Source organism: Nymphaea colorata, chromosome 3, assembly GCF_008831285.2.
Source record: "Nymphaea colorata isolate Beijing-Zhang1983 chromosome 3, ASM883128v2, whole genome shotgun sequence".
In the NCBI taxonomy this organism is placed as follows: domain Eukaryota; kingdom Viridiplantae; phylum Streptophyta; class Magnoliopsida; order Nymphaeales; family Nymphaeaceae; genus Nymphaea; species Nymphaea colorata.
Window position 1 is genome coordinate 22,754,647 of NC_045140.1, and position 127,878 is coordinate 22,882,524.

Below are 127,878 nucleotides of genomic sequence, written 5' to 3' on the forward strand. Positions count from 1 at the left end.
TAAACCTTTTAGCTTTTCATTGGAAAGATATGTAGAAACCAAAGACACAAATAACGTCTTGGAGTTTTAAACGGCGAGGTTTTTCTTGAATATAATACAGCGAGCTTAAAAAAAGAGAGAAAAATACGGTAAATTTTTTAAAAATTTATAAAACTAAAAATGAACAAAAGTAAAATAAGTGAGAAACTAATAACACAAACATCAAAAGATAAGAAGATTTGCAACAAATAAAAAATAGAAAATGAAAAAAAAAAACTGTTTAGCATTAAAAAAAACTGAAAAAATGAAAAAGTAAAACAACACGTTAAAACCCCGTTTTTTTTTTTAACGTTTTTTGAAAAGAACTTGTTTTTTGCGACTACGGTAGAAACATTGATGGAAGTTACAAAAGTAGTAAGAATTTGATAAAGAATATCATTTTTAGATCTAATGGATAGCCGAAATTTTGTCATTATTGTCACAGGTTTGCAGACTTTTCTTTATTTTCTTAACTTGTAACATCTCAAAGAGGAGCACTTTTTTCAATAATATTAAACAGTTGCATACCAAACCTTAATATGTCAGACATGATGGAAATTGTCTACAACAATGACTTTAAGAAGGTCCATCATACTAAAAAAAGTAGTTGTATTTTCAACATATTGAAATACTGCTCTAACGAGACAAAAATTTCAATCAATGAAGCTCATTTGTTTTCTTCAGTAAGGGACATTTTTTTCTCATTTTTCAATTAATTTACACCACTGAATTTTCTTAAAATCAACAGCTTAAACAATTTTCCATCAAATATGACATATAAGCGGCTAGTAGCTACCTCTTTATATATATATATATATAGTCACACACTAATGACCTTTGAAAATACTTAAAGATTTGTAATGTAAATAAAAAAAGGGAGGGAGAGAAGCTTAGATGATATTAAATATCACATAAATGAGTCATTTTGATGTTGGTATTGATTTCCCTCATTCTTTCTCCTTCTATCTTAACCTCTAGGGAGGGTGAATTGTTTAAAGTATGAAACCAAAAATCAGTTTCAGTTCTGCTAAATATAAGAGATGCTAAAGAAGGATTAAATTCAATACAGTACAAAACGCCGCTACAACCAAAAGTTAAGTTTGGATAATAACGATTCGCATTTGCATCACAACTGATTGCCTTATGTGGTAAGTTTGATTAATAAAGATTTGCATTTGCTCCACATGGATTGCCTTATGTGAAATTGGTTTCGATTCTGCCAAATATATGAGAAGCCAAACAAGGATCAAATTCAATATAGCCTGAAACACCGCAGCAACCAAAAAATTAAGTTTGGAAGACAAGGATTTGCATTTGCTTCACAATTGATTGTCTCATGTGATAAATTTAGATGGTAAGGATTTGCATTTGCTCCACTGTGGATTCCCTCATGTGGTGTATTAATATCCTTGCTTCTCAGCCTCTAGGAAGGTGAATCGCTTACAATATGAAACTTAGAATCTATTTCAGTTCTGTCAAATATATGAGAAGCCAAAGAAGGATTAATCCAATACAGCCCAAAATATCGCAACTGTTAAAATAAAAAGTTTGGATCAGAAAGGTTTGCATTTGATTCATCTGCCAAATATATGATAAGTCAAAGAAGGATTAAATTCAATACAGCCTAAAATGGGTGGATATGAATCAGCTTGATGGCTTCTTATTTAATTGCAAAAGCTGTTGATTCAAGGCCACAAGATTTGAAATTAAAAACCCACGAAGCCGGTCCAACAATGCGGACGCTGCCCTTCTCCTGTAATGGAAGAAGACTGTAGCCTATCGTCCAACACATGGACTCATCTCTTCCGACTCCCTACCGCTACTTCACTAGTCTTTACCCTTCCAAGGATTTTTAAGTCCTCTGCCCTACCAACTGAGCTATCACGTCCATCCTCTCTATACAACATCCTGTAGTTGGGACCCTTCGCTTCTGTGGATGGTTATTCCTCGGGTGGTCCGCTTCTGTCTGCCTTGAGTCACTTCTCTTTTGATGGCTCGGCCAAGGGAAGAGGATGTCTGTCATCACTTACCACACAAGGCAATCCAATTGTGGAGGACCTTTTTATTAGCCTGACCTTTTTCTTTTTGTGCTCACCAAATCATCTTTGTTTGAGAACCAAACTCGGCCATTCCTCGAGTCGATTTCCTTTTGACATTTGGCCTCTTTTATTAAGATAAGTCACGGTTTTATAAGCGCAGCCGATCGAGGACCTAGCGCCACTCTGCGCAATTTCCGAGCGGTGGTAAAATCACTTATCTCACTCAGGATGGCGTAATCTATTGTAAAAAGCGGTTGAATGAAAAACAAATAGGAAAAGTGATGAGTACATTCATTATCTAACATTAAATCATTTATTTTTTTCATTGGTTTTATCTCGATTGTCTATGGTTCGCAGCCGCTTGGCGCGCCACCCGCGGTGGAGAAACAAACTTCATTACCTGTTAGTGAAACAAACTTCGTTTAATGAAATAAACTTCATTATATTTTAGGTAATTAACCAAACTTCATTTAATGAAACAAACTGCAATACTGAGCCCCTAACTTCGTTTAATGAAACAAACTACAATACTGAGGCCTCAACTTCATTTAATGAAACAAACTACTGAGCCCCCAACTTCATTTCATGAAACAAACAGCAATACTGAGCGCCCTTCCTTTTTATTAATGAAGTGGCTGTTTGTGTGTCACAACCACATTTTTTGCTGTTTAATGGAAAGGAAGGGGGCTGATACAACGGCTTTATCGGCCGCTGCATCGCCATGGTGATCATGGAACTCAAAATGGATTGGTGGGATATAAATGTGGTTGTTATACACCCACAAGACATTGAAAGCAAACATTTCTAAAACTACTTAGAAATTAAATGTTTGAGAATTAAATGGAAATCAAACTCATAAACACCAAATTTTGCTGCATTTCTCTGTGGTTGTTTCATTCAAATATAGTCACCTACCGCCGTGACCTTACTCGCCCTTTCTTGTACTCGAATGAGTGTCATGGACGCTACTTTTGAATCGCTTTAAGTAAATTAGGTAAAGCTTTGTCACCCGCTCTTGGCTCACAAAAACCCTCGAGATCACTTTTTTCATGTTCATTTGTCTCACGCTTTTAGGATTTCCGCACCCAACCAAACACACATTTGGTCCCAATCAAGGTCACCCAATTTCTCCTTTTCTTTTTCTTGCATAGACGTGTTTGGTTGGCCCCAAATGCGACCATTCAGTCACAGCGGCCCTTCAGTCACTTGCGCCATGCACCCACATTTCTCTTTCTTAAAAGCGTGAGACAAATGAACACGAGAAATGAAACACACGTCTATGCAACCAAACACACGCTTTTAAGAAAAACAAATGTGGTTGCATGACGTAAGTGACAGAAGGGCCGCTGCGTGACTAAATGGTCGCGTTTGGGGCCAACCAAACACATGTCTATGCAAGAAAAAGAAAAGGAGAAATTGGGCGACCTTGATTGGGACCAAATGTGTGTTTGGTTGAGTGCGGAAATCCTAAAAGCGTGAGACAAATGAACACGAGAAAAGTGATCTCGAGGGTTTTTGTGAGCCAAGAGCGGGTTACAAAGCCTTACCTAATTTACTTAAAGAGATTCAAAAGTAGCGTCCATGACACTCATTCGAGTACAAGAAAGGGCGAGTAAGGTCACGGCGGTGGGTGACTATATTTGAATGAAACAACAACAGAGAAATGCAGCAAAATTTGGTGTTTATGAGTTTGATTTCCATTTAATTTATAAGCAGTTTTAGAAATGTTTGCGTTCAATGTCTTGGGGGTGTATAACAACCACATTTATATCCCACCAATCCATTTTGAGTTCCATGATCACCATGGCGATGCAGCGGCCGACCCCCTTCCTTCCAATTAAACAGCAAAAAATGTGGTTGTGACACACAAACAGCCACTTCGTTTAATAAAAAGGAAGGGGCCCCAATATTGCAAATTGTTTCATTAAATGAAGTTGGGGACTCAGTATATACTGCTGTTTGTTTCATTAAATGAAGTTGGGGGCTCAGCATTGCAGTTTGCTTCATGAAATGAAGTTGGGGGTTCGGTATTGTAGTTTGTTTCATTAAATGAAGTTGAGGGCTTAGTATTGCAGTTTGTTTCATTAAATGAAGTTAGGGGCTTTTGTTTCATTAAATGAAGTTTGGTTCATTACCTGCAATATAATGAAGTTTATTTCATTAAATGAAGTTTGTTTCACTACAGGTAACCCGGTAGGGCATTTATCACCCTTATTCATGAACGTTTTGTATACCCTTATTAGAGTCCACTTCGCATTGGATGATATTAATAAAAAGATTAATAAACGGAAGATGTGTTTTGGGATCCGCCTACTTAATTGCCTTCATAACTGGTTATGACGTATCTGAGCCTCTGTACATGCAGAGGCAGGTGGGCACGCAACACATGCTCTATCTCTATATCGGTATATATAAAGGGAGGGAAGAGAGAGAGAGAGAGAGATATGAAATGTTATGAGGAAGATGAAGTTTGTTCCACCCGTTTCAAGCAGAGGTGGAGAGAGATTGTGTGTGTCTCCAAAAACGGAAGAGTAAAGTGCAGTGCATGGATTTCAGCTGATGTTCAGAGAACACGCAGGTTGTACCAGGAGGCCTGTCGACATGCCCCATCCTCACCGGCTATTACAAGAGCGAGCTCTTCAAGTGCAGAAAGTTCAACCCTTACCTGGTCCACACCAGCCCAACAGAGGCCATCCTCTCGTCCGACTCCTTCCAAAGCATGTACCCGCAGATGCTTTGCGGCCTCCTGAAGCACCAAGATGTCCTCCGCGTTTGCGCCGTCTTCACCTGAGGCCTCCTCCGTGCCATCCGCTTCCTTCAGGTTCACTGGCAAGACCTCGTCCTCGACATCGAAACGAGCACGCTCAGTCCGATGCTTACGGACCCATCAATCCGATCCGCCATAGGCAAGCTGCTGCTCAAGCCGGACCTAGACACTGCTAGGTTTGTTCGGGACAACCGCTCGGACCAAAACTGGGAAGGTATCATCACCAAGATCTGGCCTCGAACCAAGTACACCTCGATGACCCCAAGGGGTTGTAGCACACTGGCGTGGGAGAAGTGCTCTGTTCGCTAAGAACCCGGGTCGAGTCTTTGGGCATCACCTGCCTGCTCCAGACGTGCTTCAGTCCCTGGCCCATAAAAGGGCCCGAAGCATGCTCAGTTCACCCAGGGGGGAGGGTGACGAGGGGGGGCCTGTGACATCTCTTAGGGCGGCGGTGGAATGAACCACTCACCCTAAATGAAAAGAAAAAAATACACCTCGATGTGATTGATTGTGACTGGTGTCATGGCTCAATACATCCCCACACTCAACTACTACGGGGCGGCCTACCATTGGTCTGCCCCATGTATGCCTCCTCTTACTCGGATAAGACCGAGGAGGTCGAGGCAGCGTCGAACCGACTAATGAAGGACAACCAAACAGATCGTGGAGTACACCAGCTATGCCGACACGAAGACCATACCGGGTCACTACGTCCTATTCTTCGAGTCGTCGGACAAGGGGCCAGATCCGGTGTTACTTCCGAAGGGGGTCACGGAGGAGTGCTGCCTCGCCCTCGCCCTGGAGGAAGAGCTCAACTCAGTGTATAGACAAGGGAGGGTGTGCGACCAGTCGATTGGGCCGCTTGAAATAAGCTCAGAGGAGCCTCCATTAACCAGTACCTAGGTGGGTCACTTTCGCTCCCATCTTGGAGATGCTGGACTCAAGGGTCGTCTCCTCACCTATTCGAAAAAATGTTGACCACCAACTTACATAAATGGGAAGCAAAAACATTATTATATGTTAGTTTTTTATTTCAGATTTTTTCGATACAAGACTAAAGATATAAAGAAGCTTCTTATCTATATATATAATAATATTTCTACTTTTTTCATGTATGAAAGTTACTCTAAAGGTTCGTTTTTATGAGATGGTGTCTTTTTTCTTCAAAATTTATAATTTTTTTAATTAAAAAATTAACTTTATTGCATAAAATTTACACCGTACCCGTACCATAAATTTAAAAAACGCCGTACCAGTATCTATTTTCCCGTATTCGTACCAGCACCGGTACCCGTATCCAGGTGACATAGCTCCTCACACTTCAGTCCAGCCCTGCTTCATTGGTTCCCAATGGTCACCATTAACAGATTCATAAGTTAATTAATTAATAGTGGCCTCCCATCTACTGTCCTTCCTTCTTTCAGGTCCCTGTTCAGTGCGTGCATCGTGATAATTCTATGCTCAACGTTATATCATAATGTCATACAGTTCAATTTTTCTTTAATAAGAGAAAGTGTGGTTGGCTTGTTCCCCTCTCAAAGGTTCCAAACGATGTGCAGTGTTTTTATGTTCAGAAGGAGCAAATCAAAAAGAAAGAGAGTCTGCTCTTAATCTTCCTTCAAAGCATGTATTTGTGAATTATATTCCTTCAAATTCTGTCGAGTTAATGGAAGAGAAGAGAAAGCGACGCGGTCCCTACTCCCTATACATGCGTTTATGTAATCAAAGCGTGCACGGTCCTTTTTAATATATATATATATATATATGAGTGAATGGTGATGCCACTCAGTTCACTCATAATAGGCGACTGAGATAAAACCAATGAAATAAATAAATGATTTAATGCTAGATAATTAATGTACTCATCACTTTTTCTTATTTGTTTTTTATTTCAACCTCTTTTTGCAATAGATTACACCATCGTGAGTGAGATATATATATATATATATATATAAACTACCTATTAACCAGGACCACCGGAAATTGCGCGGAGTGGGCGCTTGATCCTGAATCTGTCTATAGAACCGTGCCTTATGTTGCTGAGCATAAAAAGAATCCAAGTGTCAAACGGAAATAGATGAAGGGATGGCCAAGTTTGGTCCACAAACCAAGATGAATTGGTGAGCATAAAAAGAAAAATGTCGGGCCCGGGTCGGGCTGAAAAAAACCTGGGCCGGGCCCGATAGGCCGGCCCGGCCTACTCCCGCCCTTCGTCCCTGCTTTCCCTCCTTCTGTCCTCCTCTCTCTCCCTCTCGCTCGCCCTCTCCCTCCTCGTCTCCTCTCCCCCTCTCCCTCTCCCTGAGTCCCTTCCCGTCTCCCTCTCCGCTCCCTCTCTCCCTTTCCACTCCCCGTTTCTCTCGCCGCTCCCCTCTTACTCTGTCTCCCTCCCCCTCCTCCTCTGTCGCTGTAGCTGCAGTCGGGGAGACTCAACGCCGTAGCCGGAGGGCGACAAGAGGGCTGGGGGAATCGGGGTCGGGAAGGGGAAAGGGCATCTGGAGGGCAGGGAAAAGGGGGTCGGGAGAGTGGGCCGGGCTAAGTGGCTCGACAGGCTGAATTGGGCCGGCCCAACCCGATACCCACCCTTACTAATATCTTGTGTCGATGTGAGAAAGGGCATTAGGCAGTGGCAGAAGTACTAATTGCTAAGCTGAGCACAAGACGGAAGTTATTTGTCAAAACTTGCACTGTCGCCCGAGCCATGTTAGGTGTAATTTGGTCTTCTACTTAATTTCAAAACTATTATTGTTCTAAGTGCAACATCCGCTGCAAAAGAAGGTATGTTGCTGTATATGCTGGTTCATTGACTGTCTTACTTTGATAATAGAAACGCAAGTTCAACTTGAAAACTCCACGGTTTAACTCAGGCGTCTTGTCAACAAGTTAATCGGTTCAAGATTGGCAAGCTTCTCCATCTTGAGCTCAGCTTTGAAGATTAGGCTCATGGTTACTTTCTTTCAGCATCTTGTCCGGACACTACTTTTTCCATGAAAGGAAGAGATAAAAGGGATTTGAAATTACCATACTAAAAGTCTATTTTTTCTTGAGGTTCTGCTGCATGATCTTATATTCGAGACTGCATAAAAAAGTATGTTTTAGAAGATCTTCAGTTTAAACAAATGCAGGATCTCAGTAACATGTATTGTAAATTCATGTTATATGTTACAAACCATGGATTTAAGATCGGATTGGAGGAAGGATGTTTTGACTTTAAATCCACGAAAGAATCTCATATTCCTAAACTGTTGGAGGATTTCAGCTCCTCTGCAAATGGGATCAATATGTTTAACTAATAGTCTTATATGTCTCTCACTTAAACACTCCTAATCCAAAACATTACACTTTATTAGGAGCTCATTTTTTTCCTGGTAAAGTTAATCATGGAAATCAACTAACTTAAAAGACCTGATGAAGTAAGCATGGATCATTTGCCCTTATCGCGATCCATTATAGATATTGTACCTCATTCCATTGTGCATACCCTTTCCTTTCTTGCGAATAAGTCTGGGAATCAGCCCAGGCCTGGCTCGATAAGCAACCTAGTCTCACCCGATTAAATTAAAAATATATATATATTTGTAATATAAAATAATATAATGTAATTAAGTGTAATAAATAAATATTTAAAAAACATTATTGGGCCCACCCGTGCTTATCGGGCCCAACAGGGCCGACCCGGTGCCCTTTTTTCTAGACTCGGACCTATCCGCCAGCGACCCGACCCAATGAACAGGCTTACTTGCAAACCAATGGTATACCTAACCAAAAGAGACAGATTTTGCTTCATAATTATGGGTCGGCCCTTTACTGATACGACTAGTAATCGTACATGCATCACACGGATTTGATAAGCAACACATGACTGCTGTTGAATTGGTATCGATTGGGACAAAGAAAATGATGGATGATGATTCATAAAGACGGTCATGCAAAAAATTTAAAGGTACAAATTGAATGATCACGCACTTTGTCGAGTCATGTTTCTTATACACGAAAAATGGAAACACATTGAGAATCGGACCTTGATTGGATTATAAACGCCCATATGTAATGTTGAAACGCTCATTCGATGTCGGCCGGCATTCGCTATTTTCCTTGCCGGTTTCTCGGAGAAGAATTTCGAACGGGAAATTAAGGATGTGCGGACATCAGAAAACTAATAGTTTCGCATTAATTTTCTGGGGCAAGCTTTTTCTCTTGGTACAACTGCGCTTCTGGATATTAGTGACGCTTTCATGATTTCATTCACTTCTTCCCGGAACAAAAAGAAGAAAACATACAATTAAGGGTGTGTGGAGAGCGGACGGAAATTACTCGGCCAAGTCGGCGGTCAGCGATCGGCGCCGGCCTCATGGTCTTGGGTTGGTGTACAATATTCACTCACGCTCCTTCCCGGAAACTTGGCACGGTGATGGTTAATGGTGCACAATAATCTCTCAATCCTCTGACATATGTATAGAAGAGCTAGTTGAGTCAATTAGGTGGGGAGACGTTGGTCATAGATTACGTAACCGTAGTACTCCAAAATATCTATACGTTCCAATATTCTCAATCTAAAATTATTGGTCAAAAGTTTAAAATACTCTAAACTTTCGCACACTGTATACGCTTTGCCCATTTGCATTTCATGTATTTTTTCCATATGCCTTATCAGGCTAATAAAACATGTAGTATTTTATGTGCACAGGGCCCAATGGTACATTCTCTCTCTCACTATATATATATATATATATATATATAACATCAAAAAAATAAAATGGTGATTCTATCTTTTCAAAGTAACCCAACAATCTAACTAAGGTTGTTTGATCCAACATCATAAATGGTTAAGAGAAAAATATGGAAAAAAGGTGATAGGTAGTTCATCATTTAATATTACTTCACTTCTTGTTTTTAAGCATCCGTTGTTTCAAAAGGACGAATTTGGTGAGATGACTACGTAATTCTAGATAGCTGGAGTCATGATGCATACTACATACATGCTTGTACCCTTCCAACCATAATGTATAAAAGTATGTCCAATTTTTTTATAGATGCGGCCGCTATCATGGATGATTCAGTTTTAAGTTAATAAAAGAAGTATGAGTGTTTGCTTTCTCTTTTACATATAGTTTCAAACTCACTATAGTATTGCACATTACCTTTAATGATGTTGATATCCAGAAGAAACAACTACGCAAAATGGAAATCTTAATGGAAACAACGCGGTTTTAAGAAAATAGTATGTGATCGCTTTCCCCGGCATCGGGCACTTTTTTTCCATGCAATGACCTACTCTATGTCGGCGTGCTCCATTGCGGTCAGGATCAAAAGTGAATCTTTAGAAATAGAAATCAATTGAGCATTATGCAGAAGAGACACAATTGGCGTTTGAATCATTCTTATAATCCATCTCAGTATTTGATTAATGAGTAGATAGACAGGCATCTAATGGGGTGAAGGGATAAATGTATATTGATGGTAGGTAGGTATGGAGAGTATTGCAGCTCTGTTAAACAATAAAGACATCTATTCTTTAATCCTTTTTTAGTGTTTAATTTGTCAAAGTAAACTTTCTCCCTCATCAGTAAGTTGGTCTCATGGATAAGACATCTTCCCATGCAACTTATTACAAGTCCACAAAGGCAGGATTTATATTCGCATCCAACTTTTGCCTTGCCTTCAGAGATTTCTAGCTCTCCAGCATTGTGCGATTGTTTTTTACAAATAGAATCGTGTTGGATTGATTTAAAATTAGATGCATAAATTTGAATCGATCTTTTAAGGTTTTAAAAAAGATAATGATTCTAGCTTTGTTGATTCTTAAGTCGACCCGATCTAAACATAAGAATTTTTATAGTTTTTATTATTATTATGCTTTCAGACGTTTATATAAAGGGTTGGGCTTTTAAAGACAACTTAAAACAATAAAGCATACCATGGAGGCATATCCACATAGCGCTTATATATAAATGTAAATAAAAAGTACACATATAAAGTGCTTAGTTACTTGTGTCAATAATTAATAGTGTCAATAATTGGTATCAACCAGCGATCTCTCAATTACCAAATAAAGTGAGCTGCTTGATTGGTCTGCTATCAAGGAGAAAAATGCATTAGTATTAGGTATGCGTTTATAAAATTAACGACAAACTATATATATATATATATATATATGTATGTATGTATGTATGTATGTATGTATATGTATTATAATTTTTTTTTATTTATTTGAATGCATGTTTTAAGTTGGTTACTTGAGTCTGTCTAACCATACAGATAAATGCAGAGTGTATGAAAATATAATAATAAAAAAAGATGAATTTTTTATATTCATATCAAATTTTAGATGTTGAGAAATCCAAGTTTGCCAATGTTACAATAACATAAAAACTAATTTATACATCTGATTTTTATAATTTTCTAACGTTACAATTTTTTTTAACATTTTTCGTCCTTTTATCTGGTTGAGTTTGTGAAAATTGAACAGCACTCGATCCGGGTGTTTAAGAGCTAAAGAGGTATAAGAGAAAAGGCAAACAGGCGAAGTTAAGATATACTTTCCGTTCTGTCTCTACAAGGATTCATCATAACTGTTTTAGAAAGCTGCGTTTTCAGGGAAAGGGAAGGTGGGGAGGGGGTGAAAGACTCTCCTAAATGTATTCTGACATTAATTCTAAAACTTTTTAGCTTCTTATTGGAAATATATGTAGAAACATTAATGGAATATCATTTTTAGATCTAATTGCCGAAATTTTGTCATCATTGTCATAAGTTTGCAGACTTTTCTTTATTTTCTTAACTTGTAACATCTCAAAGAGAGGCACTTTTTTTCAATAATATTAAACAGTTGCATACCAAATCTTAATATGTCAGAGATGATGGAAATTGTCTACACCAATGACTTTAAGAAGATCCATCATATGAAAAAAAATAGTTGTATTTCCAAGATACTGAAATACTGCCCTAAGGAGAAAAAAATTCAATCAAGGAAGCTCCTTCGTTTTCTTTAGTGAGGGACATTTTTTTTTCTCATTTTTCAATTTAATTTACACCACTGAATTTTCTTAAAATCAACAGCTTAAACAATTTTCCATCAAATATGACATATAATGGTCTAGAAGCTACCTGTTTACATATATATATATATATAGTCTCACACTAATGACCTTTGAAAATACTTACAGATTTGTAATGTAAATAAAAAATGGAGGAAGAGAATCCCTTAGATGATACTAAAGCTCACATGAACGAGTCATTTAGATGTTGGTATTGATTTCCCTGTTTGTTTCTCCTTCTATCTTAACCTCTTGGGAGGGTGAATTGCTTAAAATATGAAACCAAGAATCAGTTTCAGATCTGCTAAATATAAGAGAAGCTAAAGAAGTATTAAATTCAATACAGTCCAAAACGCCGCTCCAACCAAAAGTTAGGTTTGGATAATAAAGATTTGCATTTGCTCCACATGGATTGCCTTCTATGAAATTGGTTTAGATTCTGCCAAATATATGAGAAGCCAGAAAGGATTAAATTCAATATAGCCTGAAACACCGCAGCAACCAAAAAAAGAAGTTTGGATGACGAGGATTTTGCATTTGCTTCGCAATTGATTGTCTTATGTGGTAAGTTTGGATGATAAAGGTTTGCATTTGCTTCATTTGCCAAATATATGAAAGTCAAAGAAGGATTAAATTCAATACAGCTTAAAATGGGTGAATATGAATCAGCTTGATGGATTCTTATTCAACTGCAAGAAGTGTTGATTCAAGGCCACAAGATCTGCAATTAAAAACCACGAAGCCGGTCCAACAATGAGACGCTGCCCTTCTCCTGTCATGGAAGAAGACTGTAGCCTATGGTCCTACCCATGGATCCCTAATGCAACTTCACTAGTCTTTAGTTACCCATTCAAGGATTTTTAAGTCCTCTGCCCTACCAACTGAGCTATCACGATCATCCTGTAGTTGTAACCAGTGGCGGAACCAGAAAAATTAGTTAGAGGGGCACCTGTTTAGAAACATTTATATATGGAGGGGCACCTATATATCTATAAAAGTAAATATTAAATTTCTCAACATGAAAATAAAGGAATTTTAAAAAGCGGATGTGGGCAGTTGCCCACACCAGCCCACATGTGGCTACGCCACTGGTTGAAACCCTTCACTTCTGTGGGTATTTTTGAGTCACTTCTCTTCTTCGCAGGTCGTGTCATTTCAAACTGAGACAACATATCCAGGGGCGGAGCTAAAACTTTTTCATGAGGAGGCCGAATTAAAGTTTCTAAATTTTAACTGGAGTCGAAATATTATTTTTCAAAATTTTTACATAAAATAAATGAAATTCCTTAAAATTTACATGTAAATTTAAAAAAAAAAATTGAGGTGGAGCCAGGACCCATGCAGCCTTGGCTTCGCCCCTGAGCATATCCTAGCTTAAGTGGAGAACCCTTCTAAAATCTTTAGTTTTGACAACGCCTCGCTTTTTAGGGGGGTTAAGTTAAATTCTTAGTTATTTCCATTAGCTCTAACTTATCGATTAGCTTCATATATATATATATATATATATATGAAATCGGTTTCGGTTCTGCCAAAGAATGATTAAATTCAATACAACCCAAAATCCCCCAACAACAAAAAGATTAAGTTTTGATGGTATCATATAAGGCAATCAATTGTGGAGCAAATGCAAATCCTTATCTTTCAAACTCACCGCACAAAGCCATCCAATTGTGGAGCAAATGCAAGTCCTTGTCATCCAAGCTTAAGTTTTTGGCTGCTGCCGCGTTTTGGGTTGTATTGAATTTAATTTTTCTTTTGGCTTTTCATATACTTGGCAGGAACGAAACCAGTTTCACATGAGGCAATCAATTATGTACAAAATGAAAATGCTTATCATCCAAACCACCACATCAGGCAATCAATTGTAGAGCAAATGCAAATCCTTATCATCCGAACTTGTTGTATCAACATTTCTCATTCTATCTGAACCTCTAGGGAGGGCGAATTGCTTAAAATATAGAACCGAAAATCATTTTTGGTTATGCCAAATATATGAAAAACTAAAGAAAAATTAAGTTTAGCACACCCCAAAAGACCATAGGAGCCAAAAAATTAAGTTTGAATGATAAGGATTTGCATTTGCTCCATAAGTGGTTGCATTATGTGGTAAGTTTGAACGATAAGGATTTACATTTCTTGTGTGCAATCGGTTTCGATTCTACCAAATATATGAGAAACCAAAAAAATGATTGAATTCAATACAGCCCAAAATGCTGCAGTGGATTTGAAAAACCACATATATGAGATCCACATTACATTGTGAAAATGACGTATTAGTGGTCGTATGTACACAATTTTGAGACTAAGTCCATGCCTTTATAATCCAGGTGGATCTATGGTAGCCTCAGTTCTCTTACAAGATTAGCTTAATGATGTGTTAGGTTACCCAGAAGCTTAGATCCAAGGTAATCTATGACCTCAAAATTGTTGATCTTTAACTTTGAAATCTTATGTTTGAAAGGTGCAAGGAATACTACACACATATTAAAATTGTTTTTTGCTTGCGATCGGATTGGAGACATACATAACGGTATATCTTGTACGGGTATTAGACGGCGACGAATTTTTTGGGTATAACACGGCACAGTGTATAATCGGAATGTCTCGAAAATCCAACAAATTTTTAAAATATTTTAAACATTTAACAAATCCTGAAAATGTAAAAAAATAAAAATTAAATAAAAATACAAAAAATGCGAATAATATGCATTTTCATGTTTTTTATTTTCTAGTTTTTTTTTTTTAAGACGAGTCTAATTGCCGTTTTATACGGCTGACTTATTTCTCACGTATTGTATGCATTTTTTTCGAATAATACACGTTTTCTATGACAAATGATTCAGAATATATCTCTTGTTAAATCATACTCTTGAATCTGAGACCCAGGGTAATCAAATCCCTCCTAGAGGAGGCACCGGATCGATCTTCTGATGGAAGAATCAAACAATACATGTAATTATATTTTTTGCAGATTTACTGATCATATGGCGTTTCTGCTCGCTCTTAATGTCCTTAACAATACATATCTTGCATTACTTCCTTAATATGTGATCTCTACTTATGATCCCAACTTAGCGTAAATGCACCAAGCCCACATCAAAATCCAAATACCCAAAAAAACTGGATCCCACTTACTCTAGTTTGCTTTGGATCTTAAGCCACGCCAACTCGGTTTGGTTTCAGAAAATCAGATCCAAGCGTAAATCTGAGTCCAATCCCGACCATGTTAGATCTGATAATGACAATACTCTAGAAGAAAAAACTAGGTCCTTCCCCAACCTGAACCAGTAACAATCAGGATATTGAAAACTAATCTGATATATGGGCTCCATAGCTATAGTTCTATGCCCATTTAAATTGGGGAGTAGAATAACTCGGTTGGACATGTGTCTAGATCTGGACCAAACCCAGTTATTCTGTTCATCTACAAGTATCGGCTCCGAAATATGTTCCTCAATGTGTTGGATTTGGACCAAGACCGGGTGGGTCTAGATCCAGTGTATTGGTACCCGTCTATGGCGGACGGATCCAAAACCAGGGCAGCTGCTAATAAAGAATTGCGTGGATCGGACCCGGTAAAATACCCAACAAGATTGCTATTTCATGCGCTTGCATTGGATCACCAAAAGCTAAGTTCGTCGTACTCGAGTCGGTAGAGAATTTTCAATTTGGGCCTGACAATCAAAATATCAAATCCATCCAATTGACCAAATCGAGGTTGGATTCAACTGAGATCCGAATTGACTGGATCCAGATCCATATCCAACTGTGACGAGGGCCCCAGATTCACTCCCAAAAACCAGCTTTTCATGCATCTGCAATCGGACGTACTTGAAGTTTCCCATACGACGGCACCGCTTGCGCTGACTGGATCTGGATCCATATCCAACTGCCAACGCTTGCTCTGACTCCTCCAGAAACAGCTTTTCCTTTTTAATACGCCACTCACTCGCTCCTTCCTCGCCTTCGAAACGCCGACCGTTGGATATCAAATATCGACGGACGACAATAGATCGTGTATTTGATACGTGCGTTACGAGATTACTCTACTGGCTCTCGACCTCTCCCTCTTAAATCAACAGATCCAGGCCTCTCCCCAGTGAGGGCATCGCTGCCTGAAGCAGAGCTCTCCTCAATTGACACGTGGCTTCTGCCTTTGGCTCCTACAGATTGAGGAAGGGAGAGGGTCTTGTCTTAAATCCATAAATTTCAAATCCATAAATTTCAAAAATCTCTATGATCTCAAATCTAAAGCTATCAAACACCAATGATACTTCAATTAATATATCTAAAGCTTTCCATTATATAATTAACTGCATGTTACGAATCATGCTTAAATGTTTTAATTTTTGACCACTCGGAGTCACGTAGATGGCATTTGATAAATAAAAAAAACATTTTGCCTTCGAAAACTCGTTTCTAGATCACAACTTAATTATTGGTTTTAAATAACATGGTGTGATTATATTTTTTTTATACTCAATTTAATTAGAAGCAAAATCCACGACATAATATACATATAGAAAGAACAATGGTGTTCAAGTGACGAAGCGAAGCAAAGCGCGAGCCTATCATGAAGCGAGGAGCTGAGCCTCGAGGCACTTGGAAATTGGGTTCAGGATCAAAATGATGTAATATCTAATATCCATATAAATATTATATAGTTGCTTCTGCCTGACCCGCATTGCATGTGGAAAACACGTAATAACAAAAAAAAATCGATGATTTTATTTGAAAAGTGATGAGTTGATTTTATGTGACCGATCGAATTTCAATTCAAACGCAAATTTTAGAGATGATTTATCAAAACCCAATTTGGACTCGACGGACTTAAGGTCCAATGTTTGCATATAGTGTGGCAGCGGATTTCAGAGAGATAGTTTGATTCAACTTAAGTAACCATATGGAACTCGAGCCCACATTTATTATGGATTTTAAGTTTTTTTTTTTAAATTTCATTTTAATTTGGATATACAGAAATATCTAATCTTATTCATATTGGAATTAGTTTCAAATAAATATCGTATATCCAATGTTCTTATATTCTAAAAAAATCACCAAATTCAATTCAAAATTCGGATTCAAAAATGAATATAGGAATCTGTTGCAGATTCGATAAACATTTAGCTGCATTACTTTTACCGTTCATTTCCTTTTCATGTTTTTTTTTTAATCAAATATATTTCTTCCATTTATCTTGTCAAGACATATTCGATTATTTCTATATTAAAAGTATATTTACTGGAAAACGAAGAAAACGGGTAAAACCGGTAAAAGTATGGCCGTCCAAGGCTTGACGGCTAGGTGCTGTTCAAGGTCACGCGGAGATGGTCAAAACAGTGGGTCAGGTCCGACTCTCGGACCGAAGGCCGCGAAGGCGGGAAAATATTCAATCGAGCTCAATATATATTTGGGTTCCGGTGGGAGGAGCACTTCCCTGAGTGCCCTATTTAAGCCATCTCAGACTCTCCGCCACTCGCTTTCCTCTCTCGCCTCCTTTGCTCTTCCTCGTCACCCTCCTTCCTCTCCTTGCTAGCCGAAGGCGACGACGTGCAAGAGTGGGGAAGCGGAAACCCTAAGGTATAATTCAATCTTCTTGTCCCCTTATTTCTTCTCTGCTTTTCGTCCCTTTCTCTTCATTTTCGTCGTTTAAGCGAATCTTTATCTTGCTTGCTTTTGCCATGAATTTCTTAGATTTGTGCTGGCCTGCTGAGTAGTTGAGTAATCGGAGGTTTGAGGTGTTCTGGAGTTTGGGTTTAACGGCGTTCGCGTCCTTGCTCTGTTGGGCTTTTATCTGGTCCAATTAGATGTATTTCCCGCCTTTTTTCCTCATCCGAGTGTGCGATTTGGTGCTTATTGGTGTCGTTTTTGTTTTACATTTGTCTTGTTCTTTTGTTTGGGGAATTTAAGACCCCCAAATGTGTTTTCTTATTATGTGATGCAAAAATCAATTATTATTGTGTATGTGTTTATTCTTTTGCTCGTTCTTAGATTGCTTGGTTGCTTGTTTTGCACGTACCTTGTTCCCTTATGCTGTATTATGTTGATCTCTTACGTGGTAATGATGGGATTTGTGCATCTTACCTTTGTATCTTTGAGACGATGGATTCGGGAATGGGTGCTTGATGATGGCAGAGGCATGCAATATAACGAATCTTAATGTCGTTGCTTCCCTGGATTCTTCTCTACTTCAAAGGCATGCACTTGTGTATGCGTGAACTAGTTATGGCGGTCAAAGATTTGGTGATGATGCTGTTGCTGCTCTTTGGATTATGCCAAAGGGCGGTAGAACATGAAAAGGAATGTGCGGAGCTGCTTAGTATGGGTCATGAGTTCTCAAAGAGGAAGAGACTAAGGGTTAGCGCATTTTAGAGAACTTAGAGTTCACAGCAAGCGGTTATGGGGAGTTTTGCATTCATTTTGATTCCTATCTTAAGCAGCAGCCTATTTCTGTACGAGCTTACAGCAAGCGGTTTGCATATGGGTTTAGAAGGACACAACTTTGGAGAAACCTGCGTCACTTTTATCCAATTGTTACAAGGATGGAGCGTTGTCCAGTCCACGTGTTTCCATCATCATAAAATTCATATATTTCTTGTTATCTTCATGAGATTTTAACGCATGTATGTGGCTTCTTAGACGTCTGGCTGTCTGGTGCACTTTTTTTGCATATGCAAACATTTTGCTGTCTATGTCTGCTGCTGCTAACACCATAGATCAATTGCTATACAAAAGAATTGTATGTCCATTTTCAAAATGTTGAAGTTCTGGATTCCACAATGGTAGCATGTTTGTTGTTTTATGGGTGCTCAATGCTCATCTGTAGTCTGATGTGCCTGATTAATTTATTCAATTAATTTTACTTTTTCTCCATTTATATATTCAACAGTAGATGTTATATTTATGAGCCTTGTAGGTTTTTGAAAACTTGCATTTGTTGATGGTGGATTCCTTTTTATGGCCACTGATTTATTTTTGTCTTTAAATATTGTTTTCTTTTGCTGCTTATGTTTTAGGGTTGGCCTCTAATGGGTGTGTATTGCTTTCACTTTTCACTTCCAGGAGTATCTACTTTGATTAGTTGAGCGTGCAATTATCAACTGTGAACGCCAAACACCTCTTATTTATATGTCAGTTGAATGACACTTCCACTTCTTCTCATGATTCATATGAGTGGAACCAGTCCGTATTGGGTAAGTAGAAAAACAAGAAGATGGAGATTGCTCCAGATCAGGAATGTTGTATTGCAGATAATAGTTTGAAGTGCAGACAAATTTCAGAGGAAAAGGCACAATCTGGCGAACAATTTGATGAGACTACTTTAAGGTCTTCTACAGTGGTACAAACATTTGTTGATGCTAGACAAACATTGGATTGGGTCAAAGATGTCAACCCTCCGGCGTCTGGCCTTGCTTCTGATGACCTGCATATGCATGGGACGAGCAACTCAAGTAAATCCAAGTCTGGGAGGAATAAGCTTCCTCTGCAAGTAGGTGGTAAAAGTTATTCCCTACGATCAGCAGATGCTGGGGCTTCAAGATCAAAGTTAAATGATACCTCCAAGGCTCCCGAAGATATAAATGCTGACTCATCACAGCCTGTTGTTACCAAAAAGCGCGGGCGGAAGAAGAAACAACAAAATTCAAGATCAATAGATGAGATTTCTAGAATCAGAAACCGTGTCAAGTGTATAATTAGTCGAATGCATTATGAGCAGAGCTTGATTGAAGCTTATTCTGGTGAAGGGTGGAACCGTCAAAGGTGTGCAAAACCCTTCATGTAATGGTATCTTTAACTAATGAAACATCTGATTAGTATAATGTTAGTTAGTAGCCAGCCAGCTAGTTCATGGCCATATGGTAGCACCATGAACCATGGACTAGTTGATACTTGACTGATTAGGCTGACTAGTCACTGTGAGACTGATGAGTAGGTTTCTGGTGTCGGTTCTACATTTGGTTGCTTTTCTTTTCCTTTCTTGTTAAGAAGTACTACATTTGGTTGGTTTTCTTTTCCTTTCTTGTTAAGAGGATGGAAGTTCTTAGAAGGTCTCTTTATCTCTCTCTCTTTCACACACACAGATACATGCCTCCTGTGGATGCCTTCCAGTGTCTTGACTTTTTTTTTTTTCATAAATGTAGCATATAGATAGATGAAAAAATATGTGCAAGTATGAGAAAAAAAAATTGAGAATTCAATGTCTTGATTGGGTTTTGTGAGCCAAGAAATCAAGTTTTTTTTTTATTTTTAGGACCTTGCATGACCTGATTTATATGTTTGATCTGCATTGTTTTTGTGACCTATAGATTTTTAATATTTTTCATCTATGAATATCGTTGGATTTATAGGAAGTTGCATTCATAGTGCTTGATAGCTAGGAGGACTAGGAGTCTAGATACATTTGAAGGCATGATTGACTCTCTCTCTATATATATGTACGCGTGCATCTGTCTGTGTGGGTGAGTTATGTGATTTATTTGATTTCATAATGGTATTTTTGACGTTCTTTTATTGCTTTTAGCACTTTATATATTTCCTTTAGCGATTTTATTTAGATAACTGACATGGACTGACTTAGACTGATCAGTCTTAACTAGTCTACATTAGTCTTTTTAAGGCCTTGATGGACTTGTATCTGGCTTCTGATTTTGACAACTTTGTTCAATACGTAAGAAATAATGTTGTCTAGAATCTGTTTTTTCTGCGTCTTTTGTGGGGAAGGTCCACCAGGTTGTGCAGCTCAGTACCATGACGAGCTCAGCCTTGCTTTCTTGAATTTGAGCTAGTATTTTGAGCTCTAGTGCAGGTAGGTGAGGCTTAGGCTTCACTTTTGTGGACCTATTCAAATGGGTGGTGTCATTATTTGCCCTCTTCTAAGCCAGGCTTTATTCTGTTGGTTCAGTTTGGGCAGGACACTTTCTTCTTGTCACCCCATTAGTCATCTGCTCAAATATGATAAGTGGCCTGCTCTGCGTTTAGGCCTCATTGTGCAGCCTGGGGTTGAGGCTTGTTAGGGGATGGGTTAGGCTTTAACCATAGTCACAAATAACATCTCGGAATTTTAAATGGCGAGTTTTTTTTTTAGTATAATACGCCGAGCCTGAAGAAAAGGGGAAAATAGAAAAAATATGGTAAATTTTTTAAAAAACTAAAAATGGGAAAAAAATAAAATAAGTGAAAAACTAATAACACAAACATCAAAAGATAAGTAGATTTGCAACAAATAAAAAATAGAAAATGAAAAAAAAAACTGTATGACATTAAAAAAACTGAAGAAAATGAAAAACTGAAAAAAAAATGGAAAAAACGTTTCTTTTTTAAGTTTTAAATGGCTAGTTAATTTATCGTGTTTTTTTTTGTTTTTAATGTTTTTTTCAAAAAAACACGTTTTTTAATGTTTTAAACGGCTAGTTAATTTATCACATTTTTTTTGAAAAAAACACGTTTTCTGTGATTTTAACCAAAAGCAGCCTGATTATGACAGGTTGGGCTGATCAATTGCCCATCTTTTGTATGTTTGTGGACTTAATAATAATTTTCCTGATTTTGTGTTCTACAATTATGTTCTATGTGCTTCTATTTTTTTTTTATGCTTGCCACCTAGTTTGTCTTAAAAATACAAGTATGGTAATTTTCTTTCATTTTTTTGGGTTTGAATGCTGTTTTTATATAATTTTTAATTAAAGAAGTGAATGAAATAAAAAACATGAATTGCTCAGTTAAACAAACTCTAGAAATAAGTCTTCAAGAAGAATAGTGGTCTCTGATCTCCATCATTTTGTTGTCAGGATGTATGCAGTGTTCTTTTAGGGCATGGGCTTCTAGATTGCAGGGGATTAGATAATGCTGCTGTAAGCCTCAGAACTAAAGGTCGTAATATTGTTTGGAAGGTTCAGTTTTTTTCTTGTTGCTGATGCATGCAGTCGGTTCCAGATTAGGTGGAGATATTCTAAATGTCATAAATCCTAATTATATGTAGATGCAAAATACAAAGCATAATGAATGATGTGTTTTTTCCCTTCCTATGAAAATGTAGCATAAAAGATCACTATTCGAAAACAAGTAACATGGTCAGCAATCAGCAAACTGTGTGCTACCCATTGGGTAAAGGAAGCATCGTTGGTATCTAAATGGGTTCAGTAGAGACTCTGGCTTGTTCTGGACAAGTTGCTAACTAGTTGTACCTGGTCAGCTTTTTTTTCCAGATCCTCTGGTTTGTTCTTGACAAGTTGCTAACTAGCTGTACCTGGTCAGTTTTTTTTATATTCTCCTTGTCTCATTATCATTCTTTTATCTAATCCATGCTTTCTTTATGCCATGGATCGTCACAACGACACAACCCCATTTGATTCTTCAAATTGTCCTGGATAATCTTAGACCCTGTCTGTGCTTTTGCACTCATCTGCTGTCCTTGATCCAGTAGGACCCGTACCATTAAGTAGTTGAGGCAATTGGGCAGATAGCTGGATTGCAGTTTTCCAGAAAAGTTCTACCTCATTATTGTTCAGTATGAAATTATTGTCCCTTTTATTGGTGTCTTGAGTTTGAAGCTGGCTTGTTCCTAGCAAATTCCTCACCCTGATAGTTGTGAAAGCATTTTGTGGGCAGATAGAACTGAAAACTATGTGTGGTTGAGGCAGTTAAAGCCAGTGAACCAAACAATCACAGTCATACAATGAGTGGCAGTTAAGATTAGTGAAGCAAACAATCATAGTTGTAGAAATACGAACAAGAAGAAGACGAAGAGAAACAATGATCACGATGTAACGTGGAAAACCCTCAACACGAGGGAGAAAAAACCACGAATGAGGAGGAGTTGGTGCCCACTAGCAGCCAGACTCTCTCTCTCTTAAGATTATCATTAACACTTAAGGATTAGGGTTACATGACTTAAGTAGAGCCCAAAACGGGCTACAAGGCGGGTCGGGTATGGATCCGGACCCGAAACACACAATCTATCAACACTCCCCCTCAAGTTGGGCATACATATCAAACATGCCCAACTTGGATACATTCCTCTCAAATGAAGCTGAAGGAAGAGCTTTCGTCAGAACATCAGCAGTTTGGTCTTCAGACTTCATGTAAGGTAAGATCAACTCTTTCGCATCAATCCTTTCCCGAATGAAGTGACGATCAATTTCAACATGTTTTGTTCTGTCGTGAGAACAGGGTTGTTGGCTAAGTTGATTGCAGACTTGTTATCACAGTACATCTTCATAGGTCCTTCAATCTCTATTCCAATGTCAGTCAACAATATCTTCAACCATAATAACTCTGACACTCCCATAGCAACTGCCCTATATTCTGCCTCTGCACTGGATCTAGAGCAAACATCCTGTCTCTTGCTCCTCCATACAACAAGGTTTCCTCCCAAGTATACACAGTACCCTGTAGTGGATCGACTGGTATCACCACAACCTGCCCAATCCGCATCAGAATAGCCCTCGATTTCCACAGTCTCTTGTTTCACATACAGGAGTCCCTTACCAGGATTTTTCTTCAGGTAGCATAGCACTCTGTCCACAGCCTTCAGATGTGCATCGGTTGGCGCATGCATGAATTGGCTCAAAACATTCACCGCAAAGGTGTTATCAGGTCTCGTGAGGGTAAGATAAATTAGCTTCCCAACCAAACGTTGATATCTTCCCTTGTCTTCTTCATAGAGAGGCTCTCCATCTCTAAGACTCAACTTATGCCCAGTGTCAAAAGGGGTAGGAGTAGGTCTACATCCCAATTTACCAGTTTCTTCCAGCAGATCTAATGTATATTTCCTTTGGTTTAGTACAAGACCAGTACTAGACCTAGCAACCTCCATACCAAGAAAATACCTTAGCTTGCCAAGATCTTTGAGGTCGAATTCTGTAGCCAGTAATCCTTTTAGCTTGATAATCTCCTCCTCATCATCTCCAGTAACAATCATGTCATCTACGTAGACGAGCAGGAGAGTAACCTTGCTCTCCTTCTTCTTCACAAACAGAGTGTGATCTCCATTTCCTTGTTTGTATCCATGACGTATCATCACTCTTTTCAGTCGTTCAAACCACGCTTTGGGCGATTGCTTAAGGCCATACAGGCCTTTTTCAGCTTACAACACTTTTCTGGTTCTTCATATCCTGGAGGCATATGCATATATACTTCTTCTTCGAGGTCACCATTGAGGAATGCATTCTTAACATCCAGTTGATACATCTTCCACTCCTTCATCACAGCTAGGGATATAACCACCCTCACAGTCTTCATTTTCGCAACAGGAGCAAAGGTTTCCAAGTAATCAATTCCATATTTCTGGCTAAACCCATTGGCCACAAGTCGAGCTTTATATCTTTCAACGCTCCCATCTGGTTTGTACTTGATGGTATACACCCATTTGGATCCAACTAGTTGAGCGGCTTCAGGAATCGTCACCACTTTCCATGTCAAGTTTCTTCTTAGGGCATCTATTTCTTCTTTCATTGCATCAGCCCACTTGGAGTCACTTTGAGCTTCAGCGACAGTCCTGGGAATCACAGCCAAAGAGAGAGTAGAAACAAAGCACTTGTAATCTTTCCCAAGTCTGAAATAAGAAACAAAATTACCAATGGGGTGTTGAGTACATGACCTGACACCCTTTCTCAGGGCAATGGGAAGATCGTCATTCTTCTTTTCAACCTCATCATGAGTCTCCACGGTCTACTTGGTAAGACTTGGTTCATCCAGGGAAGGAGTGGCATTGGGATTGGAAGTAGATCTAGCATCACAAGTCATCACCTCTGTCCGAGTACCTCGCCTAGAGTAGAACTGTCCAAACAACTGAGGGCCTTCCTTCTCAATGCTATTGTCACCCCTTTCCTCCTTCTCAGGCACATCAACAGTATTAAGTGATTCTGCTTTCTTGTAGTCCAAAAAATCTATAAACTGAAGTTCCTGTCTCTGAGAATACTCTTCCCTGCCCACAGACTGCTCCCCTGAAGAGGATTCGCACCAAAGTAAGAGGCATGTTCCAAGAAGGTAACATCCCTCGTAACATAAGCTCGACCAGTAATAGGATCAATACATTTGTATCCTTTTTGCGTAGGGGAGTATCCAACAAAGACACCTTTGATAGACTAGGATCAAGTTTCTTGACATTTGGACTGTGATCATGGATAAAACATACACAACCAAAAAACACGAGGAGGAAGAGGAAATGGTGGACGACTGCCAGGAAGCAACGAGTGGGGAGTCCTACCATTCAAAACACGACTGGGCATGCGGTTAATAAGATAGGCACTAGTAAGAACTGCATCACCCCAATAGTGTTTAGGAAGATTTCTTTGAAACAAAAGAGCCCTGGTGACATTAAGAAGTTGACGATTTTTCCTTTCAGCTACCCCATTTTGAGGGGGGGGTGTAACTACAGGATGTCTCGTGAACAATCCCCCGTTGTCTAAGAAACTCCTCAACAGGCTAACACATGTACTCACGGGCATTATCGGACCTGAAAGTTTTAACATTCGCACCATACTGGGTATGCACAAGAAGAATAAATGTCTCTATGATGCGAGGAACCTCGCTGCGGTCTTTTAACAAGTATATAAATGTAGCACGAGAGAAATCATCAATGAAAGTGATAAAATACTAGAAACCTTGACGGGTATGAATGCCCGAAGGTCCTCATACATTAGAGTGAATCAGGGAAAAAGCTTCATTAGCACAACTAGAAGAAAGAGGGTACGAAGCCCTCACATGTTTGGCAAACTGACAAACATCACAAGAAATGGAAGACAAATCAAAGGAGGAACACAAGTCTGGAAACAAATGTTTCGAAATCCCAAAAGGTAAATGCCCAAAACGTTCATGCCAGTACATAAAAGACTGAAGACAATCTTCTCTTCTCTTATCTGTCATGCGAATCGCTGTCAACAGAGCAGTAGCCACACGTATGGGAAGACGATATAATCCATCAGAAGCTAAACCAATCCCAATCCTCTTCCCTGTCACCAAGTCCTGCAAAACACAACGATCGGCAGAGAATATAAGTTCACAATTCAATTCTTTAGTAAGTCTACTGACTGATAAGAGATTTAAAGGAAACTGGGGAACATGTAAAGCGCCCTGCACATGAAATTTGTCCAACAAGGACAGAGTGCCTTCGCATGCCACACAGGTAGAGGAACCATCTGCAAGAGAAACACGTTCCTTTCCCGAGGACAACTTATACTCATGAAACAATTTTGGATTACCTGTCATGTGATGAGTAGCACCACTATCGACAATCCATTCCCCCACAGAAGAGTTACCTTGATTGCCAATAACCCGAGAGCATGATTAGCTGTAGTTCCCTCTGAGGTCTCAATCTTGTTGACATCGATCCTGCCCAAATAAGCCCTTAGTTCACGAAGCTGGTCAGCAGAAATGGAGACTTTTTCTCCACTGGATGCTTGCACCTCAGACACAGGCATTCTCCCAATCGAAGATCTCCCTTTGTTTCTCTTCTTTTCTGGATGAAGATCCCAACAATAATCCACGGTGTGACCTGTCTTCTTGCAGTGAGTGCACCGGCGAAGGGATCTAGACGGGCCACCAGGACCACGACTCACGAGAGCGGATCTCTCGTTATAGGGCACAAGTTCCCTCTTCCCTTCTTTTGTAACAAGCCTCCTCTGTTCTTCCGCTTCAATACAGGAGTACACATCTTCAATACTGGACACCTCCCCTGAATTCAGAATCTGGCTTCGAACACCTTCAAACTCATCATTTAAACCTGCTAAAAATAGGAACACCCTGTTTTCCCATTCATGAGCAACATAGAGCGCCTGATCATGGGGACAATGCCAAGGAATATCAGAATGATAGTCAAGCTCTTCCCACTTGGCTTTCAAAGCCCCATAGTACTCTGCAACAGACGAGTTCCCTTGTCGAATGCCATAGACTGTCTTCATTACTTGGTAAGTACGAATTGCGGTCTTCTTTTGGCCATACATTTGCTCGAGGACCACCCACATGTCTCTAGCAGTCTTCTTCCGAAGGATAAGGGGCTGAATATCGACGGAAACGGAATTGACAATCCAAGTTTTCACTTGATTATCCTCAAGAAACCAAGTATGCCACACATCACTTGTTCTTGCTGGTTCGGGGTTGCTCCCATCAATATAGGCCATGCGACCACGGCCAGCAATCCCCATAGTCATAGCAGGCGACCACGAGAAATAATTCTCCTTGGTGAGGCGAAGAGTGATGACCTGCATGGGAACATTCTCAGTTCTAAAAGCCCCTATTTCAGTGGGATTGGTGTTGACGGTTGACGAGGAAGAGGCTGCCATAGTCACAGACCAGTCTAGCTACGGGAGAAGCCCAGTAGGCAGCAAGGAGCAACAGCACAATAAAACACCAAAAAAGGCAGAGAGCAGGCAACGGACAAAACGGAGAACGCCTAAACCTCACCGACGAAAGAGACAGCAACAGAGAGGCAGCGCCGGAGAAAAAAACGAGGCAGAGCGGCGCGGCGCTGGGAGGAAACAGACTGCCGGAACCAGGCAGAGCGGCGCACAGGCGGAAGCAGACCGCCAGAACCAGGCAGAGCGGCGCTGGGCGGAAATAAACCGCCGGAACCAGGCAGAGCGGCACGGCGCCGGAAAAAGACACGGCGGTGGGCGATGCGTCAGATGACAGAGAGGAACACCGCTAGACAGGGCGTCGCTGGGCGGAAGCGGCTGAACAGGAACAGCGCTGATCAGGGCGTCGCTGGGCCGGTCGTCGCTAGGCGGAGACGGCGGAATCCTGAGCGGCGCTGATCAGGGCGGCGCTGGGCGGAGACGGCGGCGGGGCGACAGACGAAGCCCGGGCAGGAGCGTCGGACACGAGCGTCGGGCACAGGCGTCGGGCGAAGCTCGGGCACGAGCGTCGGGCACGGGCGATGAACAGTGCCGGGCGAGACGATGAACAGTGCCGGGCGAGTCAATGAACAGTGTCGGGCGAATCCTCCTCCAACACGGGCAAAAGACAAACCAGAAACGCCGGAACTTCACGGCTCTGATACCATGTAGAAATACGAACAAGAAGAAGACGAAGAGAAACAATGATCACGATGTAACGTGGAAAACCCTCAACACGAGGGAGAAAAAACCACGAATGAGGAGGAGTTGGTGCCCACTAGCAGCCAGACTCTCTCTCTCTTAAGATTATCATTAACACTTAAGATTAGGGTTACATGACTTAAGTAGAGCCCAAAACGGGCTACAAGGCGGGTCGGGTATGGATCCGGACCCGAAACACACAATCTATCAACAATAGTATATGATGAGTGTAAATATAAGATCAACACAGAAAAGTTGCTGATGTATTAATAAAAGTCGTAAAATTTAAAAATTTATGAGCTTTTCATGTTGACATCCCTTTATGTTTCATTACCCTATTTGAACTTCAAAATGCCCAACTGAGAAGACATTTTATGGTTGCACACACAATGGTTCTTGCTGACTTGATTGTGGAAATTGGCTGATATGACTAGGCAGTAGTTGGTTCTACTTCTATATTAGATGTGACAAACAAGAGGTGGTGTAGATGGACTAGACAATTATCTGGTAGACTGGTAGTTCATTCATTTATGTTGTTTAGTAGTATTTTCTTGAAGGATTTGTGATGCAATAAAATATATCTATATCAAATTACTGCTCGTATATGACTGTATAATTTTCAAGCAGCTGCTACAGTGCATTTGAATATCATTTGGACTTTGCTAATTTATAGTTTTTAAGTTTACAGTCAAGACAAGATAAAGCCTGAGAAGGAGATCAAGCGTGCTACATCAGAGATCTTAAAATGCAAGATAAAAATACGTGAGTCATTCAAAGATCTGGAGTCCTTGTGTGCAGAAGGAAAGCATCAAGACTCTTTATTTGATTCCGAAGGACAAATTTACAGTGAAGATGTATGTTAAGCAGTTGATTACATTTTCAAAATTGACGAATTTCTTTAAGTTTAGACTGTTTAATTTAAATGATACATCAATTGAGAAGTTGCTATTTTTATGTGTCAGATATTCTGTGCCAAGTGTCTATCAAAGGACCTATCTCCTGATAATGACATCATACTCTGTGATGGTGTTTGTGATCGTGGATTTCATCAGATGTGCTTGGAACCTCCTCTTCTTAAAGAACAAAGTATGATGTTGGTGTTGTGTAGTGATGTTGCTAAGATATTCTTTTCCTTATCCAATATATTTTAGCCTGTTGTAGTTTTTTTGTTCAGTACCTCCTGGAGATGAAGCTTGGCTATGTCCTGGATGTAAGTGCAAGCTAGATTTAATCACTTCTCTGAATCAGTATCAAGGAGCTAACCTTTCCATTGACGACAGTTGGGAGGTGAAGTTGCAATTTCTTAATTATATGGTGCTTCATGCATGTTACATCATCAATGCATTTCTGTAGACTCCTCATGATTGAACTTCACAGTATGTTTATTTCTCATTGCAGAGGATATTTCCTGAGGCCGCAATTCAGGTAGATGGGACACGGCAAACTGATGACTTAGGACTTCCTTCAGATGATTCGGAGGATACAGATTTTGACCCAGAAAATCCTGACCCTGAGAAGTCTGAGAAGGAAGATTCAAGTTCTGATGAGTCCGATTTTACGTCTGATTCAAGTGGTTCAAGCTCCGGTAGGGTGTCTTTTGTTAAGGCTGAGAGTCTGGAGTCCTCTGATTCTTCTATGGATGCGTCTGAATCTTCAGAAGATTCAAAAGGATCAAGAGAAAGCGAAACTGTGGCCAGCAACGCAGAGATTTCAACCGCAATTTCTGGGAGAAGACATCTTGAACACCTGGATTACAAAAAGCTGTATGATGTAAGGCTTGTAGACTTTTCTTTTAACTTCAATGATCTTTTTGACCTAAAAGGCTAAAACAGATTTGTATATTGGGTCTTCTGCATTCAACATGACATGGTGAATGCTTACATCCTTCAGCAGTTCTGCAAATGGGTTCCAGGCGTCCAGCATTGTAAGGATCAAGAGTTTAGGTATCTTATATCCTGTAGGGTGAGTTTTGTTCTAAATATAGGCTGTGTGGATACAGGATGGCCCTTGTCCATTTCGTCATGCCTCTTTTCTTGCATCTTTCATTAGGACAATGATGGAGAGCATGAAATTCACCTAGGACCGCGTAGTCTAGAAACACCTACTCTTTAGAATGATGGCTTATGCAACCTCCCTGTCTTGTGTTGTTTGCATTGTTATTTTGAGGCCATGTGAGATGGGAAGAGCCTATGATACTCTTATTTTGACTTCCTTGAATCCTATCACATGCTTCCACAATAGAACACTAAAGTTGTGGTTGTCATGGTGGGCACTTAATGTCATAACGACTAGTCGTAGTAGGAAAGAAACAGTCTTACCCTTTGGTTGCAGTTGAAGATTTTGGCTGCCAATATTACCTTCTTAATGCTGAAGTCATTGCAATTCTTTTCTTGTTTCTCGCTCAATGTGGAGATAGAGTTGGCTGGGTGGGGAGGATTTGGGGATGATTTAAGATGCTTGAAAGTTGCTGGCATCTTGCTGGGCATGCTGATTATGTTGAGATGTTGTATTTTTCATATACTACCAGCATATAAGATGCTTGAAAGTTGGTGGTTGCATCTTGCTGGACATGCAAATGCAGTGCACCTTTCTTAAGTGTTATTCTCAGAAGATTTATTGGTGAGACAAATACACTGTGTGCATGTTTTGTGTTTCATTCTTTTTCGTCTATGATACTGAGATGGCAAGTTGCTTTGTTAGTTCCTAGTGTTCTCATCCTACAAATGAAGCTTCTCCTGGAGATCATCTTCCGTGCAGTATATCCTTTTGTTTTTTGGGGTATCCAGTTTTTCACTTTATGTGCTCAAGATTTGATTCTTGAATCTCATTAAGTTTCTGTGTTGATCTCAACATCATTCTTGAATTTTACCTTAAAATCTGTAATATATGTAGGAAGCATAGCTTTGCCTGTTCTTCTACTGTGTTCAACTTTGTTGGGACGTTCATTTTTCTTGTCCTTGTTTTAATCAAATATCTTAAGTGGAGATGTAGATGCAGAGGGTAACAATTATTTTGCTGTTGCTTTCATTTACTGAATGTATTGTTTTAAGCTGCTGGTCGTAGTGAGCAGCATAAATGGAAGAATGAAATGGGTCATCACGTTAATTCTTTATGGCATAATAAATAGGACTATGTTCATAGGCTTATTGTCGAAATGCAGGATTTGTATATATGGTCCTTGAGGTTCGAGTAAAATTGTATATGTTATTAGTGCGAAAGCTAAATAAGAAATATTACAATTAAAGTACAGAAATATTAAAGGAGAGAAGTTATGGGGTGTGGAATGGGACACACAGTGCTTGGTGTCACAGTTTTTTTTTTTGGGTCCTAAGTCATCTAACATGTCAAGAATCATCCCAATCACATGATTATTCAAACCAGAAGTTTACTAGGTATAATGTAACTCAATGAATGTTGCCTCAACATTAATCTTCAGAGCTTTTCCATCAGTGCCCCTTAGCAACAGATTCACAGAACCTATTAGAGGCCCTTGACTGTTATTTCAAATCTGATAGTTTGTGATTGCTTCTGGGTCGAAGTGTAAGCTGGGGCATGCCATAATTCAATGTTTCAATCTCACAGGTTCTATAAAATATTAAGTTTGTGATTGGCGATCAATGTGATGATAGGTATTGGTTATGGAATGATTTAGTGACACTTTTAAACTCTGGATCTCTTCCATACTGGTCACTTTGACCAATTTTCAGAGGTTCTCGACAATTTTAGAATTTTGATCTCCTCCATATCGTTTGCTTTCTTCTTGCCAGGCCCTGAGCTTTTGGCCCTTGATTCTTGTATTTAGTTTCTTTCTCGACAATTTTAAGAGTTTTGATCTCCTCCATATCGTTTGCTTTCTTCCTGCCGGGCCCCGAGCTTTTTGTCCTTGATCCTCGTGTTTAATTTCTTTCTAGACAAGTTTTAAAATTTTGATCTCCTCCATATCGTTTGCTTTCTTCCTCCTGGGCCCTGAGCTTTTGGCCCATGATTCTCATGTTTAATTTCTTTGGTTGAACTATGGATGTGATTCTGTTAGTTTTTCTTTGTCCTCATGAACGTCTGTTTTGATATTTCTCAGGAGGAATATGGAGGTCTCCCTTCTAGTTCAAGTGATGATGAGGATTATGTTGATACTGAGACCCTTGAAGATGTAAAGGTCAGCCCTTCTGAAAAAAGCATCAGTTTTCATGACAACCAGAACAGTCAAGATTTTGAAAATGCAAAACAGTCGAAGATATCTGAGAGAAAGCCTCGAAAAAAGTGTATGCTATCATATGATTATTCTCTCACCGGGTCACCTGCAATAGCTACCCAGAATGGCCAAAAAAAGAGGACACTTCAACAACTTGAGGTTGAAGGTGACAAAGTCCAAGATGTTGCTTGGACACCTCGACGCAGAAAGTACACGCCCGATGCATGTAAGGTAATTTTATCTACACTTTCTTGCAGGCCCGTCTTAGTGAATGACCTTTATGGTGTGTTTATTGTTCTGCACGAGAGAAATCATTTGAATGGTTTGCATACTGATAGAGGAAGAATTTGATCGGTTAACTATATGGGGGAGGCTAAACTTAAAAAGTCTTTTTATGATTATTAATTTCTTCTAGTAGAGCTTCAGAATTGAAGTTATCTTGCTTATGGAATTGCACATTAGATTTTTGTTTTCCTCTCCTTGTACTGTCCTTTTGTTGTCCGATATATTCAAATTTGCAATGTTGATCAAAGAAGTTTAATGTCCAGAGGCTTTACGAGTCCTTCAGCGAAAGCCAATATCCCACCAGGCAGACAAAGGAGAAATTGGCAAATGAGCTGGGGATTGAATTCAAGCAGGTGTGTTCCCGTGTTGTGCATTGCTGTAGTAATGTTTCTTTTCTTTAGTAGTTATTCTGAGTGTCATGCTGTTTATTGCCAGGTCAGCAAGTGGTTTGAGAATGCTCGAAGATGTGTTAGAGGAGCAGTTAGCAGTAGATCAAATGAAAATGCTAATGCTTCTGGCCATGTGGATGATAAGGGGCAATCCTTGATGGGTAAAGATGGCAACCAAGAAAAGAAAGCAAGCATTGGAATGTCGGTGGAAGATGCAGCAAATAATTCAGTCACTGATGATCAGATGGCCGCTAGGCAGTTGATTCTTGACCAGAATGCAGTAGGGTATGAAAATCATGACATGGGAAACGAGGGTATGCTTCCTGTTGCAATGTCTACCAAAGATGTAGGAAGCCCATTGGGAGAATGTCCCCCTCGTTCTACTCCTGAAGGTGGTAAGAATGAAAAAAGTGATAACTTCGGAGCAGATGCAGAATAACTAATCCTTGAGTTGGAAAAAAGGTGCCCAACTGCTTCTGATCTTATTCCGATGGTTCGTCATTGTCCAATCTATTGATGCAATTTCGTCCAAGGTAGAAGGCAATCTAGAATGCTGCAGCCATTGGATTTGGAAGGTGCCCAACTGCACCGAGTTCAACCTGGCAGGCTGAAGTACCAAAGTATTGGAATTACTCTTATTCGTGAGACTGGGGGTGAACATCTGACTTGGATTTTTTGCTAATGCGATGGATCCAAGACTAGTAATTGCCTTCATGGCTTTATGTAACTACAGTCTGTTTTCTCCAATTAGATATGCGGTATCGGCTGCAGTTTGTCGTATGTCAGTGTTCAAGGACAAAGGATGGTTCGAGAAAATGGAAACTTGGAGGAAATGTGAAATAAGAGAATCATTAAATTTCACGGTTGTAGATGATGGAAGGAGCTGATTATTTGCTTACCAATTTTTTTCTCTCCTCCCCGAGAGGAAATTGGAGTTGACAAGCGCCGAGGAAGATTTACGCCAACAATGGTGGAGGCAGTGGAAATGTTAGCGTAGGCATGGGTTTGGGTACTCGAAGGTTGATGATCTTGTGACAATAACATTTTCTTTGGCCACAATTTTATCTCGTGGCAGGGTCTGCCGAGCTGCAAACCCTAAATTTAATTTTCTGGATTCGTTTTTTAGGGTTATAGAATTTTGTTTTCCCCTTTGATTTCTCCTGGCAATCTCTGGTACCTTCTCCCTCTCCCTTGGTCGATAAACCATATTTGGGAGTGTTTTATTCTGGAATCTATGAGGATGCACCCTATTCGATTCTGCTAGGGTGGATTTTTTTGTTCTTCCTTGCGTTTTGAAGGCGTACGTTCAGGAATTTGAGAATTTCACCCGTGTTTGATGGCCTATTACAGTCACACACGTGCTTTTTCTTTTTTCCATCAAGTTCTCCATACACGGCTATGGAACTTATATTTGCTATCGTGTACCTGAAATGCTTACCTGGTTCTGGTACTTGTACTTGCTATTTGGCATTTGAAAGTTAGCTGGTTGTTGGACTTATATGTGCAACTTTGCCCTGGAAGATTGTGTTTAGATGACACTTCCTTTTCGGAAATGGCGTTTGTCGAAGCTGGAGTTTTCACAAACTCAGTTTTGACCTTCACCAAAACATGCTTTAAAAAACCGATTTGACGATTCGACATTTTGTGTCTCCAAGACAGCTTGAAGGGTCTCGCTCAAGCACAGCACGCCCAAAAAGTTTAATGTTTAGATGAAGTGTTGGATCTGGTTTGAGGGCCGTCTCTCTATTATACGCATATGGTTTTTCCCTTTTCTATCATATGGAGTCCGAAGTCGGCCTGCCCGGATCTTGTATTAGCCATTACCTCTCACCGGAGGATGGAAAGATGGCTGGCCTGAACGAGGGAGGATCAAAAGGAATAATAATTTGTAACTATTTTAGAATATTAACCAACGAACTTTTTTAAAATGTTTGAGGACAAAATGTGAAATGGGTATTTGGTAGGTGTTAAGCGCCCAAGCCCCGGGTTCTCTTCTCGAAAGAAGTACAAGATTCACATGAAAAGCCATGTGGTTTATGGGCATTGTGTACACGACTGGAACTCCTACGAAACAGTTTGTTTATGAAACGGATAAAATTTTACCCATCCTCTCTCAAGTGTGCTTGAGTTTTGTGACTGCCCTTTCGTTCTACACCAACAGCAAAGGTCAGAACAAGGGAATCAAATCCACCTCAAATGCACGGCGGAGAAGGAAACGAAACCGTGCAAAGAAAAGAATCTTGCACGGTGAAAACAGGAAAGCGAAGAAGAACTAAGCAGCCAATAGAGCTTTCAAATCACCGCGTAACTTCTGAGAGTCGACAAATGGGCGCCAAATTATTAGGGAAAGTTTTCAAGGAGCGGCCTAATTCAGAAAATGTAAAGAGCATTACAGATATGATATTTGTTTAAAAAATAAACCCAATCCGTATCTAAATATGAATCTGATCAGACATTTATGTATTATGTATATTTGAATCCAATCAGATATCATTTCTTAAATTCGAATCTAATATCTATTTTTTTTTTCAAAAAGATTAAGACTTAATCGAATATCTGATAAAAAAATAGGACAGATATATTAACATCACTATGTTTATGGTTCACATTGTTATGGAAGAGCCAAGTTATAGAAAAGAGATCGATTTTCTACAAGAAAGGTTTAGAGAGAGAAAACGATGAAAAAAGAAACAGGAAACGAGAGAGAAATTTTTAATTTTCAACTCAAAAAGTGTTGTTCAGATTGAGCAATTCCCACTCAAAACTGGAAACAATTGGAAGACCCGGGAAACAAGTCTGGTCCGGACCCCGAAATCTTGTTTTGAAATTTCCGTAACCGGCCAGATCAATTGAAGCGGCGGGTGGGAAACAAAAAATTTGAATCAGCAAAAGCGAAAACGAAGAGAGGGAGAAGATGAAATGAAAAAGAGCGCCATTTCCTTCGTACCGGCCCTCGCTCGTTCTGCGATCGTTCAAAAGGAGGCCCCCTCTCTCCTTTCCTCCACTCTCTTCCCCTTCTTCTTGCTCTTGGTAGAGTCGCCCGACCGCCATAGCCATGTCCTGCGACCAAGAGAACCGAGCACCAGTCACGCGGGCAAGGGCCAAGAGAGCCGCTGACTCCTCTGCTGCCACCGTTCCTCCGCAGAAGAAACGCGCCGCGTTGGCCGAGCTCACCAACCTCATCGACGCCTCTTCTAGCGCCCCTGCTCGATCCAGAAGGAAGTCGACCAAGGCCTTCGCTGGAGTTGATCTTGGTGGTAAACCCCAAACATCCGGTGCCGCATCTCGGCAGAAGAAGCGCGTCGTCTTGGGCGAGCTCCCTGAACTCGCCCGTTCATCGTCTGGTGCGGCAGGCCGAACCAGGAGAAAGGCGGGGAAGTCGCGCACTCGGGACGACAATGCCGACCCCCTCGACGATGACCCTCAAATGTGTCGGCCTTATGCGTCCGATATCTATGAGTTTCTTCGGTCCTCGGAGGTAGACCAACTTTATACACCGAATTTCTTTCTCCAGCTTGTTCTTCCTTTTCTTTTCTTTGTGACTTAAGCTGTGGTTTTCTGATGGATTAGGAAACTCTTATCTCTTGGCTTCCGGTGTGAATCTTTGATGTAGCTTGATGTTTCAATGATCTTTTGTTGTTCTTTTATCTTTTTTGGTTTTTCCGAATATTTTTGAGATAGCGACCATGTCATGGCATGTGCTTTTGATCGTTCCTTCTTACTTTTATGCGGATGCGATTTCCACTCTCCGAGGCGTTCTGTTTAAAGAGGGACTTTTTGAAGATTGAGTTGTTCGAACTTATCTCTTGTTTGATTGCCATTGGCCTAGTACCCACGTTCATTCTCGTTTTTCTCATTTCACCTGTAGCTGCATAGTTCTTATATTAGTAGAAAATCTTCGTTCTCAATTTGGTTCTTGCAGGTCAAAAGAAGGCCATCCTCTAATTACATGGAGTCCGTTCAGAACGATATTACTGCAAATATGAGATCGATTTTGGTGGATTGGTTAGTCGAAGTTGCAGAAGAGTACAAGCTTGTTGCTGATACTCTGTACCTCACCATCTCCTACGTCGATCGGTTTCTCTCCGCTAACGCGCTTAACAGACAGAAACTTCAACTGTTGGGTGTTTCTTGCATGCTTATTGCATCGTATGTATTCGCCATTTATTCCGTTCCTATTTCTTGGTTTATTCGATTTCGTACTTGTACTAATTTTCCCCTTTCTGATTTAGCAAGTACGAAGAGATTAGTCCTCCCCATGTCGAAGATTTCTGCTATATAACTGATAATACCTACACTAAGGAGGAGGTATAGTCGAATCCTTTTTAGTTGATCAGTTTCTATTATCGTCTCTGTATTTGGTACGATACAATTCCATTTGCATCTTTGAATTGATTGTTGGTTCCGTTTGTATGTTCAGCTGGTGGAGATGGAAAGCAAAATACTCACCTTTTTTAAATTTGAGTTGAGCAATCCAACAATCAAAACCTTCTTAAGGCAAGAAAGTTAACCTACTTTCTTCATTGTGTTCTGTCATCCTATTTTGCTTCCGTTGAGCTTTTTTTCATTATGTATTCGTTTCTTTTTCTTGGCTATCTCTAGCTTGGGCAGGAATGTGGCTGCTATTATTTGCCAGTTCTTTTCATTCCTTACTGATTTTATTAGCTGAAACCGTCTTTTTGTTCTGAGACGGTTCACTTTGGTAGACTAGCAGGTTGACCTTTTTAGTTAAGCTGAAACAGCAGTTGCCCTAATTGTCACTGTTTACTTTTTCTCGTGGATTATGTTTCAAATGGTTTGAGTTTTCTGTTAACTTGCTGTACTTTGTTCTTGCTCAGGCGATTCGTAATGGCTGCTGAAGGAAATAACAAGGTACTTGCTTGCTTTAGAATGGCTGTCCTTTGTTCATTATTTGTCTCGTGCTTCTGAGCTCGCTTATGTCTTTCTGATTAATTAAATGTTTCCCTGCAGTCCCCAAATCTGTTGCTGGAATTTTTATGCAATTTCCTGGCTGAATTAAGCTTATTAGAGTATGGCTGCCTTGAGTTCTTGCCTTCACAGATTGCAGCGTCAATTTTGTTTGTTGCAAGATTCATCATCAATCCAAAAACACATCCTTGGGTAAATCGATCAACCTTTTTTTTTTCTTTCATCTGGTATGATATCTAGGAGGCACTAGACATAATCCAAGGCATTATGATTTCAGACAATGGTTCTGCAAAATGACACCGGATATAAACCATCTGAGCTCAAGGATTGTGCCCATATCATACATGACCTGCAATTGAACAAAAGGCAATCCACCTTACTAGCAGTGAGGGAGAAATACAATCAGCACAAGGTGGACTCTTATTTCCTCTCCGTATTTTGTGTTGAGAATTAAGATGTTTTTCCTTCCTCACCAACTAATTTGATTTGCATGTTATTACAGTTCAAATGCGTCTCAACGTTAAATTCTCCTGAAGAGATTCCGTCAAGTTTCTTTGAGGACCTCAAGTGATGAATGGCGCAGTAAAGTTTGTGGTTGTGAAGTTCAGGAATTGAGGTGGTGTGAAGGCTTCAATCTGTACAGTTTTTTGCAGATGCTTATGCAAGTGAGATTCATTCAATGGAGAATTATTAGGTAGTAAGTTGGGACTTTAAGTGTACTGCACGAAAGCCCTTGTTTATGAAATTGTCAGAGAGGCAACCACTTGGGCCTCTTATGGGAGGGGATGTTTCTGCTCATTCTCCACTTACTGGTCAATCAGCCAGTGATTAACGAAGTTGTTAATGCTAACGTAAGAAAACTTGCAACATGGGGCTAGATCATCCTTTTGTAGTATGACGCAATTTTGCATGCCTTGGGTGAGGTTTGAAGTTCACGCGAATGAGTACTCTAAAGCACTCCTCGTCTCAAGATTTTCATGAGTGCTACTGTTTGTAGATTAATTCAGTCCATGTTTTCTCTCCTAGTATTCTGATGTGAAATGAAGGCTCCCCTTCCTAGTTTCAATGACAGTTGGTTTCACATCCGTGTTGGTAGATCACTTGAAGTAATCAAATAACTAACGGAACTTGCTATAGCAAGTAGATTGGATTTTGAAAACTGAGTTTTGAAGATCCAGTGTTTGTTGAGATGGGGGGAAAAAAAACATGACTTAGACATACAGCAATGGGTTGGGCCTTTACGATTCTCGAGTTCGACCGGAAAAATTAGTAAGATCCGACATGGAAGGTTTAAGTACAAATCGAATTATGTTGGTGGTCCTTATTATGTGGAAAGCGTTTGTTCTCTTCCCCTTTGCTCCTACCCTGAGTTCGGATCCAGTTAAAATCTACAGTTGGATTTGATTCTGATATTCATTTTCTTACACGGGGAAACTGATTTGAGTAGAGACCTGCCCCTTCTTTGGTCACTGGATCGATGTGTAATAGAAAGGAAGAGGCGAACTACTTTCTTAAAAAATTAGTAAAAAATGCGAAAATAATGACACTAAAATTTTGAGTAACTTGATCACGAAAACAAGTAAAGTTTAAAGAAAAATGAAGTTGTATTGCTTATAATATATTATGAATTTATCATACGTGCTATAGTAAAAAATGCATGCACTCAGTAAAAGTGAGGAATAAGGATAACACAATAGAAAAGCGACAGTCATTAATAAAGCAAAAGTAAACCACTTGAGAGGTCGTCTTAAGTGAATGTTGTTCGTGTAAGGGAGGAGAAGTGAGTTTCCCTAAGGTTGTGTTTGTATTATCATGGATCTTAGGTTCACAATGAGGAACTCAGATTCATAGATTTAAGGTCGGGCCCTTCCCCCTATTTGGCTTTAAATTTATGGTTTTTAACATGTATCATAGATTTAAAATCCATGCTATTGAAGCCTTCAGCTTGTTTAAACTAAGGATCTCCCCAAAAACATATTTCAGTGCAGCTTCAGATCTAAGATCCGAGGCTATTAAACACAACCTAAGGAGCGTTTTCATATGTCAGTTTTATTGTTTCCTAAATTTATCTCAAAGATTGGGTCATAAAAGGTAGACTATCCCAACTGTTCCATCATGAATACGCAACACTTCCCTTTCTTTTCCTCCATTCAAACAGAGTGTAACATAGTATTATTGTTACCAAAAGTCTTTTTTGCATTGGGTGAACTTAACTGGTAAGAGGAAATGCTGCATCAGTGGAAGCCAATTCTCAGGTGTGTTTGTTGATGGTAACAACCTTGTTTGTGGAAATTTCTTTCCTTGTGAAGTGGATTAAATGTGATATGCTTTTTACGGGAAAACTGCGTCTTACGTTTATCCCTTCAGAAAAGTGATCTCATTTGCTATGGCAGGAAACCCTCTTTGATAGGAGAAATGGCCGTTAAAAGTAGGGCTGGGCATGCGGCTGGCTTGAGCTGGGCTTATAAAAATATAATATAAACATATATAACATAGAAGAAAAAATATAAATAATAAATAAATATGTAGATACAGGAGAGTTGGTAAAAAAGCAGACCACTTGGGTGAGAAACATATTAGTTGTTTTCTTACTTAAATAATAATTTTTTGATAATATGCTGTACTATCAAAATTTTGATAGTTGATTTTTTTTTTTACAACAATGACTTGAACTAAAGTTTGATTTATATTAAATTAGTATTTATAAACACATTAAAAAGTTCATATTTTGATTAAGAAACATTTTAGCACGAATTTCAGAGGTTGGTTTTTATAGTAGTCTCATATCTACCAATCACCATATATGTATACATTGTGGGGCTGGCCCGAGGCCATTCTTTTACGGCACAGGCCCGGTGCAACACGAGCTGGGTAGCTGAAAGCCCATCATATTCGGACGTTCATTCTTAATTGAAAAGTGTTGTGATCTGTCCACGAACAAGATGGGGCGATTATTTTTTCCTTTTGTTTGGTACCGCAATTCAGTAGTAGGAGAATCAAACAGATGCAAATTAAAATTTTACGAGTTTCTTCATTAAAAAAAAAAAACCTTTGCTGTTTCCATGCTTAGGATCCTGGTTGCCACCCTTGGAAAGAGTTGTGCATCGCCGATCATCTTCTTGTTGGGGACAAAGGGATACGGAGAAAAACCTGTTTTCACACCTTATAAGTCATGAGAATCACGTACCTCCCTAATTGTAACGCAAATACTCATTTCACTTCTTCTGCTGCTTCCTTCTTCTTTTTTCTTTTGTCTGGCTAATAATCAGTTGCCATTAATGTGGTTGCCAGCTTATTACTAGTCACATCATGGATCCTGTTTATGTTTTGTTTTCAGAAAGGTGCAATGTGAATGTCACCATCTTCAATTTCATTTGCGTTTCTTTATTTGTTTCTATTATTGTCTTGTTAGGGCAAACTTCACAAGCAAATGTTGTTTGATTAAATTTATCACAGGCAAATGGTGTTTGATTAAATGTATATACATTTTGATCGCATTATTGTGGCAACAGAGTTTATAAAGCGTGATAGGCGATCTGCCGTCCAATAAATTTCTGTTTCTCTTGTGCCTTTCAAGTGAATGACAAACCACGTGCATTCGTCCAACATCTTCTGATACCGGGATTATTGAGCATGATCACGTTGTCTTCACATAGTTTGACATACTGCCATCCAACTTAGCCTTGTTTGTCCATATATTGTATTCACCTTAGTTGGGGAAATAATTGTGAATTTGGATAATGGGGTCAAATTGTTTCCGAAGCGTCTGTCTGAGAGCTGTTGGAAGATTTTTCTGGTTGAATTTTCTGGCCATTTTGTGCATGGAAAAATTATATCCGTAGAAGATACACATCTTTGAGTCCAAAAATTCAAGGCTTCCTATTTTCCGTTTGTTATACTCCCTCAAACTTCTAGCTGCCGCAGAGCAATGTGCTCGCTGCCTTTTGAATCATTGAATGTACTCACCGCAGTTAACCATTTAAATGTAGCAGGGACTGCTGAGAGTTTTATCAAGTCATTCAGAATGTTAATACCCATTCTTCTGTCTTGCTATATTTGCGGTTCCGAATTTTTAGTTTTTTCTTTCTTACGACTTCAGAAAAGAAAGAAGAATGTGTAGCGAGCACCGATATACAGGTAAATTTCGAATGGCATATGAACACATTCAGCGGACAACTCAACCACGACAAACAGTTTACTATAGTTAAACTAAGGAAAAGAAGGACCGTCCTGTCTTAAACGTACCAATGAACTCGAAACTATAAATCCGTTGGCGGCCGACAACAGTCAGGTGAAGATGAATTTGTAAAATTTGGCATGTTCTATTATACACACCAGGTTACTCTTGCGGGTTTGTCATTTCGATTCAGCTGCATATAGTGCGACGTGCCTCATCAGCCAACCTTCTTCTCTCAGTAGCCCTGCAGAAGACTCTGCAATCAACATCAACTTAGAAGCCAAGAAACAATGCTCCTGATGCTGTTGGATTGAAGGACGTTTTGCAGTTCAGAGAAATTGACAGATGCCTAATTCAAAAGGATGGGATATTACCTGGCCATAACTTTGATGCATTGCGGAATGAAATTGATCTTGAACCTAACTGTGGAGTTCGCGTCACTTGTGAAGGACCTTTTATCTGATGATTGAGAAGATCGAGTGTGACAGATCACCTCTGCAGCTCACAGATTTTGCAGAGTAATTACAGAGATGCATTAAGGACGCTGCCTTACTGAGCACACCATTTCCTGGAGAAGACCTGGTAGGTAAGCGTGCAAATTATTTTGGGTAGTTGAAATTTTTCAGTTAAGGTATAAATCAGGATGTTATCTTGAGAAAAGTGATGAAGAAAATCAGATGGTTTAGTCTAAGACACTCATAGTAGAGGAAATAAATACAAACTATGTCCTTGTTAGCCCACATGGGCTGTCTGAATTGATTCGTATAAGATATTCAAGTTAAAATGACATCAAAGTTTGACGTCCTTGCCTTAAAGGCTGGAGCAGTATGTTGGCAAAGAGGGGGACCCAAGTGGCTTTAACTGCTTGACATGGGCCATGAATCAAAGTCCGTATCCCTCCAAGACCTTCCTGACTTGAACCATAATCTCCTCCCATTGAATAACTTTTCAAAAGAAAAAGCAGCCCACAGGAAGCATAGCATGAAATGCCTCAACACTTCGTAAAGGGGAATGCTAGTTTCAGAATAGTAATAAAACTAGTATTTCTGACTCTTGAATGCCTAAGACGCGCAAGTTCGTTAAGGAAAATTCTTGTCAGAAATGAGCAGTAACTGATTCCAAAGGTTCTAAATTGCTGCTTATGATCACCAATATGCCGTCAACATATAAAAATAAGTACTGGTAAAGTAGAAAATCTAGTAAATCTGTCAAACCATGCAGAAAAGCATTCTTACATCTAGTTTATGAATATATTAGCGTTCTGCAAAATCAATTGTCAAATCTAGAGGTATGAATCGGCTTGATGACAGATGAAAAGGACTCGAGAGGATCAGCTCCGTAAATTTAACAGAACCTCGAGCAACATGTCAAGTCTTAAATCTGTGGATCGTGCCTTCAGTCTCAGTTTTAATCTTTAAAAAGTTAAAACCCATTTGCAAGAAATGGCATTCGTAAAAACTTACCGGCGATCGCGTAAAACCAGCCAGGATGTTTAAGCCACAGCTCTACACTTTGTCTCAGATGGAATATCAGGTACCAACAACAAAATACTCTAGATACAGTTATTGGATCGGGTTTCCATAGCATGAGATTTGGCAGGGGCAAGACGTCTAGACATGAACAAAGAGAGCATAGTGCGAAAATCAGCCAGCTGATCTTGAATCTTTTCAGTCTGCTCAACTGGGCGGCCATGAAAGAAAATGAACATTGGATTCAGGCCATTGCACAATAGTGAGCAGCCCTGAGCCGATGAAGATGTGAGAAATGGGTGTCATGTTTGCTGCTATAATTACGAGAAACAATAGAGGTGGGTCACCATATTTGTTCGATTCTGTAAAAAGCGGAATTTTTGACGAATTTTTCCTAACTATGGAGGGGAAAAACTGTTTCTCGAAGATGACATTTCTGCTGGTATGAACTGGATTATAGGTAAATGCGAGCATCGGTATCTTATAGCCTCTACAGTTTCTTACTGTAGCCCAAAGACGCACACGGAAGGATGTCTAGAAGCCTTTACCACCCATCACAGCGTGCACTCAACTTCCTGCTTTATTTCAAGGGATGTTGCGCGTAAACTTTGTACTAATGATTCCCTGTCAGAAACTTTGTGGAGCTTCACGAGTCATTGCTGTCGAAGGAGTCGACCCACTGTGGGGCAAGTTTGCTGAATCATGGTTATACCAGAAGTAGATTAAGTTATGAAAAGATTAGTAAGGGCCTGTCTGACCTTAACTTTCCATTTACATTTGAAAAGTAAGGTAGTTAAGGTCCATCTAGAATTACCCCTTCCTTTTTCTGCACTGAGTAAAGGAAACGTACGAGGGACCAGGAAATAATTAGGGCGCGGTGTGTTTCAGTTGTCACTAGTACGTTGTAGGGGGATTCCATCCACATGAAGTTCAGCTGTGGTCGGAGATCATGCTGTTGTGGCATGGTGTGTTTTGGCCTGCATGCCTATACTGACTTCCGTCCGTTCGTTATCAAATGACTAGCAAATTCAATCAAATATCTGCTCATGACTATTGAAATCTACACACAGCTCGTCTTTGTATCCTTAGTTGTTTCCCATTGGTCCTGTCCGTCTTCCCTTGTTTAGCTGGTTATGTCCAAACACGATGGGCCATGCATGGCCGTTGTTACTTTCTCAACATCGTGTTGGTGGGCCTCTCTGCTCTTGGATCTCTCCTTTTCCCTCCCTCTCTCTCCTCCCCTTCTTTCTGGACTATACAAAACCAACACGCCGCAGAGGTTTCATGAGGTACCGGTGGTGGGATAAACCATCACAGAAAAGGACGTTCGAACTTAAGAAAGTGAATCCAGATTCTGTGAAAAGCACACACAAAGAAGGTTAAAATGAGGTTCCACAGGTGCTGTACTAAATCATCACGCCAGAGAAAGTTGGAGCTTAAGAAACTAGGCAACCTTTTTCAAGCTCCAAGGGAAGAACGTTATCAAAGTGGGATTGTGAAATTTCACTTGACATTCGTTATTGAATTCTTGGCAAACTGAGAAAATGGATGAGCTAAGCTGACCTTTCTCAAGAATTCGACAGCTTGCTTTTTTCTCATGTTCGGTGCTTAGGAAGTGGGTGGGCCGAGTAGAACCTTTGCAAGTTGAATGCGTTCTATTTTCCGAAGTGATTGCAGACGTGTTTTCACCTGAGATGTTTTCTCTTTGTTCTGTTTGATTTGTTTGGTTTAGCAGGTCTAGCTTAAGAAAGTTGGCCAATGGATTAGTCCTGTGACCAACCATCTGTTCTCAACGGAAGAGCATTCACAAATGAGTTGAGAAATCTCAGTTGCAACCATTGAAAAGTGTCTGCCGTCGGCAATTCTTTTCTCGAGAATTTCGTAAAATTCTAACTTCCCAAGTGGTCACAAACATGATTTCACCTGAGAAAATTGAAGCTCTCGATTGGCCTATCTGCTTTTTCAATGGTCTGAGGGATCTGAACTTAAAACACTTTCTCAACCTCGCAACACCTTGATCAAACGAACCTCGCAACACGTTGATCAAACGATTAGGCTAAGGAAAGCTTCCCATAGAACTCGATATATTCCTACTTTAGTGGTAACGGCATTCCTGTAAACGTAATACCAAGTCCGCTCTCGTGCTGATTTGCCACATTCCTCGTCTTCCTTCTTCTCTTTTCCTTTTTGTTAAAAAGCTGAGGTTAAGCTTACTGTGGGCAACAGATCAAACCCATCTCAGGTATTGAATTCTTGACCTTCTTTGACTTTCAGACCACAAATTCATGTCCCCAGCAACGGCCGCGGAGCTCTTGTCGGCGACACATTCTTATGTCCCCAGACTCCGACAGGTAAATCCAAATTTATCTTGATACATGTAGCCTTAAAAAGTGTTGCAATCTTGCAGAATCTGTTCAGACTTATTAAATTACTTACCGATCAGGAAGACGCCATTGATGGCATTTGAGATCCCGAATCCTTTGTTTCAGATTTGCTGGCCGGCGTACATGGGACACCTTGGTAAAATTTGGCCCTGAACCCTCTGGTGTCAACCGAGGCATTGGATGCCAAAAGACTGGCCCATCCATCTGATGCCATCCTGGCCCCGGCAAAACACGGAAACCAACAAGAGGTTCACTGCATGGCATGGATCGCTAAGCCCTCTGGACACCAAAATTTTACATTACCACTTTCAGTAAATGTTTCCTTCGCAATTTATAGGGTGTCCCACGAATCCGTACTGTTACATTAAAGATAAGATCATACATCTGGCAGATGGGTTCTTGAATAATTGTTTAATGGCAGGAAAGCTAAAATGTGGAGGACATGTACCACATATTCAATTAATGGAGGCAGCAACAGTTTGAGATCCAATATGGAAAAGTGATGTTCCTATTATTGAATTTAGGTGCGAGCTTGATATGAGTTCGCTTAGGGTTGGGCCCAGCATATTGATCCCCATGTCTGCTCTTGGATATTGTTGAATATTATTCCACCATATAAAATTAGAATGTTGAAAGGAAAACGCCTCTCGGTTGCAAGTCATCATCGAGATCAATCGCTCCAAACAAGTCACAACTATATACTTTTCGGATCCTCAATGGCACTGTTGACGATGAATTATCATTGCCAAGTTGCATGTCGTGTCGAACTTTTCTATGATAAGCTTCTTGTTTTCATTTTTTTAATAGACAAGTTGAGCTAGAAGAGCCTTTTGTGATTTAGCACATTATGTCAACAAAAGCGCACTGCAGGTATTGAACGCCTAAATTTCTTCAATTTATATGTGTCTTGAGTCTGATCCCTAGCCATGTACTGGCAACTTTCCACGTTATCTTAATGGAGAAGGATTGTGTGTGTTGGGCACTCTATATTTTCATGCTTTACAGATACTACAGCATGAAGAATAAGACGTCTCGGAAAGAAGCCTGTGATGTCGAACAACAAAAGGAAAGAAGGCTCTTACCATTCGTCTGTTTTCATCCCCTTCGTATGAAAGAGACTTTCCTTTCGTAAGAAAAAAGGCTGCTTTTTCAGGACGGGTAAACAAAATCTCCATAAGAAAGTGGCAGCGAGGTCCTCCGATTGAATGAAAGATCTGTTTTCTGACGGAAATGCAAGGTTTGCGTTTCACAGAGAGTAGACTTTCCTAGGATTTCAGCATAACTGCCGCCCCTAAATTTATTATTTGGTAGTCTTTGTGGCAGGAAACTTTCAACAAGCTTGATCTTGATAACAGATCACAACAATAAAAGTGGGCTTTGGAGCAATCAAGTGCGGAACAGATTCTGTATAATTTTAAAAGCCAAAAGGATACATGAGACGGTACCAACCAGCAGTGTTGTACCTCCCCATTCTTTTACAAGCTTAACTTTCCTTTGTTGGTAACAAATAACAAATCGAAAGCAGAAGAGCAAGGAGAAAGTGGTGGATGTTGCATCCTTCAGAGACCAAGGGACAAATCCAGCTTCACTAACTCTGGTTCCCCCGGCGCGGTTGCAACCACATTGCCAGTAGCAGGGTCCACGTGAAAGCTTCCAGGCCACACGAACTCCATGGCTTCTTCAAGTACAAAAGGTGGCCAGATAGAGCCGACATGGTCTTCGAACCTAGCCACACTGTTGCCTTCTCTTTGGACAGGCATGTGGACAAGTGCATGAGGGTGAACACCCAAGGAGCGGAATTGGGGAGGATGGAAGGCCATGCCCATGCCCATGCCTGCGCCGGCTACCGGCCTTCGAGTCCGCCTGGCCAATCCCCTTTCTCTCTTGTGAGCATTCTGATGGCCGCCTAAAGCCTGGGAACTGTAGAACTTTCTCATGCAAAAGTTGCAAGAAAAAACTTTTGACGGTGCCTTGGATGAGGCATCCATACAAACATCCGCGTCACTAGCTCCCAAGCTCAGGTTCAGCCATGATGAAGATGAACTGTCTTCCTCCCGGGAAGCTGGCTTGCTTGCGGTTGACATCCCTTTATATGAAAGGAGAGGAAGCTCTTTTAGACTGGTAGATGATGGAGGAAGGCTTTTCAGTGTACTACAGATTCCCCCTATATGAAAGGTGAAGAAGCTCTCTCAGACTGGTAGATGATGGAGGAAGGCTTTGCAGCGCGATGCACATCTGCCTTATATAAAAAAGGTGAGGGGGGACGAATATGTGGAAAGGAATGCAGAGCAAGCATCACACACAGAGAGGTGCACTTCTTTCCTTTTCTGCTTTTCTGCTAAGTCTTTTGGGGTTCTTTGTTTTTTAACCTCGTCGGGTCCCACTGTGTGATGCTTGGCATAGTAACAGCATAGTAAACAGCAAGCACAATGTCATGTCATGGTTTATCACAAGAGAGATAGAGAGAAAGATTTTTGGGTTCTCTTTAACATAAAAAATCACCAAGAATAACAGAAGTTTTACTTTTACATTGAATTCAGATTCTCTAATCCATAATCAATCTTTTCTTTCTCACTGGGACCTCTGACTGTTGATTATGTCAAGTTTTGAAGTCCAAGTGAAAGCTTCGTACTCACTCAGATAAAAGGCATCAGATATGCCAGATGCTTTAATCACTTGAACTGTTTGAAGAGTAAAAACTAAAAAGGCTGGGAATGGGGAACAAGTGGGCCTGGCATGGAAAAGCTTACTATACAAGCCTGTTGGTTTTAGATAGGACTGGAGATGCCATCTTATTTTATCAATGAAAGTTTTTAATGCCTTGGGCCCCCTAGACTTGCCAATAATGTTGATAAGATTTGGGAGGTGGATGCACTTTTATTATTGTTATCATTATTAAAAGGAATATGTGTGGTGTGTCCTCATATGACGTTTTCGACCTCTCTCCAAAGGCGGGCAGAAGCAAGTGAACAGTAGGACAGTGGGAGAAGTGCACTCAGAAACCACTTATAGTTATTCTCAGGATCCTTTTTGTTGGGAACTACAGGACTGGATATACACAGACATAATCTAGACAACCCTCCGCAGCTGAGTGCTGAGCTACGTTAAATAATGGAGTTGCTTTTGCCTAGGATCTCTCTCTCTCTCTCTCTCTCTCTCTCTCTCTCTCTCTCTCATCCCCACGTCTAAAAGCACCTGAACCTAGTGATGAGCTATGTACAGTATTGCTTTTGCCTAGGAACCCCTCTCCCCCCCTCCCTCTCGTTCGATGCAACTGAACATTGATTACTGAAAGCTTTGACAAATCTGCCACTGTAGGTAGTATTCCACTTGCATCTGGTGCCAGAGATTTGCATGAGAGACATGCCTCCCAACAACAAGAACTCGATTTTCTTTCTTTCTTTCTTTTTTTTTTTTCTCTCTCTATCAGGAGGAAACCTCAAAATACCAGGCAACTTTGAAGATGTCCTTGTAAAACCCGATTATGGTTTAAGTCATGCAAAAGAAAGAACGAACATCTCCACTTCAATATGTGATTAATAACTTGAATGGTTTATAACCACCAATCATCAGTTAAAGCATGAACAGTTTTCTAGTTCGAACAGTATAGCAGCTGTATCCCTTTTCTAATAATTGCAATCTTGCATGCGCGCACGCACAAAAACACACACGTGTGTGGTTGCACTCTTTTATTAACTCAAAACAGGCGTCATGAATTGAAGTCCTTCCCCACTTTTCTTGTGCTAAAATCCAAGTAGCATTTTCATTTCTGGAAACATAGAGGACCCAGCCCTGCAACTCTTGGATGATGACCCACAAGTTGGAAAACTAAAATCAGAAAGGCCATAAATAGTGCTTTCAACTTTCAACTCTCCTTTTTCTTATTTTTCTCATAACACTTCGTGCGCAGCAATGTTTATGCTTGGTTAGTGGTTACATCATGATTCCACCATCTCAACTTCAGAGCCTCCTACTTTTTCTATATGATAAAGGTTGCATAAAGGACACCTTGTTTGATAAGCAAACAACGGGAGGCCACAGTGTCGAGGAACCTTAAGAGGCAGTTTCATTCCATTCATAATTGAAGTGCTGAGGAAAAATCAGGAACGCATGTTTCTTTGTTGTTGGTGTGTCAAGTCACAAATCATACTTGGACGCCGTGTGACACAAGGACCACCGCAAGTGGCCACTTCCAAATTCACATTAAGACCATATTTTCCTAGGTCAACCCCATATCTAAGCCCACTAGCTCATCGTTGCCTGTAGACTGCCTAAACACTCTTTATCGAGGAAAATCTGCCCTTTTGTGAAGAGAACCATTCTAAATGAAAGGCTTGACAGAGACTGCCAAACACTCTTTATCAGGAAGATCTGCCATTCTGTGAAGAGAAACCACTCTAAATGAGAGGCTCGACAGCCTGCTATATCCATATTCATTTTCCCACCTTTCAGACATCGGAAAACTTCTGTTGAAGCCAATTACCGCTTTGAACCCAAAAAACTCAGTCACGGGTTCGTGGCAGCAGGCAGTGGACAACCATAGGGTTGGAAAATTCTTTCTGATATATTAAGCAGTGAAACCACAGGATGAGAAACTTTGTTGCTTATATAAGGTGATTGAAAATTTCTCCCCAAACATTGACAAGGACAACTACCAAGAGTACAATATTTCAAGAATCGAGCAGATCAGCTGATCTGACTGCAGCAGAGAAATATGGGAGAGAATGAGATAGAAGGATAAAGCCAAAGGGTGGAAAAGAGATTTGGGACAGCAATGGCATTCAAAGAGCCTCATGGACAGTTTACCTACGTTGTGAGAATAAATTGCTTACTAAAGAGAAACTAAAAAGATTTGGTTTCTCCTTGGCATCTCGGTATGTGCTCTGCGAGCAAGCAGAAAGGACTCTTGATCATCTATCTTTCAGCTGCAGGGTGGTCAAGCCGATCTGGATAGAAGTGGGCAGGCATTTTGGTGCCAAGTGCTTGGCAAAACCAGGAATCAAAATATGAATTCCGCGGACGAACCGGATGGAGTTTCAAAAGAAAGCAATTTGGAAACGTTGGAAGAATGTGTTTCATGTGTGCATTTGGAAGATGAGAAACTCGGCTGAAGAAGCGCCTAGGCATGGTGAAATAGGAGCCTGGACATTTTATCAACAGATGACAATGAAAATGAAATAGGTTGACAGGAGGCCTGGCTGTTCACTGGTATCAGGTGGGGGTCTTGGCAATGGGTGAAAGGGGCTAAAGTCAATGTGCATGTTGTCAGGTGGCAGTAGGAAGACAGACTTGGCATGGCTCGCTTAGTCAAAGAGCACAACGGCCACTTTTTATAGGGGGTGATTCACTGGAAATCAGGCAGTGTTGGCCGCGAGGATGTTATCCTTTTCAAATGCTTGAAATCGATTAAGAATGCTGGGAAGCTTAGTGGTAAGGTGCCATTGCAGCGTAACAACGATAAATGGAGGAGAAGAGTTTGTAAAGCAGTGTCAAGATTGTGGTCTCCCTTAAATGCTCGGATTTTGTTTGGGGACAGATTTATTTTGAAAACTGATCGCACTTATATAGGGACTATGGCTTGTCAACTACTGAGGACCAAGACCAGATTGGGGTTTTTAAAGGAATGGTGGCGATTGAATGGGGAATGAGATCCACGAAAGAGCTGTAACGATGTAGTGGTCATCACTGGTGGGACTAATTTGTTGCTTTGTACATATTTGGTTTTTGGTAATAAAGGTTGGGAGGGCCTAACCCTCCAACAGACGAGTTTCCGAAACAGTAAATAGTTTCTGTCACAATGAAGCTTCGAAGAGGCTTCTTCCCCACAGGAAAACAACTGGATAAAGTAAAATAGGATAAAACAAACGAAAGGGAAAATTGAAAGAAAAGAAAGGCTGATTAGATTCAGTGTGTATGCGTTAACATCACAACTATCATCAAATATTCGTCAATATTAGATGAACTTCCAAATTCGCAGATTAATCAGAACCGAATTATACAGAAGAACTGATATGCATAAAGGTAACTGAATTATTTAATTCAGTTCTGGGCTCCTGGTCAGGAATTCAAGTAACACGGTTAATTTTTGCAACCGTTGATAGGAATATGACATCCATTTACCAAGTTTAAAAGGTTTCCTCTTTTTCCCATTTCTAAAATAAATGAAAGCTTTTGAAGTGATTGGATGGCTTCCTTATCAAACATAAAGACGTCACCTGATTATTATATATCACATCGACACAGTTTCTCCCATAAAAGGTGGACCTACCTTCCTGAAAAAATACTCAACAAGCAAACATGATTTGGGGCTGGAATTAACGATGAATAGACCACGAAAAAAGGCCATAAAGCAAAAAAACCAAATTTAAAATTTTGTTAGCCTTCCACAGGCAAGTTGACAGTAAAGGATGCGGAGCAAATACATTCTGCCACAGTGGATTGATGACCACAAGCCAAAACTTCACCGTCCAAAAACAATAACGCTTAACATATTATCCAAATTTAAATGGTTTTCGATGAATCCAAAAACCAAATACACCATTAATGACTTATTCAGGTTCCTCATGTCTCTTGTAGTTACAAAATGCGCAGAGAACAAGCCACCCGCTGAAACTAAACGAATTAGGATGATTCAGACAATACTTCCCATGCTAGAAGTATCAAGTACCTGCGACGATGATTGAGGACCAGAGTTAGATGTTCGTGAAATTAACAACAACGACCACGGCAAACATAGCACACAAAATCAGTGTGTGTAAAGCACTTTAATCATGTCGATCGCTTAATGGAATTTGCATTTCACTAAGCCAAAATAGTGAGCTCATGAACCAACATGGTGCCACATGAGACCTATAACAGAAAAACAAAGCATCATCACCATAACAATTATCAAAATGATGCATAAGCATATTAAAATAAGGACTTGGGGTACAAATTTTATTCTAAAATTAATATCATGAAGAGTACTAACATACATAATCATGCGTTCCCCACAGAGAGAAACAAACAATCAACAAGACACGCATTCACATGTATGAGTGCACATTATTGCACTCACAGAAGTCACAGGCACAGGTGTGCATTGGTGTGGCTTCAGCCTCCAAAAAATAAAACTTTCGTTTTTCTATCCTTGAGGAAACAGCCTATGCGCAATAATATCACGTTCAACTGGCAAGGTGATGTTCACGTTTAGCCATATTTCCTGTTCACTACGTAACATGAGGCGGTAAATTTGACCACTAAAATTATCAAGCCACTGAAAAGTGAAAACTGACGTGACATGGTTGCACTTGGTAAGTTAGTCTGCAGTGGCAGATTCTTGTGTAAACCATAAAAATTCAAGCTCGAGTTTATTAGGAAATTTATTAGTCATAAAGAGAACCCATAGAATCACTGGATTACAGGAATGAAAGCGTATGATTACCAGAAGATGTGACAGTTGTTACAGCATATCTGAATTACAAAAGATGAGCAATTTTCAGATGCTTAAAAATTCCATCGATCCTACATATTTCATCCCAACCTAATGTATGCGGACATCCTTTGTAGTTATCAAGAACATTGGAAAAGATATGAGGAAAACAGGCAAACTCATATCCACATATCTACAGGCAACCGCAAACTATCCAAGGACCTAAACCTAGTTCAAGATTCCAAATGAGATGTAGTCAGGAGAGAAGGACAATCCTTTCCTGTACGACGTGCAGGTTCTTGTTGAATTAGTTGCAAAACAACTATTTCTGCTCTGCTGACCTAGAAAATATAGAAGTAACTGCCATATTCACAGAAACAGAACAGAAAAAAACCATCCAAGCAGATTTGGTAAGAGTGATGCAACTAATAAAACTGACAGTTGTCAAAACTACAAATCAATCTTGTTTTGATTGCAACAGATCACCTAACTGACCACATTCAGGACATGGACTATTGGACAGAGTGCCCTGCCAAGTGCCAAGTGATGTATTCTTGCCCTGGGAACATACATAGTGGGAACGAATAATAAGGGAATCTTCATAAACATATGGACAGGGCTGTAAGCAGGCCTGAAGGAGTAGAATCCAGGATACAAGGCTTAGACACCATTTACGAAGACAACCAAATAAAAGTTTTCATAGATATCTAAATGATTTCTCAGTGATGTAGGTCAAAACAACCATTCCTATGTTTCACAACTATGTCACATAGGTGCGAGATGCAGGTGCTAAAGCGGCACATCTCAAAAAAATTAGGTGCGGTGGTGCGGCAAGGGTATTTTTTATTATTATTAACAATTTATTATTATAATATACATACATATATATATAATATCATTACACACAGTCATGCCATGGTTAAAGAGGATGCTAAAAAGGTAAAAAGAACATACTAAACAAGTAAAACCAATGTTATAAAAGGCGTAGCGTATCGCGTATCGGTCGGGCCGACCTATACGCCGTATCGTAACGTATCGTAAACGTAGCGTAACGTATCGTAAAATTAATTTTTTAATTTTAAAAAATATTTAAAAATCAGAAAAAATAGACAAAAATCCTCAAAAATCTGAAAACAATGAACAAAAAATCAGAAATCAAGAAAAATAAAAAATGTATTCAAATATAAAAAAGATCATCATACATAAGGAACATTCATGTGTATACTATCAACAACACATTCAAAAATAAGAAATCAAATATTCAAATTAACATAATAAGCATCTATCACAATTTTAAACTTGAAAATTTTATAAAATTTGAGGACTTAGAGTCTTAAGTCTTGGAGTTTTAGGACTTAGATTACATCAGAATTTTATAAGTTCAAACATACAGTTATCATATTTCATGATTCAACGATAATATCTCCCAAATCGATGAATCATCGGTTAATTTTTATGAAATACGCAAAATTTCTCCCTCCTATGTCTATTGGAGTCTTTAAATACAAGAAGAGAGAGAGGAAGGAGTGTTTAAACTTTTAAAAAATAAAGAATTTTATGTTTTCTCCCGTATCGTACGATACGGGGGTGTATCGCTCGTATCGTACGATACAGGCCCCGTATCGTACGATACGGCCGATACGGGTACGATACGCACGCGTATCGTGTATTGAACATGTATCGTATAGGTTTCTTCAACCTATACGATACGTATCGTACGATACGCAGTAAAAGTCGGTGCAGGCTGCAGCAAAAAAAAAAAAAAGATACTGATTTAATCATTTTAATGTTAAAAAATTAAAACAGAACAGTTAGAACAGAAAAATAGCATTATAGGCTTATAGCAGGCTTAACAGCACTCATAAGTCTTGAGTGGCTGAGTCACAGAAAACAAATAAAAACAGTCAATGAAACATTCACTCATTCAGACGGCAGAAACCAAACTAAGATGCATCGTTAAAATATTTAAAATAAAATCTAATGAAAAAACGAACAAACGTAAAAACAAAATCAATACGACACATAATAGATTACTAAAACAAAGAAAGGGACTGTAAGATGTGATTTGAAGAACCAGAAAAAGAGCAGCCGCCAGAAAAAATCCTACAAGCTCTGCCACCGGAGGAACAACGCACCTACCGCCCATCTGGTTGTAGTCGCCGAAGGAGGAACAAGCTCTGCAGCCGGCCGTCGAAAACACAGACGAAGGAAGGTTATGAAGTGTCTGTCACCGGTGCTTCAATGCAAGAGGGTGAAGATGGAGGAAGACAAATAGCAGCGGGAAGGGGCATGATCGTGCCCTAAATTGGCTTTAATGAAATAAAAAATCAAAAAAATCAAAAAATGAATGAAAAAGTCTATGACACGGTTTCACTGCACCCAACTTGCGTCAAACGCAAGTTGGGTGAGTGTCCAAAAATGACGAAAATGGTTGGCTGATGCTGACACACCTGACTCTTCTTGAATGTGGCTGGGTGCAAATTTAAGCCGCACCTGCACCAGCCACCGAGTCACGTCGAAGCTGGTGCATTAACAAAATTGAAGCATCCATGTGACTTAGTTTTTCGGACATCAAACAGTAAGACTTTTCTCTAAACATAATAGAGCAAAGTTGTTTTTCTCATAAAAATCTTGAGAAAATCTCGACAAGTTTTAAAAAAATTAAATATCTTAAAAGTAACATGTGAAAAATTGAAAATAAAAATCTAGTCACTAAAAAATGTAAAAAAGAGAAAAAAATGAAAAAAAAAACATTTTTTCACTTTTCTCCATTTTGGCATTTGAAAAAAAATGTGTTTCTCCCATTTTTTTCAGCCAACCTGTTTTTAACATTTTTTTCCTGTTTTCTGTGAGACTGGGTCAGACACAAGAACAGACATGGGTACATCTTTGGTAATTGCCATGGACACTCAATGTTGTGTCATGTGTGGTAGCCACACTCATGGCTATAGCCATCCAAAAAATGAACTTTGTCAACTTTGACCGAGTCCATTTCCATCATTTTTAGGTTTAAATTGGAATAATTTACAATAATTTTGGTAAGGCTATTACTTTATCAGTTTACAACTATGGATGTGTGCATGTGTGCAAGCAATCGGTTCAACCAGTCCTATTTTGGGATTGATTTTCCATCCGTCATTTTTCTTCCATTTTCTCACCTACTTTATCACTCTCCACCTTTTTCTTTTTCTTCTTTTTTCCTTTCCATAGACCATCCGTCCCGCCCTAGGATTGGTGGATCTTAGGGAGGAGAGAAGACCTGAAAAACCAGTGACAGAATGAAACTGATGCTACTCATTTCTCATATTCATGTGTGTGTCTGTGTCTGTATTTTCTCATATATCTGGACATGGGCTTTCTTTATTTGTTTTTCTATATAAATATGTTTATGTATGATTGAAATTTCTATATTTTTCTATTAGTTGACCAGCTTGCCATGACTGAGACCAACTAATCTCGACTAGCCCCGACTAGTAATTTTATGGCCTTGGCTGACATGTATCCGACTTCAGATTTTGACAACCCAGCTAACATTCTCACTTCTCTTTTAAATTGAATGGATCTTACTACCATTAAAACTAGATATAACAGTCAACTAGAAATCACTCCACATCAGACAAATGAAAACAATACAGACATGTAGTGAAAGAGATCTATTTGCCTTACGAAATAATAAATTGCTCATGTCTTGCCATCTTTCTTCCATTTATTGGCCCGATGCTGATTGGAGAATCAAAATTACGATCACTCGCGAAATTTTTAGCATTCGAACTATTCAGGGATCTTGTCCATGGAAAACAGGTGTAGGATAACTTCCTGCTGTTAAATGCAGCATCATTTGTTCAAATGTAGCATCATGTTCTTCCCTCTAAAGTACAAACTAAAGCCCCCCACCCCCCCCCCCCTCCCTTAATACAGACTGACCATCGAAACTAAAGGCACATGAATACAACATGGCTCATCCTCACCATTCACACCATACAGAAAAGTCATCTCATATATGAGAAACTGAAAAACCAAAAAGACAATTATCTAAAAGTGTGCAAGGATAAAGGAAACAAAATGAAGACCTTGGCGTTGTAGTAATTTCGGCAAGACCATTGCAGTTACGAAAAACACCCTTATCCAGGTTCTGATCGGAAGAAAACAGACGTACGCGTAACAGGCCAAGAAGGGCAGAAGCGAGCAAAAAATCATACGCAACACCAAGAAAGAAGAAGAAGAAGAATAAGAACAAGAATGCAAAACTCACAAAGAGAAGAAAAAGAAGAATTAGGGGTTAGCGATCTGGACAAGAACGACAGAAGGTGGTACCCTGAGACAGCTCGCAACAAGCTCGGACGCTGACAGAGACATGGGCGGTGAGCCGGCTCGCTGCGACAGCACTGTGCAAAGGGAACAGGGAGGGGACGCATCCCAGCTCTACCGGCGTTCTGCATTAGCCACGAGAGAAATGACCGACGCCGCTTAGGGTAGGAGAAATCCAAACGAAGAAATTAGGGTTTTCTCTTCATCCTAATCGTACCTGATGCTGGAGAAGGTGAAGCGCCGGGACTGGGTGGCGGAGGAAGGAAGGCGAGGGCGGAGGCCGGGGCGGGGAACGTTGGCAGGGCGCGCGGCTGAAGACCGAGCCGCCGCCATTAGCGAGCGAGACACCGAGCTATAGCGAGAAGCCATTGCCGAGAGGGGGGGAGAGAGAGAGAGGGAGAGCCTAGCCGCCGTATCTTAAAGGGCTCGAGCTCGACTGCATGGAAGGGTTTAAGAAGGGTTTAGGTTAAAGGAGAGAGGTATCTATGCAGCTCTGCCCTCAGGCTGCAGCTTTGTGGCCTGGGTTTGTCTCAACGGATACGGATCGGTCATTCCCGATTCGGGTTAGGTAAGTTGACAAAAACAGAATTCCTCGGTTATTTCACCACCAGAATGACAGTGGAGATTGAGTTTGAGGTGAGGGGAAGACCCACAGCTAAGCTGAAAGCAGCCGAAACTCTCTTTCAATTTCTGTCCCTTTCAAATCGGATGGATTGGAAAGAAAAGGAAAGGAAGAAAGGAATGAGAAAGAAAATTTATCCGCCCTGCCCTATCTATTGTGTCAACCCCACTAAGCAATTGAGATTTAATTTACATAACTTACACTAAAACCATCCATAAATGGCTTGCAACCTTGCCAACGTACTGCATCTTGTACTTCGACAGCTAAATGAATAGCCTCAAGTTAAAACACTGAGCAGCCTCATCTGGGGTAAGATGCACCCTTCTGGGGCTTTAAATTATCTATAATCATCATACTTTTATGAGAATCAACTCTTGGAGCACCAAACTTTTTGTAGCACTTCAAAATGAAGAGACACCAAACTGCGGTTTTTTTTTTTTATGAAAAATATGTTCTTCTACCTTACTAACATGGTTTGCATGTTTTTTTAATTCAAATCCAGATTTCTATCTCAAACACATTAGATGAAGACAAAAGAGTCCTGTGTGCAAGCTTCTATTGGTTCATCCACGCAGCTGCTGGAATTATCGTTGGGCAGAGGGCCTTAGAAGCATATGTGATGATTCAAAACAATTGGTAATCGTTTCTTTTATGTTTTGTCAAAGCGCTGTATCCGAGTCTCGATAAAGCTTCAGTTATTCGGCTAACAAGAACTCCATCCACCTGATTATTGGACTTGGGAGCTTCCAGTTGAAGAAGGTTACGTTAAACTGTGAGTTTGTTGCTCTTGATATAAGGTTCTGCCTATGCCCAGCATTCCTATGAAGAAATTTTATTTTCAAGTACACTCATTCTGTGTCTTGCTAAACAAATATGCATGTTTAAGTAACTTAACCCACAAGAATTGGCCCAGTTGAATGTGAAAGAGGTTTATCGATACAGGCCAACCTCAAAACGAACCTGCGTTTTTGGAGTTCCGGTATCTTGTCCACCGGATCTGCGTTTCTTGGATTCGGACCATTTTCGTGGTTCGAGTTATATGTTCTAGTTGACCACAGACCTTGAACCCACAATTGATCATAATGTTCAAGTTGGATTAGGAAAGAGAACAGAAAATGAATTGATGCCGTCAACAATAGATGTCAATCCCTTGTTGTTCCCCCTTTTTTCAGATGATTTTGCCCTTCAATTTGGATGGAAGAACTGCCGACGCACTACGTTGGCGTGCAAGATCTAAAGACCCTGATAAAAAAAGCGTGCGGTTACAAACATTCTGCCTCAAATCTTATTTTTGGATAACAAAAGGCTCCATGGAAAACGGATTAATTTCATCACATAAAATATACATGAACTGTTTAACAAGAACGTATAGCTGGAGACGTCCGAAGAAAAGAACCATGGGTTGTGTTGTGCAGTAGAAGAATTGCCACTCAGTCCCAATGACGTTATAAATCAGTCTCCAAATAATCAAGATTCACACAGAATATCTGGGGGCGTTTGGCAACAGGAACACTAACGCGGTGTTCCATGAATCTGTCCCATTGGGGTAGAAACATGGAATATTGTGTTAGTGCTCCTCTTGCCAAACAACCCCTTTGGGGCTTGATTTTGCTCATTATGATGTAATCAACAAGATTCACACAGAACATTTAAGTGCTCTGATCACAGTATCAATTAATGGACAAAAGAATAAACAGAAGAGCAATAAGCAACGGGATTCTATTAAATTGGCGAATAACTGCAGCCAGTAGACATGATTCCGTATGTGCCCTGAGTGGGAGGGTCTTAATAAAAAAACGCTGAACTATCTAAGCACCAGTTTCCGCAACAAGGGGAACAAATTTCTTCAACAATGCAACACAGCGAAAGGAAAAGGGGGAAAAGAATCTCTCAAAGGCTAACAAAAATTACTGAGCCGAGAGGAACTGGAAAAGCTTCTTTCTGTGTGTATGGTACCTGAAGTACTCGTCGGATGTAATCAGTTTATATGGTGCCACCGGCCAAGAAATACAGCTCAAGGAACAATAGCCCACTTGACGCACTTGAGTTCCTTGCTGAACGTGTATGTATACCCGGCTTTTAGCTTAGCAGTCACAGCGGTCCCATGGTAATGCAATCTTCTGGTGGCACAATGATTCCTGACCAACAAAGTTGCATTATGGAGCTCCCCTTCTTTCCAGCAAATATTTACCGTGACACCACCCCGAGCCTTCAATCCCTCAATACAGCCGTTGCCCCATTTATCCCTAGGAAGTGCTGGCAGTAGGAAAAGGTCTTTTTCAGTGCTCTGGACAAGCATTTCTGCCACTGCAGCAGTAAACCTGTCATTCATGAACACACTGAGTAAATGCTTGGAGAACTCACGTCATCGATGTGCTGTTGCAATTCCTTAACATCTACTGAATTCTTAATTTGAAAGCATCATGGTCCAGAAGAACATAAAAGGTTTTACCCAAAATTGGCATCAATCTGGAATGGAGGGTGTGCAGTAAACAAGTTACTATAGACACCACCCAAGTAATCTGCTTCATGATCAGGGTCGACCAGTTTTATCAGTTCAAATATCAGCTTGTATGCATGCTCACTACTATGAAGGCGTGCCCACAAAGCCATCTTCCAGACGGTAGACCAGCCAGGGCCTTCATCCCCTGGCAATATTAGACAAAACACAACTTATTAATGGAACTAAATTGGGGTATACCATATGTCAAGCTTCCACATCCCTTGTAATAAAGAAATGTTGAATTATTGAATATAGTCAAGAGAACTGGCTGCACTATAGCTGTGATCAGAAAATTTATTTGAATTTATTTGATCATTGTACGATGTCATAATCAGAACCACAAAAGGCAGATACAAATTCAAGTTATTTCTCATGTTCAAGTGCATTTTGGCCCAAGAGAATATTCCCACCACAACCCATCTGATATACACAGATTTCGCCAAATGGGATACTTCTCTAAGGTACAGGCACATGTTCACAAGTGTGTGTATATGTGTGGATGCACGCACACAAATACATACATGCACATATTTTAAGCCTTTATCAGCTTCACAAGTACCTCTTTTGTAGAGAGAGTTCACAGCAGCTTTGCACAGATCCGGAGTCTTTGATAGAGAAATTGAATGGCCTGGAAAAAGGCCAAACAAATGGGATAAATGCCGATGATGCACATCTGGATCTTCGAAGTCTTGGGCCTGACTTTCACATTGATAAAAGGGATACGTTACTCTCCATCAAAGATAATAATTTGCATCCCTGAAATAGATTATCATGCAATAGTTCCAATAGATATAGCATTGTTTGATATGTAAAAGTATTTTATCATAAATTGCAACTTTATAAAACTGACAGCGGTTACACACTACAGAACATACACAGCTGAAAATGCACCATCCATCACTTCTTACCCACTCCATTATTGAACCATCTCTGGCAATTTTAGTTGGGTACAGCTTCAAGCTTGCTGCTTTAATCTTCTTGATAAAATCATCCTCGCTTCTCCCTAAAACCTATCAATCCATTGTGAAGTAACTTGTAAAATATACCTGAGATTCAAACATTAAACATTTCATAATGTACTAAGACAATCTCATAATATACTTCATAACTGAGAGCCACCTAATAATTGTGAAAGAAAACACACAGACTGCAATGCATCAAAGGTACCTCTGCAGCAGACTCCATTGCAGAAAAAACTTCTTTTATGATTGCCATGTCCATGGTCGTGGAGTAGCTAACACTTGCTTTCTTACCATCAGGTGCAATAAATTCATGTTCCGGAGAAGTTGATGGGTTGGTTACCAAATACCCTCCTGGGCCCTCCAACAGCCAGTCCAAAAGAAAAGTTGCACATCCTTCCAGAAGGGGATATGCTTTTTTTTCTAGGAAAGCCTGCCAATAGATTAAATTAAAGAAACCCATGGAAATAGTAGGCAAAAAGATAAAAAATGTGGTGTCCATAAGACAAGTTCTAACTTGTATATGACATCTTGATTCGTAGTTCTAAGTTCTAACTCATATATGATATCTTGACTCGTGGTGTCCAGAAGACAAGTTCTAACTTGTATATGATATCGTGACTCGTTTTTCTCATTTTCTGACCATGCCTCGTAGTGATGTTAGACATGATCATCCATCAGAAGAATCCATAAGCTGTTCACAGACGTGACAGATTGGATATCTTTTGTGGATGACCTGGAAAATGGCTTATGCAGCAAAATTTTAAGATTCCAAGAGATGCTAGGCACACGCAAAAAAAAATTATGCCCATACTTTAACAAATGCTGTTCAGAGTCCAGGCCTCTAAGACCCCAAAAAAATCATTCAATTGATTGTTGGTCACCAGGCAAGGACTAAAAGACAATCTTCCGAAGGGACTCCATGGATAAGTTGTGATTATCAGTGCTTGTTGAGGAGGGTCCCAATAAAGCCTACTGTAAACATCAATCAATTACGTGCATCAAGCCAATTTCAAGGTGCAAACCTTTCTTTTTCAGATAAGCCAACAGGAAAAAGGTAAAAAAAAAAACACCTCTCCAGCTCAATTAGGTACCTAACCAACATACCATGAAGCTCAAGAGGTGTTTTCGATGCACAAAGTTAGGCCACTCAACCACCAGAATCCTGGGATCCCACCATGCCCTACAATGAACATCCTTGGCAGCCCACATAAGATGGCTTTCATTATCACATCTTAGTTCCAGGAAACAGTTTCAATCTTTAGCAGGTTTTGTTCTTCTGTTTTCCTCCTGCAGGGCTCAATCTCAAAAGTGAAGGCTGCTTGACGCCAAATTTTATGTGCCTTATCAATATAACAATAATCGTAAAGTGATTTTGATTAAACTAAAACTACCAAGTCGCTAACATTCCCAATCTCAGTGAATATACAATCGCAAGCCAGAGGTTAGCCTTACCATTGCTTGACTCGCACATCTTTAGAGGACAATTCAAATAGGCCTGGTATGTTTGGCCATCAAAGGTTATGCTTAAATGAATATTTGTCAAATTTGCAAGCACTTCCAAATCAGGAAGTTCTCTACTTAGATCTAGAACTGAAAGGTAATGAAGTTTCTCTGTTTAAAGGTCTTTCATCAGGAGCAACCCTCATGGTAATATCCTGGATGGAGTCGAATCAGCTGAGAGCTCCTTACTTCTTGGTGACCTCTGGGAAGCAGATTGGATATTAGAGGGCATTTAGCAATAAATCTATGCAGTGTTAGCTTTTACCAAAGGGAAATTGGAAGATTCAGATCCTGATTGGCTGAAATGTACACACTCAGCTGCAGCTCTTTTAGGTTGACAGCCATCACCATTCTTTCTGTACTCGGTTTTATTTGGAATTTTTTAGTTTCATCTTTCTCACAAAAAATGTAGCTTCATCATTTTTCAATTTATAAGACAATTTTTACTTCAATAGCATGCACCATTTTGCTGACTCAAAATTTCAGTTACGTTTGTCTGTTTCCAACTAACTTTTACAAAAGCTCTTCCCCTCGACATTATGTTACACAATTCATACCATCCTTCCTCCAAATAGCTAATGCAAACAGAGTCAAGAAAAGAGGGAAAAGAGGGGGGGGGGGGGGTGGTTGTGGAGTGAAGGTAGGAAAGCAAGTCAGTTCCATTCATCCTTACGAGACACCCATATTTTTTCTTTAGTGATGCAAATAGAGATGACCACCATCAGGGGGCAAAAAAGGATATAGGGTCAGACCTTGTCCAGAGTGAAAGTGTACTGTTCCCAAAGGTGAGTGCAAAGCCATGCTCCACCCATTTGCCATAACGCCCAAACTGGATTTCCTCGATCAGGAGAAGTTTTTGCCCAAATGTCAGAAACCTGATGAGCAACCCATCCACCAGTTTCATAGTTGACCTATCCAGAAATAAATTGAACATTTAATTAGAGGAATCCTGCCAAGGAAAAAAAAAACATCTTTCTTACTTTTATTGCTATTCCAATTCATAATATTTCACTTAGACATCATTAGTTAAGACTTAAGAATATATTGCCATCTTGAATATCCAATGAAGTTTCTTCACACGACAACTTTATCATAAATGAAAAGACTTGGATTCTTCATAAATCACCAAATAGGCCAATAGTGGCCACAAAAATTATATACTAAAATACTCCAAATAAAACAATACTACATGTGCTTTTAAGTTTTAAATAACAAGAAACATGATGAAAATCATGCGCTGGCAATAGAACACCAAAAAGACATTTGTCCCTTTAGTGTGTACCATGTACATGTCTATGGATTCTCTTACAATAACCCAACCACTGGGAGACTCTTTTACTGTTTTACATGTCTTGACTAGGCCACATCTAGTGTTCAAGTAGCAAAACCAACATGACACCAGGCACAACATTGGACAACCACGACAGTTACAGAAAAATTCAAACCCTTATGAGAAATGGTCAACACCACATTTCTAGTGAGCTTTACTGCATATTCATTTCTGCACGTTCTTTCTGATATTTTCCTTGGTTACATTGCATTTTGATATTCAGCTCAAATTTATTACCTAATGGTTTAGTATCAATCACTTAAAGTTATCGTGTAAGAAATTTCACTTACAAAGGGAAAGCTCATGCCATATTACTTTGACATCATGACTGGTTAATTATAAAGTAAATCATGATCAATTAATGTAAATGACTAATGATTATATATGCTTCCGCTACTTAAGTAAAAGATTTTTTTTTTAACACTGTTATTAAGCATTAAGTTAACTGTCGTTTTGCAACAACCTAAGTTGGGAAAAATTATGATGTGATTTTCACTTATTTTATGAAAAAAAAAAGAATACATCCTTGTGAAAGTAGGTGGCTAACTGGTTGGGTTCATAAATCTAGATGTGTTTGGTGAACACGTGGTCTGATTGTTGCTGTATACAGAAGCAGACACACTAAACGTGCCCAAGGTGTCACATGAAGATAGATTGTCAAAGAATATCCTAACGACAGATGGCAACAGAATGACAAACTTCAACCAATGACCATTGTGAATTATTCCACTGGACTAATTTATCAACCCACTCTTCATGGTTCAACATCAACAACAATATCTTTTGATGCAACCTTACCTTGGCTCCCAAAGCTATTTTAATACAAATGAAGTGGAACAACAACCTACATAGTATATGGTTAACAGAATTTCTAAGCACATGCTGAGAGACGTTTTTCTATATTTTTTTCCAATTTAAAGCTGATTTTTTTTTTAAATGATGATAGAGATGAAGTTCACTTACTTTAGATGTTTTACTCCCATTCACTGCAAGAGAAGAGATGTAGTCAAACAAAGGCTCCTGGCATTCACTCAGATCACAGGGAAGGGCAGGCCAGTAATTCATCTGAAGGTTGATATTCAAATGTTGTGCACAACTGAAAAAGCAAAGCAGATGATCTTTCTAATTTCCAAGGCTTAAGCAGAAAGGAATTCAAGAAAGGAATTCAAGATGATAATGACAATGAAGACAGAATATGCTGTCCCTGTTGGTTAGGAATTTCCTCAAGAAAAGTGACAAACAATGATCTTTTCTGGAGAATGTGGAAAAGAGAAATTGGTCATACAGTCATACTGCTATATGAGTTCCTCACTTTTAAATATTGCTAATCTTTAAACTTTTTGTTAACAACGAGCCCAGTCGCAAATCAGCGGCTATACAGGTTTTATCTAAAAACTTATCTCATGATGATAATTTTGCAATTGTGAACCATATTAAGGTTAGAACTTTAAAAGCATGCATGACTTACCACAAACAACACAAGGAAGTGGTTGTCTTCCATCTGCATTATGTTTCACTTTGATTTGTATATCATAACATCCAATGCACTAAGTGGACATTTACCAGTGAAAGCCCATTTTTGAACTTTAAGCTTATACAAATGAAAAAATAGTCACCAACTATCACCACCGTTTTGGAAATAGTAGCAACAAAAAGGGAAAAATACTGCAGTATTACATAGATTAGGATAACAGTTTTACAACATTTAAAGAAATAGCATTATATATTGAAGTTGAAACCACTTTCTCTTTGTGTTTCTTTCCAGCCTATAGGTTACTATGACCATTTTTTCATAATTTTATAAGAAAAAATTATACAAGAGCCTGTCATATCTTACCTTCTCTATCATCTTTATACTTGTGAATCTTTCCCCCATGAACCTCTTTCTAGAAAACAACCTCTGAGGAAAACCTTGCCGAGAAATTGGGAAAAATTCACTTGTGGCTAAGCGTAAAAGCATTTAGTATAGCTTAATAAGGAAAAGCAGATGTTAACCAAGAGAGAACCAATTCATGATTTGTGCTGGAAAGCTTGCTGTTTTTCCTTTTCTTACATCCAACAGAAAGGAAACCAAAGTCACTTGATTAATTGAACATGGTTCATGAGAAGAACCAATAAATAATATTAAGAATGTAGGGAAATATTTTAACATTCAATGGAATAACAGTTTCAGTTTGCAAAGAATGAACGTTTCCTAACAGTTAAACACTTGACACTTGACACTTGACAGTAGCTAGGTCATCTATAGGTTTTAATGTGCTACAACGAAACCAACAAGCATGTACTTTAGAAAAGGACATATGCAGCATTTGTCTTGAAAGAGTGACCATCAATATATGCACACACTTAAAGAATTCAATGCCAAAGACTGGGCATTGAATTTCTAACAAGCAATTCAATAATGTTTGGTTACTTTTACAGGATGTACATCCCTTCAGTATTTAGAGAGTTTCGCAAACTGATACGGTTGCTACTAAACAAAAGAGTCAATACATACTCCCATGGTGGTTCAATGTCCTTGTTCCAAATTCCCTGCAAGTTTGCAATCTGGGTTCCAGGCCTTGAACATGAAATGAGCAAATAACGACCATAATGGAATAGAAGTGTCACCAAAGATGGATCCTCATCAATTTTAAAGGTCTTCACCCTGTCAGCTGTAGATACTAAACCACTGTCATTTCTTCCTGGCATTGAAGATTTTGGCAAGCCAGTGCTCGTTTTACTAGCAAAGGCATTGCCATTCTTTTCAAGATGATGAAGACCACAAGCAGTCGAATGTGGTGTGTTGGCTTTGTATGCCTTGACATTTTTAGAGAGCTGAAGTGTAACACGACCAAAAAGTTTTTGGTAATCTTCCAGGTGGCGAGCATAAATCTCAGAATAGGGAATCTTTTTAGCAGAGTTAATTGTAGTCAGACATGTTGCAGCTGGATCCTTTGTCGAGTCAGCAGGGTTAACAAATGGTCCATCAAATGACGATGAAGCTGATAAAAGCAAGACAGCCCAGTCTGAATCTTGCACTTTCAACTTTTTACCATCAATGGTTTCTATCACTCCCTTCTCACCACCAATCTGCAGATCAAGAATGGCAGAGAACTGGATCCCCTTCGGATTGTCATTTGCGTAAACCCTTGGTGGTATTCTCTTGCCAGGACAACTACCTTCTATTATAATCTGCCCACCACCTTTAGCATGTGAACTGTGATGCATTTTACTGTCAAAATATAAAGTGAAGGAGAGGGAGCCTGGCTTCTTCGTTGATAACTTTGTAACAAGCACTTGATCTGGATTTGATGAGAAATATTCTCTTGTAAATTCGATGCCTTCAATTACATACTTAGTTCGGACAGTTGCTGTCTCCAAGTCAAGCTCTCTTAAGTATGTGTCTGTGGCATAAGTAACGTGTGAGTCGCCAAATTCCAGCTTGATATCGCCGAGAAGCTGATAGACCTTCATGAGTGAAATTTCAACTCAGCATAAAGCTAGACCTACATATGTAGAATCTCCTTGAATCGAAATAATAAAGCATTTCCAAAGTCAGGAATAAGGGACTGAAAGTAAAACTAAGTTGCACCATCTATGGCTAAACACATGGAGCCACCAAACTAAGCTTTCATGCAATTCTCACAAACGTCAATCACGACATCGGAATCCAAAACGCCAGGACTAGAGCAAAAACTTCTCCATAAGAAGACACCCGCAGAAATCAAATAGCAGAACCAAGATGAAAAATCAAGAACAAGAACTAGAGAGATTATCGGAAACTGACATCGGAGGGGTGATCATCCATCTCGATCGCTGCCTGAGTCGCATCGTAAAACTTGCTCTGATCAACAAGCTCTCTAACGCGAGCCAGAACAGCCGGCACCTTCGGGTCCGTGTAGTCCCCCGGCACCCCCGTCCACAGCGTGTCCTCTGACATTCATCGTCCAAAACAATCACATCCCATCAAACTCATACAAAAAGGATACACACAAGCACGCAGACACATTCTACCCAGAGAGTGAGAGGGCCTCTCTCTCTCTCTCTCTCTCTCTCTCTCTCTCTCTCTCTCTCTCTCTCTCTCTCTCGCTAACGCACAAACAGATTCAGACACACACATTGTATCAGAGAGTGAGATGGTAGGCCGAACCGTTGAGCTGCACAGTTTCGGTGGGGACGCCACCCCAGACCATGGCGCCGAGGCGGCCATTGCCGATCGCCAAGGCGTCTGTCCAATGCTTGGCGGGCTCGAGGCAAACGATCTTCAAGGTCCCGTCCGACTCCGCCGCCGCCGACAGCTGCTGCGACCGCGGGACCAGCACCCAACCATCATCAACCTCCTCTGCCGCCCCCGCCGCTACTACACTCTCTTTATCCATCGCCACCAAATCTAAACTGCGACAGCAAGAAGAAGCTAAATCGTCGGGGAGGAGGAGGGAAGGAGGGAGAGTGCGCGGGGCCGGAGCTAGTCACGGGCGGCAAGCGCATTTTAAGCAGAGGGGATGGAGGGTACCAGCTGGTGGATAATCAAAGGCCCCCCCCTTCTTCGGGGTTTGGGTCGGAGACAACGATTGTCCTTGTTCCCCCTTGCTCGCTGGCGCTCTAAGGTAGTTTTTGGTACTGTAAACAATTAAAACGAAGACGACGAGCCAGACAGAGAGAGTGTGTGTACTGCCGGTTAGTTTCTTGGTTGATGGCGATTTCTGACGAGAGCCGGGCGGGTCGACGGACGGTGGACCCGCGGCTGGACTCGGCGGCGGGTCCCCCCGTTGATCTTGAATTCTTGATTGCGCTTTTTGGCATTGGTGAAAAAGTTTGTACCTTGAGTGAAATGCGTGCAACAGCTTTTTCTCTTGCAAAATATTTTCATGTCGGACCCAGACTTTCACTATAATTCTAACAGCAGACTTACTTCATCGCTACATCTAACTTTTTACGAGTTTGCAAACGTTTACCCAATTAAACCTGATAGCAACTAAGTAAGTGTCATCCAATTAAACAACTCTGCGCTTTCACTTTTGTTCGACAACTCATGGAAAACACAATTTTATATAAACAACTTTGGGGATGGGATAAGTTATTAGCATTCCTCTTGAAAAAAAAAAAATGTGACTTATGAAAGAATTTCGAAAAAAAAAAAGAAAATTCTTCCATGAACAAGAAAGGATAAGGAGTGTAGCGTTACAAATGCATCATGCAGACTTCATGTGCAGTAAAAATTTGTCAGACAAAATGTCACCGACGAGTGGGCTCTCGAGGATATTTTCAACCAACAATTGACACGCTTCCGTTTTACTTCAGTAGCTGCATCGTTGTCCCAAACACGAGAATATTTTGGCTCCATCAATTAATAAAGTAATAAAGTATATGTTTCTTGTTTCGGCGTTTCTGCCATTTCTTATATTAAAAAAGGGACGAGTTTAAACACAGCCAGTCCCAGATTCGCACTTGCTATCTGTTTAACAATAATAAAAAGTAATACGTCTTTAAAAAGTGCTTGATGATCGCAGTAAATCTACCAGAGCTCGAGAATTTTACCATGTAAATCTTTGGGATCATCTGTACTCAACAGAGGGATAGCTTGACTTCTTCTCCCCTCCTCTAACCTTTACAGGCGTAACGACAAGATGAAGCTTTAAATAAACATTACCCAATAAGATTTCGCCTCCCTTTCAACGGGTTTTACTCCTCAACAGGATCGGTGAAGAAATTTTCACCCTACGAGGTGTTTGATTGTGGAAATAGAAATTCCAAGTGTATCATTTCCTAGAAGGCTTATCATGCAGATGAATATTCTTGAAATGAAGATCTGGAAGGCAGGATTGAAAAATGTTTCGCCGAAATGAAAATTGTCACCCTCTTGAGCATGTGACAATTTTGGCCTTATTTCACAATATTCAATACAAAACTAAACTTTTAACATGTCACGTGAACTTCAAGACTCGAACAGCTTAAGATATGTAAGTAGGATGTATACAGTCCTTAAGTGGTATTTGGTAGCAAGTACGGTTTGTGAATCTTATATGAATCTGACCTAAAAGGTAAAGGTAGATTAGTAGCACCTTTGTTTTAATCTTTAATGAATCTATTCCAAATTTTTGAAACACATTCATGAAACATCCACGTAGTATTCGTGCTGCCAACAACATCTAATTGTACTTATATATGTTAATAAAACGATAAATAGAGTTTTTAACTTTTCAAATATAAAAGTTAATTTTAAAATTGTCGATATAGACTGAAACGCATTGCTAAAAGTAAAGTTCAAGTTTTGGAACCATGAGTTTGGACCACCCCATCTTCGAAAATAGGATATTGTTCCTTCACTTTTCTCACAATGTGGGCACCACGGTGAGCGCTCGACAATAAAGCATGCTTCCCTTATAATGTGTTGTCGGTGGTCCAAAACCACGAGTTTGGACAAGCAAAAAAGATTGCAAGGTTTGGAGTTTGGGGCATAGTTGGCTGATTCACCGAGTTGGCTCGGCAATCGCTATAGTTGGCTGACTCACTGAGTTGGCTCGGGAATCGCCTGTCTCAGTTTAGATCGCTAGAAAATCTAGTCACGAATCAAGGTTAACCTGGCTTGCCTTGGCCTGACTCAGCCCAATTTGCCCTCGACTTAACATATGATTGAAGCAACAAATCAACTCACTGAGTCGACGAATTAACTCGCTGACCTAGTGACCCGGTCATCAGCCAATCGGAGATGATCATGCGGTTACATGCTGTTGGTGGGCTCCCACTTAGAAGGCCACCGACGGTTTTCACGGCGAAGATCATTGTAATAGCAATCTGATTGCTGCCAATGGACGGTGGAGATATTAGATCATTTCTTGTCTACCATTTGGATACAGTTTGGTCAGCTGCCGAGTTAGGATTTTTTTTGGCTAATGTTTTCAATTTTTAACTTGAAGGGGCACTCACTCACATTAAGTAGAAGTTGATAAAGTACCATTATGTAAATAAGACAATTTATGTGGACTGGTGTAAGCAATAGCTCACAATGTCAGTGAGAGTGACGCAACCGCATCGTCACTGAATGTCATCAGAGACATTTCTTGGCGTCACTAGAAGTCCTATACGTTGATGTAGCGATTGTAGAACGTTTTGGTTTATGGTCGTCTGATCAGGTGAAATCCAAAACGATGACTCGCTGGTCTCTATGATGGATTAGATGCTTTGGATCTGGATCGGCGTGCCGGATTAATTCATCCAAATCGGGCTTCACTCCTGGGTCCAGGCCTTAATTAACGTGAAGTCCAAAGCAGATTACAGAAGAAAAAGAGAAGCTGAATCAAGATTCACTTGTACGTAACTGATCCCTAGTCCCTACACCTGCAAATTCAAGCTCGGATCTGTTCGGTTCGGATTTGGTACTACACCCGGTCATTACCCATTTGCAATTGCTAATTTCTCCACCTCAAAATTAATTGATGTAATTAATGCTCCTCTCCATTGCTCTAGGCTCCATTCCTCATCTCCTTGATTTCCATATTCCTTGTTCAGTCTGGAATCCCACTCAGATTAACTAAAGTCTCATCTCTTTATTGGAGAGGGAAACGAAAGTTAATATTAATAAGATTAATATTTTTTTGCTGACATTTAACCATGTAGAAAAAAGTAATTATCATCTGGATAATATGCTTAATCAAGACGATCAACAATAACATATAAATTCGGAACGTTCGATTACATGACAAGTTGTACCAAGATAAAGTTAAAGACTTAGAACTCTTGAAATCGAAAGATCTTCCATGACTATAATGCATGGTCTCCTGCTCTCATATTTGAAGTGAGTTTCTGCTTCACGTAAATCGAGTGTTTAAAAAGAAATCTGGCTTTATTCGACTCAAGCTTTATTGAGCAAGACTGTCTCTGAGGAGATATCAGTGATCACTGCAAGTATATGCTCTCTACGGACGACATTGATATCCAGATCGAATACCATTTCAAGAAAAGAATAATAGAATATGGCCTGAAAATCAAGAATCACAATGATGGCACGGCAACAAAATGACAAGGCATGGAGCAAAAGGAGCGTGAAAATGACTGAAGGATATAACTCTTGAATTGTTGTTTCATGTCACTGCAATTCCCAAGGCAAGCGAAAGGGAGGAACGAAAGAAAAAAGACAACACTTATATCTGCGCTGCATGAATTGTACATAATATCCAGTATTTGCAGAATAAGCTCTTCCTCTCAGAGCAGGTTGTTCCTTTTTACAGACGAATGAGAGGGAAAGAGAACAACTAAGTTAAGTAGACTGTTTTTCTTCACCATTAAAGCTCCTCCTGGAAAAGAAATAGCAGAGACCACTGAACATGTTACCTCTTTCAAGCGGCCCAACTACAGAATAGTTTTGCTCTTGCCTTTTTGCTTGAGCTATTCATCAAGGTAGTATTTCTGAAGAGCTTGCTGCCTTGCTCTACATTGATGGGAAGGGAGACAGGAGCAAATAGTGCCTCTGATCTAGCGATTGTGCAGAGGGTCGAACCCATATGGCACCCTCCTTTTGCCGGCAAAGTAAGCAACAAAAGGTGGATGGTGTGGAAGCATTTTGTTCTGCTGCCGCTGCTGCTGGTGCAAGAAGATGGCCTCATGCTTGGCAACGCTCTCCATTGTGGACAGAAGCAGAGAACACGCCAAAAAGAAAGCCAGAAGCTTTAGAAAGACAAGCCAAGGTGCCACCATCTTCCCGGCTCATCCGTGATTTCCAGCTAACCTGCAACCAAAGGAAACGGGACAAATAGAATAACAGAAGAATGAGAGATAGAAGAGAGTAGAATTGCTCATGTCTCCATGGAGAAAGTGTGCTTAAAATGGACTGCATGGGAATATATATATATATATATATATATATATATATATATATATATACCCCACTTTTAACTTATAATTTCAAGAAAAAAACCATACTTTGTTGTTTCTTTTGATAAGGTTCATAATCTTCAGCGAAACTATCAAATAAAACATTACAGCATACTTTCTTCTATTAGCCTGATGAGAAACAAGTAGAACGTCAGCTGCAACTTCTTCAATGTTACTTTTGTCGCCGAAAATTACATTTTAGTCTTTAGTTAACATTTTTTATTTCTGAAGTGTGACCTTTGTGAAAGAAACTGCAAAAAGTTATAATTCCCATTTGGAAATTATACGCAAATTGAGAGGCCAGAAAAATGAAAAATATATATTTTCCCCCAATTAACTTACATTATACATTTACGGGGCTCATCATTTTCATTGGCTCATCTGTTACCTATTCTACTTAAAACTCGTTTCGACAATTGACATAAGCAGGTCAAGATCCAAGTCCATTCATGGAAGAGGACATGCATGAATTGGAAATGTTTTTTTAATCACTAGGACCCAATGAAAAATGTTTTTTTTTTATTGAGGTATTGCCGAAACCATTAAAAAAAATTGGCCAACCAAATGTGGCGTCCGGAACGGATATCCAATCATGCTGACTTGCTAAAGAGAGATGAGAAATGGATTCATGCAGCCCCAAGATGTGACTGGTTTTTTCACTCTATATGTGGTCTTGCTGGTAGCTTAGCATAGAGAAAATGGTGTTTGTAAGATGATTTTGGCTCTCAGTCGTCTAGTCATTTAAGCAGAGTCATTCCAAATGGTCATCAAAGTTATTTATGAATTGTTGAGAAAAAAACAAGAAAAAAATAAAGAAACTAAAGGAAAAGATTATAAATTAATATTGAACGATGAATCCACCATCTTTTTTATTTTTGTTTTTCACTTAACCGTTTTACATCCATCCACTCGACACCCCTTCACGGCTTGGTAACAAGGTTACCATTCAATTCTCTCATATATATATATATATATATATATATAGATTTATTTAATTAGACTAGTTCTTTGTTTGCCCGCCAGGATTAGCGTCTATCCTCGGCCGAAACTCGTGGAATGGGAGACAGTTGGTGCTTGATGGAGGAGAACGAAGACGGAGGGTGGGTCGTAGTTCAGCCGTCGCCTTCGCTTCCATCCATCGGGTCGGGACCGCTGAAGGTGGTGTTCTTGGAGCCTGCGAAGCATTGGACAGATGCATTGCCTATCGGGAATGGCCGACTTGGCGCCATGGTTTGGGGCGGCATCCCCATTGAAATTCTGCAGCTCAATGGTGGGCACGCGCTTCGTCTGTTTCTCTGACTCTTGAGCGATTGGATAGGTTTCTTGGAGTTTTTACTCTGCCCTCTTCGGAGGGGCCGTTTTGGAATTGGTACCCGGGACTTGAAGATGTTTGTGTGGTTTCCCGTACTTTAAATTCAGATATCGTGGTTCTTTGACTTCTTTCTGGTTCTGAAACGATGTAACCTATGACATTGTTCATACCCTTTGATTGGTACGCGTGATGACATGCACCATTGATCCATTGTCTACTTGAGTTCATATGTCCTAACTGTTTAGAAATTTCATTAGTTACTTGTAAGTTTCTTTCGTTAAAAAGAGTGATAAATGGTAGAGTTCAGAACCTATGGTTGAGATTTGTTGGTTACCAAAAAGTTTTATGGCACTAGATTCACGATGATTAGGGTTCTTTAGCTACTACTTCTATGCTTCCCTTGTCCGCGAATGCAATGGTACTTGTTTGTAAGAGAGCCAATTGTTATGTTTATGCAAATGAACGTTGCTATGTTCTGTGTTGGATCCGTCGCTAGTTTTTGCTTTTTCCTTCCTACTCTCTATTGTCGGTCGCTTATGCAATTTGGTATGTTGCTGTTCTAGAATCCACTGGACAGCAAGGAGGTTGCGCTTCATTTAGTCGTTTGATGTTGTCGATTTCAAATTTTTATTTTCTTTTTATTCTTTGTCTTTGATGATGGCGTCAACTCTGCTGTTAGCAGATGACACTCTCTGGACTGGAGCTCCTGGTGACTACGCTGATCCACGTGTGCCTGATACTTTGTCTCATGTTAGGGAGCTTGTTAAGGACCGCCAATATTTTGAAGCTACCCAAGCAGCAAAGGGCTTGATGGATCGTCCCCCAGAGGTAGAAAGTAATTTTTGTTTCTAAATGTTTTCATCCTTGTTATTAACAATGATGTCATGGTTTCGAGCATAGTTATATTGTCACTTGGTGTACCCAGGTCCTCTGCATGTCATGGTACCACTACGTTCATGTTTTCAGACCATTACAAGTGTATGACAAAGTAGTACTTTGTAAACTTTGCACTTTATACATTGGAAAATCGGGCCTTCTACTTTAGGAACTGGTAGTAGATATGGTTGGACCATAATATTTTCAATCAAATAAAAATTACATCTTTTCTTATATGCTTTCAAGTCGATGATTTCTTAAATTACAATGCTATGATAATATGGTGATGTCGGAAATAGTGCTAAGATATTTAATAGAGAATATGAGTACAATCTTAAAAAGCTTATTGTTTAATGAAAAATGTCTACAATATTAACTGTGAAGTTTGTAATGATACTTTGTATTTATACTTTATAGTAATTTATTTTTGAGGAGTTTGGTATATTATCTTTTTCATGTTAAAGTATTAACACTGCGTCTGCAAACAATTTTAATTGTGAATACATATGGCTATGTTAAAAAACACAGCAGGGGATACAAACTTAAAATATAAATGATTCAAATCATATAAAGGCAAGCAATCTAAAACAATGATGATCAGAAGACTATCTTCTGCAAAAATTGAGTGATTCATTGATTAGGGTACATTTTGGATTTATCTGAAACATATGTATTTATGATGAAAGAGCATGTCAAAACATATGTGGCATGCATTTCCAAGTAAACTTTAGATGTCTCTGAAAAGATGTTTCTTGTGTTTAGATGCTTATTCTTCCTCTGCATATACATGTATTTTGTGTGTGTGAGCAGACAGGCATGCATTCTTTTTTATAGAGATATTGTATGCATGTGCAAGTACCGGCTTCAGCAGATTTGACGTTATCCATCAGAAACTTGTAGTGTAGAAGCAGGTTTTGTGTGTTTAGAACCTCAATTCTGTCATTTTACTGTTTCTTCTAGTTGAGCTGGTTAACCTTACTTTACATTAATTATGCAGCTCTGAAAGTAGAAATGTACCTTGCTTTGATTGTAATGATGGTTAATACATGTTTAATGGTGAAGGTTTATCAACCTCTTGCTGATGTCAAATTAGACTTTGGCGACTCCCACAAGGATTGTCCTCTTGACTCTTATGTCAGAGAACTTGACTTGGAGACTGCAACAATTAGGATGAATTATTTGCTTGGTGATATAAAATTTACACGAGAGTGCTTTTCATCGAAGCCACATCAAGTGATTGTGACAAAGATATCAACCAATACGCCAGGTTCTCTCTCATTTACAGTGTCGCTGGAAAGCCAAATGCATACCAGTTCACATGTAAATGGCAACAACCAGATTGTTCTGGAAGGTGGTTGTCCTGGCCAAAGAACACCACCAAGAGAAAATACAGAGGAAACTTCTGAAGGAATTCAGTTTGCTGCGGTGCTAGAATTGCAAACTGGTGACGGTACTGGAGTGATACAGAATATTGATGGTAGTAAACTAAAAGTTCATGGATCAAGTGTTGTTATATTACTTCTGGCAGCATCATCTTCATTTGAAAGCCCTTTCCTAAAACCTTCAGAGTCGTCAAAAAATCCTAGAGCATTATCCCTATCCACACTGGACTCCGTCAGGAAGATGACATACTTCCAGCTGTATGACCATCATGTGGCTGACTATCAGAATCTCTTTTACCGTGTTTCATTTGATCTCTACAAAGACTTGTATAGTGAATCATGTAATACATTGTTGAATAGAGATGATATTCCAATGAGGAATATCCATGTCCAATCCAGTACTTCAGAAGCAGCCCATGGTATTTCTCGAGTATCAACTGCAGAAAGAGTGAAGTCTTTCGCATTTGATGAGGATCCCTCTTTGATATCACTCATTTTCCAATATGGTCGGTATTTGCTAATATCATGTTCACGTCCTGGAACTCAGGTGGCAAACCTGCAGGGTATATGGAACAAGGACGTTGAACCTGCATGGGAGTATGCTTCTTCACTTTAACTTTGAAACCTTTCTGTCTTCAGATGCCTCTGCCATTAGAATTTAGATTTTGACTGCATCTCATTGAAGAAAAATAACCTTTCTGGGTGACTGCTTTACAACATGGGGTTAGTGGACACTTCTAGAATATAATAAGTGCATACTATATTCTGAACTTCTTTAATATAGTAAATTATCCATCATTATCTGAATTTAGTACACACAGAATGATCATTTTTTTTATTTTTCTTGATTTTCAGAAACTATAGAAAATGCCACTATTCAGAAAATAATACTGGTTCACTTGCATACATTTAAAATTGCAAAATCCTGGTAAAAATCATTGATTTTCAGAACATTGTTCAAAAATTTTGGTGTTTAACACAATATCTTTGCCTTTCATTCCTTCTGGAATGTTATGTTCTTTTATGTGTTCCTTACCTTTTGCAAATTGTAAATACTCAAGGTTTTTGTGAAAACGTGTAACATTTGGTGCAATAGTGACATACTTGTGTGTTGGAGGCCGTCCCTTTCAGAGACATGCCAGAATTAATCTACTGAATGTCTTCTTGAGAACAAACGTTGCAGTTTTTTTTTTATGAATGAAATTGATGCTTTGTACTTTTGACTCTTGTGAAGTCTGCTTTATACTCTAATCAAAGTGGTCATTAAGCTAAATTTTAGTACGGTCGTTGGAAAATGTGTATCTGTTACCTGTTGGTTGAATATATATGTGTTTGTATAATATATATATATATATATGTTTCTTTGAAAATATAGTAGCATCATCCATTTCAACCAGAAATATCTTCTAGAATGTAGATTTTGACATAATCATCATCATCAAAGCTTGATTATCTATTTGGGCTATTTATATAATATGCATAACTGTGGGTGTTGCTTACCTATGTTGAAGTTAAGCATACCAAGAGTGAAAATTTTATTTCTCTAAGTTTTGAGGCTGTTAAATGCATGAATTGATGCTTTTATGGAGGGATGAAAGGGTACTAATGTTTCTTTTTTTTTCCTGTGCAGTGCCGCACCACATTTAAATATAAATCTTCCAATGAATTACTGGCTTTCTCTTCCTTGCAACCTTAGTGAATGCCAGGAACCTCTGTTCGATCTTATTTCCTCTCTTTCAATTAACGGAAGTAAGACATCCTGGGTGAGGAACTCTTTTCCATGTTATAGTTTCTTTTCTTGAACATTTTTGAACAAAATAACTCTGCGACCTTTATCTTTACCTTAAAAATTATAATTGATCATCATCATTTATTGGAATATAAAAAAGAAACATTTAAGCTATGTTTCTCCAGTCTTGCACATTATACATAACTTTTTGATTTCTTTGTTCTTCTGTTAACAGTCCATGCATGCAAACATCTCTTTGGATTTCACAACTCTCTCAAATCATGAGTTTCTCTAATCCTGATATTGAATGGATGCTAAATTTTGGCATCTAGGAAATCTGCCTCTGACTATTAGTTGTGTATGGAGAAGAGAACGTTACCATTCTCAGCCAAGTAGATTTTTTCCAAATTTTGCTTCAAGTGGCGGAAATGGTCCCGGATTGGTTTTATCTATGATTTTGTAGTGATAAAGTTGAGTCCAACAAGATTTTTTAGGCTATTATTTGAACATTTTCATATTCATGAATTGCTAGCTGTTGAATTGTTGATATTTCATGATATTAAAATTTTAATCTTTGGATGCTGAAGGTGATTAAACCTAGTAACATTTTAAGGAATTAAAGCTAGTACAAATGCTTTGATCAGCAAATATAAACAAATGTACGTCGCTGCTGTTGCACCATAGGTATGATGCTGTGGTGGCAGACAAAGAGTAAGGGAGGAAGAGGAGGAGGGAAGAAGGGAAGGAGGGAGAGCGAGGTTAATGAATGTGCACCCATATATGATTCATGATGTAATTCTGTTACATATAAGTGATTCAAACATTCTATTACATGAGCACAGTTGACCTGAGCAAACTAGTGTCAAATATGTTCATTGACAAATGTATTCAATTGTTTAATGCCTTTTTGTTCTTCTTTAACAGGTGAATTATCAAATACATGGTTGGGTTGCACATCATGTTTCTGATATTTGGGCAAAAACGTCACCACATAGAGGTGATCCTGTCTGGGCTGTGTGGCCGATGGGTGGTGCATGGCTTTGCACTCATCTCTGGGAGCATTATGCTTTCTCCATGGACAAGGTTAGGCTCGCTGTTTTTGTAGATGTATCTCAAATAGCTGCTTACTTTCTTGGCATCTTTCCACAGTCACAAACTCGTATTTATTTTAAGTATTAAGTAGAACTTCATAGAAAAAATTAATAGTAAAATGTTTTCAGTAGTTTACCTTAATCACGCATGCTCGGGAACTAAAATAAGTGGCACTTTCCCTGATTATATGGGCATGTTTGATTGCATCAACACAATGAAATCTTGGAGATTTTGCAGTCTCCTGTTTGCCACACTCTTCTTGCAAGGTATTTCATCTCAACAAGGCCGTTGACTTTACTGGGCTTCTAGCTTAAAGCATTCATTTTCTTAATCTTCAATACATATGTTTTTCTTTACTCTCAAATTTGTCACATTTTGTGTCTCAAATTGCAAACAGAGGTACTCTGAATAGAGATAGTTGGAATATATAACCTAGGCAAGACTGGTAGAAACTGTAAGAAATTCATTCAATAATTTTAATGATGTTTCATTACCATGCATTTATTGCCTTGCTTGTTTAAGATAAAAAAACATGAACTAGGGATCTCAAAGATGATACAAAGCATCAACTGAATTTTTTGAGCATTATGTTCATGAATCATGTTATTTATTTGTTATTTTATAGATAGTCTGTCAAATCATTATCTTTATCAGTCATTTTTAGAAAATGAAGCATACCCACTCTTAGAAGGTTGTGCAACATTTCTGCTGGAATGGCTAGTAGATGGGCCAAGGGGATATCTTGAAACTAATCCCTCAACATCTCCAGAGCATAGTTTCATTTCTCCTGATGGTAAAGAAGCAGGATTGAGCTATTCATGTGCAATGGACATGGCAATTATAAGAGAGATTTTTTCTGCAATTATATCAGCTGCAGAGGTACTATAGCTTGCACTGAAATTCCATTGTTCTTATGTGCTGCTATTTAGCATAGAAAATGTCTTTTCTGCGTAGTGATATTTTGGAGTCCCATTGTTAGGTCCTGGGAAGAAGTGAGCAGAGTCTTGTTAAAAGGGTTAGGGAAGCAATGTTGAAGCTTCCTCCACCAAAAATTGCGAGAGATGGTTCCATTATGGAATGGGTAAGGGAAATAAAGCATTTCATTTTACTCATGTTTCCCCCTTTTTTTTCTTACATTTAGATATAGAAGTCCATGGAGGACAACATGAGAATAAGTGGTGCTCAGAATTTTACCTTGTTTGAAATTTGTCAGGCTCAAGACTTCCAGGACCCAGAGGTACACCATAGGCATTTATCTCATCTATTTGGCCTTTTCCCAGGTCACACGATCTCTCTAGAGAAAATCCAGAATTATGCAGAGCTGCTGTCAAGAGCCTTTATAAAAGAGGTTTTGGAAGGAAATTTACAAGGATTACTTCTTTTTTTGCTTTGCTATGTGAAGTATTATGATACTTGCAGTGAAGGTCAAGTCTTATGTCAAGTTTTTGTCTAACATAGAGTATCTAATGTCTGTTTGATATAGTTAGATTTTCCAGAATTTTGTTACTTCGTGTTCGGTAATTGCTCTTGTTTCCAAATCACATTCATCTTATGCTTGTCGCTGGCTGATGCATTGATAATCTACCAATGTTTCTTTTCTTGTCCGTATCATACACTAGTATTAATTAGTAGAACTGCCATGCTAGTTGCTGCACTTTCACACAGCCGAAGTTCAGTTTATGGATAAAAGTAACTGCAAGAAAATGTAGAAAGATTGTAGAAATGTCAACATCCCACAATTGAATGATGAAAATCCATCCTCAAAAAGTTCGAAACTATAATGGATGCGTCATTGGATTCACTGTTTGTTGGTGTTGGCTGGTACATCTGAATAATCTTAAAAGTTCACACGGCAGGTGCTCTTCATACTGTAAGATGTGTTTGATTTTTTAGCTTTTTGGTTATGCTAGGATAATCATACTGATTATAGCATTTTATGTTATACAACGTTGGAACTCAGAAAATGATGGAGTCTGGGTTTATTGCACAGGTCTAGATTGATACGTTGAGGATACTAAAAAACTAACAAAAAATATTCTATATACTGGGAGAAAAGTGAAATAATGTACTTAAACATATGAAATCTTGGTCTACTCTAGCTCCAGTTATAATTTGATTTTGTCATCCACACTGGCAGGAGAAGATGGTCCAGGGTGGTCAAGTGCATGGAAAATGGCTTTATGGGCACGTCTACGAAACAGTGAACATGCATACAGAATGGTCAAAAAATTGATAAGCTTGGTTGATCCTGAGCATGAGCAGCAGTTCAAAGGCGGATTTTATGGCAACCTGTTTGCTGCACATCCCCCTTTTCAAATTGATGCCAACTTTGGGTAAAGCTTCTATCTCCCCTGGGCTGGATGTATGTGCAATTTTAGCTTGTCTAGCCTTTGCAGAAGACAGCTTTTTCTTATGGATACAGTATCTGATCGTAGATTTACAGCAGCAGTGGCAGAAATGCTGGTTCAGAGTACTGAATTTGACCTATTTTTGCTACCTGCACTCCCAAGAGAAAAATGGAGCAATGGGCATGTCCGAGGACTCATGGCACGGGGAGGGGTGACAGTTGAACTCTCCTGGAAAGAAGGTGAACTTCATGAAGCGACTTTCAGGGTGGAGAAGCTTGATGTCTCCAAAAGGTTGTATTACCACGGAGCAGTGGCCACCGCAACGTTCCGCTCAGGCCTTTCTTATACATTCAATAAGGAACTAAAATGCATCAACTCAGTTCCTTACCGTTAGCTTGGCCCACCAACATCAGGTCTAAGTCTCTGAGGTGTCGTTTAATTGCATCACGCAGTACAGAAGAACACTCTGTCAGGAACACTTTTTCGTGAATCAGAGCATTCCATTGCGCTTTTGTTTAAATTCACTCAACTGGTGTTTGATTCACATGGAGGACTTGTCTGATGTTGGATTCACATGAATATTAATGTTTGGACATAGTGTCTTGTGTTTGATTCATGAAGAGGTGGGAAATCATTTCAAATTTCACATACGCATAGCCTGTCATCCATGTTTATAAATTGTCATCAATTCATATAGCATGTAAAATGTATTCAGATATCCGTTGCCGAGATGTATATCCTATATTATATATTCACATATCACATGAACGTCCATAATGCATTGAAGAAGTCACCTAGAAAGAGAGGGGGAGGAGGAAGGTTGTCGCTATCAAGTCCTTGATACAAATTCCTTTTCTAGGAGGGAGGGGCAGGTTTACGAGCTCTATATCTTGAGAGAGGAACAAAGCCGGTAGATTGGGGGGACAAGTACCAGCGATTGCAAGGCAATGAAAAAATTAAGGGTGAAAATAAGAATAGGAGAAGGAAAATGAAGAAGAATGGCGGAACTAATGAAAGAAGGCTTTAATACTTATGTGCTTCAAGGAAAATAGAAACGAAGTAGCTGGACGAAAAGGGATAGAACGAATATGTTGAAAATGAGAACAAGAATGGAAAATAACTAACGAAGAAAAAAGAGCTGGAAGAAGAAATTGAGACTATTCAAGTGCGGGTGAATTCTACAGCGACTGGTGGATCCTTGTACTCTTCCTTTTAAGCGAACATCTGCAACAACGAGATGTTAATAGCCTCAAAAGTAGTAAAACAGGAAGAAGAAGAAGAGGAAAGAGGATGATTCAGTAGAAAAAAAAAAGAAAGAAAGAAAGAAGAAGAAAAACAAAAAGGAGACTCGTCCGTGTTGGTCGATCACTTGCAATCACCAACAATGGTAAAGTTCCAGAAAGAGAAAAATGATATTTTTTTATCTTGATATGGAAAACTCAGTCACAAAACTAGGTGGACCACTTGCTTTTACTTTACAATGGTAGACTTGACACATAAATTGACTCTATAAAAAGTGAACGGTGTGCAGGACAACACTAATTACGAGCCGTCTGTTCAATGGAATATTTGAGCTAACCATATTAATAGAATCAAGAGTCGGGAGGAGAGAGAACCTCCGGCGGACGGCGGCGACTTGGCTAGGGTTTCGACTCAGATGTCTCCGCCGCCACCCGAGGGACCGTGGGGGAGGGGAGGCGGCGAGGTGGACTTGGATGTCGGCGGAGCCTTTTCGCCATTGGGTTCAGCAGCTCGGGATGAGGGGAATGGTGGGTGTGCAAGGGCGGAGGTCAGGGTAACCCTGCTCCTCCGGGCTATGGGAATGACAACACAACTAAATTTGCATATGATTTTCAAACCCTAGCCAAGTTTTTCCTAATCAACACTATTTGAGCTTTTCTGAAGTCGGAGCATTAGTTGCCATTAAAAAAAAAAAAAAAATCATATGCAACACTGAGAAATGGCAAGACGGCTCAAATTGCATGATGTTAGTTTACATGTTTTTATCAAAGAAAAAAACATAATAAACGACGAAGAGAGAAGAACCGAGAATGAAACTATTAAAACATTCTTGTGGAACCCCTCTCTTACTAATATATTTATGGGCTATGGCTGGTGATAAAGTATCGTTGTTTTGAAAATACCCTGCTCTCAATTAAGCCTGGGCATCGGGCTGACCTGACCGATGCTGCTGATAAGGAGTCGGGTTTGTGCCAACTCCTACCTGCAGTTTGGGCTCGAACGGACACCCAAAACTTGAGTTGAGTCCAACCTGACTCAGCCTTACCCGGTTAAAATTTAAATGTATGTATTTTAATATAAAATAGTATATAATTATACTTAATTATAATAAAATATTATAATTATATATGAATCAATAAAATAATATCAAGAATATCTTATCGAACTAAATCAGGTTTAGTAGGCTGGCCTAGTCTTTTTTTTTGGGGCCCGAGTTGGGCTGAGTACTAGGTATTAGTGCGTACTCTTACTAAAGTGGTGAACTTGAGGTTATTTAAGGGCACCTCCACTTGAAAATGGCAAAAAATTTGTACAACTATATAATTTAAATCATATGCGATCTTATTTAAACCACATGAACAAATGAAATTGCAGATGAAGGTGTTTCAATATTTTGAAAGGCTAACCCATCGTTGGCGATTTGAGAAGAGGTAGAAATCGCCCTCCTCGGATTGCTTTGAGACTTGGATGAAAATTAGGACGTGCGTCAACCAAAATGCAGCACATTTATTGTTTGCAGTTCAAAAGAATAGCGTCCACATAAATGGAACCAACCCACCTATCAGTTATGCTGCAGCCCTTGGAGCAGGCTAACCCAATGTTGATTTAGTCGTCAATCCTACCAACTGTGCTACACCCCGGAAAGAAATAAGTTAACCCACCGTTGATTTGGATCTCAACGTAAGGCATGAGGTGCGCCACTTACCATGGTCATTTACCAGCAGCCATAGGTGAAATCGTTGTTGTTTTGTTCGTTCTCATCTGCCCAGCGACTGAAAAAGTTAATATCTTCGACCAGTCATGAACTAAAAATGTCCTGCTTCCTTCCTGTCAGCGTCTCCTTTTAACTTCTTAGTCGTTTAATTTCTGTTGGTGACTTCTCACTTTTTCCTTTTTTTTTTCTTTTTTACATCTTCAACAAAGACTTAAAATAACTTAGACCTATGATGAGCCAATAGTTTTGTTTTCTCCTTTGATTGTAAATTTCACTTGTGTGATTCTTAGAAGTTACCATTGCGCATGGCTACAAGTTTACCATGAACCTTGCAATTCTCTTGCCATGGAATTCAAAGACCCTTAGTTAAGGCGATAGGCCAAAGACTTTCAGGTCGAACATGTGTATTATAGCTGGTTGGGTTGATGTCGGTGCAATCAGATACTCTTACTTTGATTCCTGTAGGCATTATGCGTCCGCCCCAATGAGGTGAGAGTGCCTTATTTGCTAGAGTGCCTTATTTGCTAACATACATACATTGAAGTCACACCAAGCACTAACATACTCGTGAACTCTAGGACAAAGGGGACGGGGTGCTTGATTATTGACTCAGCCTACATGGTCCCCATCTGTCTCAGGCGAGCTACCCTGTGTCTCAGCATGTTCAAGTTGATCCGCACTGGACCAAACACCAGATGGGGAGCCAAGGCTCACTTGGGCCCTAGCCCTACCTCATTTTTTTTAGAAAATTTACATGTAAATTTTGAAAAATTTTGTTTGTTTTATATTAAAATTTTAAAAAATGATATTTCGACTTAATCAAAATTTAAAAACTTTAATTCAGTCTGCCTCATGAAAATTTTTTGACTCTGCCCCTACAATGGACAGTCTTGACAGGTAATATCTCGTTTCAATTGGCAGAGCCAGCCATCAGATAGAAACATGTTATAACTCCATTAAATGGTGGCATTTACTCATTACAAGGACCTTTGAACCACACTGAAGCCCGGTTTCGAGCATAGGGGCATTGCCTAAAATGAGCCACCGATCTCATTCAATGCGCTGACCATTCTTTGGTACCAATCAATCGGAATATTTAATTTGATAATCCGCAACCATGGTCTGATTCGGGATTTAATATCTTCATGAAGAAATGGGAAAAAGTCCTTGAAGTAATTCTGGTGACCAAAAGTCCTCTGATCTACAAGAATGAAAAGTGGACTTGTATGGGCAGTTGCCCACATGAACCATACATAATTTATTTTGCTAACATATAACTTAGTTTATTATACATTGGTACCTCTAAAGGCTTCAGTTGTAAGGTTTCATATATTAGTGTTCCTCGGCTACAAACTTTTGATGTTTGCTGGATATCAAATTTTATTAGATATTTGAATTGAAAAGCAAAGCTAAAATTAATCAATTTTGATAATGCCCTTCTTTCTTCGAAATCGGAAACCACGTCTAGATGCAGTGGGTGAGATAAATATCTGTCGCGGCGATGGCTACATGAACTTGAACCAGACCTTGACATCCCTATTTTGGCAGTGCGACTGATATTCACTGAGCGACCATGTTCGATGAACATAACAAGTTGTATGTTAAGACTCCTAAAACGAGATTACGTGTTAGGGGCCTGAAAAGACAAAAACCAAAGACCCCAGTCTATAGAAGCAAAAATGTTAGTAAAAAAAAAAAAAAAAAAATCTTCCTATAAAAATATGAAAATGCTCATTTGGTGAAGTAATGTCATACGGCTCTCGTGTTAGGTTAGCCACCTAACACGGGAAATCAGCCTCGATTCTCTGCAACTGGGTTGGGTTGGTGGCAGAGGCGGAAGTAGGTGTTGGTAATTGCCCACACACACCCACAAAAAGTTTTTTTTTTTATATTAAAAATTTATGACAGTTTTTCTTATTTATATATAAACCCTCATTTACATACAAGTGCTTCTTTAAAATTTAAAATTATCTAATTAGTGTCTCTTACTCAATCAAAATTTTCTAGCTCCATTCTTGGTTGCAGGGGCGGAGGGGGCGCCTACGCCGTGGCTCACCCCAATTAATTAAAAAAAATACATTATAAAAATTAAAAAAAATTGGTTGGGTAATGTATTTTTTATATTTGAATTTATTTGGTCCTATCCGAATAAGTTTGATGCCCTGCCCTTCTTTTCTTTTTTTTTTTAGGAAAAAATAATCTATTAAATAATGGATAAAGCTAGCAATTTAATGGTCATTTGGTTTGGGATCCAGTGAAAACTTATGTACAAGCTTACCAATTGGGATCTCAATAGCAATTGTAGTTTTTTTTTTTGTTCTTGTCCTAGTAATCATTGAAGCATTTGGGGCCCGGACACGGTGTTCCACAGAATCAAACATTCTCGTGACGTTTCCTTTGACAGGAGTCACTCGATTTTGTCGGCATGATTCAATCGCGATTCCTATCAAAGGAAGCATAAGAAGAATGAACCATGAGTTTGATGGGAAAAAATTATATTTGCTTGACAAGAAAATCCACATCTTATTCATGTTTGATCTTTCAATTGCTGTAAGATCTTGGAGTTGCGCGGATACCTCTTGAGCATCATCCATCATGCAAACATTGACAAAATTGACGGATTTTTTTGTCCTACCTTCGTTCTGTTCTTACTTCCAGATATCAGCGTTCACATTTTCTGGTAGTAGTCTTAATTTACACTACACAAGAAAATACATCATTGTCAATTTTTTTAAGTTGGTGCAAAGGTAAAGCTTAGCCCTTAATTTAAAAGTTTTCATTAAAAGGGAGGCCCGTAATAGGAAATCAGAAACATGAGGGTTAAATTTGATATTTTAACGGAAAGCTGATCCCTTTAATAAAAATTCTTTGATGTTTACAAACTTATATTATTATTGGTAATTAATATAAAATGGTTATTTGTAAATTTCCTCATCGATTAAATAATAGAGGGCCGCGGTTTTAGATAAATTGCTGAAAGATCAGCTACTTGATTTTTTTTTTTTCCCTTTACCATCTTTAAAGGAATTGAATCGTTTGATGAGGACCATGCAAGTGGGTTGAATTCGATGCAGCTAAATAATTGAAAGTCAGAGAAAGATCAGATCCAGTGCTGCTAATAGTGACAAAAATCAATCCGATCTCACCCATTTGCATCCCTACTTGCAGCCTTTAAGTTTTAAAAGAAAGAAGGTGGATTTCTAGGAATAGAGGCAGCCACTCAATGAAAGATTCATCTCATTCTCGCAGAAGCGCAAGTTTCTGCCGTTTGGGTAAAGACCAGCATTCATCTCATGGTTGCCGAATTTGCAACATTACACCAAGATGAAAGAAAAAGATGAGGGAAACCAAGAACCACGATGGTGATTAAAGAAATTGATGGTATGTCAAAGCAAAATCACAGTCGTTCTGTACACAATTAGTGAATGTTGCTGATTGACGACGCGAGGATCTTTCTCTGCTGAACCATTGACGAACCAGAAGTTCCGGAATCACCGAATGATCCACCGAGCACCTGTGCCAAGATTAGAAGTGGAAGGTGCTCTCACATTCAACTCTTCTAGATCTTCAGTTCTCGGTTCTGGTTTCACAGAAGATATGACCTCTAAGGTGGCTCCCCTCCTGACCTCCCCTAGTGTTGCACCAACAGGGGACTGCAGAGCTTCCTGGTGATTCACCGGTGGCGCTGGCAAGAAGACATTGCCTAGTCCGGATGCCATTGAAGGAAGAAGGGGAGCTGGCGACGCCAATGTTCGAGGGCCATTCCAGCCCAAGTTAATTGCTTTGCTTGGTGAGGGCTGCTCCATGCACCACCTCTTCCCCAGAAGCAGTTGGGAAGCACCGGGCTTCGTCTCGTATTCCCTTGATTCAAAATGATCGACGTCTGTGAAGGAGACGGTAGAAACTGAAGGTTGGGCCTGCCACTGCCCACTACCATGGTATTGTAAGGCAGGGGAGGAGTGAGGAATGGCCGCTGAACTGCAAAGACGCCCGGTATGCTGTGCAGATAATTGAATTTCCTCTGTATGCTGATCACAAGGTTGAGATCTTCTGCAACCTGTTGGCGTTAGCAGCCAGGAATACAAAAGCAAAGGGCATTAGCAGTAGAACAACAATGTCCCGTTTGAAATTTCTTTATTCTTACGTTCAGATATTTAAGCTAAAGTAATCTGATCTTTCCTTCCCTCCTCAATCATTGAGTATCTATTAACTGATTTCTGATTGGTTAGGCCCTGCAATCCCTAGAACAAATGTAGTACGCCAAATTTTGTCCTTGTGATAAGCAATGTGGTTCATGAGCTTTGAATTGCGACGAGTCGATTTGAACAAATTTGAATATGTTGCGGTAACTGTTATATATCTAGTCGTTCACGCCAACAGAAGGAAGTACCTTCTCTAAGGAGCCAAGTTGAACAACTCCTTCTCTTACCGCAACAAGGGCAATTGTCTGCAGTGTCCAAGATCAGAAAGGAAAAATGAATACTTGACATGATGAGGAACCTTTCTCTTTTCTGCTTGCTCTGTTCGATTCTTTATTGAATTATACATACCTTTATGCCAGATCTGAATTGTGATTCCCATGCTCTAGGAAGCTGTTGCAAATTAAGCCAAATATTTGAATCAACACCCAAAAGACTAATAGTAATGACATGAAAAACAAGAGATGGGTTCCGCTTCTCTCACCGGATCAACTGATGAGCTCCATGAATAAACACCGTGGGGTTCTTTTGTTGAAGAGCCATCTCTGTAAATATACTTGTGACCATAATCAGCAGCCACCTTCCCCACCAGTCTACAACGGAGACAAAAAGACAGTATACAGAAATAAAGAAGCTGAATCCCAACAACTAACAAAATTATGGATCACCAACAAACAACAAGCTCATTGAATAAGTTTCAAGCATTTAATGTTATAAGTAAGCACATTTAATGTTTGAGAGCCAACTAAACAAATTAAAATCAAGAAACAAAAAAGCATACCCTTCTCCATAGTTATAGACCTCATACGACAGCTTGAAGAAGATGCCGGCACCGAACTTTGTCGGGGATTCCCTCGAAGCTTGCTGGCATTGACGGAAGTTGCAGAAACCATCTTCCCAGAGGAGAATCCTAGAAAGCTTCAGTGGTTAAGTAGAAATATTGGCATGAGGAAAACGAGATTCATGGGCCGGAATTACCAGTTTCTTTTGTTTTCCTTGGATCGGTCGAGATTTCCACTGGAGTCCCATCTGCAACAAGGAAAACAATTAATCAAATAAAATCCTCTGTTGCAGAGAGCAATTTGATCAGAGGCAAATGTACGCATAACTCGAGGCAAATTACTTTGGTGGTGGATAATTGCGGGGAAGAATCCTCCAGAATACGGCATACACCCACCGAGACTCCGGCCCACATAAGCTCCTAAGAGTACACTGCAACGCACAGTTGAGTAGCTGAAGGCTGCCACCCTCCATTGCCACTGTTGTGGCTTTCTTGCTCCTTCTGATTCCTCCGCTTCTTTAGTATTGTTGGCACGCTCATCACATGAATCTCTGAATTGGGTATCCTTCCTTACTCTCTCTCTCTTTCTATATATATATATATATATATATATATATAGAAAGAGAGAGAGAGAAAGAGAGAGAGAGTAACACGCACACACAAAGCGGAGACAATCAAGGCCCGTAGTAAACCAGCTGTTGTTTAAATTTGAATGTGAGGGCGGACGAAGTAGACCATGCGAGAGAGAGAGAGAGAGAGAGACAATGTCAGCCATGTTCCTTTCACATTCACTACAGATCTTTTCCTTTATCTACCTGAGCTTTTGGATGGGGGTTACCCTATAAAAAGGAACCAATCTTTCAAGCTTTCAAGAGCCAGAGATGTCAATTTTTGATAAAGTGTGGTCCATATTGGGAAAAGCTTTTAGCTCACAGTAGAATAAAGCATTTGATTTGGCACACAATAAAAGGGATAAAAAAAAAGCAGCAGTCAACCAAAAAGCATTTATGAGAATTCTACTTCATCTCGTATTGTTTGTCGTTCTGGGCATTAACTACAGTGAAGGGTGCATTTCCTTACCTGTCATTCAAACTGTTTACAGAACAGAAGTCTCATCGACCTGAAAAACTAGTCAGTTTCGTGGATTCAATTCTTGCCTTGCTTTTGCTCCCTGTTTTTAGCGAAGCAATCAGGCTTTCAATTTGGAATACAAAACCCAGCAGGTATATGACCATCACTGCATTAATCCTTTTAAGAGGTTGTTTGTCAGCATGAATACTTCATGAGTGTGAATGTTTCATGAATTTTTACCACAAAGATTGAAGCAGCTCTATTATTTCATGGGTCTGCACCAATTTTTTAGGCAAATTCATAAAACATTAACATGGCGTCCAGTGCTTCTGCTGCTAGACGCATTCTAAGGGGAGTTTCAAACACCTGATCAATAATAATTTGGGGTGCACTGAATTAATTAAAAGTGAAAATTTCAGGTAAAACGGCCGCTATTTGACCTCCATACCGCATATATTCTCGAATATCAAACTCTATAAAGGTCACGTTCAATTTGGATGCTTTAACCAGACCCCAGGTACTTCATCGCAGCCTTTGAAGGACAACTAATCCAAATTTTGGTTGTGATCAAGCAATTTCAAGTGCTCAACTTTGTCCTACAGAGTGAAGATAACCATGCATCCAGCGAGTTGTTAATTATTAGGACTTGTCGTTTTTCACAGCACCACGTCCTGAATCATTTTCGGTGTCCATGTCTGCCACATCAACCAGTTTGGATGGCTACAGTTCCTCTACAGGGAGAAGAATCTGTTCACGTCAATGAAAAATTTCAAATCTAGAAATCAATGGAGAACGGTGCAAATGCTCCCATTATTAAGGATTCAAGACACGTTGTTATCAATAAAAGCACTAAACTACTTTCTGTGCTCAATGATGATTACAGTAGATGGCTTAGCCACAGTTTAAACAGTGTGTGTTGCATCTGCAATTTAAGAGATCTGGCAAGCTTGGCTATTAAAGGAAATCTTGTCTCCTTTCATGTGGGGAACCAATGGCGTTGAAATATGTGGAAATTTATTTCGTTCCAAAGAATGTAGTTAAGTGTCATGTCATCTGAATGTTCATGAGGGTTTTTCATAGTATATATTATTTCACTCGGTGGGTCGTTTCGAGGCCTGTAACTACTTGAAAGAGATCCAAGGGTTGAACAAGTGCTTTCCTTTTGTGGTGTAAAGACACTCTTATGAATCTAGCCTAAAAATGAAGCAAATTTATAAAACTCTATGAATCTACTCTAGTTTTTAGGGTAGATTTACAAGACATTTACAGAGTGTCCTTGCTACCGAACGACTCCTTCTGTAACATCCACACATTAGTTGAGGTGAAAAGGCACCAACTGGTGCAAGAGGTGGTGAACATGGGCCATAGTTTCTTAGCCTAATGAATTCTCAGCATCTGAACAATTTGTTGTTGTAAAAATACATGCCTGAATTGGGTAGTAATCCGATTTGATTCAGGTCATATTCGGTGGTGCATGCATGGTGAAAAATCAAATAGTTCTGTCCATGCATTGAAGTTTCATATACTACAACGCTGCCCTCTTCGTTGGAAGTTCTATATATATATATATATATAAAATTTTTTCATAGGTCGAAGTCTAAATGCTTGTTTTTTTTAAGAAATTTCTTCAGCTTTTCTGAATATTATTCCCTTTCTGTAATTTTTCGATCTGGTTGGCAAATGACTCCGACTGGCTAAATCTGTGTGCTGACAGATTCAATTCACAACCCAATTTTGATAACTTTGTGATGAACATCTAAAAAAAAAAAACAGCTTAAGCCAGAATCACCCTTGTGTTGAGGGGACCACTTTCTTTTCTAAAGGACCTCTTGGGACAAGAAAATAATGAGATTTTGAAAGGGTTTGTAGAGATTTTATTGCTGGAATTCATTTGGTCCCCCTCCCTCTACAAGTGGTCCTCTCTCTCAGCCTTTCTTAATATATATACACACACACACACACATCCACCAAACTTTACAGGAAAAATGTTTCAATTTCACACATTTCAAATTCCTTTCTTATCATCTTTGCGCACAGCTAATTCATCTGGGCAGTATATTGCTTACATGTGCACTTTATGTTGTCAGTTCGCTACTTTCATCGTTCAATTGAAAAGCAAACCCATGATTCTACAAATGATTCAAAAGAGAGTAGGCACAATAGGTACAATTTAAGTAAGCATAACTAACTTTTCAACTTTGTGTACATATAGTACATAATTCCTGTGATTACGATACACTAAAAAATATGCATGTACAATCTTATGATATATTAAAAAATTTCCAATTAAACACATAAAAAATAAAAAAATCAGAAAACACAGAGACACACACCGGCGTTGGGATCAGAGTTCTCAAGTCGATAGATACATACAGTATATACACGACGGAGAGAATAAGAGAAGTGAAGAATACCAACCGGGCACCCCCAAGACAAGAGGTTGAAAGGGAAAAATGAATATCTCTCTCTCTCTCTACATATATATATATATATATATATATATATATATATATATATATATATATATATTGAAAGATGAAAAAGTGGGTCATTATATGTCCACGCCGCACTTCCGACATAATTTCTTACACTTTGCATATATTCCAAAGAAATCTTTACCATGAGGGACTACAATGCGCAACATTTATGTATGTGAATATAGAGTCAAGTGAAATTTGATAGTGTTTGGACAATTTTACTGACTGTATAGAGAGAGACAATGTGGAAAAACCCCATGTGTCAAAAAACGCATCTGCATCCGATTTGATTCGCAGTGTCAAAATTTGCTTCTTATTTATACATTTCAAGGGCGTCTGATACGAGAAACTTGTCTTCTTGAAACACATATTCCCATCTCCTATTTCTCAAGAATGTTATCCAAGTATGTTTAATCTTTGAATTTTGAATCTAATAAAAACATTTACAACCACATCGTGTTTCCTAAAACATGAACACAATAGTTTCTAATCCTTGGCAATTCAACAAGTGCTAAGAACAGAATGTTCTTCTTATCAAACACTTCCCCTGATATTTCGTTTGAAATCACACGTATATAATTATAATCATATTAACATAATGTTGTTATTATCACACACTTCCCTTGATATTTCATTTAAAATTAAACATACATAATCATATTTACCCAGTTTTTGTTCCTCCTCTTCTTTTGAAAGACTCTTTTACACTCCCCATTTGCGTCTTACACAGAGCTTCATTCGATTTCTGCTTCTTGGCAAGTTGCGCCGGCGAAGTTTCAGAAGCTCTGAAAGGGGTGGTTCCAAGGCAGCAGGGTTCACACGCAGCCTCCACCATGCAAGCCCATGTGCAGGTGCAGTGTTCATCATCATCTTACAGAATCATGTGCCCTGTTCCTGCAGGCATGGACCAACTCAGGGCCCAACTCGTGTAGCTGCTGGTTGGAGAAGACCCACTGACCATCGTCTGTTCCAAGTGCACTGTTTCGCAGAAAGAACTCGAGAATCTAAATCTCTTTCCACCAGTTGCATCACATCATATACAGTTACCAGGGAATCATACCTCAGAAGAAGAGACATCCATACAATATCAGAACAAACATAAACTAGAAAAAGCAGCGGGGAATAGTGGAAGGTCCCAACCTGGAGGTCGGCCCAGCTTTCCGTTGATCACAATCGCTATATATTAAGGCAAAAATGGCGAGTCTAGCAACTTGCTGATCGCAGAATGACAGCAACCTGTCAAGAGGGAACTCTACCAGTCGTAGTTGTAGATCATTCGAAAACGATAGGTTGGGAAGCGTTCCGGTGATGAGAGACTCGATATTTCTCTCTCTTTTCAATGTTTGCATTCAGTTCCCGCTTCCAATTCATTTTCTTCTTCAACAATGCTTCTCAATTTCATCACTTGTGTCCACATCATGACAATTTTCAATACATTCACTTCCATGCTTCCCTTTGGGCGCGCTGGTTTAGTTCCTCTAATGGAAGGCATGCACAAAGTGAACAATACAGAACTTGGGTCAGTCTTCTGGGGCCAATTTGATTTGAATAATCCGATTTTCTACCAGACACGTTGATAATGAAAAGATTGGCCAACTTTTGTGTGTGAATAAGAGTGTATGTGGGAACAAGAGTGAACTGAACCCAAGGCCGCTCATTCTCTTTGCTTTCAGGGTCCTAAGCTACGTCGGTATCAGCGATAGCAACGGTATACCTTTCAACTTGAAATCGCACCCTACTACCTTAAGACACAAGAACATAATTCTCATGAAAATCGAACTAAAGATCAGCCTTTATACTGACCCTAAATCGACCACCTACACTATGCCACTTGAGGCAGCTAGTATCCCATTCAACTAAAAAATAAATAAATATGGCGAAGGTATCAAGGCACTATAAAAGTAGACTTGTATTGGAGACCTTGAATGGTATAATGAAATATTCCTCTTGTTCACCCCAATATTATATTATGTGTGTATTTGTACTGGCTCATTTGAAGGAAACATTAAAATTAAGCTAATAAGAGACTTAAACATCCATCATATATAAATTGAAAAGTGAATTGAATCTGCAGGGTTGCCTAATCCGTGAATCGGCTAATTGAACGATTCAGCTGTATTCATTAAATATATATATTATATTCATTTAAGAAAATAAATGAAGAATATAATAATAATAATAATGTTTGAAAAAATGGATTGAAAATGAAACGTGGCACTCGTAGAAAAGATGTTAGCACCCCTTGATTAGAGTAGATTTGAAATTCAATTATGCTAAGTTGAAACGGGCCAACGGCAGTGAAAAAGCGAAGTTAAATGCTGTCTCTCTTGAAGGCAAGTGGTTTGATTCCATGTTCCTCAAATTAGTTGTCCATTGGGAATGATTGGGTTCTATTGATTTTTTTTTTCATTTTTAGGAAAACGATGAGCTCAAGATCTCAATCAAATCTTCGCTCCTTGTCATGTTCGATTGTCTTTTTGGACGTTGCCTGCACCATATTTGGTGCAAACGTGAGGATGGAATCCAAAATGGAAAAGTTTTGCCCCCAACGGTGTTGACCCATGAAAACGGCACCTACTCTCTCATGCACCACAATATATATATATATATATATATATATATATATAATATATATATATATAATATATAATATATATAAATATATATATAATATATATATATATATATATATTACAATGTTCTAAAGTAAACCTGAGGCCCCTGCCATGGTAGTTACAAGGTAGATTCTGTATCTAGAGATTTAGAAGCATATCTGTATCAAGAAATTTATAAGTATAAAATTTATTTTAGCAATTAATAAGGATATATTGCTCTTAATTCCTCCATAAAATATGAGAAAGTGGTCGGTACTAGACATTTCAAATGCTAGACAAATAAGGAACATTGTCTAACTCTTCATCTTTTGCAGATTCGTGGTTGAGAAAAAAAAAACAAGAAGAAAAATATGATAATGCATTAGATAGTATCTAAGTGTCCAAAACTTACCAATTTCTCCTATAATTATTATTATGGATTTTATTTCTCACCTCCATCAATTTAGAGTTTCCACTTAGTCCAAATGGTTCCAGTTATGGAAATTTCCTATCATGGATGATCGAATTCCTAAAAGTTTTCAATTTTCCTCTTACTTTTTTTGAAAAACTAAAAAAAAAAAAACTTATAAAATTAGGCCAGGTTCCATGTCCGGTGGCTAACACAGGAACCGTGTTCTACCCTTTCACCAAAGGGATTATCCTCGTAAACTCATTTTCCAAATTCCACTTTTGTCTTCCTACAGAGAGGGTCTCCTGGTTTACCATCAAAGATATTTTTGTCATTTGACCCTTAACACATTATCTTGTGTTGAGGGCTTGACAAATAACCTGCTCCACTTGTAAATAGGTTAAGGTTATCTGATGAAAATTCACAAAAATGACTAGGATATTTGAGTTATATTTTTTCCTACACGTCTCAATTGAGTATATCCAAATATCAACTTCACGAAAGAAGATGTTTGTTCTTTTTCAACAAAGTTTTATCATTATTATTATTTTTTTTATTATTTTCATTAAAGCCGAACCTTATGGAGGTGACTATTAAAAATGTGTTGGAATTGGATTCTTTTTCTTGTCAACTTGTGCATTGCGTTTGCTAAAATTCTCGCCACCAAACCTTATAATAGACGAATCTCTTAGAGAATCCGTGGCTTGAATGTCTCAAATATACAACATGAAACGTTGTCTCAAATTTTAAACCATCACCCAGAAAAATAAACTGAAATTTGTCTTTGTCGCTTTCACGGGCACAAAGCCTCTCTCTCTCTCTCTCTCTCTACAAATATATATATATATATATATACACACACGACCACTTGGGTAGGAAATGAAAACCAAAACTCATGGTCTTTAAATCTTTAATTTTCCGTTAGTTTGGGTTACTTGAACGATCGGGCCACTAGGCAGGAGTGAAGTCAGGATTTTTTCAAGGGCGGGCCAAACAATCGTTCGACCAAGCCAAACAATTCAGCGAATTTATCTAAGTATGACCAAACTAAATCAAAATACAAAAATACAAAAAATACATTAGACAACTAAAGATTTTCAAATTTCTTAATGTAATGGATGATATGCATGCTAGTTATCCATCAATCCAACCAGTTATATTCCAAACGTGATGGGGTTATTGTGGATGAAGAGATACCATTGGTGAATCCATTTCTCTTTAAAATCTTAGGCATCTAAAACAAGGTTATCATTAACACATCACAATATACGCCTCGGATCGACCCATAGCCAAAATGATATTGGCTCGGTACAAGTGTACGACTAATGCACTTTTAAATTATTGAATTAATTGTTTTCCAGATGAAAAATTAGGAAATAGACCGATAAATTATTTTAATGGGCCGATTAGCTTCACCAAATGTTGGAGCATCACACGTCGTACTTTCTGGTTATTCAGTCTCATTAATGGCCGGTTTCTCGGCTTTTGGCTAAAATAAAGTCCTTGGCGAGTCGGTGACTGGAATCTTTTCTGTCCAAAGCCAAGTTGAATGAAAAGAACGAATGGAAGAAAACTTCCCTTCACTGGAAGAAATGGATGCATCTTTTCCATAAACCAAAGAGTGGTTTAACAAGAAACTTTATGCATAGATTCTAGTCTAGCTTTTCCAGAAAATTCAGCCAATAGATGAGATTACCCTCGACTTGAAGGAGTCGAACGTAGATTTAGTGGTTTTCTATGGTTTTTTATGCTCTTTGATGTTTAAACTCTTGTAGTGACATTTTGTAGTTTGTTCTCGAATAATATAGTAAGTTCAATTTGGATATCATTTTTATTGCAGATCTCATGGAGGGGCAGGATTCTAGCCGTGTTGGTCGGTACTTGGTAGAGCTGCTAAGTAAGAACCAGTGAGATGTAGACGAGCCAAGATAAAGAGTGGAAAAGCTAAGAGCTATTCATGGGTAAACTTCACCTCATTAACAAGCACACACAACATGTCCTCTGCCCACTCAAGCGTATCTGCAGGATGGAGCTTGCAATAACCTGCTGGTCACATCGTTTTTGACAGAAGCACCACTATGCCTGGAATGATTCAAAACTCTGTCAGATGCTTATTATCATGATACAAGTTGCCTTAGAAATGGGAGTTTGTTGCTTCTGATACATACCGCAAACAGATAACAAAAATAGCTAAAACTCATAAAACTAGTTAACTCACGTAATAAAAAAAAAAAAAAAATCTAGCCACAACCTCATGACTGCAAGAATTCATGCATTCTGCATACTCCGAACTCCAAAGAGACTGGGTTTCCTATTTCCCTTCCACATTTTCCACGTGCCGGCAGGTTGTAGCAGTATGTGAGGGGTTGGAGCTTGATTCCATGAAAAGGAGCTCAATTGCACAAGAGATCCCAACTTCTCTGCATATGAGAAGGCAAAGGACAAATAAGATCAAGCATCTCCACTTTCAAAAGATCAACGTTTGGGGATAGCTGCAATTTCTGCAGAGCCAATTCCACATTGGGGATAATCATCTGCCTGCAATGAAGATGTAAAGCAGGCTCCCCGTCCAATATGCTTCCTTTTTCAGGGTCAAGACCAGGGGAAGCCTTCTCTTTTGAATCCTGATCATTTGCTTCCCCATCATCTGGACACGGCAGAGGCTTCCATTTCTTGTGGGCCCTCCAGCCGTACTTGTAGTCCCCTACTATAGGTGTTCCTAAGGCTTCAGCACAATGCACCCGGAGCTGTCATAACAAACATATTCATCAGAGAGAGAAAACAAAGAGAAATTAGAAAGAGACTTACAGATCCAAGGTTTTGGGCTACCCACCTGATGCTTCCTCCCTGTGAGTGGAGAGAGTTCCAACCAGGTAAATCCTGAGAATGTCAACAGCAGAAAAGAAGGATCACCTTAGATATTCATGGTCTTAAGACATGATTCATTTGAAGGACCAAGCAAGATAATACATGATGAAAATAATTGGATGAGGTGGACATTGTATACTTATGTTTCCACATTCATATCAACTAATTGGATGCACTTGGAGGAAGCATGCCCAATTGCAAGATAGGCACATCAAGAGAGAAGGATTTTAGATGGAAATGTGGATCATTGGACACATTAACAGTTTCCATTATATGGAGTAGCAATTAATGGTGCTTTGCATGCAATTATTGAAGCACTAAACAGCCTCACCTTTTGATTTCGTCCACTATTCCCAAGTAACTTCTTTCAAGAACAACAGGAATGCTACCACTATGTGTGAACAAAGAGCTCTTTGCGACTGAGCCAATCGATGAAAATGTCAGGAAACGTACCATGGCTTGATGATCTAAGCACTTGATACTCTGTTATTGCATGCTGAGTTGACACGGCATCGTCATTATGAGCAATAGTTGTCCGCTGAGACTTCCCACCATCAACCACCACCTGGGAACCAAATAGAAGGAAATAGAGCAGATACAAGAAGGCAGGACTCAGTTCCTCCATATTATGAAAGCAACCAGGAAAAAGAAAAGGAAAAACTAAGGGCCAAAGTTATAGCTGTTGCACAGGAAAAGTAAAGATCAATTAACAGTTGACGAGGTGAACAGACTTCCTACGGTGCCAGCCTCTGAAAAATGGGGCTGTACATTTACAATCATCCAAACTTTTGCCGACCATTAATCAGATCCAAGTAAAAGAATTCCAGAATATGGGTGAGATTCAACATTACATTGTTTACTAGCAAATTAGCAATGTGTTCCATTTTCATGAACACATTAATCAGCTTATTAAATTCGAAATGAGTGATTATATCATTATATGAAAATTCTAACTAGAACCATGGGAGCTCCATCCAAGTCTTTTTCATACAAAGTTCTAACTACAATAATTCATGTGGAAAGGCAAATGTCACTGCTCACATAAGAACCTCCAAAACAGCTTCGTGATTTTGAACTTTGATGAACAGAGCTTACATGTCAAACAGCTGCGATATTCTCCAAGATATGCATTTGTCTAACTTAACTTGAAAGTGAAAGTGTAATGAGTTATTTACTAACAGAATCAACTTTAAGTCTTCAATCTCGAGAAACAAAGTAAAAAGAATGTACAGTTAATTTAGACACAGCAAGCTGTCCAAAGTGTCTGACTTAGAAAGTTAACACTTGAGAAGTGAAGCTTTGAAAATTTATGCAACTTACAAGAACCTTATAGCAAATTCAAATGAAAAAAACATCCCATGGGTCAGAAGAATTAGAAGCTGATGCATTTGGCATGTGTAACAACTTTAATGTGTGTACCATGGGAATCACGAGTGTCTGTCGTGGAGCTTTGAGCCTATTTTTGCAATATTCTCATGTTCTACATGATCACAAGCCCAAGTGCTAGAATGGACAGGCTTGAAATAACAAATGCATTAAAAACAAGTCACATCCATTGCACAGGAAGTCAAGATAGAAAGTACAGCAGGGGCTAAGTCGCCAACAAAGTTACAAACAAGGTAGGAAGTCTAATGGAGCCTAACTCATCAAAAAACCTTTTTACCTTTGCAAGCGGAGCAGATATTATGCCTCTTGTACGTCTTGGAGTCCCAAGAACTAGTGCCCAATATTTCTTCTGCAAAACCTTTTTAATGTTTTCAGTATCCTGGCACATGCATTAACACCATAAGCAAAAAGGCAGCTGATGAGCAAACAAATCCATCAGATAAGATCTCAGCATACAGTATAGGTTGCTCCAGAAGTCTTCTCCCGGAAGATTGAGTGAAGCAAAAGTGTACTTGCTTGTGTCCTACCCATTACTAGGACACCACTACTATCTCTATCAAGTCTGTGAACCTGAAATCACATGAGAGTTGATTTTACAGAACACAAATGTGCACACAGCATCATATATATATATATGATGTGGAGTCTTACATAAGGAATACAGAGTAACATATCAGACAGGGCCTAATATTATCTTCTTTCATTCAACAGGGAAACTCTAATTTTCAGTATTATTCACATTCATACTCAGCATCAAGACTTCTTACATAGATTAATTGTCAATGTGCACAGCAAAGTAAATCATTACCGTTCCCCACAAATTTTGGTTGAGAAGAGAAAACATGAAAATGGATGACTCTCCCAGTGGCTAGGAAGTAAGAATAATGGGTGAAGTGAAAATAATACGTGAGAATCACCAGGCATTTGTGGAAACAATTTTGGTGAAAATAAAATAGTTATGAACATCTGCATGAGAAACACCAACTTTGTAAATACAGTCTCTCTTGCGCTCATCAAAGTAGATGACAGTCACTTCTTTTCCCTACTTTCAGGATGATAATATCAATTTTCTTACTTTAATCTGAGAAGCATGACGTTAAAATGATTATAACCACATTCCTAGACAGGCTAATGGCTAACGAAAAACATAGAAGAGATTGACCATGGTTTTAAATATTGGAGGGATACATAACTGATTTCCAGATTAATCACAACCAACAAAAGATGTTTAACTTACAAGCCGAGGTTTTTCTGAGGACTCGTACTTTAATGTTTCAGCCAATTCATCCAAACTTATCTTGACGCCAGTGCCACCCTGGGAAATAGAAAGAAAAGCAAGAAAAAACACTATTCAAGCAAGGCAAACAGGGTCAACTGAAGTTGAAGAAAGAGTGACTAATAATAACCTGAACTGGCATTCCAGGCGGTTTATTTATGACGAGGATAGCCGAATCCTAGAACATGGTAAAAAAATTAGCGATGTTTAACATGCAAAATATAAAACAAAACTGCCGGTGCTTCAATACCTTGTATATTTCAAGACTTCGTATGTAATTTATCTCGTCCAAACTACAAAATTGACCAGCTTTCGAAATGGGTAAATCTTGATTACTGATAGGAAGAAATATCCTATCCCCTAAGTTGAGCGTATTTTTTGCTGAGACCTTCCAAAAGTACCATGTTAGAAGGAAGAATAGCACCCGAATTTAATGAATACATGAAGAAGTACCCAAATGTGAATACCCTTTTGAGAAGACGTCCATCATTTCTTGTTTCTGTTCCTTCCAAAACCGAATCAATGGGTCCCGCAGCTTGTATTCTGACCTACAGAGAAGTCGAAGAGCAAAGATTGCATGTTTACGACGAACAAAGAGCTAAAAAAGAACTTGAAATAAGAGTGAGAACATAAGCATGGAGCAAGTACCATCGGCAGGGAAGTTACAGAGTCTAGGGGAATGCCTATCTCTAGACAGAATAAATCAGGACGTCGAATTAAAAAACATGAAACCTTGCCAGAGTGAGTCTCCAAGATGCTGCTACTCTATTGCATTCCACTCATGCTAAAAAAAATGAAAATAAAGTGTAGATTTCCATGAACAGCAGCTATGACGCGACAACTTTCTTATACACCATTAAGACCGTCAATATAGACTCAAAACAGAAGCACCAACTGATTGTCCATAGACCACATATTTGATCGTCCCCATAAAACAAACAGGCGCCATCTTTCAAACCACACATTTCATCAGGCCACAAAGCAATCAGGCGCCCATCTTCACCCATCCACCCACCCATCCACACAAACACACACCTGTCTCAAGCGAAAGAGCTTATGAATGAGGGATTTGGGCAGGTTTGGGCAGCAACGGAGAACCCACTTCAAGGCCGTCGTGGTGGTGGTGGTGGCAGTAGCAGCATCGGCGATGACGTTTTCTCCCTTCCGAGGAAGACCTACCATGGAGGCGTACTGCACGGAATAGCGGGGCAGAGGGAACCATTTACGGCGTTTCTCCTCCTCGTCCTTCTCTGCAGCAACAGCAGAACTGCCGTAGCAAACAGACGCCCCACACCCCTCCCATTCCAACGGAACCATGATACCGTTAGGTGAGCAGGACCTCCCGGACACCACACGCCGCCACAGTAGCGCGCGGGAAGCCATCGTTAATTTGCACTCTTGAGTGTCGGGGCTTCAGCCGCTCGCCGATTGCTTCAAAGGCATGCCTGCTTGGAAATAATAAGGAATCGGAAGGAACCAAGGCAAATAACCAGTCGGCTTCTGGTAAGGTACTCCGGGTCAAGCCCTGTTCCCTCGCAAACTCGCTGACAACGATGAACGAGCCCACGCCCATTACGAAAGAACAAGCTTGGCAAATGCCACTTGTTTGAGTGTTCCCTTGCATGGTTATAGAGCGTTCTTCTTCAAATCCATCGCTAGCTTACGGGCTGTTGGCAAATCGGGTTCTTCTTCAAATCCATCGCTAGCTCCATACAAATATTTAGGTCGCACAAATTTATTTTGCTGAGTAGATGATTACAAATTACGTATGGTCCCTACTTATCTTTCCAAAAAGTAGTAAATGATTATGATAAGTACTTGATAGAAATCAAGCTGTTCTTTAACTATGGTATTTAAAGTTGGCATTGAATTCCAATCCGATTAAAGTCTACATATGTTTACATGTAAAACGAGACTGGTCTTGGCTTTTGAGAAGATTCTTTCTTAACCCCATTTTCAAGTCTGAGCCCAACCATGTCAACAATTTAATTATATCAGCTCAAGTATCTCCGGGTCGCTTCAGAACCTGAGTGGAGAGTGATATACTGAACAACTAGAATATTATTATGCATTTGCCAAGCACATGTAAAATTTAAAATGAGGAACAAATGTTCACGGTATGTCAGTCCAATCTGCTGCACTATGTCCATAGGGCGGCTACATGCTGATTGAATTTACTATACTTATCACATGAAAAGGACAGATATAAACATCCCGCAACCATATTTCGTGGATGAGAACGACATGTGCGCCACGAGTTCTCCCCGTTCACTTCCAACCGCAATGAGTGGAAGAAAATTTTGCCCTCTTCTTTAGGCATGAGAAAAAGAAAGTTTCTGTCGCTCACTAAGGAAGCTAAGTTGCTGCCGACTTCCGAAAAGTATCAGTAAAAAAATGAAGATGGTTACGTAGCTTCATCGCCTTCCTCCAGCATGCATTAGTGGAGATTATCTAAGATACCATCACCATCTTCTTCTTCACTTTGCCAGTTGTAGGTGCAAAACGGTAGCAAAACGTGCACGGTTTCCCAACCAATAAAGGAACTTGCGGACTTTTATGACAGGAATGAAATTTTTACAAAATGCATGTTCAAGTTCCATGGGTTTTCATTCGCTCACCGGAAACACTTAGGGCTGGGCATGGTCAGCCCGCTGTTAAACAAAGGTGCGCTAGATTTCAAGATCTTGTCGGCAACTCAAGCTCAACATACTTAGTCATCTTCATATGTACTTGGCTCAATGTTCATCCTTATTTAAAACTTTTAATGTTTCATTTTCTAATATCATAGAAACTTTTGATGAAGCATCAAGAGTTTTTAAGAAAGCATTTGACGAATCGCCACAAATTTTTGCAGGAAGCCATTCGTAACATGCCAAAAGTCTCTAAGAAAATTAACTGCCAGAATCACAACAGTATATATATATATATATATAGAAGGAGGTAGAGAGAGAAAGAGAAAAAAATGTGGAGCCAAGTTGGGCCTCTATTACCCAACCCGCTAGCTAGGCTCAATGGATTGCTTTTAGCGGACTGGTCCAAAGGTCAAATTATCTGCCTCATCATGGGCGGAGTACCCAACCAAGCCCAATAGACAAAAACAGGTGGTTAAATGAATTAGTTTAAATAAAACACGCGTTTTCATTATTTCGGGGGAAGGCCAATACTCTTTGGAATAAAATGAATACCTTTAGCGCCTAGGCAAAAGGATCGAATATGGTGTAACTTTTGCTGCCGTTATGTCACGATTCACAGATTCCAATGCCAAAGAACTAGTTAACCACCTTTTCTCAACATCATTTCAGACGAGAAACGCCAGTCCATCTTAAAAGGAAAACGAATCCTTCGTAGAAATAGTTCTGTGCTCCTCACTGTCATTATTATTGCCATTGTTTCTAACTTTACTATTTTCTAATTAGACTGGTTAACAGGCCAGCTGACAGCATGCAGAGATGAAGTTCAATTAGGCACGCACTTACTTGGCTAAGAAGAGCAGTCACTTCTTATTACACCGGAAAAAGCAAACAAGAACAGCTTATTACATCCTTATGTCATTATTCTTGTGATTGAGGAGGCAGCCTGCTCTTCTCACAGACCCACTGCGAGAAGAAACTATCTTCCTTCCGTCATCATAACATATATTCCATGAACTTTTCATCTTGCAGAAGAATAAACAAAATAGGTATCTAATCATCTAGTGAAATGTCCACATGTACATCGAATAAAAGAACAGAAGCAATTAATCAATATGATCTGCAGGTGATTTAGCTAATGGATGGAGGTGATAACGACGTGTCCAGAACCACCAGGGCTCGGGCCGGAGTCCTTTACTGCACCAAGAAACAGGGAGTCCATCATAGAAGGAGCTGCCGGAGGATTGAACTCAGTTGTTGGGGCTGCGGGAAAGCCAGCCGGCGTTCGCCGAGCATCAACGGAGAGGCACGAGAGAATGATGAAGGAAAGGAGAAGCGAAAGAACCAGACGCTTAACTGTGATGGCCATCACTAGGCAGTATAGAGGACTAACTGCAGTATATGGAGATCACAGAGTCTGAATGGTGACTTCCCCTGCTGGTGCAATGCGGTATTTATAGAAAGATCTAGAGAAGGCAAGATTTGACCACGCCATTCGTGCTTGCGATGTTCATGAGCAGATTCAAATTAAAGTCCTACGAACCATCTCAGTTGCTTCCTAGAATTCGGCTGCCATCAAATTCCTTAGTGTTCTTCAACTCTCTTTCAAGTTGTGGTCATAGATATTAGCGCGATGGTTTCAACATATAAGTTTTTGAGTTTTTTAAAAAAGGCCCCCTGCTCTGCTCCTGCCGGTGAGAACTTGGTCGTTCTCATGAATGCTACTCGATTGAATTACAAAGGTTGATAGATGCTACTCTTGAGTAGACAGGAGTAACTACAAATTTTACCAAATCCCAATGCAACTCTAAACTTTGGATGCAGAGGAGAAAGGAGAGAGTTCGAAACTCTCATCCGAGTGCGATAAAGATAGTGATTAAAAGTGGTTGAAGAATTAACCAAAGTCGGCACAATGTTTTCAAAGTTTGAGTGGGAGAAGTAAAAGAGTTTGCAGTTCAAACCAAGACACATCTGGTTTTACTTTTACTTTTGTTAGGTGAAGCAACTTGAGGAAATCTTTCAACAAGAGAATTTTCTTACTTGCCGTCGGGCTGTTGAATTCTAGCCGTCATGGTGGCGGAGAATGAGGCATGGCAATTGGCAAGTCAAAAGTAGGGCTGGGAATGGATCTGATTCTGTTCTGTACCACCATTCTTCTGGATCTTAAGGTCCAGACACATTTAAACAGATTTAAGGGATGCTCAGTTTGTCCATACGGGTTTCAATAAATAGACGACCAAATTAGGACTCAGATTCTATTTTAAATAAATATCCTATATTCAATATCCAATTATTTGAAAGTTGGTTCTTAACATGTACATAATGATGCGGTTCAGATTCGGTTGTATATTTAAACATAGGAGTCATGTTTGGATTGTTCAATTAAAAATCAGATCTGGATATGGTACAGATATTCAAATTCGAGTTTCAGTCCAAACATATCAACATCTATCAATCTGTTGACATCCTTAACTAGTAATATTCCACAATTGACTAGCACGAGAGACATAAATCTCGCGAATTGATGGCTGATGGTGCCAAGTTTTCAGATGCACCACGTATGTAACAGGCGGAATTAATGTAAGTCATTGATTTGAAGCAGCTTGGTCAAGCTCTGACCCGGATCCTCTTCATTCTAATATCGGATAGCAGGCCCATAAAGATGTGTCATGTTTTTATTTTGCTGCTTCTACTTTGAAGGCTAAATTGTACGCATGCCAAGCTCTCTCTCAAGATTTGATGATAGAAGCGAGACTTTCAGGATCTGAGACCCAATGAAATTCAACTTGTTTGAATCTGCCGGCGCATGGATCTGACTCATGTGTGGCCGGCATTCATCGAAATACATGTCCAGAAAAAGACTTGCTGCTTCAGTCGATTTGTTCAAAGTTTGATCTTTGATCCTACAAAAAACTAATTTCAATCTAATCCTCTTAAGCCTATGTTTGGTGAAAACAGAAGATAATTATGAATGAACAATGCAACGGTTCATGTGCATGTTGTTGTTATGCAAAATAAAGAAGAGATTATTCTAACTGAAGCTGATATGATTGTAAACCCAGCTAGGCAAATTCATCTTTGATTTTGGAGGTCCATGGTGGCCTTCCTTCATGAAAAGCCACGTTAAGCTGGACAATCCAAATGTGAGATCATCTTGGGCTCAGGGGTTTGCACTTGCATCAAGATGAAAGGTGTGCTGAACGGAGATTTATTTATTTGGGAGCCACTGATGTTTGGAATTGGAATCCGAAAGCTTGCATATTTCTACTCTAAATTATTTGAGATAGAGAGAGAAGGAATGAAGGGAAGAACAATCAATAATCCCATCCAAAACCAATGAATAACACCCATCAGCCTAGCCTTCAATACCATGAGGAGAGTAGCCCCTACAGAAATCGAACAAGATACTAACTGGGGACTTGGAGAAATACCACCATAGCATAATAGTAACCATGATTTGAACTTGGGATTAATCCATTCATGATGAACCAACAAGACACTGGGATGAACAAAATTCGTGACTCATGATTCATGCATCTCTAAGCATGTCCATGACACCAGAAACATCCGCCATCGAAGAAATATTGCTAGTCTGGTATAAAACAGCTGAAGTTTTCATACCTAATTGTCCCAACATCAAAAGGCAATAGATCTGATCAAAACTATTACGATGCATCGCTCTTCATTGTTGTTACTTGGCCAGGCATTTATATCTTAGAAGAGACGTGAAGAAGTTCCATGGACGCATCCATCTGATCGCATGCAAGAGTGCCATAAAACGGTGGGGAATTTTAAGCCATTGAAATGGATAAAGCATTTGTAACAGACAGACTGATTTGAGTTGATCCCCAACAATGTTTTGTAATTCAGAAAGCGAAATGGAAGAATAATTAGTTATTTCCGTCGCTCTGACAGACTTTGTAAGGATTTGTGTGACTGCTTCTTTTCTTATTCAAGTTTGACCTCTCGTATCTTTCAAACGTGTTTGCAGTGCAGATGTTAATTTGCTATTCCTAAAATTTAAGACTGACCATTTGACTGATTTTTCCTTGAGTAAGCTTCTTCTTTTGTTATCTATAAGTCGGCATGAAAGTTTCTCTCTGCGACTTAATTTGACACGTTTGAACACCACATCACCAGATTTCAGAGACCTGTGAAATCTCAGATAAGTTCATATTAGAGGTGTAGAGCAACGACCGCAAGCCTAAGTTATGTGCCACACCACGTGCGTACAAACATGATGGGATATCTAACTTATTTGAAAAATCACTTCCCTTTGCAAATCACATCCTTTTAAGATTTTGTGATCACGTAATAAAAATAGCAGTTGGTGATGGAGGAAGAAGAAAGAAAACCGCTTTGAAGCTTAACAAATGAATGATTTAAATGTCGACGGAAAAAGAATTAGTACAAAGACCAGTTTGTACCTTATCAAATCAAATTCTTGAATGATTTGAACTTCTAAAATCCCGGTTTGTGATGTGACTCCAGACGAAGCTTGAAATCTAACGCCAACTTTCCAGGCATATCAAACAAATTTATAAATCCGATGAGTTTCCCGCTTTTTTCGCGTGTGGAGTGACACGAAAAGCGCGGGAGAGGAAGAGGGAGAGGGTGTTTTCTTGGAGTGAAACGGAAAGTGAGCGAGAGGGAGAGGGGGCGACTAAGCGAGGCTGTTCTTGCGCTCTGTTAATGGCAGGTAGATTACGCGCTCCTGATCACTCCCTCTTTCTCGTCCCTTTTCTCAACCCTCTCTCTCTCACTATACATTTCTTCAATACCTTACAATTTTTTGGCCTCAATTAGTCTCCCCTTTTGTTGATTTCGCTAGATACCCTTTTCCTTTGATATTTGGTTCCATGTGGAATCCGCTCTCTCGAGTTATCCTCCTGTCATTCTGCGAATCTGGTTGCACCGGCAAGAAAGAACATGGGCGCGCAAGGAATGGCTCATTCAATGCCGGAAATTATGCAGGTATGCCTTGTTCAGTATTCCAAGGTGGTGCATGCTTGTGTTGCTCTGGTGGGCTCGTATGAAAATGGGCGCCGTGATTCTGCTGGAGTGAGGATTAAAGTTTGCAGGGCTGTCGAAAGATGTTTTTACTCTCAGCTCATCTTGGCGAAGAAGGGTCCTCTGGGGCCGATATGAGTTGCTGCTTATTTTTGAGAGGAAGCTGAGGAGGAAAAAACAGGTCGCGGACACGGACATCGCCGTCTCTGTAGGTTGGTCGTTTTCTTTCCTTCTGTTTGTTTCTTTTTTCCGGAATTAGATTTCCATTCCTTGCTCTTTTTATTCTTTCTGAGTCATCACAACCATTAGTCACACTGAAATCGAAAATCATGACAGTATTCGACTCTAAAGTGGCGCGTCTCACATTTTGATGATTCATGTTGCTGTGAATTGCTGAGACGCCGATGGCACGCCCTTGTTGTATTATTTTTACAGATCATAGCCCATGTCATGCTGCTTCACTCTTGTTTATTCTTCCGGTTTCTTGTTCATGTCCATTATCTTGAAAATAATATGGCCCATCGTGTCTGTAATCTAAGACTGTTTTCTTTGTGCTTTAGGAACATAATGGTTTTGTTGGCCATGAGATATAAAGTTACACTGCGTTAATTATTATTTCGGTCATTCATATGGTTTCATGAATGCATTTCCATGCCGTTTCTCGTCCATCTTCTTCTCAGGGAGATGAATATGCTAGTCCTGCATATAAGAACGAAGAACGAAGAGGTGGTGTCGGCTGTCCGTTACTGTTGCCGTCGCTGGTTTCTGTATGTATCCTTTGCATTCCCTCTGTTTCATTTGCGGGAATTAATTATGGTCCAAATACACACGGATTTTGTGGAAAGAGCTTCAATTAATGCAAGTAGTTAGCTTGAACGGGCTGCTGGCGAGCTCTGACCCAGATCTTGCTCAAATCTTCATATCCTCGATCAAAGGAAACAATGTCCAACTTACTCATGAAAGAAAACAATTGAAATATACTGGGAGATTTTTCGAAGATGACAATTGAAACATACTGGGAGAATATGTGTGCCCACGTAAAGAAAGGCTGTGTTTTAAAACACAACCAATGAATTGAATTCAAAAAAATCTGACCGGGCCTGCACCTTATTTGAAACAAATTAAGGTATCTATTTCAATTCTTGTTTGGCTTCAAATAATACCATTAGTTTTAGTACAAAGCACTAAAACTCACTTGAAGGTGCAGGAATACAGACACGGCAAGATGAGGATCCCGAGTGATCTGCCCTTACGCATGGGTTAGAAGTAAGAACTCTTTGTTTTATGCAACAATATCAATGTATTACATGCACATCTTATAGTGATGGCGGTGCCTTGACAAGAAAGGCATTTCGTATTGCTAAACAAAAAATATCAAGTGGCCTGATCGATACTCTCTACGCGAACACGAAATACTTGAAATTTTCCTCAACCCCTTCATTAAATTTTGTTTCAATGAGTTTGGCGATGCAAACATGTACTAACATATAAGAAACGTTTCTGTGTAGTTGTACAGTGTAAATGAGTGTCATCACATGACATGGGCTGGACTCATCGATATAGGTTTTGTCAATATATCTGATTTGGATCGGATAACTAAAATGAACTGTTTCGAAAAAAAAGTTAGATGCAATATATATATATATATATAATATATAAATATTGAAAAACAAATCCAATTGGATTTGGATATGCATAAATATCCATAGGTTGGATCAGATTTTGTTTTAAATAAACATTGTATATCTAATGCTTTGCATTTTGAAACTATGCTCTATTAGATTTAAAATTCAGATTCAAATTCATTTGAATATAAAAATCAGACTCAGATAGGATTCCGATTGTGAAATCATATTTTAATTTGGATATGGCTTGTCTTCATTCACATTCGAATTTGAATTCATATCTTTTAGTATGTGAATATATATAAAAAAAAAAGATATGGTTAAAAGTATATTCAATTCAAATTCAATTTGTTGGCATTCCTAATCAACAATGGCGAAACTCTAAACCTTTTAGCTGAAGGGCACTAATACTCTAAATTTTAGGAAAATGCATACAAACAGTAGCGGATCTACGTCGTGTAGGCCCACACAAGCGCGTAAAACCTTACATTGTAGCGAAGCAAGAAATGGGTCCAACCACATGCAATATTAAATCAGACCTAGGTCGGTCTGGCCACAATGCATCAATACATAAGCAAGCAATTGGAGTAAGTCTGTGTAGGCAATTGCCCACACAAGCACACACACTGCCTGTCTGCCATTTCCTATCAATGCAGTGTCCCACCAATTCTAAGGAAACATTACGCCATTGCCGGCATGGCTGGTGGAGTGGGTAAAGGAGAGACTGAGTGAGACATGCAAGGCAGGGGAATCATCCTCTCCGCTCATGGTTTCTACCCCGTGAAGACAGTCCCATTAATTCGTATACGAATTCTTGGTTTTGCATTAAGTTGCGTAGCTGCACCGCTTTGATTGCCGCGTTCAGATGCGCTGTTCCTGTCAACTGCACCCCATTCCCTTCTCCTTCACCTTGCGGAGGAAATTAAAGAGAGAGTTGATTTTTCAAAACGGTGGTTGATCTCCTTTCACATTTTGCAAGCGGACTGCCATCGATCCTCGACGCTTGACGATTCCGAGACGCGTTTACGTTCAGAGGAGGACATGGTTTTGTTTAATTGCGGTGATAATATGGGGAACGGCGTTTCTTCGACTCCCAGTTTGATTTGGAAACGTACAGCGTCTTAAATGTGTGTGTTTATTTTTCCGTATTGAACTTGACAGTGTGTCTATTGCAATCGATTTATTAGGGAAATGAATTAGGTTTCAGTCTCTTCGAGCGGATGATTCTCTTACACAAGCATTTCATTAATGTTATCACGAAAAAACGGGACCTTTGCTTTTTAATCCAAACAGGTTCTATATGGGAAAACTAAACAAATTAGAAGTCGCATCATTCCGCTCACTCTGGAACTCACTGACCAAAGACTGCTGCGATAGATCAGCAGTCCTCGAAAACACTTGATTGTATATATATATATATATATACAAGGAAGTAGGTACTCGGTATAAATTATGTGAGTCTCAATTTTAAAGAAATCAAAGTCAAATTGTTTTTTAAGAGTTTGAAATATCTTTAGTAGAGAGAAAAAGAAAATAAATGAGTTAAATTGTTTTTTAAGAGTTTGAAATATCTTTAGTAGAGAGAAAAAGAAAATAAATGAGTTTATTTAAAGTAATTACTTTTTTACATTTAAAGGGTATTTGAACTCTTAAAATAACTTAATATATATTATTCGATCGCTTTCTAATCCGTATCCGTGGTCAGTTGATTATGATGATCAATGTTTTGTATATGAAGGACATACAGCTGTCAAAATATGGTATAATGCTGAGGGGGATTTGGTTTCAGGGGTACTTGGGTAATTTTACTATGCTAAGTTTAATTTTTTCCCACGCATAAAGGACAAGCGTCTGTACATGGTAGGCCAGCTACCTTGCCATCATGGGAAACGGAAAAGGACGTGTATCGGTTCCTAACTCAACTTCACCTCAGACAAGAGTACCCCTCGCTATACATACTTTTGGGAATTTTCCGTGGAAAATGAAAGAACCGGTTTGCCGGGCGCGAAGTCGACGTCCATCCTCCAGGCCGCACTTTCCCGGCTTTCTTCGTTTTTTTCTCGAAGAAAAGCTTTCACAAACAAATAAAAGAAAAGAAAGCTTTGAAGTTCCAACCTAACAATTTCTTATGCAAAAACTGTGAAGAAGTGGGATGGGCTCACCGATCTGAACATGAACCCATAAATGAAATTTGTCGGATTCGGACTCTACCTCCAAGATACCGGACCCGCGACTTGGTCACGGTCAAGCTCCCAACTTCCCAGGCAACGCTGCCGTTCGATGAAGAGCGGACGTTCGATCCGAACCGTTGAATCGTCTGCGGAGAAAAGTTGAGGGGGCTGTCGTATCAAGAACGAGGACAAAGGAGACGAGAGTTTTTAAAAGCTGTGGCTTTATTAGTAGGCGTGCGCTGGAGATGGAGAAGAGCAGCTCTTGTGGGTCCCACTTTCTGGGCCTCCCCTGCCGACGTGCAAGTGCAACGCGCCGGACTTGCATCGGGTCCACGCCGCTCTGGATCCAGATCCAAGCAAAATTTATACTCAAAATATAAGACTATTTTTGGAAGTGCTGTTAGATACATTATCCTTTTACCAAACACAAATACAATTATAGACCTTATCTAACGTCCCATAAATTAAGTTATGTGTTGTAGGAATCTTCAAGGACTTATAAACGGGTCATTAATGAGAAGATTGTCTTGTTTTCTATCTTTTTTGAGGTTGAAGCCAAACTGCTAAAGGGCAGGTTGGGATCCACTGAAACAGAAGCTCAAGCGGTAAGGAGTGAGTCGGGTTGCTACAATGGTATCAGAGCCAGTTCAACACTCGGACCTATAATTTCACACATACAGACGCGTGTGCTTTAGGGGGTGAATTGTAACGTTCAGAAATTTAATCTCGTATTGAAAATTGTGAGAGATTTTCAATGACTTATAATTAATGAGATAATTGTCTTGGTTTTTAACGTTTTTGAGGTTGAAGTTGAAACTGGTAGGGGGTAGGTTGGAATCCACACGAATCAGAGGCCTGAGCTCAAGAGTGGATCGAGTTGTTACACGTTAAGAGTAAGAGGAAACCAAGAAAACTTGGATGTTTGGGTTCTTTCTGGATGATAGATCGTAATCCTCTCATTCACTTGAAAAAGCCAGTTAACTTGCGGAGAGTCTCGTATAAGCCAAAGACCTGACCTATCTTTATTGGGTACATATTATTTAATTACTAAACCAATGAAAATGGATCTTTGTGTGACATTTTAACATGAAGAAGGTACTTTTTAAGCAAGTAATAAAAAGTATATTAACGCCAGCTTTTTGTGAAACGAGTCTTGTCCGAATGCACAAGCGTTGGCGTGTGACGAAGGATAAGGTGGAGGTCAAAGTTGCAGCAGCGTGCCTAAGTTTGTGATAGAAAAGGACTCACTCCCTGTTGTCTTTATGCATGTTGGGAGGCGAATAATTTGGCACAAGATACAAACAATCAGTTTGTATTGGCTGCTTCCAGTTGCTGTGGACTCCTCAATCTTATTCTTTCTTTTTACATTATAAGTAATAATAAACAAAATTTGAAACTAAAAAGTAGATTAGAGTAATTGCAGGACTTCCCCCTCTCTCCCTGTGACCCAACCTGTCTTTCTCAAAAATTACTAGTTGGTACTCAACTTTTAGCCATATCTCAAAAACGATGCTCGTTCTTCTGGAATTGCCGGTGCACACCTAAAGTTTGCTGCCAACCTTTAACGAAAAGTCTAGTACCTACATCAACATCTCCTAATTGGTTAAAATATTTTTTTTTTTTTAAATGTTTACTTAAGAGCTTGAATTGAGGCTTGAGTAAGGAAATTTAGAAGCTCAAAAGAATGTTTTCCAGTATGGTAAAGCTTTAAATTCAATTCTCCCAACTTTTTTCATGCTTTCGAAAAACATGAGTTTCATATACTTTAGAATGGTGTGACGGCGTCTCGATGCAATATTTTCAAGTTTTTAGCGAGCGTTTGATAAGGAAAGCATTGTGTTTTTAAAAGTATATCAGAAACACACTCTATCGACTATCATCTTTAAGAAAAATCGCGTGATTATGTCTGAATATTGCTTCAATTTTCTAAATCACATCATATTTTCTAAATCAAAAACATGGTTTTCTTGAAATGTGGGTCTTACAAATATACATTCAAAGAACACATGATTTTTTTTTTCCAAACGCTCTTGTGATTTTGGTCAAGTACCACACTATATTCTCTGGGTTACTAATATCCGTTTTGAATTTTGGGAGCATCTCTATGTGCTGCAAAAGAAAAGCCACTGATGCGGAGTCAAAATAAAATGTGCTGCAAAATAAGAGCCACCGATGCGGAGTCACCCTGAGACACAAAAAAACAAACCCTATTTCTAAAACTTGGGCTTAAAGCTAATGGATGGGTCTCCACCACTAACCCGAATAAAAAATAAGAAGCAATTGACATTCCCCAACTCTTTTTCTTTTAATAGAGAAAAACTTGTTCTCGTGTCACTGTGACGAGATCCGTCCAGCGAGAGGAGTCCCAGCTCTGGCATCAAAATTCAAGGACTTAAAAGTCAATCCGTCTGAAGTACGCGACAAACAAGTTTTTGTTCTTCCCTTTTCTTTTTTCTCTTTCAAAGGAAGTAATCAGATGAACCAAAGTATCGTCATCACCGTCATCATCTTTGTCCCCATTTGGATCTTTGCTCTCTGGAAGCATTCCCCCTCAAAACTAAAGTCCTCATATTTCTTTTCATAATCAATCGGAAACTTTACTTTCAGATCCCACTAATTGTTCTAACCTTGAATGATAGAGTCCAGGGTTCTTTAATTTTCTAATACAAAACCCAGATTTTGCTGACAAATGAGACTCTTAAAAAAAAAAAATCCACTTTTTTTTCACAAAAATCCGTTTTTTAACTAAAAAAAAGCACCAAAAAGAACAGAGTTCCACGTTTTCCAAAGAGATATCATTTTGAGTCTTTGACGGTTTAACAGTAAACGTAAAGTGGGTATAAGTTTTCAAAGCGAAACTTCAGGCCCTTCAATAAAAATTCTTAAAGAAACGAGAAAAGAAAAGAAGAAGGAAAAGCCGAGTTGTGGATCACCTCCTTCCCTCCGCTCTCGTGACAGGAAAAAGGGTGGTGAGAAAGAAAGAAATCATCTGTAGTGGAAGGTTGAAGAGGGGGAGAGAGTCCCTCACCAGGAAGGAAGACAAGACAAGAAAAGAAAGCTCGCAATCTCTTTCTCTCTCTCTCTCTCTATATATATATATATATATACTCTCTCTCTCCCCACCACCGTCGCCTTCCCTTTCATGTTTCTCTGTTCCTCTCCCCACACCATTCTTCTGCCTCCTCCTTTCTCTCTTTGTTTCTGATACTTTCTGCCCTTCTTTCTCCGCCATCACCGATTCCTCTCTCTCTTTCTCTCTGTCTCTCTCTCCGCTTTTGCGTCAATGATGAAGAGGCCATCGGAGTCAACGGAGAGCGAGGGAAGCAAGAGGAGGAGGGTGGATGGGGAGGGGGATGGGGAGGGGGAGGAGGAGTTCCTGCTGGACGAGAATCTGCTGTTCGAGGTGTTCAGGCACATGGATTCGAGGACCCTGGGGTTGGCTTCGTGCGTCAGCCGGCAATGGCACCGGACGGCCAAGGACGAGCGCCTCTGGGAGATCATTTGCACCCGCCACTGGGCCAACACCGGCTGCTCTACCAGCCAGCTTCGATCCGTTGTTCTCGCCCTCGGCGGCTTCCGCCGCCTCCACTCTCTCTATCTTTGGCCCCTACTTAAGCCACCGGCGCGATCCTCCTCCTCCCCTTCTTCTTCGTCATCATCTTCTTCTTCTCAATCGCCCTCCATCCCCAGATTGTCTACTAACATGATCCCCACATCGGCCCGTTGGGGCAAGGACGAGGTTCACCTCTCCTTGTCCCTCCTCTCCATTCGTTACTTCGAGATGATGAACCCCAGCAGCACCCACCATCGGCATCTCGCTTCCGGCGTCGTTCTCCAAACCCCAAAACGTCAATTGCTCGAAGATTCCAGCTGATTCAAACGCCGAACCGGAAAATCCTGGTTGGCATTCGACAGGCGAATGATTTCAGCACGCCTGTGGAGAGGAAGTTGGTGTGGACTAATTACTTCTTTGCTTTTCGGTTGGTGGGTGTTGGAAGTCTGTTAATGAATTTGGGTTCTACTCTTTTCCTTTTAGCCTTCTTATGATAATGATAAGCATGCTTTGCTTTTTCGGTGTGTTGTATTTTGCTTTGAATGTGTATGTAACAACGGATGTTTTTCCCAAATGATATGATTATGAATGTCACCATGAATCCTATTTGTTTGCCACAGCGAGAGAGAGAGAGAGAGAGAGAAAGAATATATCTCTCCATTCTCGCTATTGACCGAGTTTTTCATTCAATCTTTTCCCTTTTCTTGATTTGTTTTCTTATAGTCCATTCATTCAAGGTTTCATAAACAGGTGAGATTTCAAGTCGGTAAGGACGTTTGGACTTGTAGCCTCAACTGGCTGGTTGGAGAATTGAAATGATTGTTGTTCTCTAACTTGATTTAGAGATTGGGAGAGCAAAAAAGAAAGAAAAGATAGTTGTGTCATGTTCATTTTTTTGGCTAAAACATGATTGGGCACGTCATTGTGCCTTTTCTGTTATTGTTTAGCAAGAAAAGAGAGGGAAGGAGAGAGATGGGGTGGTGTCTTATTCATTATTCAGCTCCAAGGGAAACTGACAGGAGTAAAGATGAAGTTATTGTTCTCATCCGAGGGGGTGGGGGCCTACTCCCTGCGTCTTCCCCTCATCTCCTTCCCACCCACATTGTTCGGCTTGTTTGTACATAAGCCAAAAAAGTTATTTGGCCTCTTGTGCCCGCCCTCTTTATTGCGCCCCTTTCCTCCTCTCACTAAATGAGATGCCCCATTTTGGTGGTATTTGCTGTTGGACTCTCTTGGAGCATGTGAAAGTTCTTGTGTCCCATCATACCCCCACTCCCCATCTTTCCTTTTTCCTCTTCTCTTTGGCTGCCCCAATCTCGAACATGGTCCTTGTCCTATCCTGATTCCCACCCTCACTTAGAAACAGCCCTCCTAACCATACAATTAGAAAATTTGCCTAAACTGGTAGATGGTTGGATTCCTGAAATTAATTCCCAATTGTTTTTTATCCAACAAGTTGGTACTGTCTTCTTGTTGTGACTGCTGCTGCTCCAATTTTTTACTTGCTGTAGTTTGTGTGCATCTGTCCTTTCATCTGCGCTAGCCTTTTTTTTTTTTTTTTATTGCATCTGTCCATCCTACTGTCATTGCCGATCCATACTGCAGGCGTTACATTGCAGAGACTCTCTGTTTTTTCCTTCGAAAACCAATTTGGGTGTTACAGATGAGGCACTCAAAAATCTACTTGAAGTTGGAAAATCACTGACTTTGTCGATGCAACACGGAAAAACTTCATGGGCCTATGAAGGGACCATCTGATCTAATGTGGTTCAAAGACTGATTAAAAGCTGTCTTTTACAGCGAAATGCAAATTAGGTGTACCAGTCCCGCCAATGATGAAGGCCTTCTCCTTAGCTCGACGCCAATGATAAACAAAGAATGCAGGAGTAAACGACAATTGCAAATGATACTTGTGTTGCAGCTTTTTTTTTTTCTTGCCAGAGAGATCTGTCGAAACGGCTACTAAATATTCGCACGAATTTTGTCAGATCGAAAAGAACAAAGTGGTTTTTTTCTTTTCAAAATCGGGGGAAAGCCTTTTTTTTTTTTCCTCTCTCCCTTTTGTTATTAGGGAGGCATGTTATTGTTTGGTCCACCGCTGGATTGGGGAATGCCGCATTTATTTGCTGTAACTGTAACTGTGAATTTGAGAACAGAAGAACCGCCCAGCTCGAGGTTTCACCTGTAATGGTTGCGTTTCTACTTTAGAGCTTTCACTCTCTACTGCTATCGCCAAACTCCTTAATCGTGAAATGCCCAAGTGCAGTAAACTCTGCGAACATCCTTCTCTCAAACTCAGACCTGAGTTTATATCATGAATTTCCCTTCAAACGCACCTCCAATTGAACGGTCTGCGTCATTACAATCTCTAACGTCTCCTGATCTTTCTGTTTCACTAAGCCGCAATTGTCCCAGCAAGAAGTGAAAAAGTAGACAATGAGAACTCCATTCGAGCACAAAATGGGCAACTGGCAGTTGTTCTTGCCGACCTGTAGTTTCAAAAAAAGGGGAATGACTTCTCCCAGAGAACTTGAATATTCCATTGTACTTTCTGTCTGGTCATTCTCCCTTTAGGTGTCAAGCGCAATGTGGCTGAGCTCAAGGGCATCAGTGCTGCCACTAATGGCGGAGGCCGTTTCTAATTTGGCAAAAAGCTTTAAGGTTTCCTCAGGTGAAGGCCCCAAACCGGGGAGGTCTCGTCACGATGACGTACACGCTACAGTGTGGTGCTTCGACTCCTGTGCCGAAATTCTGTCTGGAATCAGCAGTGGCCGGCAGCCATTGCCACTGGCCGTGGATAAGAAAGGTGTCATGGTTGCACTGTTCACTGTCATTTTCACCACCTCTCTGATCATGCTTAGCAGGAGAAGTGATGAGCATGGGGAGACCAAGTGGGTGCATGGGCATTGGTGGCTATCAAGCTGGGTGGGCCTTTGGTTTGTCCTTTAATGGTGTCCCCCTTTAAATGGCCAACTTGGGGAGGCAGCACCTTGGTTGAGATGCTGTGGCTGACCACAGGGGTCCAGCCACAATTCACTGACCAGCCCTTTCCCATGGTCCCCTGCACCTAGGTGGACCCATGCATGTAATAATACATGCATCCTAGCTAGCTTATTTTGACAGCTTATGGGCCGTATATGTCATGACTTACATTGTGGCTGATAAACCTTTTTTGTCTGTGGGTGGCCTTCAATTTGGTGATCCACCAACCTGCTAGGGTTTTAGTACACTCCACTGCGCCCCAGTTGACTTAAACCTTTAAGTTGAAGGAGGTCAAGAGTTCAATACCAGTATTTTGATAGCTAAATTTAGGGCGTGTTTGGATGAGCGGAAGCAAACGCATGGTCTCGAGACGTACCTTCTTTGCCTTTGCCTTTGGTGGGACAAACAATCCTAAAAAGACAAGCTCCTTTTTTATATGGTTTGTGAATCATTGGACACTTTCCACAATCTTTGAACGGGAAGTGTACGGTCGAAGCAGAAACAAGACACCTTTTAGGCATTCTCCTCCTTAGAAATGTAAATTGGTTAGAATAGAACATATGTGACTGTTAGATATGATTGTTTGCAGCCGGAGACAAACTTGAATTTGGAACTGGAAAGCACAATAATGAGCTTGAACTTCTTTGATGTAATCGCATCTAAATTAAGTCGGTCAGAATTATTGGGGAAATCTTATGCTGGATTTGAATTATGTCACTGATGATAGTTTTGGAATTGCCTGTTTCAAACTTTATCAATCGGATCGAAATCTTTTAGATATTTGATCGCTTTTGAAGCACTGACATATCTATTATGATGCAATGGAGAAGTATTTGCAGAAAAAGATGGCAAATTGCACCTGTAAACTTTGTCGGTTTCCGTCGCTATCTGGTTTTGGTTCTGGGGCTTCGTTGACATCACTCTAATTGACTTCGGATCCAACCAAATTTGGATCAGATCTACTACCCACTTTCCCTTGCATCATCGACAGCATGAACGCAACCGAGGTTATGAAATTTTGACGCCATATGGTGCGAACTTTGCAGACTGAAGGTGGATTCTACTATGAAATTTATTGTTTTTATGGAGCTCAATTTTAAAATGCCATGTATGGTATGTGAATCCAACTCATTTAAATTCCGACAGAATGGAGAAGCTTGAGCCCGGCTGGTGCTTGCTGCATGCATGAGTGAAGATGGAAGACCATCGTTGTGGGCTGATTGGCTCCTTCGCCGGCCGCCGTGTAAAGTGATTCCGGCGTGCCATTGTGAAAAATATTTCAGATGAGAGAAAACGGTGGGTGAGCTGCCGTAACTTGGCCCCCCAAAAGACAACACCACGAGAAAGGTCGGGTGACAAAATGACAGAGTTGCAAGTTGAGCCATCAATGTTCACAATTCAATCCTTCATGCCAAGAGCGCACTAAGGCAGCAAGGTGGCCCACGTCACAAAGAGACTTGCGTTCAAATCTTGGGGTGGTCGTTGTTACATTTCAGTAAGTTCATCTTTTAGACTGTAATAGGTTTGACGCAAGCTCTGTGAACCTCTTGGAGTGGTGGTTGTTGGGTGAAGGGCATGCGTTTCTTAGGACGATGGAATGAACCACTCATCTTTTAACAAAAAAAGGCAAACAAACAAATTCACAATCCTTTACTACCACTATTCATTATCTGTTGTGCAAAATATCCCAAAATTATTATTTTAGCCTTTTGAAACAGGTATGAGAACAACCTACTGATAACATTTCATACTTATGTTTGGGGGTGAGGGATGGGGATGATACTCGAGATGCCGAAATCTCCTCTTTACGTCCTACCATCGAGGTTCAGGACCTACTTGGGAACCTGATTGGCTGCGGTGCTAATGTTTGCAGTTCAGGAAAATAGCGCCCATGAGGATCGAACCGTTGTTACATACCAGCCGTCTCAGCCATCTATATGTTTTGTACATTTTCCATGAAAGAGAACAAGGACAACGCCCCACTAGGGTAAGGATGTGAATGCATCTGGTTTGCTTCTCATGAGTCCATGGAGCATAAGTTTACCCTTAACAGTAACTAATTAAGAGGGCTGAGAATTTGAAAACAGCCGATGCCTTTCGTTTCGGTAACTATGATCATGCAATGATGGAAATGAGACGGGGCAGTCTTTGATCCTTTGGGAGCATTTGATCTCATATCTGATCATGGAACTCATGAGAGATGCAAGGTTCTATCAAACGAGAGATATGAGATCTGCAGATGTCGGATCCACGGAAAGCTTGAAATCCGCAAATTTCACCCCAGTTGGCTTAGGGGAAGAGGGATTGAGACCCGCGAGAGAAGCCCTCAGTGGGAAGTCTCCTGCCGCCTCTTGTCAAGAGAGAGAGAGAGAGAGAGAGAGATGAGGTCTCAAACCCTTTGTGCCGGAAACAAAGGATTTCGAAGCCTCCTTTTTCCAGCAGATTTTCAGCAAAAAAGATGGCTTTGGACCTTACATTGTCAACAAAAAGATTTCCCACCACCGACAGAGATGGAAAGAGAGAGTGAGAGAGGGAGGCTCAACAAAATCCATCAAAAGAGAGAGACCACCTGCATTAAATGTGTGGTTTGGTAGCCCTAAAGCAGAGTTGAGTAGAGTTCATGCTATGCCTTGAGGGTAGCTTGATTTGGTTTGGTCAAGAGGACTTTAAGAATGCTTGAAGGTGGAAGACATTGATTGAAAAAAATGGAGTTTTATAGGGTGCAGAAGTTCGCCTGTGTCTATTAGAAGAGGTATGATTCCTATGGAAGTGGGAAGGATGTTCCTGAACTATAGAGGGACAAATATAAGTGATAAGCCATTTCCAGTTTGGCAGATGTAGATCCCCAAAAGATAGCGGGTTTTATTGTTCGGTTTCTTCTGTGTTGGATAGAAAGTGATTTTACTATCGGTTTTGCTTTTATTTTTTTTTCTGCCGCTTTGGTGCATCCTTTCTTTCTTTAGTTCTTTGTGGGCTTACTTGATTTTATTTTTTTTCTGGTGCTTTGTGTAATCCTTTCTTTAATTCTTTGTGGAACGATGATCCTCTGCATACGTCATTTGATCTGCAATAAAGGATAGTAGAGCACCACCAAGCGTGACCTTTTATTGGAAGAAATGTGCAATGTATTAAAACAAACAATTGATCTCAGACTTACGTATTTGAACTCCGATCTGAGATCCTCGGTGATCTTGAGAAGATCACAGTGCCACTTAAGATCTAAGAGCTACCTTAGCGCTACGTCAAGGGAGGGGAGAGAGAGAGAGATCCGGCCTCTCTAATCTCGACTACGAGGGTTCTCAAACATTATTCATGTGCTTAAGTTTTTAATTTTTGTATCAATTTTAACCAAAACAAACGAACCTTTTCAAATCCACACCGTGTTGAAAATACCAGTCCCCATCCCATTGTCCTATGGTACGCCTCCGTTTCCATTTCCAGCATCCAGGGATGCAAACAGGCTTTCATCTACGAGAACTACATATCGAAGATAATCTGGTACCAGCTAAAAATGACAAAATCCTCACCATCAAGTGCGACCTAATAGCAGCCCAATAGGAAGAATTGCATTTCTTTATCCAGGAGGCATTTCCCCATTCCTCCTGACTCCTGGCATGCACCCTTGAGCCAAAGTTAGCGTCACAGGATTCTGCAGCAGCCACCAAGAAAAGCTGATCTCAAAAGCCACCGCAAATTTACACAAACACAAGCCATATCCACATCAGAAGCAGCACACACCACAAGATATTGTAAGGGATAGATAAGGACGCCAAGACAATTCCAAGAGCTCCACTACATATTGAAGTCCAAATACACCCTGAGGCTTCAGCAATGCATCTCAAGGCAGACAATCGGGGAAGAAACCCACCTGAAAACATAGCAAAGAAAGCAGACATAAACCAGCGCAGCCTTCATGCTCATCTTCCATCCCTGCTGCTCAGTAGAGATCTGCTTCTTTGTGTGTGTGAATAACACAGTCTGAAGATGGATACGAGATGCACGTCAGCACGTATCCCTTCTCGACCTGTGAATCATCAAGGAAGGAGCCATCAGACTGGTCCACTGATCCCGATACCATTTGGCCGGCACAAGTTGAGCATGCACCAGCTCGGCACGAATATGGTAGCTCCACACCAGCGTTCTCAGCAGCATCCAGAATGTACACATCATCTGGAGCCTCAAATTCATTCTCGGTACCATCAGGTCCAATCAACTTCACCTTGTATGTCGCCATTGCAGACACTCGGAAGCTGGACGCCTTAAGTCCAAATGTTTTTGATACGTTTCTCCTGCAAAGTGTAGAACCGCTCTTCACAAAGGAGCATGGGTTTCTAGAGAAATTGTTGACCAGGCTACATTTGAATGTGCAGGTGGTTGGAAGTCCCACTGACGACATTATCGTGCCTAACAAAAAGAACAGGAAGTAGCCCCAAAAATGAGTCGCATGCATGATTGCAGCAGAAGCGAGCAAAATAACAGGAATACAACAGGTGATATCTAGGTTAGCAAGAAATTACAGCAAACGTTTAACTAAGCATAAGTATGCAAAAAGAAGGATATCCAAGACACTCCACAATAAGGTCAATCAACAGAATTCCACGTTCCAATTTTCATGATGATGCAAGCACCATCAGAGTGTGAGTGTGATGCCAGAAGAAGGATGGCTTCCTCCCCTGTATCATTCACCTACGCTTGAAGAACCCTGCTAACCAAAAACAATTTACCTGATACCAAAAATTTTCTGCCAGATAGGGTCAAATAAGGATTATCTGCACTTCATTAGCATTATTTTCTCGTTCAGCTGCATATATATGCTTCTTGAACTTGGCAGATGATCGACCAGAGACTCCATATTAAAGAATTTAGGAAACTAATGCTGCCAAGGTCATTGGCTAAGTTTCGGTATTTAATTATTGTCTGCATGGTCGCCAACCTATCAGTCACTAGTTCACCGTCGTACATAGGCAGGCAGTGATTTCATCACCATCAATCACAAGTTACAGTTTCTAGAGAGTCATTTGCGGCAGACATTATGGTTTTTAGAGGCCGTGCTTAAAAAGCTTTTATTGCAAGTGAGAATCACAACAACCACTAATAAACTAATAAAGCAACCAACAAGAAGAAACCATTCACAATTCAGGTAACCTAATGATGAAGTAAAAGCTCGTAGCTGCCTTATGGTGGAAGCTCATTCATGTGAAATATGCAAAATAATGTATTTAGAGAGCTGCAGAAGAAATATACAACACACCAACTGAAAGTATCAGGTTAGATAAGCATTTGAAGATAGTCTACCAACAAAAAGTCAGGTTACAAGTTTCTTCACAAACAGTGGAGAAGATTTTATTTTATCCCAAAGAGAAGAGAAGTAGAACTATAGTTTAAACAGAAGCAGATCACTGTTTCGCTAATTCTTTATCCTTAAAATTTGAATTTTCATATCTGTGAGCTACAAACCTACAAATCTTTTAGTCAAATCTCAAAAGCGAAATATTTAGAATGCACCGAGAAGCTACCGTGCAGAAGGCACACCACCCTTAGGAAAAAAAAAGATCCTTTTTACCTTCACAAATGCAGAAATCAAGAGCTTCAAGACAATGACAAGAGATTGGAAGGTCACTCGTCTCTCCCCAAAATCGACAAGGAAAAGAAAAACTTCTAATACCATAAAGAACACATAACACTTCGTGCAAAAAATGTGCAGAAATGCAACAATTTACTAACTATGAACACATAAATACGGTTCCCCACATAACCTTCACAATCTGTATTCTATTTTGATGGAATAAGCAGAAAATAAGAAGCTCCAATGATGGTGTGTCTCTTCATTTTCCTACTTTAGAGAACCGAAGCATACGACCCAACCTTGAAAGAGGACGACTTTGAAAAGCCAACGACTAACAGCAAAACCTAAAGCATGTTCATCATATTGCAGTTTTGGTAGACAAGGCAACAGTCACATCCATCACTATCTTCCGACAACAGAAAAAAACAAGATGGATGATAGAGAAGGACGACTTTGCTAATAAGGGCAGCCATCGTCATAGGAAGCATATGGATTGTAGAGTTCCATAGCCTTTGAAAGACGACCCCATGAGTTAGAAGCCGGCAGATTAGATTTAAGTTTAGACCCAGAAGAGGAAGCAACAACAACCAGAGAGCCATGCTTAAAATCACAGAGAAAAACAATCAAGATCGAAAAAAAAAAAAAAAAACTGAGCCTTCTACCTCATCCATCTGCATGCACCAAAAAAAAGATCCTGTGTAGCAAGAACCATGAACCCGTGCACCCATTATATTTTCGAAATAAGAAATTGAAAAAAGGGTTTTTTATAAATATCTTCAGTAGTTAACACGCCAAACTACTCAAAACCCCATAAAAGATAAAGCAAATTCTCAACAGAGAACAGCCTCCATAAAAACTCATAAATCCCTGCATTTAAACGCCAAGAAGCATTCGAGATGCAAGATTTATAAAAGCAGATACAACAAAGTATCAAGCGAGAACAAGAAGCAAACACCCTACTCGAAGAGGAAGAGAATGGTGTAAAAAAGAGAGAGCAAGAGAGGGTTTTACCACTGAAACAGTTCTTCTCGACAACACACAGATGCAGCAAGAGGAAAGACCGCCAAGAGAGAGAGAGTGGGAGAGTGAGGTTGGGGCCGATTTGTTGAGGGTATCGCGAAGTTCGAGTTCTCGACCGAGCGGTAAAGTGAAAACCCTAAAAGAAAAGAGGAAACAGAAAGGGCAACTTTCGTGGGAATCCAACCTTTTAGCTTAATTTTGAGAACCACCATTTCCTTCCCAGGTTTGTTCAGAGGAGTTGTCCCTTCTATTGATTGATTACTGTTGATCTCTGTCTTAAAATCCAGTAAAGACTTGCGTTCATGTACTCTTCCAATTCTTAAGACATTTCTTATTAAGCTGACATATCTAAATTCCCTCCACACAATTGGTTTCATCAAACGTAACTTTATTTTACCCACACCATTTTTGCTGTTATAGGAAGTGTCTTTTCATTTAACCAATATGGGCATTTTAATAACACATGGTTCCTTGTGGTGAGAGACTGTGTTATACCTAAAAAAGAAAAAAGAAGAAGTTATTTTGCACTCTCTTAAATTTCTTGTCAAGAATTTTGTTTAGAAAAAAAAGTCAGAAAATGAAATTCGTGGACTTTGCTTCTTAAATTCCTTAAAATGCTTTTGACACTCATCAAACATAACAAGTTATGTGTTATGGGGAGTCTCCCTATACACTAGTCGCCATCCTCATCAAACAAATTTTTTTTTTTTTTGTTGCATTGTCTACAAAAACGCCTAAACGTAAAAAAAAAATAAAGTTAAACTCCCTTTTCAATTTCCGAAAAGTTAGGGCAACCTCTGAGAAATTTCCAAAAAAAAAAAAGTTGCTAGAGGAGACGGTGGGCGGCAGAGTTGCTTCCGGAGACGCAAGTGCAGCTGCCAGTCTGCAGTGCATGAAGACGGACTCGCTCAGACTGGCATAAATATTTTAAACGTCACCCTTTTTCTGAGAAAAAAAAAAAACAACTCTTCACCAATTTGAAAAAGTAGAAAATCAAAGCTTTTTTTTTTTTTGGTTACTTCAAATAACTTATTTAATACAGTAAAACGATGATGTTACTGGAGAAAGAACTCATAGATTTTGAAATCAAAAAATTTATGAAAAGTGCTCATCAAAATTAAAGAGTAGTCATTGATGTTTTGGAGATCATTTTATTATACAAGTTTGTTTTTCCATATTTAAAGAGGGAGTGGAAGTGGAACAAGCTTCTTCTGCTTTTGTTGTTTTGTTCCACCTACCAAAATCCGCATCGACTCTCAGCTTGGGAGGAGAAAACAAAAGCACCCCAAGTTTGAATTTAGCTGCTTATATTGTTAAAAGAAAACGTCAGCATAGTTACAAAAAGGCGTTTTTTTTAAAAAA

General features: G+C 39.7%; 8 protein-coding genes, 2 long non-coding RNA genes and 2 pseudogenes across 13 annotated transcripts; 5 read left to right on the forward strand and 7 right to left on the reverse strand.

Moving 5' to 3' along the window:
• Positions 1-17,306: 17,306 nt before the first annotated feature.
• LOC116250734 (homeobox protein HAT3.1) lies at positions 17,307-34,036 on the forward strand. The gene is made up of 9 exons (XM_031624616.2): positions 17,307-17,438; positions 18,921-19,619; positions 28,581-28,746; positions 28,855-28,978; positions 29,067-29,179; positions 29,291-29,662; positions 31,968-32,312; positions 32,630-32,719; positions 32,802-34,036. Exons 2-9 carry the CDS (start codon positions 19,072-19,074, stop codon positions 33,192-33,194), a joined length of 2,151 nt encoding a protein of 716 aa, XP_031480476.1. The 5' UTR covers positions 17,307-17,438; positions 18,921-19,071; the 3' UTR covers positions 33,195-34,036.
• A 1,588-nt stretch (positions 34,037-35,624) lies between these two features.
• Positions 35,625-38,619, forward strand: LOC116250914 (cyclin-A3-1-like). Its single transcript, XM_031624903.2, has 8 exons — positions 35,625-36,233; positions 36,678-36,904; positions 36,988-37,063; positions 37,176-37,252; positions 37,594-37,627; positions 37,727-37,876; positions 37,962-38,096; positions 38,187-38,619. The coding sequence occupies exons 1-8, from the start codon at positions 35,811-35,813 to the stop codon at positions 38,253-38,255; spliced, it is 1,191 nt and encodes a 396-aa protein (XP_031480763.1). The 5' UTR covers positions 35,625-35,810; the 3' UTR covers positions 38,256-38,619.
• A 3,303-nt stretch (positions 38,620-41,922) lies between these two features.
• LOC116251471 (uncharacterized) lies at positions 41,923-43,763 on the reverse strand. Its single transcript, XR_004171685.2, has 3 exons — positions 43,325-43,763; positions 42,236-42,440; positions 41,923-42,117 (listed from the first exon to the last, which is right to left on the reverse strand). It is a non-coding gene; the product is annotated as an uncharacterized LOC116251471 (long non-coding RNA).
• A 3,342-nt stretch (positions 43,764-47,105) lies between these two features.
• LOC116249857 (zinc finger protein 7-like) lies at positions 47,106-48,030 on the reverse strand. Its single transcript, XM_031623159.2, has one exon. It carries the CDS (start codon positions 47,796-47,798, stop codon positions 47,274-47,276), a length of 525 nt encoding a protein of 174 aa, XP_031479019.1. The 5' UTR covers positions 47,799-48,030; the 3' UTR covers positions 47,106-47,273.
• A 4,029-nt stretch (positions 48,031-52,059) lies between these two features.
• LOC116251652 (protein NONRESPONDING TO OXYLIPINS 2, mitochondrial-like) lies at positions 52,060-57,917 on the reverse strand. 2 transcript variants are annotated; one of them, XM_031626035.2, is made up of 3 exons: positions 57,651-57,917; positions 57,440-57,558; positions 52,060-52,563 (listed from the first exon to the last, which is right to left on the reverse strand). In XM_031626035.2, exons 1-3 carry the CDS (start codon positions 57,800-57,802, stop codon positions 52,535-52,537), a joined length of 300 nt encoding a protein of 99 aa, XP_031481895.1. In that variant the 5' UTR covers positions 57,803-57,917; the 3' UTR covers positions 52,060-52,534. The 2 variants fall into 2 exon arrangements, with proteins under 2 accessions (XP_031481895.1, XP_031481896.1); XM_031626036.2 differs by having other exon boundaries at positions 52,060-52,381; positions 57,651-57,915.
• Positions 57,918-59,745: 1,828 nt separating this feature from the next.
• On the reverse strand, positions 59,746-69,007 carry LOC116250701 (alpha-L-fucosidase 2-like). Of its 2 annotated transcripts, XM_031624536.2 has the most exons (11): positions 68,846-69,007; positions 68,483-68,727; positions 68,120-68,265; positions 66,848-67,800; positions 65,314-65,446; positions 63,773-63,931; positions 61,726-61,950; positions 61,467-61,568; positions 61,118-61,253; positions 60,508-60,703; positions 59,746-60,376 (listed from the first exon to the last, which is right to left on the reverse strand). In XM_031624536.2, the coding sequence occupies exons 2-11, from the start codon at positions 68,709-68,711 to the stop codon at positions 60,070-60,072; spliced, it is 2,586 nt and encodes an 861-aa protein (XP_031480396.1). In that variant the 5' UTR covers positions 68,712-68,727; positions 68,846-69,007; the 3' UTR covers positions 59,746-60,069. The 2 variants fall into 2 exon arrangements, with proteins under 2 accessions (XP_031480396.1, XP_031480397.1); XM_031624537.2 differs by lacking the exons at positions 68,483-68,727; positions 68,846-69,007 and having other exon boundaries at positions 66,848-67,838; positions 68,120-68,256.
• A 5,215-nt stretch (positions 69,008-74,222) lies between these two features.
• Positions 74,223-82,592, forward strand: LOC116250658 (alpha-L-fucosidase 2-like; annotated as a pseudogene).
• A 5,526-nt stretch (positions 82,593-88,118) lies between these two features.
• On the reverse strand, positions 88,119-90,551 carry LOC116250659 (uncharacterized; annotated as a pseudogene).
• Positions 90,552-98,390: 7,839 nt separating this feature from the next.
• Positions 98,391-103,645, reverse strand: LOC116251667 (RNA pseudouridine synthase 4, mitochondrial). Of its 2 annotated transcripts, XR_004171736.1 has the most exons (11): positions 102,995-103,645; positions 102,427-102,507; positions 102,210-102,347; positions 102,090-102,137; positions 101,921-101,998; positions 101,140-101,253; positions 100,961-101,062; positions 99,751-99,862; positions 99,263-99,309; positions 98,681-99,176; positions 98,391-98,511 (listed from the first exon to the last, which is right to left on the reverse strand). XR_004171736.1 is itself a non-coding variant. In XM_031626054.1 (10 exons), the coding sequence occupies exons 1-10, from the start codon at positions 103,340-103,342 to the stop codon at positions 98,823-98,825; spliced, it is 1,422 nt and encodes a 473-aa protein (XP_031481914.1). In that variant the 5' UTR covers positions 103,343-103,645; the 3' UTR covers positions 98,518-98,822. The 2 variants fall into 2 exon arrangements, 1 of the variants encoding a protein (XP_031481914.1); XM_031626054.1 differs by lacking the exon at positions 98,391-98,511 and having other exon boundaries at positions 98,518-99,176.
• A 5,528-nt stretch (positions 103,646-109,173) lies between these two features.
• On the forward strand, positions 109,174-110,111 carry LOC126409959 (uncharacterized). Its single transcript, XR_007572978.1, has 3 exons — positions 109,174-109,288; positions 109,421-109,811; positions 109,936-110,111. It is a non-coding gene; the product is annotated as an uncharacterized LOC126409959 (long non-coding RNA).
• A 6,170-nt stretch (positions 110,112-116,281) lies between these two features.
• On the forward strand, positions 116,282-117,549 carry LOC116249661 (F-box protein GID2). Its single transcript, XM_031622849.2, has one exon. The coding sequence runs from the start codon at positions 116,679-116,681 to the stop codon at positions 117,267-117,269; it is 591 nt and encodes a 196-aa protein (XP_031478709.1). The 5' UTR covers positions 116,282-116,678; the 3' UTR covers positions 117,270-117,549.
• A 6,126-nt stretch (positions 117,550-123,675) lies between these two features.
• Positions 123,676-126,667, reverse strand: LOC116249608 (ferredoxin, root R-B2). The gene is made up of 2 exons (XM_031622757.2): positions 126,508-126,667; positions 123,676-124,334 (listed from the first exon to the last, which is right to left on the reverse strand). The coding sequence occupies exon 2, from the start codon at positions 124,324-124,326 to the stop codon at positions 123,868-123,870; it is 459 nt and encodes a 152-aa protein (XP_031478617.1). The 5' UTR covers positions 124,327-124,334; positions 126,508-126,667; the 3' UTR covers positions 123,676-123,867.
• Positions 126,668-127,878: the final 1,211 nt, after the last annotated feature.

Coding starts and splice junctions, on each gene's coding strand:
- LOC116249608 (XM_031622757.2), bottom strand. CDS start 124,326: ATGTCGTCAGTGGGACTTCCAACCACCTGCACATTCAAATGTAGCCTG.
- LOC116249661 (XM_031622849.2), top strand. CDS start 116,679: ATGATGAAGAGGCCATCGGAGTCAACGGAGAGCGAGGGAAGCAAGAGG.
- LOC116250701 (XM_031624536.2), bottom strand. CDS start 68,711: ATGGATAAAGAGAGTGTAGTAGCGGCGGGGGCGGCAGAGGAGGTTGAT. Junction 63,932..65,313: donor ATGGGAGTAAAACATCTAAA/GTAAGTGAACTT, acceptor ATTTCTGGATAG/GTCAACTATGAAACTGGTGG. Junction 60,704..61,117: donor GAACTCTCTCTACAAAAGAG/GTACTTGTGAAG, acceptor TAATATTGCCAG/GGGATGAAGGCCCTGGCTGG.
- LOC116251652 (XM_031626035.2), bottom strand. CDS start 57,802: ATGGCTTCTCGCTATAGCTCGGTGTCTCGCTCGCTAATGGCGGCGGCT. Junction 57,559..57,650: donor TTCACCTTCTCCAGCATCAG/GTACGATTAGGA, acceptor TGGCTAATGCAG/AACGCCGGTAGAGCTGGGAT. Junction 52,564..57,439: donor TTGTTGCGAGCTGTCTCAGG/GTACCACCTTCT, acceptor TTTCTGTTATAG/GTCTCATGTGGCACCATGTT.
- LOC116249857 (XM_031623159.2), bottom strand. CDS start 47,798: ATGTCAACCGCAAGCAAGCCAGCTTCCCGGGAGGAAGACAGTTCATCT.
- LOC116250914 (XM_031624903.2), top strand. CDS start 35,811: ATGTCCTGCGACCAAGAGAACCGAGCACCAGTCACGCGGGCAAGGGCC. Junction 37,064..37,175: donor ATACCTACACTAAGGAGGAG/GTATAGTCGAAT, acceptor TTGTATGTTCAG/CTGGTGGAGATGGAAAGCAA. Junction 37,628..37,726: donor CTGCTGAAGGAAATAACAAG/GTACTTGCTTGC, acceptor GTTTCCCTGCAG/TCCCCAAATCTGTTGCTGGA.
- LOC116251667 (XM_031626054.1), bottom strand. CDS start 103,342: ATGGCTTCCCGCGCGCTACTGTGGCGGCGTGTGGTGTCCGGGAGGTCC. Junction 102,508..102,994: donor AGCTCTTTCGCTTGAGACAG/GTGTGTGTTTGT, acceptor ACTTCTCTGTAG/GTCAGAATACAAGCTGCGGG. Junction 102,138..102,209: donor GAAGTCTTGAAATATACAAG/GTATTGAAGCAC, acceptor ACCATGTTCTAG/GATTCGGCTATCCTCGTCAT.
- LOC116250734 (XM_031624616.2), top strand. CDS start 19,072: ATGGAGATTGCTCCAGATCAGGAATGTTGTATTGCAGATAATAGTTTG. Junction 28,747..28,854: donor GACAAATTTACAGTGAAGAT/GTATGTTAAGCA, acceptor TTTATGTGTCAG/ATATTCTGTGCCAAGTGTCT. Junction 29,180..29,290: donor CCATTGACGACAGTTGGGAG/GTGAAGTTGCAA, acceptor TTCTCATTGCAG/AGGATATTTCCTGAGGCCGC.